The following is a 144,179-nucleotide window of genomic DNA, read 5'->3' as shown; positions in this document are numbered from 1 at the left end:
TGCAGCACATGATTAGAGTCTGTGGCATTCTGTCGTCTGCCCTCCAGAAGTAAGGCAAACACTGAAGACATTTAAAACCTTAAAAGTGGGAGATGGGTTTAGACAATTATACTATCAGAAAGGCCAGAAGCTTTCTTATTAGTACCAGGTTTCAAATGCTTTTTCTCAAAAATAAATGTTCAGAAAAAGGAAGTTATATACGAACCTGAAAGAATTAAAACTATAAAGTAAATAGCATGAACCTTCTCTCTCAATATACTTTATACATATTGTTTCTAGATTTGGCACTATGAATATAAAATTATACTAAAATGTTGCACTTAACAAAAAATCCTGAACACAAGGCAAAAAATTGAGTTGGTTTTCAAAAAAGAGAAGCTAGAAAGTTAGGCAATAATATATTTTATCTGTAATCGAGAAACCTAAATATCAGAAAATCCAGAAATTAAACTCTTAAAATGGATCTTAATTTTTAAGAACAATAATAGCATATGACATACATAAACATACCTGGATTGCAATGAGAATTAGAAGAAAAATAATGATCCATCAGATGTGCATGTACAGAGGCTACAATAGGACAGAAAATGAAGAGCATACATTATAATATTCATACGGCCTTTACTTGCTGTTCGCAGACTTGAAGGCCAGAAGGTACCATTATGATCATATAGTCAAAGCTCCTGCATAACACAGGCCAGAGGATCTCACACAATAATTTCTGAATCAAACCCATCACTTGTGCTCGAGTTACAACACATTCTTTAAGAAAGAGATCCAATGTTGATTTAAAGACTTCAGGTGATAGAGACCACCACATCTCTAGCTAAGTTGTTCCAATGATTCCAATTTTCTGTAGTATCTGGCTGGTGAATCTTGCCCATATGCTCAGGGTTTAGCTGATCGCCATATTTGGGGTCGGGAAGGAATTTTCCTCCAGGGCAGATTGGAGAGGCCCTGGAGGTTTTTCGCCTTCCTCTGTAGCATGGGGCATGGGTAACTTGAGGGAGGCTTCTCTGCTCCTTGAAGTCTTTAAACCATGATTTAAGACTTCAATAGCTCAGACATAGGTGAGGTTTTTCGTAGGAGTGGGTGGGTGAGATTCTGTGGCCTGCGCTGTGCAGGAGGTCGGACTAGATGATCAGAATTGTCCCTTCTGACCTTAGTATCTATGAATCTATGAATCTATGATTGGTTACTCTCACTGTTAAAAAATTGCATCTGATTTCTAGTTCAAATTTGTGAAACTTCAGCTTCTAACTATTAGATCTCATTATGTTTTTTTCCTGCTAGATTAAAGAGATAACTATTCTCAGAAATTGCTTTCCGATTAGGTACTTGATTAAGTCACTTCTTAACACCCTTTGATAAATTAAATAACTTTTTAATTTTCTCACTATAAGGCATGTTTTCCTGTTCTCAAATTTTTGTTGTAGTTCTTTCCAATTTTTCAACATCCTTTTTGAAATGTGGACACCAGAACTGGACACAATATTCCAGGAATGATCTCACTGATGTCATATACAGAGATAATACCATCCTCCCACCTCCTACTTGAGATCCCCTGGCTTATGCATCCAAAGATTGTGTTTACTCTCTTCACTACACCATCACACTGGGAGCTCATGTTCCATTCCTTATCTACAATAACACCTAAATCCTGTTCAGTGTCACTGCGTTCCAAGATATAGTCCCTCATCTTATAAGTGTAACCTAAATTCTTTGTTCCCATATGTATGACCTTGCATTTGGTTGTATTAAAATTCATTATGTCAAATGAATCCACCTTATCAAGAGATCCAGATTGGTCTATATAACAGACCTGTCTCCATCATGATTTATCACTCCATCAACTTTTGCATCATCTTCAAATTTCACCAGCAATGATTAAATATTTTCATCCAGATCACTGATCAAGATTTTGACAGTGTGGGAGTATATCTGGGTCATACTATGAACTCCATTTTGTATTGTAACCATCACTTTGGATTAGGATATCCATCTTGTATTGAGAGCTGAACATATGTCTAACCCTGTCCTGGCCAGGTTATTCTCTGTATTTCAGTCAGCTGTCCTACCCAGGATAGCTGCTTCACATCTCATAGAAGGACTATCCCTGGGGAGCCATTAAGACAACAATCAGAGCCACTGACTCCAAATTATGTTTCAACCACTGGCCTATCCCCATGCATCCAGGGACTGTGCACAGAAACCTGCCTGAAAGAAGGTTTCTAAAAGGGACTGAGACTGTTATTTTAAAAGTGCTTCTCTGTGAGCGGTGGCCATCCATTGCCACAGCAAGAAGACTGGGCTAGAGAGAAGGCAGGAGGTACTCTGCCTAGCCTGAAACTCTCACAGGACCTTGGACTCACAGAACGGGTGAGATCAGACTCGGGCCAGGGTAGTATCTAGGGACTTTTGTTATTCCTCAAAATCTATAACTGTCTAATACTTTTTAAGAGTAAAGTGACTGTGGCTCAAAAATTCCTTGGCTAAGGCTTTACTGTCACATTGTCCCCAAAGGGGTTAAACTAGAATACCCATAGCTAGGTAGAACTCTAAGGGAACATGTGAAAGCCAACAGGGGCTCAGGAGGTCTGAGCTACTGATGTCAGTGTCTAGGGAGGCTGGACTGTAGAGTCTTTCTTTCCAAGAAATGGTTCATACAAAGGGTCTGAGCCTGAGTGTGAGTCTTACAGACCCAAAGCTAGGAACAGTGACCAGATTAAGTCACACAAGTCTCAGCTGAGAAGCACATGGGCATTAGAGCTGGAGAGTGGGTCCACTTACAATAGGCTGGTGACTGTTCAGAGGGGAACTGGACCAGACTGTAACAAAGATATTGAACACCATTGAGCTAAAAATGGATCCCTGAAGGGCCCACAAGATACACCTCCACAGGAACATTATTCCCCACTTACAAATACTTTGAGATCTGTCAGTTAACTAGTTTTTAATCCATATTGAGACCAGGAACTAGTGGAAACTGGCCAGTATGCTCTGGCTGCTTTGTTTTGTTCCAAATTAGGGTGAAGCAGCCAGAGTGTACTGGAGAATCTAACGCTAAAGTTAAAATTAAAAAAATAAAAATAAAATTAAGATTGATGCACCTATCTTCAGATCATTAGGAATATCAGAGTCACATTCTTTTGGGGTTTCTTGTTTAGTATTCATGTATGAAATTTGTAATTCCAACAACAAGGAAATTCCCACATGAAAGTTAGGTTAAAATGGAGTTATGGTTAAGAGTATATCAGAAATTCAGCATAAATGTGCTACAGAGATACTATAATTATCCCCAAAATACATATTATGAAGCCAAGCCAAGAAATATTGAGTTAAGGTAGGTTAGCTTTAAAAGAAATGTAGAGGTAGGAAAATACAGTTAATACACCAAAACAACCTTAGTGATAATAGGAGGGGGCAGGGAAATAATCAAACTCTAATGTGTTTTAACAATCCATTTAATCTAAAGTGGCACCTCAATCTCTATTATAGACTATCATAATTCTCTCGCTATTTCATGGTATTCCTATAAGGTGGAGTCAGTATTGTGTAAGCGCACTCACTGTGTATTTCCATGTTTGGATTTCATTTAATGTTAACCTTAGCTCACAATTTCCTGGGCTTATAATGCTTATTTCCATGCTTGCCACCACCCAAGTTGAAATACTATTAAATACTATTAAATACACAGCTCTGGCTGTGCTAACTGAAAAACACATGTATTAAAACATTGTTTTGTCTGTTTAAAAAAAAAAGGTCTGCTATGGACGAGTAGCAAGCCATTGCTTAGATGTAATTGCAAATGCCAGAGCTGACCCATAAAACATTAAGGGAGGGAGCACTATTTAAACCACTTTGTTAATAATAATTCACAAAAATATTTGAAGAAAAATGATACCTCTCTAATGACAGTGGCTTTCTATTTACCCTAATAATAATGGAATATGAGATTTCACAGAGCCGGGTATCAGAGGAAAACTAAAAGAACTTTCAGTGGTAATGCTGCATATGTGTGAGGTCAAAAGTTTTTCAAAAGGCTTCCAAAATACTCTCTGTACAGAGGCAGAGTGGAAATGTGATCCCTCCTCTATGGGTGGTAAATAGGAGGTACAGGAAATTCGGGGGGGGGGGGGGACATTTCTGTTTAGGCCCCAGCACAGCTTTCGGCAGCCAGAAGTCCAGAGCATAAACTGAACACATATTGAAATTACTGTATGCACCCTCTATTTAATGACAAGGGTGGTATCAGTTACCTTGGTCTAAATAACATTGATGGAAGAAATCTGGTCCTCACTGAAGTCAGTGTGAGTTTTGCCATTCACTGCAATGGGGCCGGTATATTACCCCATATTGATAAGGTGGAGTATTTTTTCCATTTAATAGAATATTAACATCCAGTAATAGTGGTGTACATCACAGATGGATAAATTATACTACAAAACATAGATAGACGTTCATAGAACTTGAAAACTACATTCACTTTTGTCCTGGACAATTTAAATTATTGACATTAACCCTTTGGTGTCACCACAAATTGCTATGGCATAACTCCTGTATACCACCAGCATTTATTTCTTATGGCTTGTTCCTTCCTGTCTCTCTCTCCCCATTACATTTAAATTTTCTCTTCTAATTTTTTGGCTATACCAGTAATAAGTGCTACCTCCAATGATAGAGTGCTGGTTGAACCGCACAAAAGGAATAAAAGGGACTTGTTTTGTCCAGACTGACTCCCAAATTTGTCTCAACCCTGAGCTGGAGAAATCACTTGTAACACTGAAAGGATGTCACATTCTCCATTCCATTTTGTGTGATGCAGACACATGTCCACTATGAAATGGCTCAAGGCATCAGTTCCTCTCCTATGGGTCCCCAAAAATTTCAATCACTACAGATCTGCCCTGTGGGTGCTCAGCATATTTGAAAATCAAGCCACTTTTATTTTAAGTTAACCTAAATATGAAATTAGGTTTCTAACTTACATTCAGGGATGGCAGCATGGTCCAGTGGCTAGCACCCTGGACTGGTAGGCAACTAGGCAACCTAGTTCTACAACTCACTCATTGTTATACTTTGGATAAACATTTTCACTTCACCTCTCTATACCAATTTCCCCTCCCATGCTTTGTCTTGTCCATTTAGACTAGTGATTCTCAACCTGCAGCCCGTGGGCTGCTTGTCATTCAATCAGCACACAGCTCCGGCCCATGTGACATCAGTATATCTATTGTATAGATGCGGCCCACATAACACAGAGAGCTGCATATGCACCCCACAATGGTAAATAGGTTGAGTACCACTCATTTAGACAAAGCTCTTCAGGGCAGGGCCTATCTCTCAGTGAGTGTTTGTACATAGCCTAGCACAAGGTAGCCACAACAGGGCATCCCTATAGTACAAAGAACAACTTTATGTATCAACATTTGAAAATGTTACCCTAGTTTAAGAGATTTTGTACAGATTTTTCTAGAATAATTTAATACTTTTGTATTGCCGAGATTCTTTAATAGTTTTCAAATCCAATTTCTTCTGTGAATGTTTTAATAAGGATTTTGAACAAGTATTTTTCCAAGAGCGTTTCACACCACACACCACTGGAGGGCATTGAAGCTTAAACAAACTTCTATTGAAGACCAGCTACAAAGTTACTGTAGACAATAGAAATAGACAATACAATAGACAATAGAAAGCTTATGCTCTAATAAATTTGTTAGTCTCTAAGGTGCCACAAGTACTCCTTTTCTTTTTGCGAATACAGACTAACACGGCTGCTACTCTGAAACCTGTAGACAATAGAATCATTTTAAAAGAGGATGCAACCTTTTGCAAAAATTCTGAAACAAATTTCAGTGGTCAATTTCTATGACAAGGGTAAAAGAATTATATAGATAAGGCTATATCATGTAGTTGCTTACAAATCAGGCACTGCACAATCCACTCGCTGCTGAAAGACTGCAGTAACAATAGGGGTTTTTTTTATGATTCAGTGGACATGGAACCATTATCAACAGAATTTGTTTAAATCTTTCCTATATGCTAAGTATATGTGCAGAGAAATAAGGAAACATTAAAAAAAATTCTCCGAATGCAAAACCCACAAAACAGATGTTTCTGAACCTAACTGTGTCCAGAAAGAGTTTAAAAAGTACGATCAGCTCCATTTAAAATGGAGGCAGCATTTTAAACTCAGAATGCCTGATTCCCTATTCTGTCTGTTTATATTATGCTGGGATTTGATGTCAGCATTGTAACCACACCGGTGCTGCCATTCCAGCAGAGAGTACGTCATTACCAGTCAACAGAGAACAAAAGGAGGCTGCTGTTTATTATAATCCTTTTAAGTAACGTTAAAATAGTACAGGTTATAGTTCTTAACAAGAATGCTACCCCAAGGAGGCAATATGAAGACGTGAGGCTTTCTTAGTGAATGCCTTCAAGCAAACCGGTCAAAATAGAGGTGTGATGGCTGTATAACTGGCCTAAATGAAAACTAGCTGGTACTTGTTTGGGTTAAATGGTCAACTCTCTTTTGTTTCTGTTTTCACTTCTGCTGTCTCTGCTTAAAGAAATATTTGAAATCTAAAACCAAGAAGCTCTACTATGGCTTTGATGAACACAAAACCTTTTTATGCAAAATATGTCAAACAGCTTAACTGCAATATACCGCTGGGATAGTACAGTGATTAGCACCAGGGAGTGGGACAACACCAGAAGTCTATTTGTGGCTCTATCACTGAAACATGCATGACATTGAGCAAATCACTAGCCCAAATGTCGTCCAGTGTGGATCTCCAAAGTTAAACATACCAATCTATATTTAGATACCTACATTTAAAAAAAATATATATAGGCCAAGATTTTCAAGTGACTACTGATTTTGCATGCCTCGATTTGTGTGCGCTCAACTAACACAACTTAAAGAGTCTGATTTTCAGAAACTGCTGAGCATTCTTCCTACTCTAGTTATTCTATTTACTTTAATATATTTAAGTATTTTCATAAAGCTCCCACAGTGTGTCATCTGGGCAATACTCCAACAGTTAAAACAACATAAATGTGCTGTTGACATGACCTTACAGTTGAATACATGTCAGGCACATACTCTTACTGTTGCTCCATCTGGCATGAAAGTTCTGAGATATTCATCTTTCAAGTGAATCATGTATAATAGATTCTGGCTGAATAGATCTAAAACCTGGTTCATTAATTGAGTTTTTATACACATAATAGAGATGATATCTTTGTAATCATATGATGGTTGATAGACGTGTGGGGGAAAAAATCTATAAACAAACACCAACAAGGTAGAGAAATATTGGTGGGTGTTAAAATTGGGCCATAACTAATAGTGAAGTATAACCTGGTGTAGCAACCCTTTAAGGCTGGTGAGGGAAGCCTCTGTGGCTAGCACTACCCCATTTGGTGGGTTTTACTTGGGGAACATAGCTATGGGGTATGGGACATGGCAGCTGAAGGAGAGGCAGATGTCTCAATATGATAAATTGTGATTAGGGAGGAACCCAGACTGCTGACTCTGATTAGGGCCAGACACTAGAGTTCCAGGTATAGGGTAGAAATACGGAGGGACTTCTGCAGAATGTAGTTTGCTGTCAGCCAGCTGTAGACTTAGGTTAGAGCAAGGCATGTTAGTACATGAGGCTACATAAATCTGCCTTCTCCCAGAAGAGAGAATCAGACTAGGAAACAGCCTGAAGGGCTGAGAAGTCTCTCTTCAAAGAAACAAGTAACTCACTGTTTTGTTTGATTTTTGCTCATTTGGATGCATGGAGGCTCATGGATTGCTCTGGTAGGTAGAGTTTTATGGCCAGGTATTTCTGGAGCAGTGAGTTCTAATGCAGAAATACCAGCACACAGAGCATTGGTGAGGAAGATGGCTCTTGCCTGAGGAGAAAAGACATTAGCATCCATCAGTTAATTAGATAAGCCTGTTACATGATGGGCTTGACTTGAAGCCGGAGAGGTTAGGTATGGCTATTCATCGGGAAGGTGCCTTGGTGCCAAGTATAGTCAAAAAAATTTTAAAAGAGAAACAGATAATGGGCTGCCAGCAAAGCAGACGACTATTGATTTCCCTTTAGCATAGGGACAATTCTTTTCAGTTTGATGCAATGAAAGGTGCTATAGAGTTTACTCTGGCTGCCATGGGTGGTAATAGGGGAAAGAACAGGTGGTTGAGGCTGCTCTGCCTTGTGGGGCCTAGGGTGGTGGAGGCATGAGGTCATGAAGGGCACAGGCCTGGCCCCAATGGACACTGTTGGTACAAAAGATTCTGTTGGAACATGTATGATGCACAAGCCCACATATAGAACTGACACGAACAAAGACTTGAAGAACTGGTAGTTTACAGAGTCTATTTAGTACAGGTTATGTCAGTCACCAACTGGAGAAAAAAAGATATGTCCTACATATTGTCATTGGTCTATTGGATGTATGATAATGCTGTACATTTTCTGACAAATTTATAAATGGGTAATGGTGAGAACTCCTAGATTTCAGTATAGTCTTACAGTAGTCATGGCCTAAACTCCATTGATGTAGACTTTTAAAACTGGATAGGACAAAGCAGCAGACCGCATAGTGTAGGCAACAATCCTGTGTTGGCAGAGGAGTGGATCAGAATACTTAGAAAGGCTTTTTTATCTTTAAATTTGTAACTACAAAAACCTTTCTGAATTTACCTTCCACTCAAAAATAATTTCTCACAGCCTGGGATCTAAATGATCAAGTTAGCTAAGACATAGACCATGATCCAGTAATGGACTTAAAGCACATGTAATTTTAAGCAAGTGAATCAATGGGGCTACTTACATACTTTACATTTCACTCTTTTTTATATGCTTTGCTGGATTGGAGCCTCTTAAACTTACTACATCAGAGACTAGAACAAACTACTTCAAAGCTATTGAAGGAGCAAAATAACTTCCAGTGGAAAAGGTCAAAACCTAGGCAACAGCAGGTAGGAAGCTAACCATTATTATCTTTAATACTGCTGGAAAAACTCATTCCAGCCTGGTATCTGAATTTTTACTTGCATGGGGAAAATGATCACATTAAATGGTTTCTTAATATTTTAGTCTTTGTCTAAATGAAATGCAATGTTAAAATGTCACCTATATGAAAAAAAAATGTGTAAGTGTATGTTAGGGGAACACATTGACAGAATGATATTTCCTGTCTGAAATCCCATGGGAATTCTATTATAACTGAAAGAAAATAAATAGGCAATTGTATGTTGGAAAAAAGTCTTCAGTGTTTTTATTATGTTTTGTTGAGCTGTTTTAATGGATAAAAGCTTGTTAAAGGCTTTGATTGGCACAGAAAAGTGAGTCTTTAGCTTATGTATAAGGTTGTTTCTAGATTAAGAAACAACCAACACTTAACACACATTCTGTACACACTGTATTTATTTGTTTAAGAATTTGAGTGGTTTTAGGAAAATTAAAAAACGAGGCTGCTCACCATGAAGTAATCTCCATTTTCCCATTGGGATCGGATGGTTTCCTTTGGATGCCCAGAGAAAAATTCCTAGCTCTGCCTACTACCAAAACTAGTTCTGCCTCACTTCCCAAGGTAAATTAAGTTCTCTACAATATGTCCATATAAAACAGATTGAGTCTACATAGCTTCTAGACCCCTCTAGTGCCAGTAGTCCTGCTTCCTGTGTTGTTCCCAGTCAGCAAATTCTGCCAAATTCTCCCCTGGGACAACTCCACTGACATTAATGAGATCAGTCACCAGAGATTAATTTGGCTCTTTGCTCCTACAATCTATGTGCTGCTGGCAGTGAATAAATTGGTAGCAGAGTAAGGAAAGCCGACACAAGGCCAACTGGGAGTTGGAAAGGTTATAACTGCTGGAGTCTAGGGATGATGTGGTTCATGCCAGTGGAACACTGCCTAGTTCTATTTGTGTATGAAGTAGTGCCAAGTCATCTTGATGGTATAATAAGGTACTGCTGCCATTAACAGAATGCTGCCTTTTACAGCTGGGAGTACCTGCAGAAACAGAACATGCTATTGTGAAACAAGTGCTTTTGACCAGAAATCTATGGCAGGCTTTTCAGGAAAGTTTGCTAAAGAGTTTGAATGGGCCACAGCTGAAATATAAGGCTGCTTTAGCTTCTGGGAGTTGGTGAGAGCTCCCCAGGGGTGAGGATGAGGAGCCCGGGTAGGAAAGACACATGATTGGGAACAAGTTAAAGGGAACAGGAGAAAGGTATGTGTCCAGAAGGGCATACTCCCCTCTAGAGCCTGAAATGGAACCCAAGATTCCCAAGTTTCACCATTCCTTCTTCTGCTGCCAGAAGATACCTTTGAAACCTACTGGCAAATTAACTTATCCCCCTCTAGTGCTGTCCACATACTGTCTGCTGCTCTTAGTTACTCCATTAGCTCAAATGGCAGATATCTATGGGTATGTCTACACTACAAAATTAGGTCGAATTTATAGAAGTCGGTTTTGTAGAAAGCATTTTTATACAGTCGAGTGCGTGTGTCCCCACACAAATGCTCTAAGTGCATGTAGTCGGCGGACTGTGTCCACAGTACCGAGGCAACAGTCGACTTCCGGAGCTTTGCATTGTGGTGGCTATCCCACAGTTCCTGCAGTCTCCACCGCCCATTTGAATTCTGGGTAGAAATCCCAGTGCCTGATGGGGCTAAAACATTGTCGTGGGTGGTTCTGGGTACATATCGTCAGGCCCCCGTTCCCTCCCTCCCTCCATAAAAGCAAGGGCAGACAATCGTTTTGCACCTTTTTTCTTGAGTTACCTGTGCAGACGCCATACCATGGCAAGCATGGAGCCCGCTCAGCTAACCGTCACCATATGTCTCCTGGGTGCTGGCGGACATGGTACTGCATTGCTGCACAGCAGCAGTTTATTGCCTTTTGGCAGCAGACAGTGCAGTATGACTGGTAGCCGTAGTCGACGTAGTCCTGGGTGCTCTTTTAACCGGGCGCCTGGGCAAACATGGGAGTGACTCAGCCACGTCATTTCCCTTGTTTCGTCTCATGGCGATTGAGTCCTACCAGCAGTGCACTGTCTTTTAATTTGCAGCCAGCAGAAGACCAGTAGTCATACTGCACCGTCTTCTGCCAAGCACCCAGAAGGTGACGATGGCTAGCAGTCGTACTGCGCAGTCTTCTGCCAGCATGATGTATAAAGATATATGAAGTGGCTCAAAGCAAGAAATAGACCAGATTTGTTTTGTATTCATTTTCTCCTCCCTCTCTCTGTGAAATCGGTAGCCTGCTAAACCAGTTTTGAGTTCTATCCTTGAGGTTTTGAGTTCTATCCTTGAGGCGGCCATTCATTTTCTTGCAAAGCCACGCCCTTTGTTGATTTTAATTCCCTGTAAACCAAGCCTGTAAGCCATGTTATCAGTCGCCCCTCCCTCCGTCAGGGCAACAGCAGACAATTCTTCCGCGCCTTTTTTCTGTGCAGACACCATACCATGGCAAGCATGGAGCCCGCTCAGATCACTTTGGCAATTAGGAGCACATTAAACACCACACGCATTATCCAGCATATATGCAGCACCAGAACCTGGCAAAGCAAAACTGGGCGAGTAGGCGACATCAGCGCAGTGACAAGAGTGATGAGGACATGGACTTCTCTCAAAGCACGGGCCCTGCCAATGTGGGCATCATGGTGCTAATGGGGCAGGTTCATGCGGTGGAATGATTCTGGGCTCGGGAAACAAGCACAGATTGGTGGGACCGCATAGCGTTGCAGGTCTGGGACAATTCCCAGTGGCTGCGAAACTTTCGCATGCATAAGGGCACTTTCATGGAACTTTGTGACTTGTTTTCCCCTGCCCTGAGGCGCAAGAATACCAAGATGAGAGCAGCCCTCACAGTTGAGAAGTGAGTGGCAATAGCCCTGTGGAAACTTGCAATGCCAGACAGCTACCGGTCAGTCGGGAATCAATTTGGATTGGGAAAATTACTGTGGGGGCTGCTGTGATGCAAGTAGACAACGCAATCAAAGATCTGCTGATATCAAGGGTAGTAACCCTGGTAAATGTGCAGGTCATAGTAGATGGCTTTGCTGCAATGGGATTCCCTAACTGTGGTGGGGCCATAGACAGAACCCATATCCCTATCTTGGCACCGGAGCACCAGCGAGATCATAAACCACAAGGGGTACTTTTCAATAGTGTTGCAAACACTGGTGGATCACAAAGGACATTTCACCAACATCAATGTGGAATGGCCAGGAAAGGTACATGACGCTCGCATCTTCAGGAACTCAGGTCTGTTTCAAAAGCTGCAGGAAGGGACTTTCTTCCCAGACTAGAAAATAACCGTTGGGGATGTTGAAATGCCTATAGTTATCCTTGGGGTCCCAGCCTACCCCTTAATGCCATGGCTCATGAAGCCATACATAGGCAGCCTGGAGAGTAGTCAGGAGCTATTCAGCTACAGGCTGAGCAAGTGCAGAATTGTGGTAGAATGTGCTTTTGGATGTTTAAAAGCGCGCTGGCGCAGTTTACTGACTTGGTTAGACCTCAGCGTAACCAATATTCCCACTGTTATTACTGCTTGCTGTGTGCTCCACAATATCAGTGAGAGTAAGGGGGAGACGTTTATGGCGGAGTGGGAGGTTGAGGCAAATCGCCTGGCTGCTGGTTACGCACAGCCAGACACCAGGGCAGTTAGAAGAGCACAGGAGGGTGCGATGCGCATCAGAGAAGCTTTGAAAACTGGCCAGGCTACGGTGTGAAAGTTCTGTTTGTTTCTCCTTGATGAAACCCCCCCGCCCCTTGGTTCACTCTACTTCCCTGGAACCTAACCACCCTCCCCACCTCCCTTTGATCACCCCTTGCAGAGGCAATAAAGTCATTGTTGCTTCACATTCATGCATTCTTTATTCATTCATCACACAAATAGGGGGATAATTATCAAGGTAGACCAGGAGGGGTGGTGGAGGAGGGAAGGACAAGGCCACACAGCACTTTAAAAGTTTAAAACTTATTGAATGCCAGCCTTCTGTTACTTGGGCAATCCTCTGGGGTGGAGTGGCTGGGTGGCCGGAGGCCCCCCCATCGCGTTCTTGGGTGTCTGGGTGAAGAGGCTATGGAACTTGGGGAGGAGGGCGGTTGGTTACACAGGGGATGTAGCGGCGGTCTGTGCTCCTGCTGCCTTTCCTGCAGCTTAACCATACGCTGGAGCATATTAGTTCGATCCTCCAGCAGCCTCAGAATTGAATCCTGCCTCCTCTCGTCACGCTGTTGCCACCTTTCATCTTCAGCCCTCTCTTCAGCCCGCCACCTCTCCTCCCGGTCATTTTGTGCTTTCCTGCACTCTGACATTGTCTGCCTCCATGCATTCTTCTGTGCTCTGTCAGTGTGGGAGGACAGCATGAGCTCAGAGAACATTTCATCGCGAGTGCGTTTTTTTCACCTTCTAATCTTCGCTAGCCTCTGGGAAGGAGAAGATCCTGTGATCCTTGAAACACATGCAGCTGGTGGAGAAAAAAAAAAGGGAGAGTGGTATTTGAAAAGACACATTTTATAGAACAATGGGTACACTCTTTCATGGTAAACCTTGCTGTTAAAATTACATACACAGCACATGTGCTTTCGTTACAAGGTTGCATTTTGCCTCCCCCTACCACATGGCTAACAGCGGGGAACATTTCTGTTCAGCCATAGGCAAACAGCCCAGCACCTCTGAATGTCCCCTTAAGAAAAGCATCCTATTTCAACCAGGTGACCATGAATAATATCACTCTCCTGAGGATAACACAGAGAGATAAAGAACGGATGTTGTTTGAATGCCAGCAAACATACACTGCAATGCTTTGTTCTACAATGATTCCCGAGTACGTGCTACTGGCCTGGAGTGGTAAAGTGTCCTACCATGGTGGATGGAATAAGGCTGCCCTCCCCAGAAACCTTTTGCAAAGGCTTTGGGAGTATATCCAGGAGAGCCATGAATGCCAGGGCAAATTAATCATTAAACATGCTGGCTTTTAAACCTTGCATAGTATTTTAAAAGGTACACTCACCAGAGGTCCCTTCTCTGTCTGGTGGGTCCATGAGGCAGCCTTGGGTGGGTTCAGGGGGGTACTGGCTCCTGGTCCAGGGTGAGAAACAGTTTCTGGCTGTCGGGAAAACCAGTTTCTCTGCTTGTTTGCTGTGAGCTATCTACAGCATCCTCATCACCATCTTCCTCATCCTCAAAACCTGCTTCCGTGTTGCCTCCATCTCCATTGAAGGAGTCAAACAACATGGCTGGGATAGTGGTGGCTGAACCCCCTAAAATGGCATTGAGCTCGTCATAGAAGTGGCATGTTTGGGGCTCTGATCCAGAACGGCCGTTCGCCTCTCTGGTTTTCTGGTAGGCTTGCCTCAGCTCCTTAAGTTTCACGCGGCAGTGCTTCAGGTCCCTGTTATGGCCTCTGTCCTTCATGCCCTAGGAGATTTTCACTAATGTTTTGACATTTCGAAAACTGGAACATAGTTCTGATAGCACGGATTCCTCTCCCCATACAGCAATCAGATCCCGTATCTCCCGTTCAGTCCATGCTGGAGCTCTTTTGCAATTTTGGGACTCCATCATGGTCACCTCTGCTGATGAGCTCTGCATGGTCACCTCTGCTGATGAGCTCTGCATGGTCACCTGCAGCTTGCCATAGTGGCCAAACAGGAAATTGAAATTCAAAAGTTCGCAGGCCTTTTCCTGTCTACCTGGTCAGTGCATCTGAGTTGAGAGTGCTGTCCAGAGCGGTCACAATGGAGCACTCTGGGATAGCTCCCGGAGGCCAATACCATCTAATTGCGTCCACAGTACCCCAAATTCGACCCAGCAAAACCGATTTCAGTGCTAATCCCCTTGTCAGGGGTGGAGTAAGGAAATCGATTTTAAGAGCCCTTTAAGTCGAAAAAAAGGGCTTCGTCATGTGGATGGGTGCAGGGTTACATTGATTTAACGCTGCTAAATTCGACCTCAATGCCTAGTGTAGACCAGGGCTATGTGGTGGATCTGAAGGTTCTAACCCTGCTGATGACTCATAGGCTATAGTTTCAATATAATGCCACATGATCGAATTTCTACTTTTTCAGCTTGCTTGTAAAAAGCCTAGGAAATTACACATAAAATAACTGCATTAAAAGAACTTGGTTGGACCTATTCTGGGGATGAATCAGGGTTGTGTAGTGAAGGAGGCTGTTGTCTTTAGCATCCCTGCCCCATTTACTAGAGAAGTTGGAAGGTATGTCATCAATGAAGCAGGGAACTGTAGGATGAGAAAGGAGGGCCTCCTGGTTATGGTAGCTGAATGCTGCCCAGGAGAACTGGAATCTACCCTGCCTCAGCCACACAATCCTATGGACAATTAATTTAACCCAAACTTTTCAAAGTTGTCACTATTTGCATGTTCATAATTTTCTGGGTGCCTAAATTGAGACTCTGGAATCTGATCTGCAGAAGTAGTGAGCACTGAACTGCAACTGAAAATCAATGGGAGCTCAATCTCTTTGTCTCAGTTCCCCTTCTGTAGAATGGGGATAATACCCATTCATCTCACAAAGGTATTTTGAAAATAAACTCATTAATTTTTATGAAACACCAAGTGTTACAGAGATGATCACCATAGAAAAGCCCATGAGGAAATTAATAATTCTGTATTCACAGCAGCGTTTGAATACTGAGCAGACATTAAGGCATGGGGCTGCAGGCTGAACAATGAGAAGACAAAATACCAAATAACTGCTTGTTAAGTGAGCACTGTGGGAAAAATGGCATGAGATCATGTAATTATTGGTTGTTTAATAATAAATACACTCAAAGCAGTGGAAGGGGGGAACAAAATCAAGTTTGCACAGGCAATCTTAATTCTGTTTTTTTCTAAATTTTGAGTGCTTGACTTTGCAACTTTTCATGTAGTTTTTTTCTGTGTGTAATATTATATATATATATATATATATATATAAGTTCATGAAGTGATAACAAAGGTGTGGAAACAATCAACAATCTATAAATAGTTGAAGGATGTTATCAGCAAGTGGGAAAGGGAACAATCTATTGTAATACCTGGGGTGTAATGAGACTTAACAGAACAAAATAAAGAAAAGGAAAATTAGACTAAAGCTCTGCAGAACACTCTGAAATTGAGAATAGTCTCTTGAGAGAAGTGGTAGAAATAGTGTTGCTTGAGACTTTAAAAACTTAGTTGGGTCAAATCACTAGAAAATATCATCTAAGTGCCTAAATCCCTACTGAAAATTAGATGTAGGCTCCTAAATCAGTTAAGGATTGTAATGCTGAACACAGCAATGCCTACATACCTTTATCAATCTGAGCCTAGTAAATGCAAAGAAAAGAGAATCAGTGTTGTACATAGTTCTCCACAAAGAAATGCAGAAAATTAAATATGTCCTAGTCAGATGACTGTTAAGATCTGCGGAAAGGTCTGAAGACTTTTCCCAGTTTTTAAACAGGATAAAAACAAAAGTCACCACTGTTACAAGAGTAGAAAGGTTTGTTTGAAAACATTCACACACCTGGATAAGTTGTTTCCAGATCTCACTAGAAACCCAAAACTAACAGTGATCATATTTCCTGATGTGTGTCCAGAAGTTAGCTCAGAGAAGACCTCTTCTTTCTTAAAGGAACATTTAATTGTTTAGTAAGTAATAACATCCACTGCAAGGTCATTTAAAAAAAATAAATCAGGATATTTTTAAATAAAAAAACCTTTCGCTTTTTTCCCCAATTAAAAGGAAAAAAGTTCAGTGCAACTAAAGTGGTTGTTTCAAGACCCCATATCACACACATCATGGTAAGCAAAATATGTACATAAAAAAACCTAAACCATTACCCACCAATACATAAACATACAACAGCTCTGATCTCCAGACATAACAATCCATGCTGCCAGATGTATAGATGATATTGTCATTACATATAACCATGACCACCTAGTCCACTTTTGGAAAGTGATTAATGTGCATACCTCATCATACTCCCTCCCCCCATCCAAATTAGGGTGTTCAATTCTGTATTATTTCTTCTGCCCCATCACAGTTTGATTTTTTTTTAATAATGGGGTGGGGTGGGGTGAGCAGGAGGGGAGAAGAGATGAAAGAGCAAGTAGAAAAAAAATTAAGCCTGCAAGACAGTTTCTCTTTTAACATCTGGCTCTGTGGTTGTCCTTGAGAGGTGTCACTTCAGGATTCAATATGAAGCCAAGTGGCTCCAAGGCTCAGAATTTCAGGGATCTCCAGTGCTTAATTTGTGCTTGGGCTGAGCCCCAGCACCTCTAGGCTTGGCATTCATAGCCCCAGCACCTCTGGGCTCCTGGCCAGTAGCAATGCTGAGGCTGGAGGTGGCATTGACTTCAGAGCTCAGTGGCCAGAGAGCAGTGATTGCTGGCTGGGCGTCCTGCTCTGAAGGCAGCAGCACAAAAGTAAGTGTGTGACCTTGCACATACAGCGTGTGAGTGGTCACGCTGTGTGGAGGATGCCATTTTGTTTTGCTTGAGCCCCGGCACCTCTTTCTTTACAAATTAAGCACTGAGGATTTCTAAGAAGAAGGCATAAACATATTAGATGGTATCCCAGACAGTTTGCTTGTGGGCAAGTAAGATAATATTGTGGATATCTGCAACCTCTCAGTCATGTTGGATTTCAGGCCTGGCTTTTTTTTTTTTTAACACTAAAAAAAGTGATTTGTAGGGGACAAACATCTAAGTTCTCCTCTCATTTACATTTTTGTAGCCAATGTCCTTACACTGGTGTAAATCTGGCCCCAGGTACTTAAAACTGAGGTTTCAAGCTTCGATAGCTGTGCGATAAACTTAAAATATTGCAAATATGTTACTGCAGATACAGAAAGTGATGCCTGTCTTTGGATCAATTGCTATTTTTAGATTTTAACCAAGAAAGATCCTGCATTTTGGAATTTGAATTACTAGAGAAAAGAAAAAAAACGCAAAACTTTCCTTAGATACAATGGGCTTAATTCTGTTGTCATTTTCACCCATGCAACTTGTGCTGAAGTCAGTGGGGTTAAATAGGTATCAGTCAGCAGAAGTTGGCCCTTGGGGCTAATTAGCAGGCTAGATAGTTTAAAAGAACATCAGTTTTCTTTATTTCCACCTTTGGTCCTCAAAACTGGAAGCAATGAGGGACTGGCTGGCACCATCCCAGAGTACATTATGATTGGTTTCCTCAATATGGAAATGTGTGGCTAACTTTGCATTTTGTTTTTGCTTTTCAACATTGTCTTATTGTTCTCTCCCCTTACACTGAAGCACATTTTGTTCAAACAAAATACATACCATTTCCCTGAAGAAATAAACCTAAGCATACTCATGAAGAGAGCTATTCATAGTATAGGCTTAGAAGTAATCAAAAAAATGTCCATATGTGTAACAGCAATGACCCCTGAGTCATGAAATTACTGAAGGCCAATACTCCTTTCTTAAAGGGCTATAGTTTTAGAGCACCATGGTTTAGACAATTAATTTCTCCTTTTAAATATTGACATGGACATTTATTTTTGCTCAGTTTGTTTCAATCCACAGAAACAAACTCACACTCTTCCACTGTTTTCATACTGGCCCTATTAATACTACTGAACTAACTTGTGCCCGGTGCACATGGGCCTGCATTTGGAGGCTGCGGAGTGCACAGCCTCAGCAGAAGCCTGGTACACAGACACAGCTCCCCTACTGCCTCACCCCTTGGAGAGGTTTCACAGTAGCAGCCGTGTTAGTCTGTATTCACAAAAAGAAAAGGAGTACTTGTGGTACCTTGGAGAGTGCAGCATTCACTACCCTTTATGATCGGCCAGCTCTCCTCCCCCTTGCTTTCAAAGCAATAGAGGAGAAGGTGGCAACTAGCTGAAGAAAAGAATCCCACTAATTTGACTACTGTTATATCCTACCCAATACACTTAAAACTTCCCTCCTTCCTTCAGAATATGAATTTGTTTCATTCTTGGTTTGCAACAGAATTGGAGAGCAGAAGAGACAGAGAGCAAGTTGCTCTACCATGGGGTTGGAGGCACAAAACCAGCCCAGCGACATAACACATGGCAACATGTGTTCAATATCCACACACACTGGTCTCTGTAGTCAGTGTTAAAGGGGCTGTTCTTTGCTGATATTCAGCTCAGCTGGCATGATTTTGGTAAGTCTTACTTTATATTTTGTGAAACAAAGTGGGTGAGGTAATAAGAGGACACAGGGCTAATTATTGATGTTTACTGGTCCAATAAAGATATTACCTCACCCACCTTTTCTCTCTAATATCCTGGAGCCAACACTGCTACATCATGTTTTGTTGTAGGCTAGGAGTAAAATTGTGTCCTTAGTTTTAATATCTCTACAATGCTGCTGAGACTTAGATACAGTTACATGTGTACCTGAGAGCAGAATTTGGCCCTATGGACCCAGTGAAAGACTGTACATACATGTGATAACCACCATCGTAGCCTACACTGGGAATTGGACAAGGAACCTGTAGAACTGAAAGCTTGAACCTCTTCAGCTTGAACTAAAGACCCGGATTCTGGAGCTGGGGGAGGTCGCAGACTCATCCTCTGTAGATAATGCACAGAGGGGACACTGAACACACTGATCAGTGGGTTACATATGCAGTACTTTTCTCATTACTGCTCTGCTGTCACTGAGGTCACAGTTCTCACTAGAACGTCCACCCCACGGCACTGGTAGTGACCTAGTGCTCCCTTTTGTCCTGTGCCATAGACATTTGATGTGGAGTCTCTCTTTGCTCAGGGTGTTAGCCTCTGTTGTCATACTTGCTTTGAGAAGAGTAGTGGAAATATCCACTGATGGAGATGATGCCTGTGCTAACGTGTATTTTTTCACAGCATCAAGGTTTTGAGAAAGTACCACTAACAAGACAAAAAATGTGAAAAATACCCATATGTGGAAATTACCAAAGTACTGATCAGTAATTCCCTTGACGACGTTAGCTTCATTGTCAGTGAAATGAAGCCACCTTTACGCTGCCTAGTTTTCTACTTGGATTTCTGTTCTTTTGGTGAGGAACTTAAAACAAAACAAAAAATATCTGACTTATCTAAAATCTCAGACTGGGTTGTCTGACCCCCCCCCACCCCACCCTCACCCCAAAATGGGGCAACTATATATTTCAGTCAAATAATTAGCCATGTGTACAATTCCCAAACTAATTTCTCCTAATGGCTGAATGTAGGCTATGGAGCCAAAGAAGGCATTTATCTAAATAGCAGTCAAGGCATACGATCTATTCATTTCTGCTGCCATATAGGGGCAGTTCTCATTTTCAACCACAGTTCAGACACTCTGATCAAAAGGATTTTTAAAGGGGAAGTCATCAGCTTGTTGCAGGGGGTAACAAGTAATTCAAGTTTACCCTTCTGGACTGGATTTGATTGTGTGAGGCTTCCAGACAAAAGTATTTTTCTGCCCAGATATCATTTCCAGCAGGCAACCCCATGTGATTGAAGTATGGCACTTGATAAAGAGGGCACATTTAGAAGAACTGACGCAAAGATCACAATAATATGGCCAAAAATATGCCAGAACAGCAGATGGGTAGTGCAGAATGAAGTGTGAGATGGTAACAGCAGCTACTCAGCATGAGATCATTCAAACACATGCTGTCAAAGTGTGGAATTTGTGTTGGGCCGGATATCAGTGTTGAATTGAGAGACATCCGCAATAACCTCCTTCATAAATTTAGAAGCTCATTCTCAGACACTGATAAAGCCCAGGTAGTATCATTCTGAAAAAGCGGCTCAAGGAGATCACAGACATCTGAAAAATCATGACTCAATCACCTGAAACCAACATGCCTCCCAACTAGTGGGAGATACAACAGATTCCAGAGTCACTCACTCCAATTTAGCTGTATGTGTACTTTGCCCTGCAGCTAGAAATGTACTTCGGTTTTGCCAGAAACAATTGTATGATGGAATTAGTTCCAAAAATTGCTGCTACAGCTGCATGAAGAACAGTGACATTTTTCCATGAAATATATACATTTATAAATAGTGCTGAGGATTATGGTGATTGGCAATATCCTAGATCATTATACAGACATATTCCAAATTTCAGGGAAACATGTTCATGAATAATTGGCATTTTGTGTGCATGAATGTTCAGGAACAAATATGACAAGCAATCTGAAATTCATTTCAGGTTAAACAAAATTATCTTTGGAATGAAAGCAGAATCCCAACAGAGTGCAAGTGATAGCAATCATATTATATAGTGATGGAATAATGAAAAAGTGAAACAACCAAAAGACTAAAATTTTTTGATTAGTTTCATAATTTTTCTGGAAAACTTATGAAACTAATCTCCCACCCCCCAAAAAAAATCACAAACAGAATATTTTTCATGAACAGAAAAAGAGGTATTCTGAAAATTCTCCAAATCCTGATAGTTTACTCCAGCTTAATTTACTGAGCTGTGTTTGCTTTCCTCTTGCTCCAAGTGTCTGTGGCAGAGAGAGAAAAGGATTTGGTGGTAGTACTAATAAGAGACCAGAAGTAAGAATGTGGACTAAATTCACCTCCATTATCTTCAGTGGAATTATACGAGAAATGAATTTGACCTTGGTACGTTTTCAATTAGTGTGTACCAACAACAAATTTCTCAGTTGGAAAACATTGACTAACAAGTGAGAAGCGTTTTGTTTTGTTTTTTTGTCTTTCAGACTACTGGTAAGAGTAAAATTGGTTGGTTTTCTTTGAGAAAAGGTAGGGTTCTAAAATAATGCAGGTAGAATTTCTTCATACAGAAAATAGTTAATGTATTAAATGGGGCATCTACGGCTGCAGTAGCAACAACTAGCATAGCTTTAAAAAAAAAAGATGATCAGACAAGTATTTGCAGGAAATACTCTCAGAGTGCAGGCATTTACTCAAAAAAATGAATCAGTCTAGACAGGTTTCTGTGCCTCCTTCCACCAATAGGTTGGATTCCAGTGCCTCTTTTCTACAGCAAGAATGAATCTAAGACAACAAATTTATATAGTTTTCTTTTGAACTGAATATGTGGGAAAATAGTGCATATGGACGAAAGTCTAAGATTAAAGCATGAATCTCATTCCACTTTAGTTGTGACTATGAGCAGGGGCTGAAATGAGCTGAAGTCTCTAGACCACAGTGCCTTAATGCAATCATCCTTATAGCAAATTACCTGGAATGATTAGATTGCTGAAGTGTACCCATGGGTCCCAACCATTATGCATGGAGTCTCTGTTTCAGATCAGGATGAAAAGAGGAGTTAAAATTAGATAGAATATTACTATTGTGAAGAAAGCACAGGAACACTGCAGTATCTAATCCGTGCTCTGCAGTTCCTCTGTTCCTTTTTTTTTTTTAAGTGCTATGAGTCTGAAAGCTTTTTACTCATTCCTTGCACTGAAAGTAAACACAGCTGTAAGATTTTTATGACCTAGAGATAAGTACACATTTTTGTTGTTTTGGTGTCACAGACTGTTGACTGAATTTGAAAGAGAACAACAACAGCAAAACAGCGAGCAATTGTTCTGACGCAGGATATATACTAATACCTAGATCATTTTAGCAAACATACTGGTAACATATTAAGGGTACAATCTTCTAGATAATAAATTTATCATAATTTTTTAACTGTCTATATACCACACATTCCTGTAAGCAGATGGCAATACCTAAAATAAATGACCAAGGGCATAGGCACAGATTATACACATGCTTCGGGCCTTGAATATCTATTTACGAAATCAGATGTTGCAGCCAGGTATAAAATGATTAGAATAGCAATAACCTCTGTTAAATCTATATAAATTAATGTAATCATGACATACTTATGCATGTGATTTTAGAGAGCACACACTATGTACTTTGCATTAATAGTATGCTGTGTGTTGTAGAATGTTAACAATAGAAGGATAGAGAGACCGGGTAGAGTTTGGACCTATGCAACCAAACTATTGAAGAGATGGTCATGTTGGTCCAGCTGCAGTACTTCTCTGCCATTGGTCACCTGGTATGTGTAAAATGCAGGTCTAATTTCTGCACCGAATTACTGAAAAGTTGTACATAGAACTGGGTAATTGTTCCTAAAATATATTTGTGTGCATAATTACTGGCTTAAGTGAGCTCAAAGTAGATGCACAGTTGTCCAGGCATTTCATACCAGTAATTGCACAACTAACTTGTTTGAAATTCAGGCCCATATAACAAATAAAAGTTTAAACCATCAACCAGAAAGGAAAAAGAGAACAGTTTGAACATATGAACACACCTTCCTGGGTCTGGGATTCAGCACAACCAAGCCCTAGAATATTTTGTTGAGGAATATTGGAAATATCCCACCATGGATATTATTTGGCTCACACTCCCTATGACGTGTTTACGAGAAAGGTTAAAAAAAACCTGAAGACTCAAATTTATATTCCAACCTATTTTTAAACAAATACTTCACAATTCACCTTTATACTACAAATATCTAACAAATTAGAGTTCCTTCAAAACTAAATCCTTAAATTTTGGGCTTTATCATTCTCAGAAGATTAGCACGCAGCAATTCATTGTCCTGTGAAATTGAAAAACCTGAATCAGCCTTAATTATGCTTTTACAACTGCTCCACCATAATACAGAGGCCAATCCACCCAGAAAAAACTGAAACAAGTCAGCTCTTGATTGTGGTCTCTGTTTCTGGGGCCCTAGTTCAGATCTCCAGGTCCAGGCAGCTGCACTTACAGGAAAACTTCTTTGATGACTGAGCCATTGTCTTAACATACTTTTCCCTCCAAAAGCTACCTCAGACTCTTTGAAATGAAAAATTCATTATTCAGATTAGTTGAATTGGATCAAATGAATGTAACTGTTTTCCCAATAGGTAATATTCAGACATTGTGTAATTCCATATACACAAATAATGCATTTCCAGTGTTATTCTTGATATGGATTTTAGCATTAGCCCCAGACAGGAGATTGTACATACAACAGAAATGAGATACGCCTGACTATTAACTTAAACATGCCAAAACTTTGAGGGAATTTGGATCTACATCCAACCTCAGTATCTGGTCCCTGTCTCCATACTGGTCTCAGCCAAACCCTGACCTGACCATATCCTGAACTTTGGGGAAGTTCAGAACCGTGTCTGAAAGCCTCAGCTCTGGTCTCTCTCTAAATTAATCCATTTCCTTCCCATTGAAATGTAACACGGTGGTTGATAATTCACTGAATTATCAGGGCCAGCCAACATTGACTTTAGTGGGAATTATGTAGATGTAAAGTCTGCTATCTCAGTCCAAGTCCATAGCTAGGAATACTACCTATCCTAGAGAAATGACTTCCTGCGAGTTAATTTGTCTGAAGAAAATAAGAAAAAACAAATGTATTGACATCAATGCACAAACCACCTGAATGACAGCTAGAGAGACTAATAATAATCATGAGCATTTCCTTTGAAAACCACTTCCATAACATCAAGATGAAATAATTAGTTAATACAGTTGTAATTTCCTACGAACAATTTGAATAAATCCTTTTTGTTTTCCATGTTTAGAGTTACTAGAATCTGTTCTGAAGCATTTTTATGGGTCTATAGAAGGTTTTCTAAAAAGATTATTACATGTTATAAGACTCTCATTCAAATATTAACGTGCACAGAATCTAGCTGGAGTCCTATCTTACTTAGTAACTCTCCTACTAGAGGGTCAAACATAATAATAGCAATTCAAGTGGGCAAACAGCAGGAACACTGCGCACATCAATCTGATTACAATAGAATTCCTGCTGGCAGGACAAAAGGAACACAACAAACAAGGCAGCAAAAATAATGAGCTTTTAAATTATAAACAGACTGACAACGTTCTCCTTTAAACAGTGTAAAAAGGTGGATATAGAAATTCAGTTATATAAAATTTGAAAAAAGCTATGAATAAAAACACCTTAGACAAGTTATTATAAAATGAGAGCTGTTTGCTGCATGGTTATCAATGAAAATGTATTGCTCTTATATTTTTTCCAAAATTAAAATGCTGCATCTGGGGACAACTGTTGACTGACAAGGAGGGACTGCATGGATTTCAGTAACATTATTTCCTTGTAACAGCATGTAGAAATTAATTTGGTTAAAAGGAAAGACATCAACACAAAATGGAAATAGAATGAATTAACAGATGTTTCTTCCAAAAACACAGGTTTTTCCATTGTTTTTTATCCTTTATTTCCCTGCAGTTTCTGAGGCTGAAATGTATATCTTTTAGATAATTCCCTCCTGTTGCAAATTCAGATAAATCAGATGTAATGACAGTTGGAGGCATTAGGAGAAATAGTCTATATGCGTTTTGATAGAACATTTCACATTCTGCATCCTATCTTTAAAGGGTTTATACAAGTTGAGTGAATATCAGCCAATACAAGATTTGTCTGGCAATGGAACAATAGCCACACCTTTGCTGTCATTTGTGCACAATGCCTAGGGATTTAATGGAATGGAATACCTGCTGTATATAAAAATATCTCATTTTACAACAAAATGAGATTTGGCTATTTTTGATCACCTGGAATCAGAAAGCAAATCATAAACAAAACAATTTCCCTTATGTTACATCTGAGACAGCTCCTCAAATCTAGATTTGTTTTTTTCTGGGAAGAGTGTGTAGTTTTGTTTTGCTTTGATATAAATCACTGAAACTCAATAGCATTTATTTGAAATATTCTCCTCATTAAACATTGCCTAAAATTCTGTGAGAACAGGGATTCATTCCCACCATTCCCAGAGGAAATCATAATTATATGTTGCCATGACAAGTTGAATTATTAAGACACTCATCACCTTATAATTCTACAACTTTCTGACTTCAGTTATACTGAATATAAAAAGCTTTGAGATTTAGCAAAGATCTTAAAAAAATATCAGGCATTTAATAATTAACAAAACACAATACATTTCTTTCCCATTCATGAAGAGATCCCCAACTGTGATGGCTTTGATGAATTGTTACATTTGAGACTATCATACTCTAACTTGATCCAATTTCTACACCTATGAAATGGCATTTATTATTTATTATAATTATTTTATTTATAAAGCTCATCCCCCCTCCCATGCATCAAAGGGCTCAGGGGTCTACCCAAACTATTTCAAATGAGATTGTAACAATAAATATTTATAAACATGAGTTAAAACATTATACAATCTTTCACAGAAAAACTACATTAAAAGGAACATTAAGATAGAAAACTGAACCATTCACAAAGATTGACAGGAAATGACAAAGTTACGACATGCCCATGCTACTGTGGCTACACTTTAGGGCACTAGGTCTCTGAGACCTAGCTGGAACATGTCTACTTGAGCTGGAAACCCTCAGCTCCAAGTGTAGACATAACCTAAGTGTATATTTCAGTTTTGTTTTGTGTTTTTAAAGAAAAAACACTAATGCTACCACATGTGATTATTTCTTTGACAGCACAGAATGCTCTGATCAGCACAATATCTGCCATTAATAAAGCTGGGGCCTTTCCTTTCTATATATACACAACCTGTGATGGCGCATAAAGAGGTAGGATGAGTCCTGCCTTCTTGTCTATTGTCATTTACACATCTATGTGCAGTTTCAGTAGAATGTTGCCAAATTGTGTAACTGCACAACAAAAACCAGTGTATGTGTGTGTGTGCATGTGTTTTAAACCACTAACTCAGACAAATCAAAATAGATTTTCATCAGCCACTAAAAACCCACATCTATGATGTAAAATGTAGGCCCAAATTTCAATAAAATCTCTTCTTCTAAGAAGTTGCAAAAAAATTTACTTCAGCAAAAAAAGACATTTTTGCCCTCTATTTTTACAGCTGAAAGCAACTTAACCATTTTTGGTAAAGCTTTCAGAATAAAACTGGCTCTCCAACTGACAGCAATCATGCCAAAACTCTGAGAAAGTTATAAGCAAGTGAAAGTGACACATTAGAAACGAAAAGTGAAAAAGCTTGAGTAATCTGAACTAGAACATAAGAACGGCCATTCTGGCTCAGACCAATGGTCCATGTAGCCGAGTATCCTGTCTTTGACAGTGGTCAGTGCCAGGTGCTTCAAAGGGAATAAACAGAACAAGGCAATCATCGAGTGATCCATCCCCTGTCATTCAGTCCTTGCATGTGACAGAGGTTTAGGGATACCCAAAGTATGGTGTTGCATCCCTGATCATCTTGATGGACATATTCTCCATGAATTTATCTAATTCTTTTTTTAATCCAGTTACAGTTTTGGCCTTCAGAACATCCCCTGGCAATGAGTTCCACAGGTTGACTGTGCATTGGGTAAAGAAGTACTTCCTTTTGTTTGTTTTAACCCCACTGCCTATTAATTTAACTGGGTGACCCCTGGTTCTTGTGTTTCATGAAAGAGTAAATAATACTTCTTTATTCACATTCTCCACACCATTCATGATTTTATACACCTCTATCATATCCCTCCCTTAGTCACCTCTTTTCCAAGCTGAATAGTCCCAATCTTTTAAATCTCTTCTCATATGGAAGCTTTTTCCATATGCTTAATAATTTTTGTTGCCCTTCTCTGTACTTTTTCCATTTCTAGTATATCTCTTTTGAGATGGGCAACCAGAATGCACATGGTATTCAAGATGCGGGCATACTATGGATTTATATAGTGGCATTATATTTCCTATTTTATTACTTATCCCTTTCCTAATGGTTCTTAACATTCTGTTTGAACCTCGCTGACGTGGAGTGGATGTTTTTAGAGAATTATTCACAATGATGCCAAGATCTTTCTTGAGTGGTAACTAATTTAGATCCAGTCATTTTGTATGTACAGTTGGGATTATGTATTCCAATATACATTACTTTGCATTTATCAACATTGGATTTCATCTGCCATTTTGTTGCCCAATCCTTTAGTTTTGTGAGATCCCTTTGTAACTCTTCACAGTCAGATTTTGACTTAATATATTAAATTATTTTAGTATTGTCTGCAAACTTTGCCACCTCATTGTTCACCCCCTTTTTCCAGATCATTTATGAATATGTTGAACAACACTGGTCCTAGTACAGATCCTTGGGGAACACCACTATTTACTTCTCTTCATTTTGAAAACTGACCATATATTCCTATTCTTTGTTTCCTGTCTTTTATCCAGTTACTGATCCATTAGAGGATCTTCCTTCTTATATTCCATGACTCCTTAGTTTGCACAAGAGCCTTTGGTGAAGGACCTTGTCAAGGGTCTCTAGAAGTTCAAGTCCAGCTATAGGCATCACTGTACATTCTGCCTGTAATGGAAAACATAACATGTCAAATGCTAAGATATTCACTGAAGGCCTGATTCCACACATTGTGGAAGTATAAGTTCCCTTATACGTTTAAGAGATACGTTTGGACAGTAGGGCTCTAGTCATGCAAAGGAATCTGCAAAGTGGATCACCATACCCTCTGAAGTCAGTGGAGGTAGCTCACATAAATCTCTTTTAAGATTTGAACCTCAATTTTACTCAACCCATGGAAACTTGCAACAGCGTCAATGGGAGTCTATCTGGGTACAGGCTGAGTAAAAAACATCCTTTGGCCCCACAAAGAGTAAAAACCCAACTCTACTAGCATCACTGAGCAAAGCCAGAGAATCCTATAGGGCCAGATCCAAAGTCTACTAAAGTCTACCATATTAGCTTTGATTAAAAAAAAACAAAACACTTTCAAATAAGGGGTGCAGGTATTATTTGGGATTGGGTAGGTCTGATGGGATGTTCACCCCATGCTAGCCCAAAAAGAGTTAATATAGTCTAAGGAGGGTTAAGTAACCTCATAGGACACACATGAGAGAGAGAATTAGGCTTGATGACCAAGCACTGATTGAGGATGGAGCCCAGCAAAGCAAGAGCAGGCAGGACTAGTATAAAGCCAGGAAGTTTGCAGCAGGAAGTGGGGCTGCAGTCAGAAGCCTGTAGTCACCCTGGGTTGAGAGAAGGAAAGGAGGAAATTCCAGGGGAGAGCAGAAGCCCTGGGAACCTGGCCCTGAGGGAAGGTGGAACAGAAGCCTGAAAGAGGAGGAATAGGAAAAGGCTCAGAGAAATGACAGCAAAGGGCGACCTTTGCCGCTGATTCAACGGTCCCTGAACTGGAACCCAGATAGTGGGCTGGCCTGGGTTCTCCTACCACCATTTGGGGAAGTGGCATTGCCTTGGACTGGAGGACTTCTGGGAATGATACATGGTCACCTGAGTGAGACTTGGTCCACCAGAAAGGAAAACTACAGTAATCTGGCCAGAGGGCCAAGCCATGAAGATGGAGCTCCTTGGGTAACAAAGTGGAAGCACTGCAAATCCTGGAGCATGAGAGGGGTCGCAAGTGCAAATGAGACAGAAAGGGGCACCAGACTGAATGGAGCTATTCCTCAGACATAGCTACAAGGAGGTGCCCCAACGGTGAGCACAGAATCCTGAGAGAGAAGGGATTGCCTGAGGCAGATGCCCAGAAGGATTGCATTCCACAGCATATATAAGAAAGTTTAGGCCATATTCTTCTCCCATAAAGGCAATGAGGGCTTTGCCTTTGACTGCAATGGGACGGGGATTTTTCTCTTGCTTTTCATGGGCAGGCTCAAAGTATAGTTTCTAGCCAAAACTGAAACACCAGAACTGCTATGAAGTGGCAATGAGCTAATAGAGCTTTTTGGGCAATAACTAGCATATCAAGCATCCTGCATGTCCATTACTTCAGAATCCCTACACACAAAAAAGCAGCTTTGGTTTTACATACTGCCTCAAAATATTAGCTTCTTCATAGTTATTTTCAACCAAAGTGTCAGTCAGCCCCTTCTTCACACATTGTCCTTGCAGAAATGTGTGCAGTAGAAGAACAGCTAGAGGGTTAGTTTGTTTGTTATTTTCTTTTCTTTTTTTTCCCCCCTTCAGTACTGCAGCTCATCTCTACAAGCATCTCAAACACAAATATTTAAATCCTGGGACATTTTCCTTTCTGCACAGAGAACAAAGTTAGCAAGGTTACATATTCCATGACACACTCCCTACATACCAATATTGAAACACAGGAAAAGAAAGAGGACTTCAGGACTTGCATGATTTCTTAACCTACTGTGCCACCATGAGGCCAGACAACAAAAATACAGCTATAAAAAACACTAATTTTTGAGGCAGTGTTCTGGGGGGCGGGGGGGATATATATTTGGAAGTATGAGATTGTAAAAGTGCTTAAATTTTCCAGAAAATTGTGTCTCAAATTCACATATTTATGAAACAGAAGGAAAGAAATACTGTGGAAGAAATCTCCCAATCAGCAGATTTCTGTGAAAAACACAATGTACATTTCAAACTGATTGCAAACATTGGCACATTACATAAAGTTGTAGTGACTTACAAATATGCAAGAAAATGCAGCTAAGGAATGCCATGGAACTATATGTAAGTTAGACCCAGCACTAATTTAGACTCCCTTCAATTTACTTACACTCATTTACTGATCGTAAGGGAGCCTAAGTACCTACACACTGAGAAAAGGTATAAGGAATAAATTAATGGAATAGGGGCTATATTAACTTACAGCTCCTTCTAGTTTCTCTGGGTACACATTACACAAACATAGACTCATTTGCACGTACAGCCTAAATAGGTCTCAACAAGTCATCTAAGACAATCCACATCAGAGCACTTATCTGATTCACGAAAACCTCCAAAAAGTGATTAGTGTTCCTCATATGCCCATTAATTCTCAGATTCAGATGAAATGAAACCCTTTTCATTTCTTCTTTAAAGCGAAGCATCACTACTGCATGTGATTGTTAACCTGTGATCCACCACTCTGTTAATTTGTAATGTTGCAGCCACAGTGGAACTGATAACATTAAAGAAATTGAAGCATTTGTAGGACTCAGAGACATATACATGCCAATATTATGTGACCAACTACCAGAGATCAGAAAAGCTGCAGGAGTGGCAAGTTTTTATTTGTACTACAATATGTCAGAGGTACATGGTCACAATATGAAAAAGATGTGCCTCAAAATTTTGGAGTATTCTATGCAAAGAGACACTACTTAAAAGTGTTAAAGGTTGCCATTCTGTGGTAAAGAAAACTTTGAAAAGAATACATAATCATCATTAGTAAATGCAGAGAATGAACAAAGTGATGGTCAGGAACAAGAAAATATATACCGAGAGTGCTGACAACCAGAATGTACTGTTAGGCTAATAGATGAACAGAAAAGAAAAAACCTTTGATGATACCACCTTACTTGTCAGGGCCTGATCATCTCAGCTAGATAATAAAATATATCTAGGTGCCATGGACTGTAATTTAAGATATTTGGATGTTGCATGTTGGCCAGAAGCATGAAGTGGTAGTCTATTTGTTTATGTCTGTAGTTGCAGCTGCTTTCTTTAAATGCCTCAGTTTCAGATGGACTCTAATTCCTGGTATTATGGTATTATGACAACTACACTTCAAGGTGTAGCGTGAACTGTGAATGGAGATGCCTTCCTCTGGAAACATTAAGACCTATAAAGAAAAGGAGTACTTGTGGCACCTTAGAGACTAACAAATTTATTTGGAGAGGAAGATGATAAAGACCTATGTAGTATTCCTCCTCCCAGCAATGAAATGGCCTTTGAGAAAGAAGCCAAAGGGGCCACTTGCCAAGTTTGCTTACAATAAGCAGAAATTGGCTTTGTTTTAAGTGGAGTTGGTTTGTACTTGCTGTTGGTTGCTTGTTGGCTTGTTTTGGGCTTGTCCCAGTTTTAAGGTAGCTTGTTGCCACCTTATGAATTTCCCACCGGAGAGCGTGATTGGCTCCTGGGCCCCTAGCCCGGCCAATCAGATCAAAGAAACGCTTGAACAGTGATTGACTCCTAGTTGCACAATCAGTTTTTAAAAAAAAAAAAAAAAAAAAAAAAGCTTTATAAGCTGCTGCCGCAGTCGTCAGACTGTTTTCTGCAGTTTTCACAATGAACACTCTCCCCCCTGTGCTGACTAGCTGATTCTTCCAAGCCTCCTGCCTCTTCCTCACTTATTTCAACTCCATCCTGCCCCACCATGCTTTTGGTTCTCCATTTCCCTAGTCCCCGGCTCATGTAACTCCAGTGAAAGGATTTAAATAGCAAAATCAAAAACCTGTGGAATTAACATGACCTTTACTGTCATTATTCATCTTTCCCCTACCCTGTGTCTGTCTTGCCTATTTAAACTGTAATCTCTTTGGGGCAGGGATGGTCTCATTCTGCATTTGTACAGTGCCTAGCACAATAGGGTCCCATTCTCAGGTGGACCATAAGCATCATCGTCATAAGCATAACTACCATAATAAACATGATAAATAACAACAAGGGGCAGTGTCAGACCAAGGCTGATCCCAAATTATTTTATAGAAACAAACTTATAAAACATACAGCCATATATTTCACCTTTCCCACCCATTCTAACAAAAACAGTCTTTAAAAAAAACATTTCTTTGCACGGTTTGTAAGCCTTGCAGCATTGTGCTACTTCATGATCACCTGAAAGTGGGATTGACTATAAAACAAAAGTGAAAGTGATCCACTTATTTACATTTTTCAAACTGATGGAAATGCAAAAAGCAAACAGCAAAACAGTAAATTGATATTGTAAAAATACTTTTAGTTTTAATAATCTCTGGTGCTAGTAAGAAAGGTAAAGGGATTTATTTTAACTACCTAGAGCCAAATGCAGCCCTAATATTTCTCCATTAACTGAAGTGAAGTAACGCCTTATTAACCATAGTAGAATCTACATGAGCAAGAACTCCTATAAACGCTTGGACTGTGGGAAGAGCTTCAGTCAGCGCTCAGGCCTTATTAGCCATGAGAGAACCCAAACAAAAGAGAGACCCTATAAGTGTTTGGACTGTGGGAAAAGCTTCAGTCGGAGGGCACATCTTATTAGACATGGGAGACTCCACACTGGTGAGAAACCCTATAAATCTGCGGTTCTCAAACGTTAACAACCCAAGGACCCCCCTTTGATTTAAAAATTTTCAAGGACCCCCGCAAGCCCACTGCTCAGCCACAGGCTCCGCCCCCACTCCACCGCTTCTCCCAAGCCCCCACCCCTGCCCCTCCTCTTCCCTGCCTCTTTTTGCCCTCTCCCCCAAGCGCGCCCTGTTCCCACTCCTCCCTCTCCCGCCCAGTGCCTCCTGCATACTGCTGAACAGCTGTTTTGTGGCATGCAGGAGTCACTGGGAGGGAGGGGGAGGAGTTGATCAGCGGGGATAGCAGCCCCGGACATGACTCGTTGACCCACTGGAGTACCCTTGCGGACCCCTGGACCCCAGTTTGAGAAATTCTGCTATAAATGCCTGTACTTCAGGAAGAGCTTCATTTATTGCTCAAGCCTTAATTAACCATGAGAGAAACCATACAGGAGAGAGACCCTATAAATGCTTCGACTGAGGTAAAAGCTTCATTCAGCGTTCAGGCCTTATTAACCGTGGAAGAATCCATATGAGGGAGAGACCCTAAAAATGCCTGCAGTGTGAGAAAAGTTTCAATGCACCATCAGCCCTTATTATACGTCGGAGAACCCATACAGGAGAAGAACCCTAGAAATACTTGGATTGTGGGAATAGCTTTTAACATTTCACATCTGAGAACCCACACAGGAGATAAAACCTGTGAATGCCTGCACTGTGGGAAAAGCTTCAGTGAGAGCTCAAATGTGGACACAAGAATAAATGGATATAAACTGGCCATCCGGAAGTTTAGACTTGAAATTAGATGAAGGTTTCTAACCATCAGAGGAGTGGAGTTCTGGAACAGCCTTCCAAGGGAAGCAGTGGGGGCAAAAGACCTATCTGGCTTCAAGATTAAACTTGATAAATTTATGGAGGAGATGGTATGATGGGATAACATGATTTTGGCAATTAATTGATCTTTAACTATTCATGGTAAATAGGCCCAATGGCCTGTGATGGAATGTTAGATGGGATGGGATCTGAGTTACTACAGAGAATTCTTTCCTGTGTATCTGGCTGGTGAATCTTGCCCACATGCTCAGGGTTCAGCTGATCGCCATATTTGGGGTAGGGAAGGAATTTTCCTCCAGGGCAGATTGGAAGAGGCTCTGGGGGTTTTTCGCCTTCCTCTGCAGCATGGGGCACAGGTCACTTGCTGGAGGATTCTCTGCACCTTGAAGTCTTTAAACCGTGATTTGAGGACTTCAATAGCTCCGATATAGGTGAGAGGTTTATTGCAGGAATGGGTGGGTGAGATTCAGTGGCCTGCATTGTGCAGGAGGTCAGACTAGATGATCATAATAGTCCCTTCTGACCTTAATATCTATGAATCTATGAATCTATGAAACACTAGGAATGCCTTTGGTCCAGATTTATTTATTTTTATTTAAAGTGACTGTGTCTTCTAAGGAGGTTGTAATTATTTTAAATTTTGTTAAAATACAGTGCTAATTTCATTTTTTAATATTGGCTTAATAGTTTTTTTTTCCTTGAGTTTTAGGAGCTACAAAAGAACCCTTGGCAAGTCAGCTTTAAAATAAAGAACCAATATCTTAAAGCTGGAGATCAATTTATATTTTCTCAGATGTCAGGAATTAGTGACACCAACCTTTTTGTGGCCTGTTATAATGAAACAGTCTTCATTAACAGGTTTTTTTTCCTTTACTACAGAATTAAACATCCCTTTCCTCCCCTCCCCCCCCCCCATATAGGTTCTCCCCTTTAAAACTGAGTTGTTGTGAAAAGTACAACTATATTAATTGCCGGTTTTAAACACACTAGTGGTAACAAGAATAAGAACATATTACAGTTACTGAAAGTAATTTCCAACTATTCTGATGAAAAGGACAGTAAAAGTAGGGCTTTATGCTAGAATCACAATCGATTATAACATTTTTAAGGTTAATGACTAGATCCAGAATTTCTTGTGCCCCTGAAACTCCCTTTGAAGTTAACGACAGCCTGAGTAATCAGTGCAGAATCTGTCTCCCATGCTTTTACTTTAATTGAATATTTGTTCCTTTAAATTGCTATATTTAATAATAAAGTAATTCTTTATGCAATAATTCATACATTAGATCACAATTCTTGAATTACTAAATACTATATAGTAATTTGCTTGGCCACAGTATAACTCTAATTAGATGCTTTCATACCATATGGTGACATTAGACCTTCCAAATTTAGCAAACTCAGGTTGGTCAGTACTTGTGATGCAAACATCTAGAATAGATGTGCTGCAGACACAGTGCTGTTGATTCAGCATTCTGTTTCACCACATGAGGGCAGTCTTTCAGTGGCTACAAATTAAAACATTGAAGTTTAGAAGTCATTTTGTACAGTTGCTCTTAGTTACACTGAGTCATTCAGTGTCATACATAAATAGAATAATTAAACAAACACAAAATATTAGTCCTGGAGGGAGCGTGATTCAAAGCCCATCAAAATCTACATTAGGAGTCTGTCCATTGACTAATGAATTTAGATCAGGCCCAGAATCAAGATTAATAGTCCTGATTTGCATTTTTTTCTGAGGAGCAGTAGTTTTCATTATTGAGCTGAAATAAAGAATATAAACATATTACTCAAGCTCTAGAGCATCATGCATCCTTAGCTTGAAGGTAGGCAAGCCAATATGAAATTAAAAAAACCCAGATAAAGCCAGGATTATGAGTGCCCTGTGTGTGGTTGACAAATGAAATCCACTCCATCTCCAGTTTGCTGCAGGCATTTCCTCTTGCCATTCCCAATGAAAATGTTCTTTTTGAAAGATTTGTATCTCTCAGTCAAACTCCTTCAAGGCACCATATTAATCTGCCCTTTCCTACTTATCCTTCCTTATCAAGTTTCACATTGTCCCTACCGCCTCTGTTCTCCTTAAGTTCCTACCTTCACTGCCCATTCAATTATCTCCAGCAGTGGCCTCCAAGACTTCATAGCTTGCACAGAGGCCATCTCGATCTCCCTAAAGTCACCTCAAGATCTCTATCCTCTCCACTGTTAAGTTCTTCTTAAAAATCTCATGTCTGTCCCACTGCCTAGAGTGAATCTATTTGTTGATCCTTAGATTGTGAGCACCTTGTTAGGGGGCTTATTCCTTCACCCACTTACTTCCCTTGTCCTTCTCGCATGAACAGAGAGCAACAATAACCGAAGTCCAAAGGTGCAAACAATTCGATGTTTATTGGGGTGAACTTCCAGCAAGCATGATTCCAGTTTCCTTCCTTAGTGTCCCCCTTCCCAGCTCTGACACCACAGAGCCTTACCTGTGTCCGTGTTCCCATTCCCCCAACTTAGCAAAACATGATTCCAATTTCCCCACCCCATTCCCTGTTCCCATTCCCCCCCTTATCAAAACATGATTCCAATTCCCCACCCCCATTTCCTGTTCCCATTCTCCCCCACACACACACACACTCACTTCCTGATTGACTGCAGACTGTATAGTAAAACTTGAGTTCTGCTTAGCTATACCTTAACCAATCATTTTACTGAAATTTAACTAACCAATCCTAACATATTGTAACACGGTTATTTAATGACAGGTTTCAGAGTAGCAGCCGTGTTAGTCTGTATTCGCAAAAAGAAAAGGAGTACTTGTGGCACCTTAGAGACTAACACATTTATTTGAGCATAAGCTTCAGTGATCTACAGCTCACTTCATCGGAATGGAGTGAGCTGTAGCTCACGAAAGCTTATGCTCAAATAAATTTGTTAGTCTCTAAGGTGCCACAAGTACTCCTTTTCTTTTTATGATTATTTAACCAATTATATCCCACCACCTTAATTAGTTTACACCCAGCAAAATTAATTATACAGCAGACAGGAACAATCACAGAACCAGACAGAGATTATGCAGACAAACAATAGGGAAATGGGGATTACAGTGATAGAACAGGTTTCAGAGTAGCAGCCGTGTTAGTCTGTATTCGCAAAAAGAAAAGGAGTACTTGTGGCACCTTAGAGACTAACAAATTTATTAGAGCATAAGCTTTCGTGAGCTACAGCTCACTTCATCGGATGCATTTGGTGGAAAAAACAGAGGAGAGATTTATATACACACACACAGAGAACATAAAACAATGGGTTTATCATACACACTGTAAGGAGAGTGATCACTTAAGATAAGCCATCACCAACAGCAGGGGGGGGAAAGGAGGAAAACCTTCCATGGTGACAAGCAGGTAGGCTAATTCCAGCAGTTAACAAGAATATCAGAGGAACAGTGGGGGGTGGGGTGGGAGGGAGAAATACCAGGGGGAAATAGTTTTACTTTGTGTAATGACTCATCCATTCCCACTCTCTATTCAAGCCTAAGTTAATTGTATCCAGTTTGCAAATTAATTCCAATTCAGCAGTCTCTCCTTGGAGTCTGTTTTTGAAGCTTTTTTGTTGAAGTATAGCCACTCTTAGGTCTGTGATCGAGTGACCAGAGAGATTGAAGTGTTCTCCAACTGGTTTTTGAATGTTATAATTCTTGACGTCTGATTTGTGATAGAACAAACACAGAAATGAGGATTTCACATCCCAGCTATTGATAAGTGAGTTCTTGCCAGACAGGACCTATCAAACTAAGTTTCCTTTTACATCGTGTAGGCACTTCCCTTTCTCTGGAGGCGATAGGCATTATCAAGACAGGACTGTATTCCTAACAGCCCAATAGCAGCTAATTTCAATGTGACTAGTTTGGAATGTGAGGATGTGACCGGTCACTTCCCAGCTTATGGCTGCCTCTGTTGCTTAGCCAAAGGCCTTAACCTAAGAACAGGGCCTCAGACTGTCACTGTAACAGAAGGCTCTTACACTGGCAGACAATGACTTTGATTCTTTCTTTTATACCTCTATAACTAGCTAAGTGATAAGATTCTTAGAGTATAGGCCTTTACAGACAGGCCTGAATATCTATATCCTAACATACCTCAGGGCACAAATCATCCCTTCTTGTATGCCTGGATAGTGCCTAGCTAATTGCAGGTGCTACAGTAACAAATAGTTAATTATAATTAAATATTAATTTGGCCGCAGTTTTGGCATTAAGTTTTCAACCTGGGAGTGCTTCTACCTCATGACTTTTCTTAAGAAAAATTAAATCTTATCTCAAGTACCCATTTGTACTTTTACATGGGAAACTGTACAAGTATTTTTTTCAGCTTATCCTTATTTTATTCATAATTTGGTGACATACTGCCACAGTTGCAGTGGGTGCGGGCATGGATGTTAGGCATCTCCTCATTATATCAAGAGCGATCTGGCAGCTTGTTCTCCATATGGGCCCCAGGGCTCTGGAATGCCTGCCTGCCCCTTGTCTGAAATAACCCAGACTTGAAAATACTATAGGCCTACTTTTTTTCTTCCTACCTGGCCTTTGAGGAGAATTTTGGAGGCTGAAGTACTGGCCAGCATGCCAGTTTTATTTGTATTTAGAGCTACTGCTTAGTAGGATATGGTGAGATGATTAAAATTTGCGTTTGGATTTGCTATTTTAAGTACTTGGCAGGGTGCCCAGAACCTCTGTACAAGGGATTTTTGTTGCCCTGAATCAAAATAAAATGTAGAAATACTTTAAGGTTATCTAGTCCAAAGGCTACGTGATAAATTAGGGCTCTTCAGCCATTGCCATGATAGGAGGCCAAAGAGGTCAATCATCCCAATAAGCTCTCTTGCACCAGCCAGCAAAGTTTCTGCCACCAAGTTTTGAAAGAGCAGAGTGTGCCCCCCTCTCTATATTGACCCAGCTGTCCAGGCTATTGCAAACAGAATATATGGCCATAGTCCCACTCTTTGGTTGGAACTAGCTTCCAGCATTCCTTGTGACTGGGGAAGTGAGAGATGCAATTTTGACTGGCCCCCATGCAAGCACTCAACAGAGGGAAGGCTTTTTGAACATAGCTATGTAGACTAGTCACAATCTAGCCAGTATTCCTCAGACTGTCCCAATTTAATGATACAGTTGAGTAATTCAGCAGTGATGTGTCCTTACATATGTTTGTGCAACACTGAGCACAATGGATAAGTTCCATGAACAATATAAACAAGTAATATTTGCCAATAATTATTCTAACAATATCTTATATTAAACATAGCATCTTTTATCCCAAAAATATTCCCAGTCATGTTATAGTCTGATCCTTTAGCTCTTTGCACCAACACATTTTTTCATGTCTCATTTCGCCCTAATATGCATATCCATACAAATTTCACTTGCCACTGAGGTGGAACATGTTGACTGTCTACTGCAAGCCTAATACACAACAAGTGATAAGAGCCTTCTTACCCTGAAACAGGTGGAAATGGATGTGATGGGACCTTAGAACTATTGACTATTTTGAAAGAAGATGCACACACATCACAGTATTTTGGGGAATACAATGTGGTTGATTCAAATTCCCAGCTGATGTAAGTTTATCCCAACTGATGATCTGGCCCACTAATTCTCTGAGGTATGCATGAATGATTTCAATATTAAACAAACCCAGCTACTAAATAAAGTAATTCTAAATTGCTTAAAGAAGATTCTAGCTTTTGCTGTGGGAACATGATTATGTTCCTTTTTAAAAGGCAAGCAAAAACACTGATTTCAACAAGAATAATAATGCTTATAACAATAAACCTAATGGTTCACAAATGAAGAGCATACTATGAAAAGAAGAACAAGAAAGGAAATAATTTATAACATTTATTATGTTGAGGTAAAAGGAAAATTACAGGTCATTATATACTGTAAAAGACTAATCAGTTTCTAAGTTTAAATCCCACTCCAAAAGTAGAATTTGAAGTTGGGACACCAAAAAAACAAAACCAAACCAAACTCCCTCCCCCCCCCAAAAAACAAAACCAAACCAAACCCCAATTACAGGGTTCTGTATCATATTTCATACATTTGTCAGTCATCCCACTTGTTTTAGCAAAGCCTAGCTATTTAATGGGAATAATAGCCATATTTAAAAGTGAATTTGCATTGTATAGAGGAAATTAATTGATTTTGAACACATCCTATTGGTGTTAAGTCCATAGTTCTTTTGTCTGGGATTAGGTGGTTGAAATCACAAGTATTTAATCTTTCCAATTTTTAAACCAATTTTCATAATTCACACAATTTACTAGAGATCTATAATCAGTTCTGGGGACAAAAAGAAACAGGCCAAACAGAAAAGAAAGGGAAAGAAATTAAATCAACTCAGTCTCAGGAAGGTGAATGAACAACATCTCTGTCCTTCTCCTCTTGGGTTTCTGATGACTAGACAGCAGCTTTTGCAGCTATGACCAGCAGCCAGATTCCTATTAGGCTTTAGCAACACTGTGAAAAATCTACCATGTTGTTGGCTCTTGCTACAACATGATATGCTGTGTGCAGCTTGGTTAAGACATTTCACACTCACCAAATAGAAAAACAACTGTATTATCACAAGAATTCCTGGAATATGCTTCAGCCTTTCATCTTTGATGGAACTATGTGAGAAGCTGGACTGGATAACTAGAAGGGACATAAGCCATGCAAAGACCTAAAGGGAAAGACAAGAAGCTTGAAACTGGGGTTGTTGATTAATCGCAGTTAACTCACATGATTAACTCAAAAAATTACTTTTGAGTAATTGCAGTTTTAATCGCACTGTTAAACAATAGAATACCAATTTAAATTTATTAAATATTTTGGCTGTTTTTCTACATTTTCAGATATAATGATTTCAATTACAACACAGAATATAAAGTGTACACTGCTCACATTATTTTTATTACAAATATTTTCACTGTAAATATGATAAAAAGAAACAGTATTTTTCAATTCACCTCATACAACTACTGTAGTTCAATCTCTTTATCATGAAAGTGCCACTTACAAGCATAGATTTGTTTTGTTACATAACTGCACTCAAAAACAAAACAATGGAAAACTTGAGAACCTACAAGTCCACTCAGTCCTATTTCTTATTCAGCCAATCGCTCAGATAAACAAGTTTGTTGACATTTACAGGCGATAATGCTGCCAGCTTCTTATTTACTTATTTACTTATTATTACTTATTTAATGTCACCAGAAAGAGAACAGACATTCACATGGTGACTTTTGTAGCCGGCATTACAAGATACCTACTAGCTACTTTTAGCTAGATATGCTAAACATTTGTATGCCCCTTCATGCTTCAGCCACCATTCCTGAGGACATGCTTCCATGCCGTTGATGCTCATTAAAAAAATAATGTGTTAATTAAATTTGTGACTGAATCTCTTGGGGCAGAATTGCATGTCTCCTGATCTATTTTACCCTCATTCTGCCATATATTTCATGTTATAGCAGTCTCAGATGATGACTCAGCACATGTTGTTTGTTCTAAGAACACTTTCACTGCAGATTTGACAAAACACAAAGAAGGTACCAATGGGAGATTTCTAAAGATAGCTACAGCACTCGACCCAAGGTTTAAAAATCTGAAGTGCCTTCCAATATCTGAGAGGGATGAAGTATGGAGCATGCTTTCAGAAGTCTTAAAAGAGCAACACTCTGATGTGGAAACTAGAGAACCAGAACCCTCCCTTCCCCCTCAAAAAAATTAAATTAAAAAAAAATCAATCTTCTGTTAGTGGCATTTGACTCAGACAATGAAAATGAACATGTGTCGGTCCGCACTGGATTGTTATTGCTCAGAACCCATCGTCAGCATGGACACATGTCCTCTGGAATGGTGGATGAAGCATGAAGGGACATATGAATCTTTAATGTATCTGGCATGTAAATATCTTGTGACACCAGTTCAACAGTGCCATGCGAACACCTGTTTTCACTTTCAGGTGACATTGTGAACAAGAAGCAGGCAGCATTATCTCCTGCAAATGTAAACAAACTTGTTTGCCTGAGCGATTGGCTGAATAAGAAATAGGACTGAGTGAACTTGTAGGCTTTGTTATTTGCACTTTTTGTACATAATTCTACGTTTGTAAGTTCATCTTTAATGATAAAGAGATTGTATTACAGTACTTGTATGAAATGAATTGAAAAATACAATTTCTTTTGTTTTTTTATAGCACCACTATTTGTAATCAAAAATAAATATAAAGTGAGCACTGGACATTTTGTGTTATCATCGAAATCAATATATTTAAATATTTTTGGAAGTTTTCAAATGAATGATATTCTATTATTGTTTAGCAGTGCGATTAATTGCACAATTAATTTTTTTAATTGCTTGACAGCCGTACTTGAAACTGATGCAGTATAAGAGGGATTCAAAGCACCATGAGAGCGTGACATGATCAGGATGGCAAAAACAAGATCATGGAATCTGTGCTTTATATGAACTGGAAGGGGCACCATCAGGTAAGTCAGAGAGGAGGACATTGAAATGATCCGGGCTTGAAGAAGACTTTTAGCTGAAGGGATAGAGAGAAAAGTGTGGAGCTTAGATGTTGAGGAGAAAGTCTGGATAGAGCAAGTACATGTGAGGGATATGGAGGAGTCAAAGATAACTCCCAAGTTATAGTACTTGTGGTCATCATGTGTCATCAGCAGTGATGGGAAATGGAGGGTGTCAGAAGAATAATCAGAAGTTGAGTTTTGGCCATGTTAAAATAAATTGTGGCAAACCATCCAGATTTTGTGGGTATATCAGATATTTTACCTTTCCTTAGACTAAAAGAAAATATTGTCTGAAATTTTAAGTGACTTTGGCACTTGTGGACGATTGCAGATACACAATCCTAGAGCCTAAAGTAGTCTTTTTCGCCAGAAAAGAAATTCAGTTTTAGCAGCAAAGATGCAAACTTGTCCTTCCAGTTCAGCATTGGAGCTTGTCTAGGTTTCAAAGACTAGGTCAGGCTTTGTATCCATTTAGGACTTTTTGCTGAAATGGCCAACAGGAATATCATTTATTGCCATTTATTGTTTGAATGGTCTTGTAGTTAAAGTGCTGGGTGGAGATTTAGCAGATCTGGGTTCAGATCTCAACTCTACCACAGACTTTCTATGTGAACTTGGGCAAGACACTTACTCTCTCTAACTCAAGTGCCCATCAATAAAATGGGGATAATACTTCCATTACCTAACCCTTGCTTGTCTTATCTATTTAGATTGTAACCTCTTTGAGTCAGAAACTCTCCCTTGCTATGTGTTTATAGCATGTTCATGTTCAATCTTTGTTGGGGCCTTTAGATACTACTGTAACATGTATAGAATTACAGCCCTACATAATTTACAATATTGCAGAAATTATGGATCCTGCAACATTAGGCTTCTATGGCAGTTTTGATATTAGCTTACTTTGCACAGTCCACAATTTTGCATACATTTTGAGGTTTGCAACATACTTTTTCCCCCCATTAGTATAGTAGAATCCCATTTATCCAAGCTGATAATGGCTTGGGCTCGGACTGTCAGCACAAAGCATGGCAGGGCTCTCGCTGCCAGCCCCACGCATGAATGACTAATATAGTTGCAGCAAAATGTCTGGTTATCAAAAAAGTTAGCATGCATAACATAATACTTGAGTGTTTATATTGTTCCAGCATTTTTTTCTTAAACAATTAGGTCTTCTCTGGCTTTTCCAAATTATTTCAATTAATAAAGATCCATTATTACTTTTCCACAATTTTCCATGTCTTATCCACAACTTAGATGCAATTATTTGACAATTATCCTGCAATTCAAGTAGGGCCTTTATATATAATAAAATATTAACAGGCAGCAATACCAGCTCTGCCTAGAATATTAATTTGTGATGGTGGTTTTATGATGTAGATGTCTATCCACTAGGAAATGGCCTGAGACCACCAAGTCATTTCACACAGGTCATGGAACAGACCTCAAATATTGAAGCTAATGCTTTGATGTAACTTTCTTATGATCGATTACATTTCACTCAGTATTATGATAGTCAAAAGTTCTGACATTCCTTTAAATAGAGAAAGAAGGTGGATCACCAACTTCTGTTGGTACAAGAGAAAAGCTTTCAAGCTTACACATAGCTCTTCAGTTGGTCGAATAAAATTTATTTCCTCACCCACCCTGTGTCTCTTATATTGTCTTGACTAACACAGCATTGCTTTAAATAGTAATACAAAAAACCTCATGTATTTTTCCATTTTTTTCATTCAGAAAATATTTTTCATAGCCTACTACTAGGCCAGCCAAATCAATCTTAATTATCCCATAACTAGTAGGCAGTTAATAGGATATGACTATTGCTGTATATTATACAAAACATGATCTCACAGTTACCTTGTTCTTCCCTTATTTGTTTATTACATCTAATTGTGGTCTCTCATCATGTGCTAAGATTGTAAGGCAGGTATTAGAGCTCAGTAAAACTGGGGGTGAGGTGTTGGTCATGAAATGTTTGTTTTTCAGCTTATTAACCCCCCCCCCCCCAATGATTTCATTTTTAAAAAAATTTGGTTTGAATTTCAGGATTTATCATCCTTTCCCACCATTAATCCTCCCCCCTCCCCAGAGTGAAAAAACAGATTAAGAAGTGAGAGAGGTTACTTTCTCTACTTTCATAGAAATATGGGTGGGAAATGAAAAACAATTAAGAATGTTTTTCCCCTCCAATAGCACCTTTTAATTACTCCCCCCCCCCAAAAAAAATTCCAGTCGGTAAAAAAAATGTTTTTCCCCCTCATTTTCTTTATTTTTGCCTTCCCCACCCACTTCTCAAGGAGACAAAGGGTGAGGGGACAGAAGGAGGGGTGGGGAAGAGAGAATGTGGAATTTCCCCATAATTTCAAAACAAAAAAGTTGCTTTGTCTCCCATGAATAATTTTGTTTACAACAAAGCCCTGTTTTTGCCTAAAAAGATTTCTACCAGAACTATCAAGAACTGTTTATTACATGTCTGTACAGAACACAGCACAATGGGACCTTGATGAAGACCTCCAGCTGCTATTGCAACACCAGTATGTAATACTCATAATTTTCTCTGCTTGATTATATGAACAGATTATTACAAAAGACTGTATTGCAAATCAACCCTTTAATTTTATTTTCCCCACGTATATGTGCAATAATGCTATTTGAGTTGCTCTGGTGTTTGGATTCTACAAAGTAGAGATTTCATTTAATTTTGGCTACACCCATTTTTAATTACTATTATAATTAATAGCACTTTGATTCATGGATATGTTGTAATCCCAAAGGAGAGAGAAAATGTTGGTTGGAGAAGCTACACCAGTTTGGTAAAGCCCACCCCTCTAGCATTGGTTTTAAATGTGAAAGGAGGTCCAGAAAGGTTGACATCTACCTCATTTCTCTGCTGTTCACATAGCAGGAGATTGGGAAACAGGGACACTGTGAAATGAGTTAATACAATTTCAAGGTATATTTAATAGTGACATTGGTAAGGAGATAGAAAAACAGCAATAGAAAAGCAGGCATAAATCAGAAGTTTATCCAGTGGACTTCATTGTCTAGAAAGAATTACTATTTCCCATTTACTTTACACAGAGATCTTGCTTACAGTCAATCGCCCTGGTCATGTACATCTGGAGGTATTTCTTCAGCAGAGAATTATTGTCTTGATTATGCAAAGCTGTCTTCTAGTTGAGGATAGTCAAACTTACATAGCTGGATTTTCAAGCACATTCTAAAATCTTGGGTTTGAAACTAGGAACAGAATTCAAACATTTTGATGTGCCAATCTCATATGGGGCTAGCAAAATACCAGCTGCTGCTATGTGTGCATGCCAGTGCTCTCTGCACCTGCACTTAGCAAGTAAAGGCAGCATTTAGGTTCCTCCATTAGCAGTATTTTATTTAATATTTATTTTAGAGGAAAAAGCAGCTTGAACAGTTGGGGAAGAGCTGACCTGAAATATTGTAGCAGGTCTTGCACTCCTCACTCACTCCCACTATCTCTATTCCATTCTTTACTCCTAATTCCTCCCCTGTGCTGCCTTTTCTCATTGCAGGCCTCTCAGAATAATCTTAAGTAATGGATCTTCTCCCTGTATCACAACTGACAAGGTAGGAAGTGAGTCTGCAGAAGCAGATCATCTTGCCAGGACTTGGAGGGATTGTCAAGTGTGGATTTTATTCTACATTCTTTCGGAGAGAAAAGAAGACTCTGCAGTGCTCCATCACTTACATTACACCTTTTAAAAAACTTTCTTGGCTGTTCATGCCCCAATTCTGTTACTGCATCGAAAAAACAATGGATAAACATATTATCTGGATGGTTCTGCTACAGTGATCAGCAGCAGCCATATAGCTTTAGCTTCTTTTCATAGGTCTCAGGAAAGTGTTCCAGAAAAGATGACAATTATTCCCAGCTAGGGAAATCACACTTAGTTAATACTGCCTGGTAATTAACTACCCTCTTTTGAAGCTTAGATGATACACAGGACTTCCTCCCCTGGAACTTCAGCAATGGAGTTCAGACTATTGAGACATCTGGTAGGCAGGAAAAACTACAAGAGCATCTGGAATTGGGTGTGAATAGAAATATTCACATCCCTTTTCAGGGACTTTGCTGGATCCAAAATCCTCTCCTCTATTGGAAGACCACTCTGCCATTGTGCTTTGTGTGAAGGATGTATTCAAATAACAGACCTTCCTTAAAGCAGAAGGAAAGAAAGTACAAGGAGATTCATTAGTTCCTGGAAATTGATTTTATGAGGGTTTTGGTTATTTTTTAAGCCATCTGGTTTATTTTGTGTAAAGTTCATTTAAAACTTTTTAAAAGCATGTTCTCAAAATGTGTCCCATATTTGTTCTCATATTTTGTATTATTATGGGATATGTCACTTTGACATTTTCTTGTTTTATTGCTGAAATTACTGAGTGAGCTACCATCTTAAACAACTGACAGATCAGCATTTTTCCTGATTTATCCTTCTTGCTCTTCCTGCATCACATAACTCTCCCCCCCCCCCCCGAACATTTCCATGCTGTGCAGCTCACAAGACAACTTTGGAATAAGTAGTCCATCTTCCAGTCTGAAGTGAAATGTAAAGCAAGGTTCCTTAAAGACAATTAATGACATCAGTAAGTTAGCCACTGCTCAAGTACAATATCTGAATATGGCTGATTTCTCAGAAACCACTACATAACAAAAACATTATGTAACCTGATTATTGTGCTGCTTCTGATCTCATTCTTACTTTAAAATCTTGGTGTTCCAGAAAAAAGATAAATTCCTTCCCAAAATATGTCTTCTAACCTGCATATTGGTAGAGACTCTACAAATGGGATTTGATTTCAGAATATAATCTGCTCGTTTTAATGAACTTTTTTTTATAATGAACCGGTTACAGAAAATATAGACGGTGGTACAAGTCAGTCCTTTACAATGATAAACGTTGGATCTACAGAGCTCCAGACAATATGTGTATTGTAAGGACATTCATGCAGTGTCTTGACAATATACACATTGTAAAGAAAACAAAGGAGAAAAGAAATAGAGCTCCTCAGCCCACTTTAAAAAGGAAACAAACTGAAAGCTATTGGGTTTATATGGCGTTGCTGAGATAAGGAATGCTGAATAAGTAATAAACTTAGTCTTGGAGTAACTAAGTGCTTCAGCTGTATGCCCAAATTTATAGTCATTGGCTGATTTTCAGTACCTTTGAATGAAATATTTGCCCTAATTGGTGTTTTCCCACATGGTGACGATTCAAATATCTGAATATAACAGCTGTCTAACCTATAACGAGTGTTTTTTCATATCACACCAAATATGTGAGAGAACATGAGTCACCAAAATGTTAGTGACAACACATCATAAACACAACACAAACCATCCATAAAAGATACAAGTGCTCTCCATGTCCTGTTATTATTTGTTTCTGGAAATGCCCAAAATGTTCTGGGACTTACCAGACATAAAAAGGAGATAAAAGCCCCTGAAATGAGAAACAAAACAAACAGATAAATGGTAGGAGAAAGGGATGGGAAAAATTCCACACACCAGACAAGAAACAGGATTCTTAGCCAAATGTTTAGGTCAAAATGTGTTCATATATATAAATAAATATATTAAAAATACACAAATATTATCATACTTATATACAGAATTCTATCAAGATGGGTGTCAATCTAAATATAAGCACACAATTCCAGATGACCCTATGACCATGCCATTATAATTTCTTGCAAACACTGTGGTAATGGGTCTTCAGAGATCTCAGTGGGGACCCGCTCAACAAGAGGGTCCATGTGTAAGGATGGCATAGAAGGAGTTGTGAGTATGTTTGATGGGGAAAAAAATCAGACAAATGGTGTCAAGGCTAGCATCACTAGCAGAACAAAAGGAAGACACAAAAATGAGAGAAAAGTGGACAAGAAGGCAGGAGCAGAATTACATAGGGCCTTGAAGACACACAAAAAGCTTGAACTTCATCACTGAGTAGGAGGAGACAGTGAAGGGATTCAAGGAGGGTGGTAAGACAGTCAGAGTAAGAGGCAAGGTTTAAGTTAGTCAAGATGCTCATTTACCTGGGCATCTGTCAGTGCTGATTCAAGAGACATCTTTCATCCATCCAAATTCTACACAGAAGCATAGACTTCTATTGGCTTTTGTGAAGAAAGTTCATCAGTCACTGTGCAATTTTTCGGTTACCCCCAATCAAAATATATACATCTAAAATACTCCATGGGCTACCACTTCCTGCATTCCCTCAGGGATTTTGAAGGACCACTTCTCTTATTGTGATTTTGTTGGTGACTCTTAAGGTTTTTCCTGCAAAGAAGAGACATCCCCCAGAGCTTTCTACTGGATTACAGGCTTGCTATGTTTGATAAAAAATAAAATCCCCTTCCAGGAGAATATATCCCACATCCATACTACTTTGGGAAACTGAGGACTTAAGTCCTCTGGTTCATGTACAGGATCAACAGAGATCCTTCCATTGTCTCTTTAAGGCATCAGTAAATATTAGATAGATATTTCATTCACTGATGCTGCCTTCAGAGTTACAACTTGAACAGGTAAGAGTCAGTAAAGGCTTTAGGAACTTCCCACACTGTGATGAGCAGACGGGGACAAGGTTTTGCCCTATTTTTATCCTCAGGTTCAATTAACTTTTGTAACAGGGTTTTAACGGTTCCCTTAGTGTCAAACCAGTCTTTTCCATCTGGCTGAAGATGGACTTCATTTTCAGCAGGTCTCAAATTAGGAGGCAGTGGGTCCAATTCAAAAAGAGTGAATTGGTCAGAAGGACTAGTCTCTTGGACCCCAAAGAGGACCGATTCAGGCTTGTCTCTGCCTCCCTGGAAAATTTAAACATTTATCCTGATGTTAAAGAGTAAAGGGAACAGTGAGCCGCAGCCACTGGGAGCTGTGAGTGGCCTTACCTCAGGACGCTCAGATAAACGAAGCGTCTCATGGCCCCCCAGGGGCTTACCCTGAACAAGCCATGAACCAAGTTTGTGAACCCCTGATTTAGAGGAAAGCAAAGTAAATAGAAGTACTAGACCAGCCCTCAGAATGGCTAGGTTCAACTCCCAGTTCCATCTCATACTAGGGTGATCTTGGCCTAATCTCCCCGTGCCTCAGTTGCCCATCTGTAAAACAGATATAAATAATCCCCTTTGTCTATATTGAAAATTTAGATTGTAAACTCTTTGAGGCAGTGACTGTATCTGACTGCGTACGTAAAGCACTTAGCCCAACAGGGCCCAAAGCTTTGTTGGGACTTCTTAGTGTTACCATAATACTGAAAGTCAATTATAATGCTTAAAAATTATTTAAAGGAGTTTGCTGGTGCATATTTTACGTGAGTCCAAAAATAAATGTTTTTTCTGCATTATATTGAGCTCTATATTAAGTCGTTTTCACTCAGCTGATCACTGGATTTAAAAAAAGTGCAGATTCCCAGCTCATTACTAATATTTAATATGAAATCAAGGCCAGAATGGCCTCACTGTAACTGAAACATTCTCTCTAATTTTCCTCTAACACTGCTATTAACTATGCCAGATTTCCATCTAATATTCTTATATCTTTACATGAAAAGATCTGTCAAGATCTTTTAGAATATGCTAATATTAGAAAAAAGTAATAACTTGGTAACTCCTTCAAAGAAACGATACATCACTACTTAGTTAATTACAAACAGATGTCAAACACCTTTTTAAAATGTCATATCTTACAGCAATTTGAGACCATTGAAAAATGAACCACTGAATATCAACTCCTAAACAGAAGCTATAGCCAAAATGAAGGGAAGTATGATAATAGTAACAAAGATGATTAAGGAGACAGAGTGATACTGACTAATGAGGAAGACTGGAGACAAAAATTATAACTTTCTGTAATTATTTGAAAGGTGTAAGTACTGAGAAAGGAGAGAAGTTGGGTAGTGTATTCCAAAGGGTGGAACTAGCAGTAACAGGATGAAATCAAGAACAGTGAAAAGTTGGTTGAATAAAAAGAGAAAAGTTTCTAAAATTTCCTTCTGAATTTGGCTCCCTTTAGAGTCAACTTTGTAATTTTCGGGAGCATTTTAAGAAGATTTGGTCTCTAAAGTCTTTCCCAGAAATCAATACTCATGTTACTTAGGAAACAAATGGTTATTTTGACTTATTTTCAAACTTCCACCATGTTAAAAGCACTCATTCTAGTCTCATATTTTGATAAATTTGTGAAGACAAGCAAGCAGACCTTTTGAATCTAAGAATTCATCATAGCCTGTCCTCTCTAGAATATTTTTATGGGACTGTGGCTGAGTTGTCAAAGAAACCCATTGTTTAAACCCTTTCAGGTTTAAATCTGCAACTCTAAATGTTGTTTGGGCATTATGGGCCAAGTTTTCAAGAAAGTGGCCTGCATTGTATATACATAGTTAATTGGCAGAATGGATCATCTCCATGCTCTGATTATACAGTTTACAGGTGCAAAACCCAAAATGACTAAGTTCTATCAACTATACATGCAGTTGTTTATGCCATATTGAGACCAGGACAAGTCCCTTTACAATACAATTTTGGCCTTATATGTTTATTGCAGAAGTTTCATACTTTGTATTTAGAAGTTTCTTATAAATATCTTCCTCCAAATTTATCAACTAGGGAGTATCTGGGAGCAACCTGCAACTCTCCTGTCTGGACTATTACGTCTTCTCTCTTGCAAGAGTATTAGCCAGTAATTTTTATGTATAGTACATTCTATAGACATGAATACCTAGAGGTTTGAAACTCAAGGTCTCCATGGCTATTATGTCTATGCTTTGAACTAAAGCTCAGTCCAGGCAAGATGGATCAGAAGAAATGAATAAGGGTGATGGGTTTAATCAATCAGTGTCTTATAGCTTTCATACATCTTGTTATAATTCAGGATTGTTCACTTCCGCCCTAGAATTGTCTTTGTTTTGTTGAGGCAGTGGTTTGAGGATATAGGGTGTATACAGACTGAATTATGATTATGTTTAAGCAAATAGTGCTACTTTGGATCACTTCAAACAGATTGTTAGTGTTCAGCAAAGAGTACACGGCATCTTTTTGAGACTACCTGCCTTACTTGGAACTTTATGTTTACCGATATCAAAAATATTGAATCAATGCCAATGGTAAGCCGTTGCTTAAGTATGTTCTCAGGACCAACCTCTAAGACAGCAGTAATGGTCATTACACATGTCAAATTAACAAAATGTATTAACTGTGCAAAATTTGCATTGATAGCCGGGGTTGAGCTCTAGTTTTGTTAATTATTTAAAAGTTGCAAAAAACTTTTTTTTAGAAGGAGATTGCCTTGAAACTCATCTTTTTAATATGTGCTGTTGTGCAGGGTAGCAAGTAAGAACCTGTATGTAATAAATTGGCATTGTGTTCTGAAATAAAAGGCTGCATGAAACCAATGTGTAAATAAAGTGTGTGATATTTTTGGTGTAGTTTCAAGTGAAAGGGAATACATTTGTCTAACATCCTGGAGGAAGCAAGGGGGCAATAACCCAAAGTAGTAGTTGTTGTTTGAAAAGTTTGCTAATATATGTAAATATTGAGAGTTTACCTTCTATCCAAGAATGGGGTTTAGGTAAAGAGCCCTGCAGAAGGGTGGTAGTATCTAGGGTGCTGCATAGATAAGCAGAGCTGCTCTGATAAGCCACCCCATGATCAGAAGCTAGATCACTGCATAAATATGAACTCCAACTAGGATTGGAAGATTTGAAGGGCCTAAGGAGGTCACCATGACCAGAGTCTCAGGGGTGCCAACAGAAGTCATTCAGTTAGGGTGAACTGCAAAGAACGGGGCAGACAATCCCCAAAGCTAGTAGCTATTCCAATACTTAGATTTACCAAACCAGCACAAAACAGCTTCTATTATACCTCACTGGTTACCCAGCAGCCAACAACACAGTTCCCTTAAAGTAACCCAGCCTCAGGCCTCTACCTAGACTGCCAAGTCAAATATGAGGAGGATTACAGAAAATCTTATTTATCATATTAAAAAAAAATTCCTACCAATCCCAAAGGATTGGACACATTACCTCCCAGGTTAATGAATATTCCAGATCTTACCCAAATACACTTATAGCCAATTCTTATTAAATAAACTAAAATTTATTTAAAAAGAAAAAAAAGAGAGAATTGGTTAAAAGATCAGTACACATACAGACATGAGCATAATTCTTGAGGTTCAGATTCAGAGCAGAAATGGTAAGCTTTGTAGTTTCAAAGAGTTCTTTCAGAAATAATTCATAGGTTATAGTCCAATTTTTATATTCAGGGTGGTCCAGTCAGGACGGGATCTCAATCCTTATGGCTTAGGCTTCCCCAGCATGAAGCCTCAATCAGATCTGAGATGACAGGATCAGGATCCCAGGGTCTTTTATACAGTTTTCTAGTAGCCACTTGACCATACCGTCCTGGGTGAACAATAGGCTTTTGATGTAACCGTCTGTTTCCTAAACCTCACTAGTAATTAACTACATGGATTAACATAACGTAATTTATCCACTAAGCAGTTTATCACAAACTTTAAAGAGACATATAGACAATGAGATCATTCTATTCAAGATTCATCTAAATCAGGGGTTCCCAAACTTGGTTCACGGTTTGTTCAGGGTAAACAATGGTGGACCGCATGATGCTTTGTTTACCCCCAGGTTTCATGAACCCCAGTTTGGGAACCACTGATGGAGAGCAATAATGAAAGTGTTTAAGTATTTCCCGCAGAGGAAATAAAAGCATGGATCCAAACTTCTGCATCAGAAAAAGAACAAGATGAACTGTGAAATGTTTCACAAGACATCTAGAAGGTTGACTTTCCACTGAAGAAACAATCCTTAAAAAAAAACTAGGAACCCAATTAGAATTTTAATGGCTCTGTTCTGCCCTCACTTGCTCAGGTATAACATCCACTGACTTCAATAGGGGTTAAACCTTTATAACTAGGCTTGGAAGGATTCGATTTTTAATCTGTAAAACTCAGTGAACACTGATTATACTATACACACACACACGAAGTATTTCTATAGATGATAATCAAAATTATCATATAGGCAAAGTGAGAAAACTGTTACTTGAGAACTTAGAGCTTGATTTAAGGGTATTTGCTTTGTATATTTTGATGTGATTTTGACAATTTGTATTTTAACAGCTATAAAGCTTTAACTTTTTGAATCTTAAATCTGTGATTTAAATAATTATTTTTGGACCTGGCTCCCCATAATTTCCTGCAACTGTGAAAATTTAAAGACAAAAAATAAACAGATATTATCTAAATAAAAAAATCAAATTCTGCCAAGCTTATTTATAAGAGCAGGGAGGACTTGTTACTATACCAGAGGATTTCTTTATGATTTTTAATTTTATATAGTTTAAACATCCCAAAGTAATATTAATTAGAAAGCCAAACTGCTCAGCACATCCTGGGACAGAGAGTCTGTCCTCAGAAGCGATAAGACTTTGCAATAACAACTGTTCCTCTGAGCAGCACACAGAGACCCCTTCTCGTGTTCTTTATCTTGCTTGTTATGTATGTTATATGGTAAAGGGGTTAAGCAGTTTCATTAAGTTTCACTAAGAGTTGTTAGAGTCAGAAGAGATGTACGTTGAAACAAAGCTTGAAAATGCATATGAATGGATGTCGTGGGTAAATAATGACAAGTTTCAGAGTAGCAGCCGTGTTATTCTTTATTCGCAAAAAGAAAAGGAGTAATTGTGGCACCTTAGAGACTAAAAAATTTATTTGAGCATAAGCTTTCGTGAGCTACAGCTTACTTCATCGGATGCATTCAGTGGAAAATACAGTGGGGAGATTTATATACACACACAGAGAACATGAAACAATGGGTATTACCATACACACTGTAAGGAAAGTGATCACTTAAGATGAGCTATTACCAGCAGGTAGAGAGGGTGGGGGAAGGAAGAAAACTTTTTGTGGTGATAATCAAGGTGGGCCATTTCCAGCAGTTGACAAGAACGTCTGAGGAACAGTGTGTGTGTGTGTGGGGGGGGGGGAATAAACATGGGGAAATAGTTTTAATTTGTGTAATGACCCATCCACTCCCAGTCTCTATTCAAGCCTAAGTTAATTGTATCCAGTTTGCAAATTAATTCCAATTCAGCAGTCTCTCGTTGGAGTCTGTTTTTGAAATTTTTTTGTTGAAGAATAGCCACTCTCAGATCTGTAATCGAGTGACCAGAGAGATTGAAGTGTTCTCCAACTGGTTTTTGAATGTTATAATTCTTGATGTCTGATTTGTGTCCATTTATTCTTTTATGTAGAGACTGTCCAGTTTGACCAATGTACATCGCAGAGGGGCATTGCTGGCACATGATACAAGCAATGCCCCTCTGCCATGTACATTGGTCAAACTGGACAGTCTCTACGTAAAAGAATAAATGGACATAAATCAGACGTCAAGAATTAGAACATTCAAAAACCAGTCGGAGAACACTTCAATCACTCTGGTCACTCGATTACAGACAAGAGAGTGGCTATTCTTCAACAAAAAACCTTCAAAAACAGACTCCAACGAGAGACTGCTGAATTGGAATTAATTTGCAAACTGGATACAATTAACTTAGGCTTGAATAGAGACTGGGAGTGGATGGGGTCATTACACAAAGTAAAACTATTTCCCCATGTTTATTCCCCCCCCCACCTCCACCCCCACACACACTGTTCCTCAGACATTCTTGTCAACTGCTGGAAATGACCCACCTTGATTATCACCACAAAAGGTTTTCTTCCTTCACCCCACCCTCCTTACCTGCTAGTAATAGCTCATCTTAAGTGATCACTCTCCTTACAGTGTGTATGGTAATACCCATTGTTTCATGTTCTCTGTGTGTGTATATAAATCTCCGCACTGTATTTTCCACTGAATGCATCCGATGAAGTGAGCTGTAGCTCACGAAAGCTTATGCTCAAATAAATTTTTTAGGTTTCAGAGTAGCAGCCGTGTTAGTCTGTATTCGCAAAAAGAAAAGGAGTACTTGTGGCACCTTAGAGACTAACAAATTTATTAGAGCATAAGCTTTCGTGAGCTACAGTGTGAAGTGAGCTGTAGCTCACGAAAGCTTATGCTCTAATAAATTTGTTAGTCTCTAAGGTGCCACAAGTACTCCTTTTCTTTTTATAAATTTTTTAGTCTCTAAGGTGCCACAATTACTCTTTTTCTTTTTGTGTGTAAATAGAAGATGAATGGTTAGGAGTGCCAGCCAAAGAGTTACCACTTCAGTATCAATTGGCCAAAGAATGTGCTAAGTGCAGATAACCGGATGACCCCCGGAGGGCAGACTAGAATCCACCCAACAACCTCAAGGATGGGAGAACCAAAGAACAACATAACATCTGGCAGCATGGAGCTGTCAGGGATGTGCCATCTGCTGATTGATTCAGCAACAGCATGATGAAGCCACCTCCACAGACTGGCATAGGAATAAACTCCTATAAAAACAGACCCTAAAGACTAAGAACTTTGAGTCTGGTTCTACAGCCACCCTACAGGAGCATCGGATTCACATCAGACAAAGACTTGGCTCCACCCTCACGCCCAGGTTACCCGGCCAGTAACTTGGCATGAGCAACCTCTAGGCTGGTAACTATAACAACTTTGCAGAACCGGTATGCGTATGTGTGTGGGATAGTAATATGACTGTTTACTTGCTTTGCCTCTTTTGGCATTTTGTGTGAGTACATGGGATAGAAGGTTTATGATTATTTGCTTACTGTGCCTCTTTTTGTATTCACAGTAAATGTGACATTTTGTCTTACCCCCCTTTTAAAAGATCCTGTTTGGTTTTATTTTTTTAGTATAACATTTTGGTGGAGAATTGTGAAAGGGGGAATATCGGCATGTGTCCTGAATACTATGAATAGAAATAGAAGAATTGGTGTGCACGCCGCCAGGTTTAGCGAGCTTGGCTTTTTTTTTTTTTTTAACTTTACCTTGGTTAACCAAACCTGCTGGCCTCTGGAAAGGTAGGAAAATAAGGAGCTCATAATATAATATCAAGATAAAAATTACCAAATCCATGTCCTATTGTTCACTGAAATATCAGGGGTAACAAGAAGGCCTAATGGCCAGGCAGTGCTACTCGCTGAAATCGGGGGTAGCAGGATCAGGGAATCTAGGCTGTGTCACTCGCTGAGTAATACCAGGAGTGACAGGGAAATTAGAACAAACTTGCCAGAACGTTTAAATGGAGACAAGGCAAGCAAGTACCAGAGGGAGGAATGGAGTCAGACGGAGCTCCAACCTCACCTTTTATTAAAGAAATAACACCTTTCAAACAAGTCCTTCAGAGGTACGGACACAGTCCTTGGACTGAGCAGGCCATTGTAGATGTCTGCGCTATTTTGGATTTAGAGGATAGATTGGCACAATACATCTTCGTGTATAAACCTTCAAGTGCTGCAAAACGAGATGCAGCGGCAATTTGGCTATTATGGGAGGTGTGTAATGACATCTACCTCCACTTAGCTACCTGAAAAGAAAAGAAAACCTCTCTGCAGGAAAAGCTAACCCAATTAAAAAAAGGAGTTGAAAACTGGAAAGTTATGGCAATGAACACGCAAAGTCAAATGGAAATGATAAAAGAAGCATTACAGGAATGCAAAGGTAGAGAAAGATTCCTGAGCAGGAACCTGCTTTGACCACTTTGAAACAAAAGGCCTTAATGGCTCCAGCTTTACAGATGAATCTAAACCATTCATTATCTGGTTGGCTGCTAATAGAGTAGCCGTGGCAGCCGCTCTTCTACAGGAAAATGAGGACCAGAAATTGGTGCCTGTGGCATACGAATCCAAAAAACCATAGGGGCCCAAATTGAATTTTGACGCATGCGAACGTGAATGTCTAACAGCAGTATGGGCTGTCCAGTCCTTTGAGCCACTCACCGGCAGCGCCCCAGTTATGATACAGAGTGCACACTCACACACACACACACCTCTAAAGGATATACTGTCTGGAAAACTAATAGGGGGGCAGAGTGTCTAACACCCAGATGGCACAATGGATAGAGACAGTATCTAAACCCCACATGTTAATGCATGCCCTCATTGAAAGGGGGACCAAACATGAAAGCCCTGAAGTTACACTAGAACAACTAATTGCACAGGCACCCCCACTAGGAGAATTGGATACCGTGGGCCAGGAAAAGCATATCTGGTTCACAGATGGCAGCTCCATGCACGGAAAGAAAAGAATTAAATATGCTGCCATAAACCTAGAAAAGGTACTTAAAGGATACTTAGACCATGGCTCAGCACAACATTCCGAGCTGCATGCAGTATATCAGGTCCTGAAACAGTATGAGAAAGAGAGCTGGCCCAAAACAGTGTACATTTACGCTGACAGCAATTACTGTGTGAATGGGGTACAATACTTGATGTTTGACTGACAGCAAAATGATTGGAAGGCTGCAGATGGAAAGGATATATCATATGTGGATGCATGGAAATGGATTGATGCTTGGGTTACAGCTCACCCCAACCAACTGAAAATTAGACATGTAAAGGCACATGGGAAAGGCTCAGAGGCCAAAACCATATGGAATAACCATGCCGATGCCATAGCCAGAGACTATGAGGGAATAGCAGCAGTAACCTGGAGATGGGAACAGAAGGCATTGGAGTCAGTTTGTGTCCCCGGAAGAATCAAGAGGCAAGGACTGGTGAATATAACCCACCAGTTCATGCATGAAGGAGTGGAAGGAACGCTGGGAAGGTTAAAGCAAGTAGCAGAATGGAGAGGAATGAGAGATGATGTAGAAACATGGATAAGGAATTATGTGCTATGCACTAAAGATAAGGCTAGACCCCTACATCAGCCTCAGATGTTGCACCAGCGAAGACTGGGTCCTTGGCATAGGATCCAAATTGATTTCATTGACAAATTGCCCAGAAGTAAGGCGGGATTTCAGTATCTGCTTGTGATTATAGATTCATTTTCAGGATGGGTTGAAGCTTTCCCCACCTGAAATAACGCTTGCACAGCAGGTAAAGAGCTGTTCTCTGAAGTGGTTTACAGATACGGAACTCCCAAAGTTATTGACTCGGACAACAGAGGGTCATTCGTGGGAGGCAGTGGGGGCAAAACTGACTTAAAATTAAACTCGATAAGTTTATGGAGGAGATGCTATGATGGGATAACATGATTTTGGCAATTAATTGATCTTTAAATATTCATGGTAAATAGGCCCAATGGCCTGTGATGTAATGTTAGATGGGGTGGGATCTGAGTTACTTCAGAGAATTCTTTCCTGGGTATCTGGCTGGTGAATCTTTTCCATATGCTCAGGGTTTAGCTCATTGTTATATTTGGGGTCGGGAAGGAATTTTCCTCCAGGGCAGATTGGAAGAGGCCCTGGAGGTTTTTCGCCTTTCTCTGTAGCATGGGGCACGGGTCACTTGCTGGAGGATTCTCTGCTCTTTGAAGTCTTTAAACCACGATTTGAGGACTTCAATAGCTCAGACATAGGTGAGAAGTTTATTGCAGGAGTGGGTGGGTGAGATTCTGTGGCCTGCATTGTGCAGGAGGTCAGACTAAATGATCATAATGGTCCCTTCTGACCTTAATATCTATGAATCTATATTCACCTCAATGCTTAAAGCCTTGGGAATCACCCACAGACTCCAGTCCTCAGGACAAGTGGAAAGAATGAACTGCACCATTAAACAGGCCCTCAGGAAAGTTGTAAATCACACTGGCACAGATTGGCCCGAAAAGTTGCCACTGATACTGGCTGCTATTCGCAGCAGCAATAGGCTGAGAACTAAAATCCAACCATACCAGATCCTCTTCGGACCTGCAATGGGACTGGTCTTTGACCCCTAACAAACCACAAACACCGTGGCGGACAGTCCACTCGGGACTCATGAACACTGGCAATGGCTGAAGCAACAAGAGGATAAAGCTACCCTACAGTACAGTGTGAACCAAGCCATTAAACTCATGAATAAGAGAATGGATCAGCAAAAAGCTGGGAACTCCCAGTTATGGGAGCCAGGGGATCAGGTAATGTATTTGAAATTGGGCAAAACGGATCACACACTGGAGTCACAGTGGATAGGTCCCTGCTCCATAGTTGATCGTCTCAGTCCTCTCATTTACCATATAAATAAAAATGGTAAACTGAAGTGGGTTCACGTTTCACAAATCAAGCTGTTTGCATGAACTAATTCTGTTACAACTGTATTTTCAGACACAATGCCCTGATGTCAATCGTGCACCAGGACCCGTGGACATGGTGTGTTTTTATTGTCATTTTCACAGGATTATTGGGTGTAGGGTTGTGTTGCTGCTGTTCCCCTTGCTGTTAGTGCTTCCAGCATAACAAGTCCTGTCTATACCTTCAGTTTTTTTGGAAGGGCAGTAAGGGAAGAGCGGGATGATGACCCGAGTGGAATGGAGAATGAGGTTGATTAAGATATGCACTCATCATTGCAGTAAGAACGCAGCCTATCCCCAAGGAGATGATGGACAATTACACTAATGCTCTGGGATATCTGAGACAAGGTAGAGCAATCCTCACCGCCTTACTGATACACAATAACTCAGGAGCAAACAGCACCCCATGGACCTTGCTACAAGAGCCAAATATTCGCCTAAAATGGGTTGATTTAAGTACTAATCTCACACTGTCACCTTTAGGGGAGACTCATGTATATGTCGGGGAGGGGGAGTTGAGATTGCAGGTAGATATTCCCGTCCATGAAAAATGGGAGAAACATTAGATGATGGGAGTACAAACAGAAGGGTATGTGGGGGACACCACCATGATCTCAGATTACCCCTCATTCCCATACATATGGGAGGGATTCGTGAAATCAGGGACCCTTGTGACAGTAATTGTCGTATACTGCACAGGACACACACCAGCCCTGACATTCCCCAGTGGGTATGACTGGCAATGGGAAAAAACATGTATTTATGACAAAATATGACAAAACCTGCCTTGTTTAAAATCCATACTACCCCAATAAAAATTTTGGTAAGCCCCCTTCAGGTAGAAGTGAAAACTGCTATGGATTGGACACGATTGAATGTTTTGAAAGTAGAGCCCAAGTGTACACCTTTTTCACTCCCAATATTGATAGCCTGGATGAGGACACACAAATTGTCCCTCCTGAATACACCTCATCCCAGAACCAAAAGGGATATTATGGATATTGTACTGGGTAGGTTTGGAGCAGGGGCAGGACTGGCCAACTCGGTAGACTTGGAAACTATTAAGCTCGTTGGCATGGCTTCAGGAAAGCCTGATACAAAAATAAGTGCATGCTAAGGTAGACTTGGTCTTGGTAACCTGAGAGCCAGATGGAACCTTTGGCAGTGGCTCAATACCACCACCTGGCTAATGCATAAGAAACATGTAGGGTATGTCTACATTACGAAATTAGGTCGAATTTATAGAAGTCAGTTTTGTAGAAAGCATTTTTATACAGTCGAGTGTGTGTGTCCCCACACAAATGCTCTAAGTGCATGTAGTCGACAGACTGTGTCCACAATACCGAGGCAACCGTCGACTTCCGGAGCTTTGCGCTGTGGGTAGCTATCCCACAGTTCCCGCAGTCTCCACCACCCATTTGAATTCTGGGTAGAAATCCCAGTGCCTGATGGGGCTAAAACATTGTCACAGGTAGTTCTGGGTACATATCCTCAGGCCCCCGTTCCCTCCCTCCCTCCATAAAAGCAAGGGCAGACAATCGTTTTGCACCTTTTTTCTTGAGTTACCTGTGCAGACGCCATACCATGGCAAGCATGGAGTCCGCTCAGCTAACCGTCACCCTATGTCTCCTGGGTGCTGGCGGACGTGGTTCTGCATTGCTAAACAGCAGCAATTTATTGCCTTTTGGCAGCAGACAGTGCAGTATGATTGGTAGCCATCGTCGACATAGTCCTGGGTGCTCTTTTAACCGGGCACCTGGGCAAACATGGGAGTGACTCAGCCACGTCATTTCCCTTGTTTCGTCTCATGGCGATTGAGTCCTACTGGCAGTGCACTGTCTTTTAATCTGCAGAGCAGCAGCAGATGATGGCCAGCAGTCATACTGCACCGTCTTCTGCCGAGCACCCAGGAGGTGACGATGGCTAGCAGTCGTACTGCACAGTCTGCTGCCAGCAAGATGTATAAAGATAGATGAAGTGGCTCAAAACAAGAAATAGACCAGATTTGTTTTGTATTCATTTTCTCCTCCCTCCCTCCCTCCCTCCCTCCCTCTGTGAAATCAACAGCCTGTTAAAACCAGTTTTGAGTTCTATTCTTGAGGTTTTGAGTTCTATCCTTGAGGCGGCCATTCAGTTTCTCGCAAAGCCACGCCCTTTGTTGATTTTAATTCCCTGTAAGCCAACCCTGTAAGCCATGTCGTCAGTCGCCCCTCCCTCTGTCAGGGCAATAGCAGACAATAGTTCTGCGCCTTTTTTCTGTGCAGATGCCATACCACGGCAAGCATGGAGCCCGCTCAGATCACTTTGGCAATTAGCATATTAAACATCACATGCATTATCCAGCAGTATATGCAGCACCAGAACCTGGCAAAGCAAAACTGGGCGAGTAGGTGACATCAGCGCGGTGATGAGGACATGGACACAGACTTCTCTCAAAGCACGGGCCCTGCCAATGTGGGCATCATGGTGCTAATGGGGCAGGCTCATGCGGTGGAATGACCCGATTCTGGGACCGGGAAACAAGTACAGATTGGTGGGACCGCATAGTGTTGCAGGTCTGAGATGATTCCCAGTGGCTGCGAAACTTTCGCATGCGTAAGGGCACTTTCATGGAACTTTGTGACTTGCTTTCCCCTGCCCTGAGGTGCAAGAATACCAAGATGAGAGCAGCCCTCACAGTTGAGAAGTGAGTGGCAATAGCCCTGTGGAAGCTTGCAACGCCAGACAGCTATTGGTTATTCGGGAATCAATTTGGAGTGGGCAAATCTACTGTGGGAGCTGCTGTGATGCAAGTAGCCAATGCAATCAAAGATCTGCTGATTTCAAGGGCAGTGACCCTGGGAAATGTGCAGGTCATAGTGGATGGCTTTGCTGCAATGGGATTCCCTAACTGTGGTGGGGCTATAGACGGAACACATATCCCTATCTTGGCACCGGAGCACCAAGCCAGCAAGTACATAAACTGCAAGGGGTACTTTTCAATAGTGCTGCAAGCACTGGTGGATCACAAGGGACGTTTCACCAACATCAACGTGGGATGGCTGGGAAAGGTACATGATGCTCGCATCTTCAGGAACTCTGGTCTGTTTCAAAAGCTGCAGGAAGGGACTTTCTTCCCAGACTAGAAAATAACCATTGGGGATGTTGAAATGCCTATAGTTATCCTTGGGGACCCAGCCTACCCTTTAATGCCATGGCTCATGAAGCCATACATAGGCAGCCTGGAGAGTAGTCAGGAGCTATTCAACTACAGGCTGAGCAAGTGCAAGAATGGTGGTAGAATGTGCTTTTGGGTGTTTAAAAGCGTGCTGGCGCAGTTTACTGACTCGGTTAGACCTCAGCGAAACCAATATTCCCACTGTTATTACTGCTTGCTGTGCGCTCCACAGTATCAGTGAGAGTAAGGGAGAGACGTTTATGGCGGAGTGGGAGGTTGAGGCAAATCGCCTGGCTGCTGGTTACGCACAGCCAGACACCAGGGCGGTTAGAAGAGCACAGGAGGGTGTGGTGCGCATCAGAGAAGCTTTGAAAACCAGTTTCATGACTGGCCAGACTATGGTGTGAAAGTTCTGTTTGTTTCTCCTTGATGAACCCCCCACCGCCCCTTGGTTCACTCTACTTCCCTGTAAGCTAACCACCCTCCCCACCTCCCTTCGATCACCGCTTGCAGAGGCAATAAAGTCATTGTTGCTTCACATTCATGCATTCTTTATTCATTCATCAAATAGGGGGATAATTACCAAGGTAGCCCAGGAGGGGTGGTGGAGAAGGGAAGGAAAAGGCCACACAGCAATTTAAAAGTTTAAAACTTATTGAATGCCAGCCTTCTGTTACTTGGGCAATCCTGGGGTGGACTGGCTGGGTGGCCGGAAGCCCCCCCACCGCGTTCTTGGGTGTCTGGGTGAGGAGGCTATGGAACTTGGGGAAGAGAGCAATTGGTTACAAAGGGGCTGTAGTGGCGGTCTGTGCTCCTGCTGCCTTTCCTGCAGCTCAACCATACGCTGGAGCATATTAGTTCGATCCTCCAGCAGCCTCAGCATTGAATCCTGCCTCCTCTCATCACACTACTGCCACCTTTCAGCTTCAGCCCTCTCTTCAGCCTGCCACTTACTCTCTTCAGCCCGCCACCTCTCCTCCCGGTCATTTTGTGCTTTCCTGCACTCTGACATTGTCTGCCTCCATGCATTCTTCTGTTCTCTGTCAGTGTGGGAGGACAGCATGAGCTCAGAGAACATTTCATCGCGAGTGCGTTTTTTTCGCCTTCTAATCTTCGCTAGCCTCTGGGAAGGAGAAGATCCTGTGATCCTTGAAACACATGCAGCTGGTGGAGAAAAAAAAAGGGAGAGTGGTATTTGAAAAGACACGTTTTATAGAACAATGGGTACACTCTTTCACGGTAAACCTTGCTGTTAACATTACATACATAGCACATGTGCTTTCGTTACAAGGTCGCATTTTGCCTCCCCCCACCACATGGCTAACAGCGGAGAACATTTCTGTTCAGCCATAGGCAAACAGCCCAGCAGGAACGGGGACCTCTGAATGTCCCCTTAAGCAAAGCACCCTATTTCAACCAGGTGACCACGAATGATATCACTCTCCTGAGGATAATACAGAGAGATAAAGAACGGATGTTGTTTGAACGCCAGCAAACATACACTGCAATGCTTTGTTCTACAATGATTCCCGAGTACATGCTACTGGCCTGGAGTGGTAAAGTGTCCTACCATGGTGGATGGAATGAGGCTGCCCTCCCCAGAAACCTTTATCAAAGGCTTTGGGAGTATATCCAGGAGAGCCACGAATGCCAGGGCAAATTAATCATTAAACATGCTGGCTTTTAAACCTTGTATAGTATTTTAAAAGGTACACTCACCAGAGGCCCCTTCTCCGCCTGGTGGGTCCGGGAGGCAGCCTTGGGTGGGTTCAGGGGGTACTGGCTCCAGGTCCAGGGTGAGAAACAGTTCCTGGCTGTCGGGAAAACCGGTTTCTCCGCTTGTTTGCTGTGAGCTATCTACAACCTCCTCATCATTGTCTTCCTTGTCCCCAAAACCTGCTTCCGTGTTGCCTCCATCTCCATTGAAGGAGTCAAACAACACAGCTGGGGTAGTGGTGGCTGAACCCCCTAAAATGGCATGCAGCTCATCATAGAAGTGGCATGTTTGGGGCTCTGACCCGGAGTGGCCGTTCGCCTCTCTGGTTTTCTGGTAGGCTTGCCTCAGCTCCTTAAGTTTCACGTGGCACTGCTTCGGGTCCCTGTTATGGCCTCTGTCCTTCATGCCCTGGGAGATTTTCACAAATGTTTTGGCATTTCAAAAACTGGAACGTAGTTCTGAGAGCACGGATTGCTCTCCCCATAGAGCAATCAGATCCTGTACCACCCATTCGGTCCATGCTGGAGCTCTTTTGCGATTCTGGGACTCCATCATGGTCACCTCTACTGATGAGCTCTGCATGGTCACCTCTGCTGATGAGCTCTGCATGGTCACCTGCAGCTTGCCAGTCTGGCCAAACAGGAAATTGAAATTCAAAAGTTCGCGGGCCTTTTCCTGTCTTCCTGGTCAGTGCATCTGAGTTGAGAGTGCTGTCCAGAGCAGTCACAATGGAGCACTCTGGGATAGCTCCTGGAGGCCAATACCATCTAACTGCATTCACAGTACCCCAAATTTGACCCAGCAAAAGCGATTTCAGCGCTAATCCCCTTGTCAGGGGTGGAGTAAGGAAATCAATTTTAAGAGCCCTTTAAGTCGAAAAAAAGGGCTTCGTCATGTGGACGGGTGCAGGGTTACATCGATTTAACGCTGCTAAATTTGACCTCAAGGCCTAGTGTAGACCAGGGCTTAGAGATAGGGAATTACACGGCCATAGCTATGGGATGCACGGAAATGCAGGTACTTGCTTTGTCCACTTTGGAACATGAAATGTTCTGGATAATATCACGGAATATAAGGTTTTAATGCACTTGTTAAAGCAAAGGAAAAGATTACTGTTTGATACCATATGAATGGATGCAGTATGTCTCCAGTATAGTGAGATCAGACCTATTGAGTGGAGAAATTATTGTTAAAATTGCACACCAGCGAGCCCTGGAGGCAAAGGTATGGAAGGTTAGCCCACTCCCCATATTGCACCTGGGATCATTCTGGCTGTCCCGGACTTCGAGCCAGTGGGCTGGGGCGAGAGGAAAGTTATTGGACACTGGAGGCTGTACCGAATGTACTCCACAAAAGTGGGTGTGCCTAACCTTACCTATTGCCTCAGAGCCCTGTAGTAGAGATACTTCATTAGGATCATGTATGTGGGAGGAAATGGACAATGACACCAAAGTATTGTAAAATGGACAATGTGTATTCATTAACTCGCGGGAGGAAGTATTCTGGGAAGATGGGAGCATTAGTAGTCCCCCAGTAAACGAATATAGGTGTAATGTAGTACTGTGTTTACTAGATACCACACATAGTATTTACCTCAACCAAAGAAGTCCCAGCTCTCCTTAAATACCAAGCTGACTGAGTTTGCTGTCAATCTTGGGGTCAAATGGCAGGAACTCACAGACAGCCTGATAAAAAGCAGGGCAGTAACACAGTTCTTAGAGCAAACAAACGACAAGGTGGGAAATCAGACTATTCATATAATATATGCACATGGGGACATGTTAAGAATTGCAACTGCAGAAAAACAAGTAACAACATACCACTGGTATGATATCTTTTCTGGATGGTCCCCAACCACCACTGGCATATTGTCGGTAATGCTGCAACCCTTGTTAGTTGTTTTGATATTGAATTGCATTTGTTTAATTGGAATGTGTGGTATGTGTTGCTGGATGAAAAGAATGTATGCTAAATTGGAGTCACAAACTCAAATTGCCTCCCAGTATCTTCTCCTAAATCAACTGCATAGAAAGTGACACTGACGATTACAAATCTTAGTGTCAAAAGGGGGATTATGTTACTATACCAGAGGATTTCTGTATGATTTTTAATTTTATATAGTTTAAAGATCCCAAAGTAATGTTAATTAGAAGGCCAAACTGCTCAGCACATCCTGGGACAGAGAGTCTGTCCTCAGAAGAGATAAGACTTTGCAAAAACAACTGTTCCTCGGAGCAGCACACAGAGACTCCCACTCTTCTCACGTTCTTTATCTTACTTAAGCGGCAAAGAGTACTGTGGCATCTTATAGACTAACAGACGTATACGCACGAAAGCTTATGCTCCAATACGTCTGTTAGTTGATAAGGTACCACAGGACTCTTTGCCGCTTTTACAGATCCAGACTAACATGGCTACCCCTCTGATACTTTATCTTGCTTGTTATGTATATTATATGGTAAAGGGGTTATGCAGTTTAATTACCCTAAGAGTTGTTAAAGTCAGAAGAGATATATGTTGAAATAAAGCTCGAAAATGCATGTGAATAGATGCTGTGTGTAAATAGAAGAATGGTTAGGAGTGCCAGCCTAAGAGTTACCACTTCAGTATCAATTAGCCGAAGAGTGTGCTAAGTGAAGATAACCGGATGAACCCCAGAGGGCAGACTAGAATCCACCCAACAACCTCAAGGATGGGAGAACCAAAGAACAACATAACATCTGGCAGCACGGAGCTGTCAGGGATGTGCCATCTGCTGATTGATTCAGCAACAGCATGATGAAGCCACCTCCATAGACTGGCATAGGAATAAACGCCTATAAAAACAGACCCTAAAGACTAAGAACTTTGAGTCTGGTTCTACAGCCATCTGCGCATATGACAAAGACTCGGCTCCACCCTCATGCCCAGGTTACCTGGCCAGTAAATTGGCATGAGCAACCTCTAGGCTGTTAACTATAACAACTTTGCAGAACCTGTATGTGTATGTGTGTGGGATAGTAAATATGACTGTTTACTTGCTTTGCCTCTTTTGGTATTTTGTGTGAGTACATGGGATAGAAGGTTTATGATTATTTGCTTACTGTGCCTCTTTTTGTATTCACAGTAAACGCGACATTTTGTCTTACCCCACTTTTAAAAGATCCTGTTGGGTTTTATTTTATTGGTATAACAGACTGAGTACGGAGGACTGAGGCCAAAATACTCAGTTGGGTGCCTAAAGTTAGACTACTAACTCTATATTTGGAGTCGGATACCAAAATAAGACTTTTGAAAGTCAAAGAATCCACCAATACCAATGAAATCAGTGGGAGGTGCTCATGCTCAGTACTTCTAAAAAAGCCGCATTTATTTAGAAGCCTAACTTAATGACCACTCCTGCATGAAAGTTTTGGCCTTTGAATCTTTACTATAGTAGATTTGTTGTTCTGGAATACATGACAAAAGAAAAAAGGGTGCAAAGGTAACATCTAGAACCAAATATTTAAATAAAGTACATCATCCGTTCCTCAGCATTAAGACAAGCAGAGAGAACAAAGACAAGGACTAAACTTAAAATAAATCTGTGCTATCTGCATAAGAATAGAAATCGAATCCCAAGAACAATGTAAATGCTGACTAATCACAGAGCTCTAGGGAATACCAGAGAGCATGACAGAAAGGGAACATTGAAAGAGCAAAAGAAACTAGCTGCACACAAATGTATTTTAGGGTAGGCTGGTAAGATTTTCCCATTAAAAAACTTGTTTTTCAATGTCTTGCAACTTTGCCAACTTCAACCCTTTGGGCTGAGACTTTCCATCCTGGGTATCTGCCTCAGACTGAATATTTTGGGAAAAATTAATTCAAAATGGTCTGCCCATTTCTGAGAATGAGGGGGAAATATGTTGCTTACTCGTATTAAAATAATTCTAGTATGGCCTTATCGTTAGCATTTTGGAGCAGGCACTTGAAATTTGGCAGAGGGAGACCTTTATATCAAGGGTGTGCCTTTCACAGTTCCAGTGAAAGTTTAGCCCTGTTATGGACCTTTTTATTAAAAAAAAAAAAGAAAAAGTTTTCACATTCTTCGTAGAGACTGATTTTAACAACTAAATTCCCCGAAGATGCCATCTGCACTGGGCATGCTGAAGCCAGGGTTGAACTATGAGCAGGGAGACTCTTCCCTGTGCTCTCAATAACACCCTGCTGGGAGACTCAAGCAACTGGGAAAAGGAAGCTGCCTGATTTGACTGCAGGGAAGCCAAGAGGCTGCTGGGGCAAAAATGGGTTGAGGGTGGGGAGGGGAACTAACCACCTTAATTCTGGCATTTCCTACCTTTCAGTGCTTGACTTCACAACCTCCATAATGTCCTTTTAATGCAGTTTGTGTGTGTAATACAAGGAGTACAGGTCCTGTAAAGCTTAGTGTGTACCACTCTGTGATGAAGCAAGCAGCTGTTGGAAATGAGACAGCCCAAGAAGTATAGCCATTAAAGGGTCAATAACCAAGAGTCTGGTTTTTATTAAAATTGAACAAGTTATAAAGTCTCCAGGAGAAAAAAGAGGAGGGGACCCAACTGCAGATCAGCTTCGTACTTCCATTTTCCCTGACAGTACCAGAAGTAGAGACAAGGGCACTCTTACCTTAGACTAGTATCTTCTTATCTGGACTGAGTTTTCTCTGGCCTCAGAAAATGCCAGAATCATTTATTGGTGGACACCATTTTGGGTCACATGAGGAGAGTTTGAGAGTGTAACCTAACACAGCTCAACCTACTGCTAAGGCTGCAAGTTAACACAACAACTTCCCACTGAGGAATAGGAAACTGCCAAATAGTTGTTGTCGTTGGTTCTAATTCAAGTTTGTTATTTTGAGAGTTTATGGGCTGGCAACTGGTATACAGGCTTCTTATTGCCCCTGTCCAGAGGAAGCAAGAATTTTAGGGTAGGCTGTTTTAGTGATTAAAAGAGCAACACCAACATACACTTTGTAACAACTACAAAAAGTGTGTATGTATATGAAAGCTGTGGAGAAGAGAAGGGATGATAGTGTAGAAAGGTGGAGGGGATTGATCTGGTGACTGGCAAGGAGATGAATATAAAGGAAGGCAAAGCCAACGGTCTACATGCTCTACACCTGGTCTCTAAGCTCTAGGACAGTGGTTTTCAAACTGTGGGTCATGACCCAGTACTGGGTTGCGGAATGTAAAGCACTGGGTCGCAGCGACTCTAGTCAGCATCAGCGGTGCTGCCCGGCTAAGGCAGGCTAGTCCCTACCTGTTCTGATACCACGCTGCACCCTGGAAGTGGCCAGCAACAGGTCTGGCTCCTAGGCACTCCGCGCGCTGCCCCTGCTCTGAGCATGGGCTCTGCACTCCCATTGGCCAGGAACCAGCCAAAGAAAGCTGGGAGGGGCAGTGTCTGTGGGTCAGAGCTTCACGGAGCCACTTGCCTGCCTCCACCTAGGAGCTGGACCTGCTGCTGGCCGCTTCCAGGGTGCGGCACGGTCCACGGTTCCAGGACAGGCAGGAAGCCTGCCGTAGCACCCCCGCTGCGCCACTGACCAGGAGCCACCCAGGGTAAGCCCATGCCCCAACCCCGCACCCCAATCCCCTGCCCTGAAACCCCCAAACCCAGAGCCCCTTCCTGAACCCCAAACCGCCAGCCCCACCCCAGCACATGCACCCCCAACCCAGAGCCCTGAGCCCCTCCTGCAGCCCAACCCCTTACCCCAGCCCTGAGCCCTCCCAAACCGAGAGCCCCCTCCCACATCCCAAACCCCTCATCCCCAGCTCTGTTGTGTTGTAGGCATCAATATTTTTTTTCAACTGGGTCGCCAGAAAAAAATAGTTTTAAAACCACTGCTCTAGAAGTTCAGGATTGTGTCAGGATTCAGTGTTGGTTGATCTCAGTTTTGGAGTAGAGCTGTCTTATACTGTGACACTGGGTGTCTTAAGAAGGGATAACTATCAAGATATCTGTATTTTATTACTGGAACTTTACAAGTTAACAGTTAACTTTTTCCGGGGCAGGGAGAAGTGAAGTTAAAATACACAAAATAGTGTATCTACAATACATTCCTAATTTCTTTCTGTCCTTCCTCCTGTCACTGGTTCAGAATCTGATCCATATCTCCAAACAAAAGTTAAATTAAGAGAGATTCAATACTTCCATGCTTGACTGCCCATGTGGTTCAATGGATAGGGCACCAGACTGGGACTCAAAAGACCTGGGACCTTTGCCACTGATCTGGTGTGTGAAATTGCATAAGTCACTTCAGCAGCTCATCTTTTAGATTGTAAGCTCTTCCAAACAGCAACATTCCACACAAAGATGGACTACAGGCTGTCAGGAACAGTACAATAATGTCATGACAAACCTAGTGGCAGAACTTTGTGATTTTGTCCTCACCCATAACTATTTCACATTTGGGGACAATGAATACCTTCAAATCAGTGGCACTGCTATGGGTACCCACATGGCCCCACAGTATGCCAACATTTTTATCGCTGACTTAGAACACTTCAATCTCCCTGGTCACTCGATTACAGACCTAAAAGTGGCAATTCTTCAACAAAAAAACTTCAGAAACAGACTCCAATGAAAGACTGCTGAATTGGAATTAATTTGCAAACTGGATACAATTAACTTAGGCTTGGATAAAGACTGGAAGTGGATATGTCATTACACAAAGTAAAACTATTTCCCCATGTTTATTCCACCCCCCCCCCCACACACACACACATACTGTTCCTCAGACGTTCTTGTCAACTGCTGGAAATGGCCCACTTTGATTATCACTACAAAAGGTTTCTTCCCCTCTCCCTCCCGCTCTCCTACTGGAAATAGCTCACCTTACCTGATCACTCTTGTTACAGTGTGTATGGTAACACCCATTGTTTCATGGTCTCTGTGTATATAAATCTCCCCATTGTATTTTCCACTGAATGCATCCGATGAAGTGAGCTGTAGCTCACAAAATCTTATGCTCAAATAAATGTGTTAGTCTCTAAGGTGCCACAAGTACTCCTTTTCTTCAAAAAGCAACAATCTCTCTTACTGTTAGGAGTTTGTACATTGCCCACCACTCCTTGCTGCCTCTGTTTTGTTTCCTCTGCGCTGTGGAAGAATTAGGACATGGGTTTCTGTTGAGGAAAAAATGGTTTGCCAAATTAGTGAGGGGGAGATTAGTGAGATGGGAGTAGGAGGAAAGGGTTTTCTGAGCCTGGGTGTGGGGAAAGTGGGGAACTTTGAGGATTAGGTGGGTTTGAGAGAAAGATAGTCATGACAGAGAAACAAAGAGGGACTTATTTATAGCTAGGGTTGACCAAGAGCACATGACACATTTTTAAAGATAGGTTTCAGAGTAGCAGCCGTGTTAGTCTGTATTCGCAAAAAAGAAAAGGAGTACTTGTGGCACCTTAGAGACTAACAAATTTATTAGAGCATAAGCTTTCGTGAGCTACAGCTCACTTCATCGGATGCATTTGGTGGAAAAAACAGAGGAGAAATTTATATACACACACAGAGAACATGAAACAATGGGTTTATCATACACACTGTAAGGAGAGTGATCGCTTAAGATAAGCCATCACCAGCAGCAGGGGGGGAAAGGAGGAAAACCTTTCATGGTGACAAGCAAGGTAGGCTAATTCCAGCAGTTAACAAGAATATCAGAGGAACAGTGGGGGGTGGGGTGGGGGGGAGAAATACCATGGGGAAATAGTTTTACTTTGTGTAATGACTCATCCATTCCCAGTCTCTATTCAAGCCTAAGTTAATTCTATCCAGTTTGCAAATTAATTCCAATTCAGCAGTCTATCGTTGGAGTCTGTTTTTTAAGCTTTTTTGTTGAAGGATAGCCACTCTTAGGTCTGTAATCGAGTGACCAGAGAGATTGAAGTGTTCTCCAACTGTTTTTTGAATGTTATAATTCTTGACGTCTGATTTGTGTCCATTCATTCTTTTACATAGAGACTGTCCAGTTTGGCCAATGTACATGGCAGAGGGGCATTGCTGGCACATGATGGCATATATCACATTGGTAGATGCGCAGGTGAACGAGCCTCTGATAGTGTGGCTGATGTGATTAGGCCCTATGATGGTATCCCCTGAATAGATATGTGGACAGAGTTGGCAACGGGCTTTGTTGCAAGGATAGGTTCCTGGGTTAGTGGTTCTGTTGTGTGGTGTGTGGTTGCTGGTGAGTATTTGCTTCAGATTGGGGGGCTGTCTGTAAGCAAGGACTGGCCTGTCTCCCAAGATCTGTGAGAGTGATGGGTCATCCTTCAGGATAGGTTGTAGATCCTTGATGATGCATTGGAGAGGTTTTAGTTGGGGGCTGAAGGTGATGGCTAGTGGCGTTCTGTTATTTTCTTTGTTGGGCCTGTCCTGTCCTATCTCGGGGCCTCTCCTTTTGCCCCTCCACCCCTACGAACATGATACAGTTCTGTGGTGACCTAGAATCCTATTTTCGACGTCTCAGACTCAAGGAATATTTCCAACACACCTCTGACCAACATATTAACCCACAGAGACCTTCCTGCCAACACTACAAAAAGAAGGATTCTGGGTGGACTCCTCCTGAAGGTCGAAACAGCAGCCTGGATTTCTACATAGAGTGCTTCAGCCGACGTGCACGAGCTGAAATTGTGGAAAAGCAGCATCGCTTACCCCATAACCTCAGCCATGCAGAACACAGTGCCATCCACAGCCTCAGAAACAACTCTGACATCATAATCAAAAAGGCTGACAAAGGAGGTGCTGTCGTCATCATGAATAGGTCGGAGTATGAACAAGAGGCTACTAGGCAGCTCTCCAACACCACTTTCTACAAGCCATTACCCTCTGATCCCACTGAGAGTTACCAAAAGAAACTACAGCATTTGCTCAAGAAACTCCCTGAAAAAGCACAAGAACAAATCCGCACAGACACAGCCCTAGAACCCCAACTTGGGGTATTCTATCTGCTACCCAAGATCCATAAACCTGGAAATCCTGGACGCCCCATCATCTCAGGCATTGGCACCCTGACAGCAGGATTGTCTGGCTATGTAGACTCCCTCCTCAGGCCCTTCGTTACCAGCACTCCCAGCTATCTTCGAGACACCACTGACTTCCTGAGGAAACTACAGTCCATTGGTGATCTTCCTAAAAACACCATCCTAGCCACTATGGATGTAGAAGCCCTCTACACCAACATTCCACACAAAGATGGACTACAAGCCGTCAGGAACAGTATCCCCGATACTGTCACGGCTAACCTGGTGGCTGAACTTTGTGACTTTGTCCTCACCCATAACTATTTCACATTTGGGGACAATGTATACCTTCAAATCAGCGGCACTGCGATGGGTACCCGCATGGCCCCACAGTATGCCAACATTTTTATGGCTGACTTAGAACAACGCTTCCTCAGCTCTCGTCCCCTAATGCCCCTACTCTACTTGCGCTACATTGATGACATCTTCATCATCTGGACCCATGGAAAAGAAGCTCTTGAGGAATTCCACCATGATTTCAACAATTTCTATCCCGCCATCAACCTCAGCCTGGACCAGTCCACACAAGAGATCCACTTCCTGGACACTACGGTGCTAATAAGCAATGGTCACATAAACACCACCCTATATCGGAAACCTACTGACCGCTATTCCTACCTACATGCCTCTAGCTTTCATCCAGATCATACCACTCGATCCATTGTCTACAGCCAAGCTCTACGATATAACCGCATTTGCTCCAACCCCTCAGACAGAGACAAACACCTACAAGATCTCTATCATGCATTCCTACAACTACAATACCCACCTGCTGAAGTGAAGAAACAGATTGACAGAGCCAGAAGAGTACCCAGAAGTCACCTACTACAGGACAGGCCCAACAAAGAAAATAACAGAACGCCACTAGCCATCACCTTCAGCCCCCAACTAAAACCTCTCCAACATCATCAAGGATCTACAACCTATCCTGAAGGATGACCCATCACTCTTACAGATCTTGGGAGACAGGCCAGTCCTTGCTTACAGACAGCCCCCCAATCTGAAGCAAATACTCACTAGCAACCACACACCACACAACAGAACCACTAACCCAGGAACCTATCCTTGCAACAAAGCCCGTTGCCAACTCTGTCCACATATCTATTCAGGGGATACCATCATAGGGCCTAATCACATCAGCCACACTATCAGAGGCTCGTTCACCTGCGCATCTACCAATGTGATATATGCCATCATGTGCCAGCAATGCCCCTCTGCCATGTACATTGGCCAAACTGGACAGTCTCTATGTAAAAGAATGAATGGACACAAATCAGACGTCAAGAATTATAACATTCAAAAACCAGTTGGAGAACACTTCAATCTCTCTGGTCACTCGATTACAGACCTAAGAGTGGCTATCCTTCAACAAAAAAGCTTCAAAAACAGACTCCAACGAGAGACTGCTGAATTGGAATTAATTTGCAAACTGAATACAATTAACTTAGGCTTGAATAGAGACTGGGAATGGATGAGTCATTACACAAAGTAAAACTATTTCCCCATGGTATTTCTCCCCCCCACCCCACCCCCCACTGTTCCTCTGATATTCTTGTTAACTGCTGGAATTAGCCTACCTTGCTTGTCACCATGAAAGGTTTTCCTCCTTTCCCCCCCTGCTGCTGGTGATGGCTTATCTTAAGTGATCACTCTCCTTACAGTGTGTATGATAAACCCATTGTTTCATATTCTCTGTGTGTGTATATAAATTTCTCCTCTGTTTTTTCCACCAAATGCATCCGATGAAGTGAGCTGTAGCTCACGAAAGCTTATGCTCTAATAAATTTGTTAGTCTCTAAGGTGCCACAAGTACTCCTTTTCATTTTTAAATATGTTAAACATGGTGTACACTAGGTGCTAAGTGGTGTTTAAAGAGTATTAGAACAGTTTTTTTTAAAACCACCACCACCTATTTTCCTCTCCAGACACAACCCTTGTGTCTGCTTTCAGTCCATCACTTGCCCCAAAGTCAGACCTCCCAGCAGGGAGGGGAAGCCTTTCACACCTGCTGCCTATCTACCTTTGTTCCTGTTGACATCAGGAGAATAAGGGAATAAATTGTATTGTTATTCATGTTCCACCTCTAATAGGTCACATGTTGCTCCAGCTGAAGTTAAGAGAAGAATCTGGTCTCATGGAAAGAGGTAGGACACCATATGAGAGATCTGAACCATTATTGTTGTATCATGATAGTGCCTAACCGTGCTGTACAAACCCAGAGGATGACATGGTCCTGCCCTGAAGATCTTACATCCTAGTTTAGGACAAGATGCAGTGAATGGGTTTGACAAACCCTAAGGAGGAGGATAAGGGAAACAGTAATGCATTCATGAAGTGCTGTAGGCTGGTTATGTGCAGAACCTGATGGTTCCATTTGGTTCTATTGTGATATTACTTGGAAGTTCTTGTTCTTGAAGATTAGATCTTGATGTGACCTACATTAGGCAAGTGTAGTGTGTCCTTATTTTCTTTTTGGTAGTTTGAGTGCTGCACAGACTGGAGAAGTAACAGGGGTAATGCTGCAGCAAATTCCTATCAGCCCCAGTTGTAAGTTAAAGTTTATAATTAAAAAGAAGAAGAAAAATCCACCTTTGTCTAAAAGATCTATTTGAAAGGCATATTAGGACACTTATTTTCTGTGGATTGAGGGACTTCATGTAGTAGGGTTTATTCTGTAGATTAAAAAAACCTTTTTCAAATAACTGAATGCAATCTGCTGAGACTTTCAAGATGAACTTCTATTTACTTTGACCCCTTACCTGGGTTTAGGTATCAAAAAGTTAAGTGTGTGTGTATATAGAGAGAAATAGCCATTTTTTCTCTTGATTTGCCACTTTATGTAATTACACTATATTGTACTGATACAGAACACTAATCAAAACAAATAAAGAATTTATTTGTGCATTCTAAACAAATAACAGTAATAATTGTAGTGACTATTGCCTGTGCTTTTATGATTACATTTTCCCCACAACTGGTTTGAAATCTAATACAGATGTATTTTTTCCTGAATATGAAAGACAGTGTTAAAATATTGTTGTCATTTTGGCCATTTCAGGAAAGTCTGTACCTTGCATTCAGACTTTATTATACTTCCTCATCATTGACCCTTTTAATAGGCAGCTTACATAGATTCTGTATACATTGAGGGGTCATAATTTAACTTGGGGGCTGATTTTTTCATCCCATTCAAGACAAGTCTACATTTAACAATGGTAAAGAAGGGATTTAACTTCCAGGTGTTAAAAAATACTTTTAATTAAGTGGCCATGAAACAGAGCTGAGTATAGTTTGCTTAAAAAACAAACCCAGCAGTCATGATGCCTCTAACAATAAACAACTATTTGATGTCACTTGCACTATTAACAGTATTCTTTTGTGAGAGTTTGTCTTTGAGACTTTCATTTTCTTTGGTGGATGCTGAATAATTATAGAAGTTATTTTGCCTAAAAAGTATCAAAAGGATAAAATAAGTTTGAATCCACTTGAACACTTTCTGCTTCCATCATAAGCAGACACTCTGTATTGTGCAATGTATGCATGAGGCCAAAGGCAGGAGGAGAAAGAGTTCCAGGGAGAGAGGACACTAGGGGATGCTTCTCATCAGTCTCACCCCACTGAGACCTTTAGCAAGCGACAGCAATTTGGCATTCAGTGAAAGTCTTCTCATTTGGATCATGATAAATTTTCTATGGATGCTGCTAAAACCCACCTCTTGACATTATTCTGCAAGCTGTTCAAGTACCTGAATCAGAGACTGTCTGAAATTTTCACAGTAGAGAAGAACTAGCTACAGAATCAAAACAACAATGAACACTCTCTGTTCGACAAACTGAAATTGATAGTGCCACATAGCATTAATAAGAGTTCTTTGAAAAGGCAATGTACTCTTGCACAGCACTTCAAAATATAACTGTGACAGTGTCTTGCTGTCCAGTATGAATTGTACTTGCTATATAAACCTTGGGTGTATTCCGTGCCTTATAGTGTACTGTAGATAACTGTAGAAGAGTCACCAGTCAGTACACCTCATCATGGCCAAGCTGGGTGTAGCAGCCTCTTCAGCTCTGGCGTCCCATGATAATGGTCACTCCGAGTGTGGGACAGCTTACCCCTTTTCACAACTCCATCCTCCAGCTAGATCACTTATAGTTCTACCCATTCCAGAGTAATAAAGAGTCCAACAAAAGCAGAACTCTAATAAATCTGTCCCAGGCCTTCAACCCCACCATAGGCTCAACAGCCCTTATCCTGCTTTGTGTCAGGGTTTATTTTACCTCTCTTTCTTTGGGATGCAGTAGGAGAACCCAGGACCTCCCTCTGCTCTGCATTCTAGCCAAGGACCCTGTATTAAATAGCCAGGGTCTGCTTCCATAGACTTACTGCTGCTTCTCTAGTCTAGACTACTTCTACCTTCAGGCTGATGCAGAGTCCCCTAAGGCTCCCTAGCAGCATATAATCCCATCCAGGCAAGACTTCCTCCAACTCTCTGGAAAGTCTCTCCGTAAGTACCTCTTCCTGAGAGCTCTTCTTCTGGGGAAGGGATGAAGAGGGAGGAGGGGCCTCTCTCCCTAAGGCTTCTCTCAGCTGTTGTGGGTCAGCCACTTTATCACAGATGGGGATGTAACTGTCTGCCCATTAACCTCTTTGTGCCTGCTATAGTTTCCTGCTTGCTCTATATGCATTTGATGTATTGGTTCTCTGTTTTGTGGACTTCATAGAAAGTATTCTGACAATGCATTTCCTGTGCCCTCTCTGCTTGTATTTCTGTTATCATGTTTGTTTCTTTGTTTTTATGTTTGTATTTAATATACATTTGTGAAATACCACATAAAAATTGGCTTAAAAAAGAATTTGGCAAAACCCAGAACTAAGTGGTCTGGATGAGAGATCAAGGTTTCCTCAGCAGATGATCTTAGATCAGGTTTGGAAGTGACCAAAGCCAGGATTTCCCACACTTTCAAATTCCTTAAGGTGGACATAGTGTATCCTGACCTTTTAATCAGAAAAGGTATTACCCTCCAAGGACTGACCTAGACAAGACTTCCAATATCCCTGATAGAGCTTTCCTAAACATGAAGGAAGATGTACTTTCCCTGGCCTGGACAGGCCAAAACAATAACAAATAGACAAAATAAATAACCCACAAAACAAATAACAATGCAAGTGTAGAGAACCTAGGTAAACGTCACACACATAGAGCATTTCTGGAGAGAAAAATTTGAATCAGGACACATACACCTGAATAAACATGTCAGAGAAGGCCCAGTATGAAGCCGTGCAAAAAGCAAAGCAAAAATAATAGGTGGGACTGAGAGCTTGTTCTAGGTGTTCGTAAGTCACTGATAACTTCAGGGCAAAAACAGACTCAATCCAGGCCACTACTGGTTAATATGTGCTTATATACTGCCAGGACAAGCTCATTGCAAATGCCTTAGGTGAACTAGACTATAAAGATAATTTACGCCTGTATATTTATTTTTTTTAAAACATATATTTTCTAAAATTCTGATTCCGTCACCCTTCCTCACAGTACTACTGCAACCAGCTCCATGCAGGTGGACCCCAATGCTCACTGCAGGATCAGTGAGTTGATCAGGATCCTGATCAGGATCAACTACTTCAAAAGTAGTTCAATTGAAATCAAGGCTACTTGCAAAGGTACTTCTTATTCAACGTGAGCAAGAGTGACAGAGTCTGACCCTTAGCTATTTCGTGTGTGTAGGTCAGATTTTCTCAGCTATTTACTAATCCAGCAGTTTATATGTCATTTATAGTTTTAAAATTTGTAGTGTACCATGCGCATGCAAGTTGGAAGGTAAATGCTCAGCACCTATAACAGGCCAGATTTTCAAAAGGGCTCAGCAACCAGCAGCTCCCATTGTGCACTTGTGGCCAGATTTTCCAAAGAATGGTGCGCCCAACATACTGAGATCCTTCGTGCAAAAATCTGACCACTTATTTTGGTGCCCAATGGAATCTGAGCTCTTTGGAAAGTCAAGCTGTGAATGTAGTGGTTGAGCCCTTTTAAAGGGCTCGTCTGACTGGATCTCTGAATATCTTTAAATGATATCAATAAAGCCATTCTTCCTGTAAATGACTTAAATCAGGCAGGTCTCCCCCTTTTCTTCTTCTTCTTTTTGTAATGGTGTATTTTAATATTAACATTTTTGGGCCAGGAACTTTTTCTTTTTTTCTGTTTGGAAAGAGCCTAGTATTTCCAAGTGAATAGAAAAATAACAATAATATGTTACATTTGAATAGCCCCTCTCACTTACAATGTTCCAAAGCACTCCGTGAATCATTAATTGAAATGCAGCCACTTCTAAGGTGTGGCAGGCATTCTGCTCTGCACTGGAAATAGTTCACAACAGTCTTCAGGCAAGGACTGAAGAATAACTGCCCCCAAAGGAAACATCAGTGGGAATTTCTAGGAATGCAGAATGTAATTACACACAATGGATTTTAGCCAGGGTTAAACCCTGTATCCTTGCAAAGAGATGAGATAGAATTTTCAACAACATGGGAAATATGGTTCTCAAAGTTGCATTTCATCTGAAAGATCTGAAGTCAAAGTGAAGTAGAGTTAGAGGGCAGGGGAAGCACGGAGACAGCTCCGCCACCCTCTGCCAAAAGCAGAGAGAGATTTCCCACTTCTAACTTGGAGGTGGGGAAGCAGTTCCCCCTACTGTTTCAATCTACTTTAACCACTGTGAAAGATGGCATCTCCAGCAGCATGCTCCCTTCCAAAAATCCTGTTGTGGCATTGCGTAGCTACTGACTCAATGCCAACCAGCATAACACCTGCACTTGCAGTACTTGTGTTTTCCTGGGCCCTCTCCCAGCAAAATCTTGACCAGATATGTTGCTGCTTAGTTTGTGAAATCTGAAGAGCTCACATACCAAGATGATATGGCCACACACATTTGAATAGGGCAGCCTGTTGTAATTTTTATAGCAACATAGTGGTGCTTGTTGAACTGTTACTCTGCATATGGGATCAGTTCATCTGATCCTAAGCTCTCAATGCCAGGAACCAGGTCTTTTTTATGAGTCTGTCATTTGCCATGTAATGATATGGTGCTCTATAAATAACACAAATAGAAGCCCCACCTGCTTGTAGATCATAAAATTCCCAGGCCACTTTTATGAAAAGAGGTTTGTCCTGGTAACCTTGACCACAGTGCCTCTTCAACACTCTCCACTCCCACACTGTGGAAGGAAAAAGAAAAGGAGTACCGGTGGCACCTTAGAGACTAACAAATTTATTAGAGCATAAGCTTTCGTGAGCTACAGCTCACTTCATCGGATGCATTTGGTGGAAAAAACAGAGGAGAGATTTATATACACACAGTGTATGCTTATGCTCTAATAAATTTGTTAGTCTCTAAGGTGCCACCGGTACTCCTTTTCTTTTTGCGAATACAGACTAACACGGCTGCTACTCTGAAACCTGTGGAAGGAAAGGAACGTTGGTAAAACAGCTGCCTTCCACCCCAGAAAGAGCTGCATTTCTAGCTAGAATGCTTTATGCACATGGTTTATTAAATGCTTGGGCATCCTTTTGGATGAACAGTGCTGCACAAGAAGCAACATAGGTGATGTTCCTTCAACATAAAACTCCCTTCCTGGGAGCCAGGTGGAGGCTTTCCATGGAGCTGGAGGCACAAACTGTGGAACAGTGGCACACAAAGCAATGCTGTGCCCCACTCCCAGTTCTTGCCTAGCAGTGAAAGCTTGCAGCTGGATAGCAGACCACAAGGACTTCTCCAGCATAGGGGAGAAGAGGGCTGTTTAGCAGGAGGGCAGGTGCGGCTCCCCCTGGATCCGCACTATTGAAACCCAGCTGGCAGGCGCCTCCCCCGGCAAACCCCAGCTGCACGGCCGCTCCAGGGCCCGGCGAGGGGGATCCAGGAGGGGAGGGTTCTCGCTGCACGGAACAGCCCATCCAGCAGCACAAGCCGGGGTGGGGGCTCGCAACTGCTAGGCACAGCCGCCGGCCCCCGCGAGCCTGCGCCCCCCCCCCCACCCCCGGGTAGTGGGAGGAGCGAGCCGCAGACCCTTTTGTGGCGGCTGCGGAGAGCAGCGATCGAGGGGGAGGGGGAGGACTTCGCGCCGCCGGAGCGCGCTGTGAATTTGGGCGCTTCAGCTGGTGCTGGGATGCGGGGGGCGGAGTGACAGCGCGAGCCGCGGACACAGACCCCTCGCTCCTGCACGGAGCTGCGGCCGCCGGGGGCCAGGCCGGAGGGTCCCCAACGCAGCAGCAGGGCGCGGCGGAGGACTATGCACTGAGTCGGTCGCTGGGCAGGTGGGTCGCGTAGCTGGTGGCCGCCGCAGCGGAGCGTCAAGCCGCCGGGTGCGGGGACGGAGCCTTTCCGAAAGCAGCGAGCGCGCAAGCCGGGGGCGGTGTGGCTCGCCGGGAGAGTCTCCGGCCGCATGGCCTGGCCGGGGAGGGGGCTGATTTGGGATCAGCAGCGGCCCAAGCCCGGGGTCCGTCTTCCTGGGTGCGTGACCCGGAGCGCGGGAGGCCGAGCTGAGCCCAGCGGTCTGGTGCCTCCGGAGGCTGCCGCCCTGGGGCTCTGTGGTGCGCGCGCGGGGGTGGGGGAGGGGCCCCAGCCGAACGCTCCGAGCAGCTGCGAGGTGCCGGCCCTGGGGGCTTCCCTGGGAGGCGGCCGAAGAAGCCGCCTCGCCGCCCCAGGGAAGCTGCCGGGCGTCAGCCCCCGGATTCCCTGAAGTGCCTCCGACGCTGGGAGGGTTTGGCTGGAGAGACGCAGGCTGGCAAGTGTCTGGAGCTGTGTTTGGTTAAATTTGTCGCTCCCCTCCAGCAAGAGACGATCCCTCCAACTGAAACATGGATTCTTTTGCGCCAGAACGTGGGATGTTGGATGCCAATTCTCCGCTTCCCAGCAGGGCCGCTTCCCCCCAGCTTGTCACAAGCCAAAGGCTCCCAGTGGGAATTTTCTTTACCGTTTATCGAACGAAGAAATTTAAAAGTGGAAAGACCTATTGGATCATTAGTCTATGCCTGCCACAGGTGCAGGATTGTTCCCTGTAGCTGTTTTATTTTCTAATGCTTTCTCCAGGCTACTCTTAAATTTCCCCAGTGATAGGAAACAACATCTTAAGGTAGAAGGGCTTGACTGAAAAGGAACCGTATTAGATAGAAGTTCGTCACTTGGTTTGAATCCCTAATTTTGGAAAGCATCCATAACCGAAAGCTAATGTAGTAGAAGTTATAGGAGTAGAAGTAGTGCCTAAAATGGATTCTGCTGCTCCTTCCTGTTCTTTTATCTTATGTTTTGATCCAGAGCATCAAGGTAAAATGTCGGATACCACTAGCAGTTCCTAGGTTCAGTAGAACAGAAGGCTTGGTGAACTGCTTGTTGATCGTATATCTTTTGGAAGAGTGAGAGGAGACAGTCCTGTTACCATTACAGCCATATTACAGCTTGGCTATTGACACTGTATCTTGCTTATGGAATACGCCCAGGAGTTCATGTTTCATTGATGAGAGAGATTTTTAAGAGTTGAGCCAAGGGAGGAAATCCACATGGGGGGGATGTGTGTGTGTGTGTGTGAGTGTATATGTATGTATGTGTGTGTATATGTATATATATATATATATATATATATATATATATATATAGTTATAGTTCTAATGCCCCAAACAGGCTTCGCTGTACAAGAAAGAGACTAAGACTGGCATGCAGAGTCAGATCATTAAACTGGGAACTGACTATAGGAGCTACTGATTAGCAACTCAGAAAGAGAAAATAAGATACTTATGGGAAGACAAGGAGGGGGCGTGAGTTTATATTGAAGGAAAGAGGTGCTACTGAGAAGGGGATAGTAGAAGTTTAAACAGCTGTTTTATTTATATTTTCAAGTGAAAGGGCTCTGACTTGCCCTGTCTCCTTTTATGTGTTGGTCAAATGATTGGCACGACTGAGGCCTCTAGGAGCTATTATAATTAGATGAAATGCAGATAAGAAATGTAGGAAGTAACTTGGGTTCTTTCCATTCTTTCTGGGAAGATGTGGCTTAGCACTGTTGTGGAGATTAGAGTAGAAAGCAGAGGAGATGATGTCAGTAGAAGCAGGAGGGAGTTATAGGACACCCTAGTATGTTCACTGGTTTGGAAAAATACTAACAAAGAATGATTGGTTAATGTCCGTTTTAAAAATGAATTCAACTGACAAGTATTGGCTCTGAAGAATCTCCATTAAACATGACCCTTCGTTTTAGTTTCTAAAGTATCCCTTTCGGAACTCTCATAATAATAGAGCACTGGTCTATGTCTCTATTTCAAGCCAATGAAGTTGTGCTATTTTTTCAATCAAACTTTGGCTTTTAAAAATGCATTAAAAGTCTTGGAAGTCTATTATGACCTTTTTACATGGTATTCTGGTTAACAAAGATCATTCTTGATCTTTGCTAATTCCAAAGGTGTACCTGCTGGGGTCATATGTGCTGGTTTCTCTCACAGCTGTCCCTGAGTGGCAAAGGGAAGTGTAAAGAGAAGGAGGAGTACTTGTGGCACTTGGAGACTAACATATTTATTTATTTATTTATTTATCTCTAAGGTGCCACAAGTATTCCTCATTCTTTTTGCTGATACAGACTAACACGGCTACCACTCTGAAAAGGGAAGTGTGTAGCTAAGCTCACACTCTTGTTGTGTCAGGCCGTGTAGTCTATATTCTAGAGTTCATCTGTCTGCTGAAGAGAACACGTGATATTTTTCCATTTTATGTTAAATAATATGGTGTCAAAGGGCATAAGTAGTCCCTTATGTTGACACAGCATTAGTGCAGTAAATGGAGCTATTTCTGTTTTCTAGGAAAAGAAAGTAATGCTTCTAACCAGTGGTTTAACTAACAGCTAATAAAGCAGGGGTAGTGGAGGTGGGGAGCTAATGAGACTCTAGCATAATTGCAAAAAGAAAAGGAGTACTTGTGGCACCTTAAAGACTAACAAATTTATTAGAGCATAAGCTTTCGTGAGCTACAGCTCACTTCATCGGATGCATTTGGTGGAAAATTTTCCACCAAAATTTTCCACCAAATGCATCCGATGAAGTGAGCTGTAGCTCACGAAAGCTTATGCTCTAATAAATTTGTTAGTCTTTAAGGTGCCACAAGTACTCCTTTTCTTTTTGCGAATACAGACTAACACGGCTGCTACTCTGAAACCTAGCATAATTGCATTACAGAACTAATAAGTACATTCACATCCATGAGGATGTTGACATTATTAGTTTAGTTTAAAAGCGAAAACTTCATTTGCTTTTATTTGGGTCCTTGGTGCACCTTGTAGATATATGCACAGTGTAATTAAATAAAGTTGCACAGAGAGGTAATATGTGAATATTAAAAAGAACTCTAGTGCACTTGAAACTGCAGAGATTCAATTTCATTTGTGTTCGTGCCCTATGGTTGAATTTAAGCAACCTCAGTCAGTGTATTCCATTATCTTAGATTTAAAGAGATTGCAATGAATATTGTTTCATGTTTCCAAATGTTGGCTTGAACTGACAGAAGTGCCACATTCAGAGTAAGCACATAATCTTTCAATTATGCTTTTGTTTATGCTTTTGAATCTGCTCATTTTCCTAAATTAAGCAGTCTTCCAATCCTCATGTCCTGTCATGCCAAACAAAGGCCTGAGCTAGGTATAAATCAGCATTTCTCAAATGTGGCCACCAGGGGCTTTTCTTGCGGCCACAGCCTCCTGGGCTGTGCTTGGTGGGGAGAGGGAAAGGGGGGACAAAACAGTGGCCCCTCCCTGTTGCTCATGGATGCACTGCCTTGGTGTTGACTGCTGGGACTGCCAGCAGGGGTTGGGTTCTGCCCCCCGCTGGAGACATCAGGGGCACAACGTGGGAGGAGCAGGCAGCCAGTGAATTCTCCACCTTCCCCAGGGGAGTGGGGCTCAGGCTTTGAGGTGGTGGGGTGGCAAATTCTGGCCTAGGGGCTTCGGGCTCCAACCCGGGCTCTGGCTGTGCGGTGACAGGCTTCGGGCTCTGGCCGTGGGGGCTTCAGGATCCAGCTCCCTGCTGCCTTCTCCAGCCCCCAACCCCCATTGCCCCAGCCCCTGCTGCCTCCCCCGACTCCTCATCCAGGGCTTAATGTGTCCCCATGCTCAGCAGGGCTGAGTAAGTCTTCTGTGAAAAGTGATACTTGTATGTTATATCACTTTTCACAACAGGCTTACTAGCTAAGAATAAATAAATTGCAATTATTTGCTGTGTATATGTGCATATTTATTTGTTTTTCTTAAAGCTAATTAAGTATTTTAGGGAAAAGTGTGAGAGCGGCCACCAGCAAGAGTTGGTGGCCGCACTCCAAAGCCACCAAAAAATTTGTCCTGAGAACTCCTGGTATAAATGGAGAAGATGAAAGAGCTAGTGCTTTTTAAGATCTGTACAAATAGCTGCTTCAGCACCTGTAAAAACGTTTTTCAATTATATTAAAATATTTACAGTTCACTTAAAAGCATTACTTCAGAATGATACGGCTGCTATTCTGAAACCTTCAGAATGATACTAACCTTGATTAGTTGCATACTCTAAAGATTGCATTATTGTACTTTCTACACCAAAAAAAGTTAGCATGACATTTCTCAGACACCTAATTTTATATGAAATACTTGGTATTTGCAAACATAAGGGGAAAATTTCCCTCTGCAATTCACATGGCACCTGTCAACTTCCTGTTTCTGTGTAAGTAGATCTCTTACTAAAGTCTGTTTTTAGTAATTATTGTCAATGGAAGAGCTGTGTGTGCACAGATAGCAGAGTATCAAAGTTGATTACTGCAGTACATTTCATACCCACAGCCAATTAAGTATGTCAACACATTTTGCATTTCAAAAATTGGATGCTCAGACCCTGAAACTAACACATAATTACGCTAGGAAGAATAAATATTTTTGTAATTTGACAAATAATATAAATTTAAAAATGCTTAAAATGAATATTGATATATTTTTAAAATTTTATGGTTGAAGGAAATTATGGGGGAAGTAAGCAATGGGGGATCGAACAATAATTATTAAATGATGGTAGAAGTTGAGATTTTCCTGACCTGCTTATTTGATGCTCCAATAAAGGATATACATTTTAAACAGAATGACAAATTAATCTTTTTTTACTGTTAGCAGCATGATTTTGTATTGCATTTTAGTGAGATAAATGTGACTTCTCCTATGGAACTATGGTATAATAAAATATGGACTGTCCTTGTAATGGAAAAACTTTCACATCAAGTACATACACAAGAGAAATGACAAAAAGAGGATAGATATTTAGAAACGTGGTCACCCTATTTAGCATACTTGGAGCAGAAGCGTTCCCCAACCAGCAAGCCAGAATCTTTAGCCAGACTCTTTGAATATTAATCTGATCCTTAGTAAGTAACGTATGATGTAATATGTTAATGTTTTATTGTAACTTTGTCTTCATAAAAAAGTTTTTAAAAAATGTAAATATCTTTGAATCACACACTGATAGGTTCTGAAGCAGCAGTTTTCTTACTTTGCCTATCTGTAAATGTAGATGATTATCCTTTGTGTTTGTGCGGTGAAATTGACATTAACTGATTATGCATAGGCTTGGAAGGATTAGATTTTTAATGTTCAGAGAAATGGACACACAAGGCTAGATCCACAAAAGAAATTTAGGCTTAGTATTGCAGTGTCTAGGGGCTGGTCTACACTACAAAATCAGGTCAGCTTAAGTACGTCGCTTAGGGTTGTGAAAAATTTGAGGTACTGTGCAGTGTAATTAAGCTGACCTAAACCCCACATGTAAACACTGCTAGGTCGACAGAAGAATGCTTCTGTCAACCTAGCTACTGCCTCTCAGAGAGGTGGATTTACTACAGTGACTGAAGAATCCCTTCCCTTGTTGTAGCAAGTGTCTACGCTTCAGCAGCACCCTGCAGCATTTCTAGTGTAGACATACCCCAAATTTAAATTTTCAGAGTAGCAGCCGTGTTAGTCTGTATTCGCAAAAAGAAAAGGAGTACTTGTGGCATCTTAGAGACTAACAAATTTATTTGAGCATAAGCTTTCGTGAGTTACAGTTCACTTCATCGGATGCATTCGGTGGAAAAATGTGTTAGTCTCTAAGGTGCCACAAGTACTCCTTTTCTTTTTCCCAAATTTAAGCATCCTGCCATCTAGTGGAATTTACAGTCCTGAGTTAGGCACTCAGGCGCTCTATACAAAGTGTGGGAAGAGTTAGACACCTAAGAATGGGATCCACAAAAGCCAGCACGTTGAATGGGGGGAGCTGCCCAATAGGAAATGCCTAAGGCAGGGCTTAGGATCTAACCCTTTCTCTCAAAGGGACTTAGGCACCTAAGTTTGGGACAGAGTGAGGTGCCTCCCTCTGCTTGGGATTCACAGATGTGAACCTTCTCTTCGAGTTAAGTGCCTAAGCCTTTTCTTTCAAAAATTGGTGGAGGTGCTACCCCCCCTTATTCTTCAGCCCAGAGGTTAGAGCACTCACCCAGGATGAGGGAGACTTGGGTTTCAAATCCTCAATCTACCTGGTATGGAGCAGGATTTGAAGGCAAGTCTTCCATCTCCCAGGTAAGTGCCCTAACCACTAGGCTATGGGGAATGCTGGAGTAGGTCTCTCTTAGTCTCTCCTGTTGAAGATATTCTGCTCCGTATAAAATACTTAAGTCACTGAGCGAGAAGACGGGTGGGATTGACTCCACAGCCCAGTGGTTAGTAGAGTCATCTGTGAAGGGGGAGATCCATGTTCAAGTCCCTGTTCCAGTGACTATTTACAGACAATGGAACAGCTTCAAGAGGAGACATTAAGACATACCACACAGGTTAGAGATTAGAGCACTCACCAACACTGTGGGAGACCTGGGTTGAAATTCCTGCTCCACATTGGGCAGAGGGGCTGAATTTGTGCCTGAAGCTCCCACATGCTGAGTGGATGCTCTAAGAAATATAAGGGGGGTGGCAGAATTCCTCCTCCAGCTATGGTTTCCGTGAGGCCCAATCCAGTAGTCATGCTCTGAGTAGACCTATAGGATCAGGATCTGCAGGTCAGATAGGCAGGGCAATGCCTATTTTGAGGGTCCCTCTGAGGCTAAGGCATGAGCTAGGCAGAATTTAGGCAGCTGTGCACGTGCCTGCTGGTAGATTTGCAGATTTTAGGTGCTACAGAACTTTATCAGCAGAAATATAGGCACTTGTGGGTTTAGGCAGCAACAGAGTAAGGGTTTTGAAGATCTAAATTTTAGATTTAGGTGCCTAAAGTCACAGTTAGGCCCCTAAATCCTCTTGTGGCTCTAACCCAATGTCACATACATTTCTCCCAAGTGCAAAATCAATTTGTAACTTTTTTTTAAAAAGAGGATTGTTTGTTATGCTGCTGCCACATCTGCTGTGTTTCAGTTCAGGAGCATGTGCAGATCAGCTCAATCCTCTTTATTTGTCATGTCCTAGCATGATTAGAGGAAAGACCGGTTCTGGCAAATTATCCTCTCATGTCCTCTCTATGAAACAACTCAACTAAGGTAACACAACATAAAAAAGAAAACCTGTATATACAGGAACTTCCTTTATTTAAAAAAACAAAACCAAAAAGCTTACAAAACTGTTTATATAAAGATAGCAGGAACAATAGAACAATAATTAAATGCATCCGATGAAGTGAGCTGTAGCTCACGAAAGCTTATGCTCTAATAAATTTGTTAGACTCTAAGGTGCCACAAGTACTCCTTTTCTTTTTGCGAATACAGACTAACACGGCTGCTACTCTGAAACCTGTAAACTAATAAATGTCTCAGTTAGGGGTGTTTAATTCTAGTGTCTTGGCCTCCAGTAATTGCGTTCTGCATCCTCAAATTCTTCTTGTGGTTTCAATAAGATACAGTATTCTTCACATTATCCCCTAGATTAATGTAGTTGCTGCATTATGCTACATTTCTGAGGTGGCTAAAATGGTTCCCACATATCCCTAATATACTTCCTGGGTTAAACTGAGTTTTCTAAAACTGTTCTCCACAAACTCTCTCGAATAATTGCAGACGAGAAATAAAGTCCCACCCCACTTTCTGTATGCATTTCAGTGTGTCACAGGTACTCTGGTCCTTCCCGTTGTTTCTTTCCTTTCAAATCTTCCCTAAAAGAAATCTTTAAAGATGTTGCCTCTATGATGCTGGCAGACCATGTGCCTCACTGAACACTTACAAATGCATTTTGAAATTATTAATATGGGAAATTACTGAACACCAATTTAACCAAAAGTTTCTTTATTAAATCCAAAGGCCAAGTGGTACTTTATGCAGTTGCTCTAATCATGCCTAAAAAGCCTAAATAATAAGCAATTTACTGAATCCAAATAGTAAGAAAACATTTATAAGCATTTGATCAATATACTTACAAATGGGCTAAATCCAGGGGTGCTTAGACTCAATCGGTCAGCTCCAACGATGAACCCTTGAAGAGTTTACTTTTTATACCCTTTAACAAACGTATGTCACGGCCAGTTACTGACTTCAGCTAAAAACCTACATGGAGACAGTTCACCCTTATTTCCAGTTTTAATCCAGATAAGATTTAGAATCTCCTTTCCTCCCCTCCTTGCTGCCCAATAGTTTCCCCATTGCACCTGAGTTCACGCAGGTTTTCACACTGGTGTGTGGAGGTTGGGGAACAGCCGTGTTGGCTTGTTTTAAAACAGATTCTGTTGGATTTAAAACCATCTGCAGTCACCCCTGTCGGTCAGAGGCCTTCTTTTTAGAAACTTCCCCTTATCTCATTAGTTATTCTTTGAACCTCGCTACTTCATTCCTTTTGGCCTTATAACTCATTATTTCCAATGCCTTCCTTCTACTTGATATTCAGGGCCTTTCTTTACAATGCATATATCTATTTCCTTAACCAAACTTAAGCTAACTATAATTCTTGAATTTTATACTTATCCTACAGCTGGAAACCAGTCTTGCTCAACTATGTGTTAGCATTATCAAAATAAATATTAGATGTTAAGTTGATAAAATTGTGTTAAGTGTTTAGACTTCATAGAATGCTTGTAGGATGCTGCGTGTATTGATCTCTCTTACCATCTCTATAGCCTGTGGTGTACTGAGTGTTTGCATTGTAAACCTCTGTGGTTGTGTAACTCCCCAAACAGGAAAAGAAGCATTAATTAAGGGAAAGGGCTTGTTCTACATGGAAGGTAAATAAGGTATTGCATAGCATCAAAGCAGAGAGGCCCTGTTGATGCATTCCTGATTCTCTTCAGGAAGGAGAGATCTATGCATGAATTAATTCCATCAGTTTGGACTCTGGAGTGGAGGGGATAAAAATCCCTGAAAAGTCTCTCTAATGCTGTTTGGACTTTGAGGGGCAAAAATTCCTAAACATAAGCAAAGAGATCCCCATGCTGCTTGGCATGAGTTAGGCCTGAAAGACAGTTTGAACTGATAGGTTTCTACAACTCTATCACCTTTTAGAATACAGACAAACTCATTTGCATATATATATGTTTGTCTGTTTTAATCTGTAAATAGTTCTCATTTCTTTTTCCTAGTTAATAAACCTTTAGTTAGTTTATTACAGGACTAGCTACAAGCATTATGTTTTGTGAGAGATCTAAGATGCAAATTGACCTGGGATAAGTGTCTGCTCTCTTGGGATTGGGAGCAACCTGAATATTTTGTCATCTTTGGTGTAAGTGACCTTTTATTACTAAGTCCAGCTTGCTTGGGTGGCAAGATAGCTGGAGTCAGTGATTAATTTGTGCCAGAGCTTGCCAGAACTGAGCCCTGGCATCTCTAGTGTTGATAGCCCTGCCATCTCTGAGCTTGCTGCATCAGTTATGAATGTAAAAAAACATTGCTTGCAGCCTGGCACCTCTTTTATTACAGATTAAGCACTGACTGAAGAGCCTAAGGGGACTGTCTGTGACTCCATGGTAAAACTGTCAGAGTGCTCCAGGATTTCCCCAACCCAGTAACAAATGTGAAATCTAATTATAGAATATACCACCAATTTGAGGTGTCTGCCTTGCTTTTCGAACGTCTGCCCGGAGGTTGGCACACACGGTCATGAACCACTCCAGACATTGTGACAGCATCTCTGGTTTTGCAGGGTTATAGGCTGATAAATCTTCACTATTTCTGTGTAGTGCTTTAATCTAAGTAGCAGGTTTTAAACAAAACTATGGAAGGCAAGATGCAATTGTATCTCAAGCTGTAAGCAAGCATGCCCTCTTCTAGCAGCCTCTCTTTGGCTGTCTTAACCTTGATGGCTCTTTCCTGTTGGTCTCTTGTTCTAAAGCCTATTCCAAAAGATTCCTGACTGCATCTGTCTAAGTTACCATGGCAACCCCTAGATATCCTGTAGAAGAATGTCTCAAAGCTACAGTTCCTTATATGGTTATACATATTCTTTTTTTAATTTTATATTTATTTTAAACAGGTGTTTATCTATTTAGTATACCCCTACCGGAATCACCTTAAGGTGAGCATATAATCATTGGGAAAAGAGCTCACCACATGCTGTTTTAAAGTCACAAAAATGCTTGCTAACTCTCCGCCCCCACACTCCTCCTTCCTTCTTCTTTGATTCTCTTTATAGCAGTTGTTAAACCTCATTTGAACTATCATGTATCATATTGGTCAGAGCTTCCAAGAGAGGATGTTATTACCTCAGATGGATGCAGCAGAGGTAAAGCCTTAAGTACAGCCCAAGTTCAAGAATTCCATTTACCTGTTGGTCATTTGGAAGAAACTTCTTAGGCAAATCTTGGCTTTTCTAGGCCCTGATCCTGCAATGAGTTCCACATGGCAGTTGAAGCCAGTGGAGCTCCATGTGGCTGTAAAGAGATCTCCCCATCTGAGTTCACTGCAAAATCAGGGCCATATTGTTTTATTTCTTAAAAAAATTATGAAGCAGCATGGCTGACAGTGGAAGAATGCCACGAGCACAAAGCAGTAAAATTGATTTTGTGCTTTCAAAAAACTGCATCTTGCAAATGTATGAAAGCACCAAATATGACCATATATGGACTGGGAGACCAAGAGGAAAGTTCTGTCTTAAATCTTTTCATAGTTTCATATCTCTTCAGATGTAGCACAATTTGTGGATGATGGCATTCTTACTGAGCTGTTAGTGTTTATGGGCTGAAATGTGGTGAGAGGAAATACAAAATGGAGCAAGACTGGTTAATTCATAGATTCCAAGGCCAGAAGGGGACTCTGTGATCATCTAGTCTGACCTCCTGTCTAACATAAGCCATAGTAGAAGTAATTATTAGCACATACACATACCTTTTAGAAAAACATCCAATCTTGATTTAAAAATTTCTGGTGATGGAGAATCCACCACAACCCTTGGTAATTTGTTCCATAATTAATTAAATAACTGTTTAAAATGTACACCTTATTTCCAGTCTGAATTTGTCTAGCTTCAGCGTCCAGTCATATTACACCTTTCTCTGCTAGACTGAAGAACCCATTATCAAGTATTTGTTTCCCCGTGTAGGTATTTATAGACTGTAACCAAGTCACCCCTTAACCTTCTCTTTGTTACTTTACGTAGACTGAGCTCCTTGAGTCTATTGCTCATTGTGAGAAATGTGAACATGTGAAAATTTCTGACTTTTAAGGGGCTGACTTAGTGTATAACACTAAAAAGAAAGCATCATGTCTAAATATAGAATACTGAATTTTAAGTAACCTTTATTTGTGAAGCTTTGTGGAGCCAAAGTCTGACATGAGATGTGTATGGATAATATGTGATCTGAGGAGGCAGCCTGGCTTGAGAAATGGGCATGATCTCTCTAAAAATAGAGATGGCATGCATTGGAAGCATAAGGGCACCACAGTTCATCACCTAGGTAGGTTAATTGTATATGGTAATACAGTAGTGCCCAAACTTTTCCTGTTGCACCCCCCACCCTTACCAGTAATGGAATCTGTCTGCACCACCCCCCATTACTGCACAGTTGGCTCAGCAGAGGATTGTGGGATGGGGGTGGGGCTGGGGGCAGGGGTGGAGCTGCAGCTGGGGCCGGAGCTAGGCGCTCACTCCTCGCCCCCTGGGGGGTTGGCCCTGCCGTGCCACCTCCAAACATTCCTCTGTGCCCCCCTGCTGTAACATATCAATCACTTTATATAATAAATATGGTGTAGGTTAAGATTTAAACTACTAAAAACAAAACCTCAAACTCCACTCCAAGCAAAGGGTTTTTTTTGTTTTGTATTGTTTTTTAACCTCAAATTGGAAGAAGTTCCAGAGACTCAATGAAGCCCATTGGAGACTGCAGTGTTGGTATCAATTTTATATGCAAGGTGCTCTGATGCTGTGGTGTTGGGGAGCAGTATAACAACGTCAGATAAGAGCCACAGGATGCTCATGTTATCTAAGAGTAAATGGTGATGTGTGTAAGAAATATGAAACTTCCTAGCACACAGATCTCATGGCTGTACTAAGTGTGGTGGTACCAAAGCATGCTCCGAGGTAACGCCGTGGTTCAGCTGTCATAGTGAAACAGAGTAAGGCAAAAACCGATAACTGGAGACTAGAATATGCAGATCCTCCAGAAATGCTGCGCGCCCTATCATCTCCACATCAAACCACTATATGCATGAGAAATATGAATGCCCAGAGTACTGCCACATTTACTTGATAGATATGTAGCAGCAAACAGTGGAACCCAGATATTATTATGTAACCGGGAACCTACATGTAACACCTGCCCCACTGTGCTATAGACACTGGCAGCCTTTGCATACTAACAGACTAGTAGGGTTTATACAGATGACTCTCCACACATCATAAGCCTCCAGTATTGGGAATCTGATTACATGGGTACAGGATATGAGAATGGGGATTAATGGAGATGTTATACACCATGCCATGTGCTAACTGATTGATTGTCACTCTGAGCCTCGGAGGTGGATGCATTTCAGTTGTACTCTGTGTGTGTGTTTGTTTATGTAATTACTTTAAAGACTGCAGATCAAGGACACACATTTTTGTTAGCTTCCAGTTTACAGATTTGGAGAATTTAATATTTATATAACACCTTTCATCCTGGAAGATCTGAAAACAATTTCCAGCACTTTGTTTAATGCACAGCATTTTTCATATCTATGTTGAAAGGTGTCATATAAATATATTCTCACAGTTGTACTGTTAGTAGCACAAATGACCGTCCTTTGATCTGTAGCCCGAATCTCAAGTGGAAGATATGGGTTTCTAAATATGCTACAGAACATTGACCCATGCTATTCAGAAAAGTCTCTCATCCATGACTGCCATGCCTCATAAAGGCTACACTTTAAGGCCATTAATTTATTGTAGAATGCAGCTGTCTGCCTCTGATGCTAGATTCCAATGGGGATCATGCTATATGTGTGCCCTTCCTGCCTAGTAGTTCACTTCCAGATTAAGTCTGAAGTGTTAGCTCTAAATGGGTCCCTCTCTGCCTACTTTAGAGGCTGGATCATTCCTTTTGTGATTCCACAGTACTTCTGCTCAGCCAAGATGCTTGAGATAATGGTACCAGATTTAACAAGAGATGCAGCTGATAGCAGGTTGTTCTCATTGGTTTTAAAATTTATTTCCCCAGTGCTCACTTGATCTGCCAGAGCCTGACTTTGATGATCCTGCTGAAAGATCCTTTTATTTTCCCAGGCTTTTCTGGAGGGAGGTATTAAGCAGGGGTCTCAAGTGGGTAGCCAGGAGAATCTTTTGTTGGCAATAAACCATTTTATAAATCAGGTTCTTTTAAATTAGTGTCTTGCTTACAGAGAATTGCTTGGCATACTTGAAACAAATCTAAAATAAATGTATTTTATGGAAGAAACTTAAACGTAGCGTCGAAGCTACTTACGTGTACTATAACTGAATCACAGAAGATGCGGATACACCTAAATGAAAAGGAAGGCATGAATAAAACCATTCCTGGCAAGACTTTATTCAAGTCAGAGAGGTGACATTCAAATAGTTCAAAGTAAGCCAACAGAAAAGGACATTGACTATGGATGCTCAAATGCAAGATGGAAATTAGGAAGGCTAAGAGGGAATTGGAATAGTAAACTACTGAAGACATAAAATGAGAGGGCTTTAATATCAGTAGGAACACACAAAATTGCAAGAGTTGGTAATGCTGGATGAAACGCACTTCCACATCCATCATGCGCCACAGGCTAGAGGCACTCAAGCACCAAGGCAGGCACTGATGCAAACAGATGCAGAAGTGCAGAGGCACTCAAGGGAAAAGCCTCAAAAATTCAACAACCATATGAGAGGCAGAGTAATGCCAGGGGAAAAAAAGGCACCTGACAAGGTATAGTTGGGATCCAATGGAGAGCTGGAGTAATGGCCCACAAAGTGCAGTCTCCTGCAGAGCTCTTTTGTTGACTGGAATCAAAAAGCAAATGATACGTAGAGGGCAGCATTTTTACTTTGCAGGAATGGTGCATGGCAACCAGTAGGTTTACATCCTACCTTTCTACCACTGTTCTGAAGGGTTCAAACCAACCAAATCCCCCAAAACAAAAAAACCCCACCATTAAGTGCTCACGCTAAAAAGCTAAGACTCAGGAATGAGAATCCTGGAGAGGATATTATTAGAAAATAAAGGTTCTCCGGGCCACATTATGCCCTAAATGACATCTGCAGTATTGCCACCCACCAAGCATTCAAAAGTCAGAATCACTCAAAATGAAAAAATTGCTTAAAAACATGAATTTTTTTAAAGTAAATGTTTTTAGTCTCGCTTTTCAGTTCTTAGGGTACATGCGTTCATTTTCAAGGTTTTCTGTGCAGCCACATTAGCTACAAATTTACCTTTCCTTTTGAAAAAGTGAGATTTTCAGAAATCTTATGACTCCAGGACATGGGACTTAAAGAAAAAACACCAAATGTCATAAGAATCATGATAAAAATCCCAGGAGGTAGCAACACTGGTTCCATCTCATGAGATGTTTCTGTCCTCATGTATCTCTAGTGGAAGGATAATGTGACTGCAGACATGCAATCCAGGAAATGTGATAGATCCTCACAAGTGGCCGCTGGATTGGGGGATGGCAGACCACATCTTCTTTCCACCAGCAATATATCACTTTGCCACTTACCTGAACAATAAGCCCGCTCGTGACACTGGGAAATTATTTTGTTAGCAAGGGATGCCATCTCTGTCCACTTGGGAGGGAGCTTCTCTACCAATCGCACTGGTAGCAAAAGTCTGGAGAGACAGAGGTTTTTGAGCCTAACAGCCGCACAGTGGCCAAGACAGATGTGGTTCTTCACTCTGTTTCACACAATCAAGGCAGGTTCCATGGTACTGAGACACTGGCTTCAGACTGTTGCTGAAAACCAGGGTATATCGCTCTATCCCAACTCAGTAGTCCTCATGGGCCATTTTACACAACATCATGCTCTGGGTAGCCCTAAATCACCTACTACCGGAAGCTGGAACTGGACAACAGGGGATAGGTCACTTGATAATTGCTCTGTTCTGTTAATTCCCTGTGAAGCGTTTGGTACCGGCCATTGTCAGACAGGATACTGGGTTGGATGGACCATTGGTCTGACCCAGTTTGACCATTCTTATGTCTTGCTTGCCTCCCACAAAAAAAAAGCTCCTTTATCTGGGTCCAACTAGAAAACTAGTTCCTTCCAAGTACATCTGTCCACTGTTGTGGCAAGTTAGGCAAAGATCTCTGCAGCCTCTTGTTATAATCGGGTTTATGTGGAGCTTCTGAAACCCCCACATTAATATGGACCCGACAAAACAGCTGAAAACTCATTTTGAACCACTTGTTTCTGGTCATTTCCTGTCTGAAGTGGCTTCAGCTTGCACAGCAAGTGAGCTTTAGAGACTGATTCACTTTATACCAAGCTTTTCAAGGATAAGTTAGCTCTAAGAACTTCTCTGAGATTGATTTTTGAAGATGGGATCAAAGTTCGACCTTAATGACCCTATTTATGGCTCCTTGGTGGGACACTTTTTGTATGTTTACAAAAAGAAAAGGAGTACTTGTGGCACCTTAGAGACTAACAAATTTATTAGAGCATAAGCTTTCGTGAGCTACAGCTCACTTCATCGGATGAAGTGAGCTGTAGCTCACGAAAGCTTATGCTCTAATAAATTTGTTAGTCTCTAAGGTGCCACAAGTACTCCTTTTCTTTTTGCGAATACAGACTAACACGGCTGCTACTCTGAAACCTGTGTGTTTACAGTGTGTCTTCAGATATAAACACCAAAAGCACCACTCTTTTACCTACTTCTTGTTTATTACTGATGAAAGTTGTTGAAATAGCAGAACTGTGTAGTTCCATGCATTTTTGTTTGGCTTGTGATATGACTTACCACTTTCCTCACCTTACTTAAACCGTTTACACCTTATTAAATCTTGTGATTATATTTTTGTGCCTTGGTTCTTCCAACTGTTCCATTTTCTGTGCGGGACAATAACAACTTTGTTTAGTCTTTTTATACTGTCTGCACTGAACTTCAGTACAAATTTGTCTATTGTAAGTTCAGAGTATTTAGCAAATTCTTTGTCAGAGACCCCACATTACTATAATGACCTTTCAACATTTGTCCATATGTCCCATGAAATTCAAGGGATGATTAAAGTTGTACTATCTACCCAATTTTTCTTAAGACTAGAATTTCACTATTCTGACATCGGTCTACGATCAGAACAGCTCAGTTTGGGTGCTGTGTCTGGTAGTGTGAAGAGATAATATACACTTAAATAGGATACAGTCAGAATTATTACTGTCTTTTTATTTATTAAATCTCAAATCATGAGTATGAGAGACACAATGAAAGTGGAACAAACAGCAACAATTATAATTTGATGCTTAAAAAAGGCTCTTGGAAAAAAAACAGCTTTCCACAATAAGAAGCCGTAGATACCCATTTTGTTAAAAAATTATGGGTAAACTGCTATTCTTTGACGTCACGGCCTGAATTCTGTCTCAGGGACTGACTAGCATGTTTTATCCTTCAGTGAGAGGAGCTTTTGCAACCCTGTCTTTTTCAGCATTTAGCATCTCTGGCTCAGATTTCTCCACCCCTTTTTTTCAAAGGACTGAGAAGAAAGTCACGCTCGCATCATGTGTAGAGGGGGTGCATGTGCGTGTGTGTGCATGCTACATATTCATATCTATGGCTTATCTTTGTGATTCCTTTCAAGACTATGTTAAACTAAGTAGCAAAGATTTTGCAATATCCTATAAAGAGGATCCCAATGTGAAAACATGGGTTTTATTTAGCTTCCTCCCACTTAGGCAATTGTTGTCTTTTCTTCTCATTTCTTCTCCTATCTTGATGAAATTTCTGCACTGTTTTTTACGACCTGGACGTCTTTTTTAAAATTTGGATCATTGTTCATTTTGTGTGCCTTTATGTAGGAAAGCTTCAATAAAATACCTAAAAAATAGCTCTCAGGCCAATGTGCACTTGCCATGTGTACGTTTTAAGACTATCTCCTAACCTCATTTACATTAGCACACATCACCCTGTGTCTCAAGATCGACTCAGGTTATGGACTGCTGTGCTGGGCAACACAAAATGGGGAAGAGATGGCCAGCCCTCTGTAGAGATAGAGGTGGTTAGGGACTATTTAGAAAAGCTGGACGTGCACAAGTCCATGGGGCCGGACGAATTGCATCCGAGAGTGCTGAAGGAATTGGCGGCTGTGATTGCAGAGCCCTTGGCCATTATCTTTGAAAACTCGTGGCGAACGGGGGAAGTCCCGGATGACTGGAAAAAGGCTAATGTAGTGCCCATCTTTAAAAAAGGGAAGAAGGAGGATCCTGGGAACTACAGGCCGGTCAGCCTCACCTCAGTCCCTGGAAAAATCATGGAGCAGGTCCTCAAAGAATCAATCCTGAAGCACTTAGAGGAGAGGAAAGTGATCAGGAACAGTCAGCATGGATTCACCAAGGGAAGGTCATGCCTGACTAATCTAATCGCCTTTTATGATGAGATTACTGGTTCTGTGGATGAAGGGAAAGCAGTGGATGTATTGTTTCTTGACTTTAGCAAAGCTTTTGACACGGTCTCCCACAGCATTCTTGTCAGCAAGTTAAGGAAGTATGGGCTGGATGAATGCACTATAAGGTGGGTAGAAAGCTGGCTAGATTGTCGGGCTCAACGGGTAGTGATCAATGGCTCCATGTCTAGTTGGCAGCCGGTGTCAAGTGGAGTGCCCCAGGGGTCGGTCCTGGGGCCCATTTTGTTCAATATCTTCATAAATGATCTGGAGGATGGTGTGGATTGCACTCTCAGCAAATTTGCGGATGATACTAAACTGGGAGGAGTGGTAGATACGCTGGAGGGGAGGGATAGGATACAGAAGGACCTAGACAAATTGGAGGATTGGGCCAAAAGAAATCTAATGAGGTTCAATAAGGATAAATGCAGGGTCCTGCACTTAGGATGGAAGAATCCAATGCACCGCTACAGACTAGGGACCGAATGGCTCGGCAGCAGTTCTGCGGAAAAGGACCTAGGGGTGACAGTGGACGAGAAGCTGGATATGAGTCAGCAGTGTGCCCTTGTTGCCAAGAAGGCCAATGGCATTTTGGGTTGTATAAGTAGGGGCATAGCGAGCAGATCGAGGGACGTGATCGTTCCCCTCTATTCGACACTGGTGAGGCCTCATCTGGAGTACTGTGTCCAGTTTTGGGCCCCACACTACAGGAAGGATGTGGATAAATTGGAAAGAGTACAACGAAGGGCAACGAAAATGATTAGGGGTCTAGAGCACATGACTTATGAGGAGAGGCTGAGGGAGCTGGGATTGTTTAGTCTGCAGAAGAGAAGAATGAGGGGGGATTTGATAGCTGCTTTCAACTACCTGAAAGGGGGTTTCAAAGAGGATGGCTCTAGACTGTTCTCAATGGTAGCAGATGACAGAACGAGGAGTAATGGTCTCAAGTTGCAATGGGGGAGGTTTAGATTGGATATTAGGAAAAACTTTTTCACTAAGAGGGTGGTGAAACACTGGAATGCGTTACCTAGGGAGGTGGTAGAATCTCCTTCCTTAGAGGTTTTTAAGGTCAGGCTTGACAAAGCCCTAGCTGGGATGATTTAACTGGGACTTGGTCCTGCTTTGAGCAGGGGGTTGGACTAGATGACCTTCTGGGGTCCCTTCCAACCCTGATATTCTATGATTCTATGACTCCGTGTGTGCATCAAGATGCACATCCACGTCTCTCAATCTCTTAAGGCCAAAGTTTTTCTTGAGAAATTAGCAGTTAAATAAGCAAGTTCCTCCCCTAGAACGTGAGTATGTGGGTAGAGGCTAATGAGAGTTTAGATCTTGGACTTTATGCATTGAAGGTAATTGAAAGTGATGTCTTGAGAGACAGCCAAAAGCCTTGGTATGGTTTATTTCATGTGAGACCGATATCTGTTATCCTTTTGTGGCCTTAATCTATCAAATATTAGTGATCGCTAAAATGTGAGGTCTTGCTTTTTTGGCTTAAAGCAATTTATTAAAAATGTGTCTCAGACATGCACAATATTAAAAAAATAATAAATCTGATTCTGGTCTTCTACATCAGAATAAATCCAAAATTAACTACATTAACTTCAGTGTAGTTACAAGAATATAAAACTAGTATGAGATCAAAATCAATATCGGTATGTAGTCAAGTGAATAATATACAGGCAGTCCTTGGACTTATGACACAATTGGTTCCTGAAAATTACATTGTAAGTCGAAATGTCGTAACTTGGAACCACAATCCACTCCTTTGCGGGACCGAGTGTTGTAAAGTCGAAACCAGTTGTCGTAAGTCTAATCAGGGTCGATTCAGAAACAAAAGTGCCATTCATCGTAAGTGGAACGTCATAAAATCGAGGACTGCCTGTATTTATTTAAAAATAAAATAAAATAGATACCTCACAAGTGTCCCAGTGGAAGATGTGAGGTTTTACTCTGTGCCTAGAGGGCCAGCAAACTCTGACTTTCAGATTAGTGGAGACAGCAAATTGTAGAGTCAGGAGCTCTTCTTTGGGGTATCCATGAAAACAGCATACATGTTCAAGTCTAAGGACTTATAACAGATGCTACATTGCTGAACTGGGCATCTGGATTGGCATGCTAAGTAGAGAGGCAGTCCATCAGTTAATTAGAACCTTAACCATATGTATATGTGCATAATTACCTGCAGCAATCCAAGTAAGATAGAAGAGAGACCAATTTTGGGATATCTTTTAAGAATGCCCAATGATAGGCTACCGAAGCATTTCTTTGGCAACTGCAGGGCAAGAAACAAAGAAGCTGATCTAGAGGCACGCTTAATAGCACAGTAATGGCTGAAGTGGCATTATTGCATTTGAATATAGAAGACCTGGAAAAACAAGCCCAGGATAGGGATTGTTAGTTCAGTTTGACTTCTGCCTTTTGCATCTCGTGGTGTCGGAAGAATGACGATGAACTAACTAGGGCTAAATTTTTTAATTCCCCAGCACACAAATGAGAGTCTGGTTCAGTCTTAACCCCTGCTATGATCTCTCAGACAAGGTGAACACAACAAAATCTAGTCTTGGAAGTTCTGTACAAATAACATCATCATCTTCCTGAGCTGCTCTCATGTTGCATGAGTACCTGTCCAGAGCAAGCTTAGCTAAAGCAGAGTCAGCTGAACTAGCTGAATCATTCTACCAGGATTCCGATAGACAGGCAAAATTAAAGGCTGTATCTATGACTTGGTGTAGATGATGATAACCTCATTCGCCACCAACTGTGGGTTAAACAACATAAACTAAAGAGTAGTATCCCTGTCAGCCAATGCCCTTTGCATTGGCAATGTTTCTATAAGACTCTGTATCTTACATCTGAGTATGAAATATTATTGTCCAATTTCCCATCCCTGATTTTAAGACAAATACAATGTCCCTTTCCCAATACAAAAGGCAAACTGCAAAAGTCCAGCAGAAGGTGAAGGCACCATTAAGAACCTTGCATACTCAAGCATACCTACTCTCGAAATAAAATGCTGGAAAACAATAATCTTCTCCTCCTTAGCCTTTAAAACCTGGCCATGGTAAGGACTCTTGCTTTTAAGGCTGACCCCATTTCCCCACTCCAATAGATAGTGTGAGCCGATGTCAGGGAGCAGCCTCTGCCTGACAGTATCAGTAAGTTCCCTCATTTGCGATGTTCTGATCTTATACCTAGCTATAACAACAACGGAAACGTTTCAAAACCTAACCCACTTACAAGGTATCAGTAGGTGAAGGCTCCATGCCATGCTTATATCGAAAACTGATCTATATACCAGAGGAATCTATATATATCTACAAAAAGAAAAGGAGGACTTGTGGCACCTTAGAGACTAACAAATTTATTTGAGCATAAGCTTTCGTGAGCTACAGCTCACTTCATCGGATGCATTCCTTAAATGGCTTGTCTACTTTTTGTAAAGTCCAGCCATGAGGAAGTTTGTGTGGAAGGTTGTTTTTTTATGAGAGTATCCAGTTTTGAGAGATCATTCTTAATCTTTCCCTGTTTGCTGTAGAGAGTGTTGATCAGGTGGTTCCGCAGTTTCTTTGAGAGTGTGAGAATGCATCCAATGAAGTGAGCTGTAGCTCACGAAAGCTTATGCTCAAATAAATTTATTGGTCTCTAAGGTGCCACAAGTCCTCCTTTTTCTTTTTGCAGATACGTCTTAGACTAACACAGCTGCTACTCTGAAACCTATATATATCTAGAGTCTGTTCATCACCTATCATCCCATTCCCCCCACCCCCAAAAAATAAAATACCCTGCAGATTTGAAAGAGAGCGAAAGTTAATGCCAATAGATGGCTTTTTGAGTAAGAGTCTTGTACCCAGTTGTTTTAGGGCAATGGGCAGCTAGCTTTTCTGAAGGCTGCTAATAAGTCTCTTCAGTAATGGTCCCAAGCTTTGTATGCTGTCTTGTCTGTGAGAACTGGTATAAATGTCTGTTTCACTTAAAAACGACGAGCATAAGCCAAATAAATTTGTTAGTCTCTATGGTTCCACAAGGACTCCTCGTTGTTTTTGCTGATACAGACTAACACGGCTACCAGTTTGAAAAATGTTTCACTTAAGTCCATCAATAAGAACCAGAAGAGAAGGCATGTTTGCCCACACTCTTCTACTTTCACACTATGTCCCCAGTGCTACATTACCATGCAATTGCTTTATATTAAGAAGAACTTTTTCAAATAGGTGTAATGTTCATTCTGATCTTGACGTGCTTATGTATAAAAGGACTTTTTCACTAAACTGAACTTCTTTTTAATCTTGCAGCAAATGCTATAAAATTACCACGCAGAGTGATTTTGTGTGGCTTTCTCATGAGGAAATCAATCCAGGATTATAACAACTAACTCCTATTGTTAATAAACGTTTACCCTGTTACCTATAAATTACATTAAATATATATAATTTTTTAAAGACTTTTCTTGTTCCTAGGAAATTCAAGATGTCACTAGTTCAGGATACTTATAACAGACTGGCGTTTTTTTGTTAAAGGGAAAAGATGTATTACAGAGGTGGATGAAATGTTATTTAAAGCACTTCTTTTGATATATAGACTGTGAATTATATTTAAAAATTATTTTTTACTTTCAAATATATCTTACCAGGCTTTTGCAGCACTGGTTGAAAACGCTTTGGGGCAAGGATCATCTTTGTACTGTGCCTAGCACGGTGGCATCCATGATTGGTATTCCCGTGTGCTCTGACGATACAAATAAAAAATAAATATACAAGACCAACAGATGTTAAGTAAAGAAGGCTAAGCATGAAATATAATCAGAAGCTTAGTAGAGAATGGCATTTCTGAACCAATTGCAGTAGTGATCAGGGGTCTGAGAGGGATCGTATGTTATCCTGGCTCCATGGAAACTCAATGTAAAAATAGAAAATAATTTCCAACCTATTCTTCTAATACTTTTTTAACAGTCAGACTTTAACAATTTTTCCTCTGATTTGAGTAAATCAGGATGGTGATTAGTTTCTCAATGGTGGCAGTCATCTTGGGGTTTGTTTTTTATATGGCTCCAAAAAGCTAACCATACCTGAAAAAATGTTACCATGAAAAATGTTCAGAACAAGTTCTTGTTGTGTGTGGGGTGGGATTTTTTTTTGTTTTTGTTTTTTTAAAAACCTTTTGTGCTCTGATTCTAGGCTGAACTCAATGACTGACTGACTGTTTCATTGAAATTATTGAGGTTATCATGAAGAGGGCATTCTTTTTAGGATTTCACCCATGCTTCCAAAGAACTCCCTCATTGCATTATCAAGTTTTGTCAGAACCTGAAAGTTTGTACACACCCAGCTACTGCTTTTGTCTTCAGATTGCAAAAGATAACCACCACCTTTGTGTTTGTGGTGAATCTGAGTCAAGCTGTACATATTGCTTCTTTCTTTTACTTTAGGCTATGTGTACACTTGCAGAGTTTTTGCACTGTCAGTTTCAACAGTGATAGTGAACCGGTGAAAGAAAAGTGCTGGTTTGTGTACTCACTCACTTCCACAGGCATCAGAGAACGTTTACATTTGCAGCACTTCCATCACCGATGACAGCAGTCCACTGCAGGCAGCTATCCCACAGTGTAGCTCTCTCCATTTTGACTGGTCACTATTATGGTAGGAATCAGTGGGAGAATAGATGTTGTGCCTGTGATGGTAAGTTTTAATTGCAGCTATGACTGCAAAACACATGTGCATACTGTGAAGACAATCAGTTCCATGCTGGACTCCACACTTTAAGAAAGACAAATTGGAGAGAGTCCAGAGGAGAGCAACAAAAATGATTAAAGGCTTAGAAAACATGACCTATGAGGAGAGATTTAAAAAAACTGGGCATATTTAGTCTTGAGAAAACAAGACTGAGAAGGGACCTGATAACAGTCTTCAAATATGTTAAGGGCTGTTATATAGAGGACGGTTATCAATTGTTCTTAGTGTCCACTGATGGTAGGATAAGAAGTAATGGGCTTAATCTGCAGCCAGGGAGATTCCGGTTAGATATTAGAAAGTTTTTCCTAACTGTAAGGATAGTAAAACTCTGGAATAGACTTCCAAGGGAGGTTTTGGAATTGGATCATTGGAGGTTTTTAAGAACAGGTGGGACATACACCTGTCAGGGATGGTCTGTGTTGACTTGGTCCTGTCTCAGCACAGAGGGGTGGGCTTGTTGGCCTCCTGAGGTCCCTTGCAGCCCTACATTTCTATAATCTTACATTTAGAAACTTGGCCTGTAACTTTCTAGTAACAGAGAGAGGAAAAACGGATTAAGTCTTTTCCTTCTCCCACACTGTGCAATGTTGTTTCTTCAGAGTGAATGAAATCCTGGTTCTTAATCTGCTATGATATGAAAGATGTTATAACTTCTTTACTATAGTGTAAACTGCTTCAGAAGTAGCCTGTGAGGCCTGCAAAATTAGCAGGTATCCCCTCTACCTTTTTCAGATGTGAGGAACCTAGAAATGTCAGGGCTAACCTCAGCTTTCAGATCAACAACAACAAAAAATGGTTTCTAATTCTTTGCCATGTAAAGATATAATTGATTTTTTTTTAAAAAGGGGAGAAAAAGAAAAGAGAGGCTTGAGTTGCAAGTCTGAACACCCTCAGAGAGCTTTTTGGCAGCTATGGAAACCATGGCTATAGGTCCCTTGCTCTTCAGGAGACCCAGATCAGTTTAAAGAATGGTGCTCAGTTTGCAAATTTAATTAATTCCAATTCAGCAGGTCTCTCATTGGAGTCTGTTTCTGAAGTTTTGTTTTTTTGTTTGTTCTTTTTTTTTAAGAATTGCCACTTTTAGGTCTGTAATCAAGTGACCAGAGAGATTGAAGTGTTCTCCAACTGGTTTTTGAATGTTATAATTCTTGACGTCTGATTTGTGTCCATTCATTCTTTTACGTAGAGACTACCCGGTTTGGCCAATGTACGTGGCAGAGGGGCATTGCTGGTACATGATGGCATATATCACATTGGTAGATGTGCATGTGAACGAGCCTCTGATAGTGTGGCTGATGTGATTAGGCCCTATGATGGTGTCCCCTGAATAGATATGTGGACAGAGTTGGCAACGGGCTTTGTGGCAAGGATAGGTTCCTGGGTTAGTGGTTCTGTTGTGTGGTGTGTGGTTGCTAGTGAGTATTTGCTTCAGATTGGGGGGCTGTCTGTAAGCAAGGACTGGCCTGTTTCCCGAGTTCTGTGAGAGTGATGGGTTGTCCTTCAGGATAGGTTGTAGATCCTTGATGATGCGCTGGAGAGTTTTAACTGGGGGCTGAAGGTGATGGCTAGTGGCGTTCTGTTATTTTCTTTGTTGGGCCTGTCCTGTAGCAGGTAACTTCTGGGTCTGTCAATCTGTTTCTTCACTTCAGCAGGTGGGTATTGTAATTGTAAGAATGCTTGATAGAGATCTTGTAGGCGTTTGTCTCTGTCTGAGGGGTTGGAGCAAATGTGGTTGTATTGTAGAGCTTGACTGTAGACAATGGATCGTGTGGTGTGGTGTAGATGAAAGCCGGAGGAATGTAGGTAAGCATAGCGGTCAGTAGGTTTTTGGTATAGGGTGGTGTTTATGTGACCATTGCTTATTTGCACCGTAGTGTCCAGGAAGTGGATCTCTTGTGTGGACTGGTCCAGGCTGAGGTTGATGGTGGGATGGAAATTGTTGAAATCATGGTGGAATTCCTCAAGGGCTTCTTTTCCATGGGTCCAGATGACGAAGATGTCATCAGTGTTGCACAAGTAGAGTAGGAGCATTAGGGAACGAGAACTGAGGAAGCGTTCTAAGTCAGTGAAAAAAATGTTGGCATACTGTGGGGCCATGCGGGTACCCACAGCAGCGCTACTGATGTGAACCTATACACTGTCCCCAAATGTGAAATAGTTATGAGTGAGGACAAAGTCACAAAGTTCAGCCACCAGGTTTGCCGTGACATTATCGGGGATACTGTTCCTACAAGCTCGTAGTCCATCTTTGTGTGGAATGTTGGTGTAGAGGGCTTCTACATCCATAGTGGCTAGGATGGTGTTTTCAGGAAGATCACCGACGGATTGTAGTTTCCTCTGGGTAATGGAGACAATACTTGCCTGTCTCACAGGTAGAGTAAAGAGCTTTTGGATCCTCTACTTCAGGGGTCGGCAACCTTTCAGAAGTGGTGTGCCGAGTCTTCATTTATTCACTCTAATTTAAGGTTTCGTATGCCAGTAATAAATTTTAACATTTTTAGAAAGTCTTTCTATAAGTCTTTAATATATAACTAAACTATTGTTGTATGTAAAGTAAATAAGGTTTTTAAAATGTTTAAGCAGCTTCATTTAAAATTAAATTAAAATGCATAGCCCCCCAGACTGGTGGCCAGGACCCGGGCAGTGTAAGTGCCACTGAAAATCCGCTCATGTGCCGCCTTTGGCACTTGTGCCATAGGTTGCCTACCCGTGCTCTACTGGAATGTTTTATATAAGCACTTGCATATCAGGGACTTAAACAATAGTAGCAGGTGTGGGGGAGCACATTTCCCCCCTCTTCTGCTAAAAGCATAAGGAGAGCTCTCCTTCTTCTTCTTGGCTTGGGTAAGCAGTGCCCCCTGCCCACAGCTCCCCATCCTACTGGCTTGAAAGCGCCTCTTCCTTTTTTGATCTCCTTTTAGCCTCTATATGTTATATAGGGGGAAGGTGGAATCAGAAAGACACTGGTCACGTGACTCACCTCAGTGAAAAATGTCCCTGGGAGTGGTACTTGAAACTCAACCGCTATGCAGTAGGGCCATCCCAGCCTCCCTCCTGGCTGCCTGCGGCTGAGACAATTCTTCTGTTGAACAATCACTGTGATCTCTAGCTGGGATGGAAACAACTTATTGGTATAATAGGCAATGTTGCCTAGAGAACTAAGCATGGAACTGTGACAAGGACTCCAGCATTGTAACATCATTTCTCATCTTGACTAATTTGGTGGCCATATTCAAATCCATTAATCTTAGTTTTTTAGGGCTTGATTATCCACTTTCTTTCACTTTCTGTAGTCACTGATGCCCGTGCAAAGTCACTGTAAGAAATCGTAACATTTTACTCTCATTTTCCCTGTACGTAAATGATGATACAAGACGCAAGGCAGTGAGGAATCGGGTCAATTGACTGTAAAATAGGACAAGCAAGATGGATGATTGATTAGTGTGTTTGGCTTAAAAAAACAAAAGTTGCAGAAATACTAAAATTCACCAGAATGTATATGCTATCCTCTAGCCTGGCTGTCTCTCCTCAACTTTGCCTTGACTTTACAACATAAATAACTTCCTTTTTAATTGCAATTTTTTCTGGTATGTCATTTCCTAGATGTTTTTTAAGTAAAAAAAAGATACAAGTGTACATAACACTATTTGTTTTTAACAACCCCTCCTCTTGCCCCTGCAGCACAAGAACCCTGAACTTTCAGCACTATACAGACTTTTCTTACTGAGGCTACAGGACTTACTATTATTAGCTGGCAATGAATAGGAGAAGGCTGTTATCCTAGAGGGGGGAGGGAGGCTGTGGGAGACTGGTCCTATGATCTGGGTTGAGGGATTGTTGAGGGAAGCCTGGTTCTCTTTTGATAAGGGGAGTTGGAGGCGCTCCTGCCCCATAAGGTGCCTCAGGAGTGAGGAGTGGATATTGGGTCTGAGGGAGTGAAGTTGCAGGGGATTACAGAGCCAAGGTCTCAAAACCTAAGAAATGTCTGATTTATGGTTGTCTGGGCAACCTTAATTCTACTGCCTTTGGTTATGTGATGATAGTCTTTTTAGTTATGTGCTCTCACACGGGGTTTTTTTTCCACAGTTTCCCTGTTTTATTCAGTGTTCAGGATGGATACACAATGAGGCAAAATTAAAGATGTATGGGGAACTGTACATTTCCTAACTTTCATATGCTTAATTGTGCTTCCTGAATAACTAGTTTTTTAATGCAGATTTGTTTTAACATAAAATGGGGGAAGGTTATTGTGTGTCATCTTGTGGTATTTTCGGCTTTAAACTCTTCTTAACTTTCTAAGGTGAAGAAAATCCATTGATGGCATGATCCTTGATAATAAGAGGGAGTTGCTACAAGGAATTTCTTGCTACTGTTTAAGGGATGATTTTGCAGTTGATTAAGCTAATCCATGAACAATCAGTATTCCCCTCAGCACTCTGAAGGCCACAGATGAGAAAGGAGGTTGGTGGAGGATTGGAGATGAGCCCAGAACTCTGTTGGGGATGGTGGGATGCTGAGATAGGGGGCAAAGATTCAGCCAGGAGGAGGGAGATTACAGGATTCATTGTGCATGGCTTTGTATCTAAAAGTTTGCACGCAGGGCCACTTCTGTGATGGAACTGAGATGGCAGCTGCCTAGAGCAGTAAGCTCTCCAAAGCTAATGTTAGACCTATCTATGTGAAAAACTGGAGCCTTCGGACCAAGTTGAACCCTGATCATCTTCTACTGAAATCCATATAAATTGCACTCCCTTAGTTCAGGGCTGAATTTGTCACAAACTATTTTTGTCTTTTTCAAAAAAGATCTGTTCTTAGTTATAGTTTATGGTGCAGGATTAATTCTGCTTATCCCCAACAACCTTTATTCTTTGAAATGGGAAACATCTAATTAGGGTTGGTCAAACAGTTTGCACCAAGCTTGAAACCCCATGTGATTTGGGTGTATATGAGCCTTCTGAACCATAGCCATAATTTACGAGTTCAGGTTCAGCAGTATCCTAGAGAGCTAGTGCTATTGTCTAAGGCGGGGTGGGCAAACTCTTTGGCCCAAGGGACACATCAGTGTTGCGAAACTGGAGGGCCAGGTAGGGAAGGCTGTGCCTCCCCAAACAGCCTGGCCCCTGCCCCCTATCTACCCCCTCCCACTTCTTGCCCCCTGATCGCTCCTAACTGCCCCCCCAGGATCCCACCCCCATCCCAACTCCCCTGTGCCTGTCCCCTGAGTGTCCTGACCCCTATCCACACCCTTGCCTCCTGACAGCCCCCACGGGACTCCCACGCTGATCCAACTTCCCCATCCCCTGACCGCCCTCCACCCCATCCAACCGCTCCCTGTCCCCTGACTGCCTCCTGGGACTCCCTGCCCCTTATTCAACCCCCCCTCCCTCCCCATCCCCTTACCATGCTGCTCAGAGCCAGCCATGCCGCCCGCGCTGTCTGGCAGGAGTGGCAGGCCAGAGCGCTAGCAGCGTGGCGCGTTGAGGCTGTGGGAGAGGGGAGACAATGGGGGAGGGGCCAGGGGCTAGCCTCCCCGGCTGGGAGCTCAGGGGCCAGGCAGGATGGTCCTGTGAGCCTTAGTTTGCCCACCTCTGGTCTAAGTGAATCCATCCAGAAGAGAGAATCTCAAAGTGAGACAGCTCAGAAGGATTCTTCAAGCCCTGTTTGACTGGAAAAGAGCCCTAAAGGAGACACACTGACTTTTAAAAAACCAAAATAATATAAGTTGCTTTTTTAATTTGTTCATCTGATGGGTGCACTACACCCTCAAATCCTGCTGCCAGTATCCTCTGGTGAGTCAGGTAGCCAGCTTCTTATGCAGCAGCGGGGCCCAGAAATTCTCTGCTGTAACCCTTTCACTTGGTAGGGCTCTGACTCTGAAACCCCAGAGTGCAGAGTATATTAGGGAATCTTTCTCCCACAGATGCACTTTTGGACCAAAAATAGCATCTTTCTTACCACTCTGAAAGATTATGGAGAGGAGGGATAGGCTGCTAACCCTTCCTGTCCATATCCTGCAGTAGGTCGGAGAAGGAAGGACTGTGGTAGTTTAATGACCTTTTTGATAAATTGGTGCAAGCAATTAACCACAAAGCCTAACCACATTAATCCTCATATTTAGGAACGGTAAATCTAAGGCCTAGTCTCTATGGGCCACATTTTCAAAGGCTCCTTAACCCATTCTCCATTTGCACATGTGCAATTGTTTGGGGGGGGGGACAGCCACCCATCATCTGTGTGCACAAGTTATTGCATATGCTATTTCATACATACAGATAATGACTGAATTTTCAAATTCTGACTCTCTGAGACTGCCTAGCAAAAAATCAGCGCACAAAGTTTCTTCAGCTAATTCTTCTTGTTGGAATGCACCTTTGAAAGTAAGCTTCAGAGGCCAGGATGGAGAGCGTGGCCTGTATAAAGATTTTGGGTAACTGTTTCTTGGCATGAGTACAAAATGCCAGTTGTGCACAGATGCTGTTTTAGATAGTCCATCTTTAAAATGATTGAGAAGTTATATAATGTTTGTCAGAGACCAGGGTGCTATGTGAGAATCAAGGTAGTTTTGCCCAGTTAGTGTTGTGGGGTTTTTTTGGTTTTTTTCCTTCCTTGCCACCCTATCTCCCTGCTTCCTGTCCACCCACCTCTTGTCTTCTAAATGAAACATTACAAAAACTATCCTGTTTAAAAAAATATATATATATAGGCTCTGAATTTTGCTGAAAAGTGGGACAATAGCCATACTTGAAACTCAATCTTCAAAGCACAGAACAAGCACTGATTCTCTGATAAGTCTCTCTCTCGCTTTCTTTCTGTTTTGTTATTCCTTTTAATATGTTTCACTTCTGGTATCAGACCTTCCTATATTGTTCCTGGCCCCAGCAGGCATTGTGGGATTTGAGCCTCCAGCTTCAATTTTCATGTTGTCTGACCTGGAACAACAGTGAGATGGGTCAGCGGCGGAGCCTAGTATTTCTGTATCTGCCATGTATAACAGCACTGAATTAACTTAAACCAAGAAAAACCACATATGCACACCGCTGTCCTCGCAGACTGTGGCACTAAAAGTTCATGGTGAACAAAGCGCCGGGGGGGAGGGGGAGAAATGAGCAATTGACAGGGCAGTGCTTCTCAAGAGCTATATGAAGGAGGTTGCCTCAAAAAGCAAACACAGCTGGGACAGGAGGGAATAGTAGTTAATGACACTTTAACTGGTGCTTTGCAATGAAAGGAGGAGATCAAATATGTCAAGCTCTATGTCCCAGATCACTGAAACCAGCATATTCTATACTGAGTCGCAGCATGGGATAGTTGCAGAAAGAATTAGTCTACCCTTTAGTTGTGATTTTATTTTATTTTATTTTAATCTTCAACCAGGGATCTTTTCTGATAGTGGTATGATTGTCTGCCTGCTAGGCAGTGCTTAGGAGAACAACAGACAATAATAAAAAGACTCCACACCTTCTTTTTCTTTTCATATAGAAATATGTGGTGCTTCTACTTACACTTGCCAGCTTTCCTCTAAAGAGACGTGGTTATTGGGGGTTATGTACTTCTCTGAGCTTACCGTAGAAGGAATGCCATGAATTTTGCAAATACTGGGATCATTATTTTGTTATCTAGGGTAACAGGCAAGATTTTCAGAGTGACTACTGCCTACTATTATAGTGCGAGCCTTAGTGTTCCATTAAGTGGTAAAATATTCTTGCTAGAAATGGATCTAAAAACCAAGCATGTTCTAGACAATTATTATTTCTCAGGAAGTCCTAACTAGGCTAAACTGTTGCTTAGCAACAGAACCAGGCAGGCTTGAGAATTTAAAGCAGCCAGTGAACAGGTGGGAACAAAAGACAAAAATGATTGAAACCTTGAAGATGTAAGCCTCGGACTAACAGGGAAGTCTGAGTTAGAATGTGCACAGTGTGTGTGTGTGTATATATAAATATATATTATCATCATAGGATCCTGGATCGAAGAGATGTTACTAGGTGACATAAAAGCTAAAATACTGTCAAAATTGTATCGTTTTATAATTTCTGAAGAATATTTAGAACAAAATCAGATTATCTAGTTACTGGGGAAACTAATGCAAATGTGAAATAGAAGTTAAATGCCTGCCACAGAAAAATTGCATAAGAAACTTTGAGTTATTGATGATGATCTGAACATTCACCAAATAATTCACAAATGAAACATTTATGAATGTGTATGAAAGGGTTGTGGTTTAGTGACTTAAGTATAGTCTCATCATCCTTTAATTTTGGTTTTAAAAACTACATGGCTACATTCACCAAAATTATACTTGTAGAGAAATGCCTTAATTTTATGGATTTCCAAGTAGTATTTCTCTTTGTAAATGCTGTAAATATACAGGTCCTCTTGAGTGTATTCTTGGGGAAACTCCTTATTAGCATGCCAAATATCAACTATGAACATAAGAAACATTTTATGTCTGCATAAAGTGATAGAGAATTTCCTTGCCCAAGTTGTCATTTATTTTTATTCAAAGGGGTGTGAGGAAGCAAATGAAATGCCTTCTTTTTGGAACCCACAGCAGCTGATTATTTTGCTGGCAGACAAGCATGCTGTCTCCGATCCTAGTAGTTTTTGCCATTGTTCCTTTCACTGCCCCAGATGAAACAGAGCTCTTCTGCTCTGGGTATTGCTACACATACTTGAATGATGAATCAAAGGGCTGATCTGTGTTTTTAAAAGGTCACCAAATGCTATCAGTTGCTTTATGGCACTGGAGTTTTAAGGGGAAACCTGTCCCGAAGAAAATTGGTATGGAGCAAATCCTGTGCTTCTGTAATAGCCCAGTATATAGTTAGGCATGAGGGAAAATGTAAAAGCACCAAGAAACTGGAGTGTTCTTCATATTTCACATTGGGTCAATAAATGTATTCAAGAGGCCATGCTTTAATAATGCAGAACCATTGCAGCTGACATTTTAGGATATCTGCAGAATATATGTCAGTTTCAAAATTAGTTCCTGCACACAATGGGGTTGAAACTGTGCTAGACACGAGACTGTGGCTAGCATGGCTTCCCTGACCACTAGGGACAGGACTGTGTATCTGAAAATCAACTATAATTATCGAAGTTCTAGATTAGCCTCTTATGGTACATTTAAGGTATCCGGGAGGGAGAGTGGAATTCTGTAGCATGGTTTTCACTCTAGACAAAGAAACTGCAGGAACCTTGCTAGTCACAAGTGTATTTAAACATGGCTATGGTGCTATAATTTCAACCCTGCAAATTACAAACCTGAATTGTTGTTGTTGACTTTCTAACTTGCACATTTTTCCCCTCTTAAAATCCTTGTCAATTTCTTCATGAATTGACCTTTTAGATACTGCACGCCTACAGTCCCCTTTGTCAATCTTTGCACCATTTTTTGGCTCATGCCCTCCTATTGACTTTGCCACTTTTCTTATACGCTCTAGGCCAATTTCACAGCATGAAGGCATCTGGCTTTGTTCTCCTCCTTATACTGGTGTAATTTGTGAGTAACTCCACTGAATTTAACAAAGAGTCCGGTGGCACCTTAAAGACTAACAGATATATTTGAGAATAAGCTTTCGTGGTGCCACCGGACTCCTTGTTGTTTTTGTGGATACAGACTAACACGGCTACCCCCTGATATTGTCTCCACTGTATTTAAGGCACTTGTGAGAGTTGCCTAGAAATAACACCAATGCAAGTGTGAAAGAGTCAGGCCCATTATGTCTTACAGAAAACATGCATTGTGGTTACTTTAATTTTCTTTGTGCATAGCTGGAAAGAAAACTGACTGAAAGCAAAATATATGCTATTAGTGCCAAATCTCAGTCCCATGACCCTCAGTGAAAAACCTCCTTTACGACTTCAGTGGAAACAAGATTTGGCTCTTAGGACTAGATTGTGTCTTCTAAGCAAAGGCCCTATTAAGGGCCAGGCAGAATCTGATTTTTAATAAATAAGGTCCAGGATGTTGTTGCAACCTTTTAATATAATTGTAATTTGTAAACTTAGTGATGTGTAACCTTAAAATGATTTTCTATGGTATTAGACTTCTAAGTGAGTCCTCTACACAGATTACCTCCTCTGGCTGGCATGATGAATAGTTAAGAAACGAAGAGTCTCAGCAGTGTTGTCTAATTTCTTTTCATTAGCTGTTAGCTTTATTGACATTTTAAGCCAATGGAAAACATTAGCAAGACTATCTCATATTGATTAAAATAAGCTCACACAATTAATGCATGCTAAATCTCTGATAAGATATCTGTAACTGGATTTTACAGAAGTGAAAGAATGAAAGAGATGGTGTACATTCCTTGGGTTGTCAGCAGCGTAAAGAACCTGAATTAGAACTCTTCCTTCTCTTCATACAAGGTGCATTTGTCTTTGTTAGAAACTACGGCAGCTATAATAAAGCACTTAGAGATGTTGAGCCAGCATATCCCTTAATTCTGCTGAACAGAGGTTGTCCTGCACCATGGAGCTGTTTCTTTAACTACTCCCCCGCCCCTCCAATGCAGTACAAAATGTACTATCTATCTTTCAGTGCCATCTCTATTTTAATTATTCTGTCTCCTGTTAGCTCATAAAAATAAAACTGTTTTTCTTTATTTGTTGTCTAAAACAATGGTTCAAACCTTTCTAGAGTACTGTACTCCTTTCAGAGTCTGATTTGTCTTTTTTCAGAGCAGCAGCCGTGTTAGTCGGAATGCATCCGATGAAGTGAGCTGTAGCTCACGAAAGCTTATGCTCTAATAAATTTGTTAGTCTCTAAGGTGCCACCGGTACTCCTTTTCTTTTTGATTTGTCTTGTGCACCTCAAGTTTTCACTTAAAAACTGTTTGCTTACAAAATCAGACATAAAAATACAAAAGTGTCACAGTACACTATTACTGAAAAATTGCTTACATTCTCATTTTTATAATATAATAAAATAAATCAATTGGAATATAAATATTGTACTTACATTTCAGTATGATACTTGAGCCTGTTTTTACACTTGTGAGCCTTGTCTGAAGCCCGAGCCCCAAACGGCGGGGCTGAAGCATGTCATTTAGCTTTGCGGTATCCCCTGTGGCGTGGGGCTCTGGGCAGTTGCCCTACTTGCCACTCCCTAATGCTGGCCCTGCACTTGCGATCCCCCTAAACATATCCCGTGACCCCTGGGGGCTTGAAGCCCCAGGTTGAGAAACACTGATTTAGATGAGTTGAATACCTGGTGGAAGGCCTTTGCATACCCCCAGAGGTACGTGTATCCCAGTTGAGAACCACTGGCCTAAAGTACTAACACTTGTGCATTATATATCAGAGCAATATGCATCTACAATTACAAAGATGTAGACCACATAGAAAAGGTTAATTGTAGATAAGTATCAATTTGCAGAATAGTGGAAATCCAAAATGAGACACAGGAGTAAGATCTAGTCGGTATCTAGTCCCTGACGGTGCAGAATGCCTCCATGGAAGGAATGGAAAATTCAGATGGCAGCAGTTGATCTAGGCTGCTGTTTCATTGCTGTTCTAAGATTTCCTTTGGTAAAAGGCATTTAGAAACTGTTATGCATGGTAGTGGCTCGAGATGATTTGGTTGTCTGCTGCAAGTTGGCAATTGGGGGAGGTCCCGGACAATTGGAAAAAGGCAAATATAGTGCCATATTTAAAAAAGTGAAGAAAGGGAACTACAGACGGGTCAGCCTCACTTCAGTCCCTGGCAAAATCATGGAGCAGGTCCTCAAGGAATCCATTTTGAAGCACTCGGAGGATAGGAAGGTGATCAGGAACAGTGAACATGGATTCACCAAGGGCAAGTCATGCCTGACCAAACTGATTGCCTTCTATGATGAGATAACTGGCTCTGTGGATATGGGGAAAGCAGTGGATCTGATATATCTTGACTTTAGCAAAGCATTTGATACGGTCTCCCACAGTATTCTTGCCAGCAAGTTTAAAAAGTATGGATTGGATGAATGGACTGTAAGGTGGAGATAAAGCTGGCTAGATTGTCAGGCTCAAGGGATAGTGATCAACGGCTCGATGTCTAGTTGGCAGCCGGTATCAAGTGGAGCGCCCCAGGGGTTGGTGCAGGGGCTGGTTTTGTTCAACATCTTTATTAATGATCTGGATGATGGGATGAATTGCACCCTCAGCAAGTTTGCAGATGACACTACACTGTGGGGAGAGGTAGATACGCTGGAGGGTAGGGATAGGGGCCAAAAGAAATCAGATGAGGTTCAACAAGGACAAGTACAGAGTCCTGCACTTAGGAAGGAAGAATCTCATGCACCGCTAGGGGCTGGGAACCGACTGACTAAGCAGCAGTTCTGCAGAAAAGGACCCGGGGATTACAGTGGATGAGAAGCTGGATATGAATCAGCAGTGTGCCCTTGTTGCCAAGAAGGCTAACGGAATATTGGGCTGCATTAATAGGAGCATTGCCAGCAGATCGAGGAAAGTGATTATTCCCGTCTATTTGGCACTGGTGAGGACACACCTCGAATATTTTGTCCAGTTTTGGTCCCCCCAATACAGAAGGGATAAATTGGAGAGAGTCCAGCAGAGGGCAATGAAAATGTTAAGGGTCTGGGGCACATGACTTGCAAGGAGAGGCTGAGGGAACTGGAGTTATTTAGTCTGCAGAAGAGAAGAGTGAGGGAGGATTTGATAGAAGTCTTCAACTACCTGGTGACAGAACAAGGAGCAATGGTCTCAAGTTGCAGTGCGGGAGGTCTAGATTGTACATTAGGAAATACTATTTCACTAGGAGGGTACTGAAGCACTGGAATGGGTTACCTAGGGAGATGGTGGAATCTCCATCCCTAGAGGATTTTAATGCCCGGCTTGACAAAGCCCTGACTGGGATGATTTAGTTCGTGTTGGTCCTGCTCTGAGCAGGGAATTGGACTAGATGACCTCCTGAGGTCTCTCCCAACCCTAATATTCTATGATTCTAAGCTACAAAAATATTTATTGTAATGTTCTTACAACCCTTAAAAGACCCCAGAACCTTGGTTAGGTTTTGTACCACAGAACTTGCCTTGGTCTAGTTCCTAGAGGATAGTTAGAGTGGCAATACCCATCGGTCACTCGATTACAGTCCTGAGGGTGGCTATCCTTCAACAAAAAAAACTTCAGAAACAGACTCCAAGGAGAGACTGCTGAATTGGAATTAATTTGCAAACTGGATACAATTAATTTAGGCTTGAATAGAGATTGGGAATGGATGAGTCATTACACAAAGTAAAACCATTTCCCTGTGTTATTTCCCCCCCCCCCCCCCACTCCACCCCCCACTGTTCCTCAGATGTTCTTGTTAACTGCTGGAAATAGCCTACATTGCTTGTCACCATGAAAGGTTTTCCTCCTCCTCCCCCCCCCCCCCACTGCTGGTGATGGCTCATCTTAAGGGCTTATCTCCTTACAGTGTGTATGATAAAACCCATTGTTTCATGTTCTCTGTGTGTGTATATAAATCTCCCCACTGTATTTTCCACCAAATGCATCCGATGAAGTGAGCTGTAGCTCACGAAAGCTTATGCTCAAATAAATTTGTTAGTCTCTAAGGTGCCACAAGTACTCCTTTTCTTTTTGCGAATACAGACTAACACGGCTGCTACTCTGAATACCCCTTATGACACTCCCAGGGTTGTGAGGTACCACCTGCTCTTAGTATGGGGGAGCCTTATCTGTGCCTGCCATGTCTCAGCTCCCTGACTTCACCAACCATGGGCAACACAAGCACTCCCTTCTTAGCCTGCACTGGTTCTGCTGTTCCCCTGCACATTAGTGATAGGCACACTCCAACCCCTGAGCCCTCCGAGCATCTCCCTGGAGTGTCCGGTCCCCCGTCCACTGGACATTCACAGAATCATTGCTCCCAAAGGAATAGTACCCCCATAGCTTGCCAGTTTCCCCATAGATCACAGCTCTGCTTAACATGCAGTACTTAGATAGATAGGTTTATAGCGAAAATAATCAAATGTTTTATTTAAGAAAGAGCAGAGATTCAAATGATGGCAAGTAGAAATATTGGTAACAAAATGGTTACATATAAAATAAAAACATAACTCTCATTCTAAAACCTAGTCTTGCTTAACTAGTTCCTGTCATGTCTTATAGAGCCAAAGCTCAACCAAAATCCTTCCGGAATATTACAGCCAAGCCTGGCTGTAATCTTCTGTTTGTAAGACAAGTCACGCTGTCCTCTTGCCTCCTCAGTGGAAAGATGCAGTGATGGTACACTGGTCTCCCAGATACACTCCAACCATCCACTGTCTTTATTTTAAAACAGGATCTCCTCCTGCTGTTTTATTTATTTCTGTACATTTCCTTTCTTGAAGATTTCACAGTCTCTTAATTACCATTCAGTTCAGTCTGTAGATAAGCTGCCATTATGAAGCGGACAATACACACTTGACCAGCTAGAGAGATAAGTTTCTCTTCCTGTCTACCTGACAGGAACATTTTTTCATCTTCTGGTGACCTATCTTAATTTACATACCTAAAGAGCCTAATTTTTCAGTATAGACACACAGTTCCTTAAATATTATCCATATATACATTTTGCAAAGATTATGATGATCAGTGGGCTAGGCTATTAACTCTCTGCAGAGACCTGGTGAATTATTGTTCATATATTTGACTTGGGGAATCCCTGTTACAGTATATGGAGACCAAAATCTGATTATAACTGAAAAAAGGAGACCTTTTTTTATTTCGGTACAGGTTCATGTAGACAACTAAGTAGCATCCATCTTACCCCTTTCTGCCCGCTCCCCACCCACTGGAGCATCCTCAATAATGGCCTTAGGGCTTCTAACAGTAAATAGCTATTCTGACATTGGCCACCAGGCATAACAAATACCTACAACATTACACTCCTTCTCCTTTAAATTATTAGTAATAATAAACTTAAAACATTAACATTAGGGCTGTCAAGCAATTAAAAAAATTAATCACACTGTTTAATAATAGAATACTAGTTTTATTTAAATATTTTTGGATTTTTTCTCCATTTTCAAATATATTGATTTCAATTAAAGCACAGAATACAAAGTATACAGTGCTCACTATATTTATTCATGATTACAAATATTTGCACTGTAAAAAACAAAAGAAATAGTATTTTTCAATTCACCTAATATAAGTACTGTAGAGCATCTCTTTATCATGAAAGTTGAACTTACAAATGTAGAATTATGTACAAAATAACTTCATTCAAAAATAAAACAATGTAAAACTTTAGATCCTACGAGTCCACTCAGTCCTATTTCTTGTTCAGCCAATCACTCAAACAAACAGATTTGTTTACATTTGCAGGAGATAATGCTGCCTTTTTGTTCATAATGTCACCTGAAAATGAGAGCAGGCATTCTCATGGCACTGTTGTAGCCAAAGTCGTGAGATATTTACATGCCAGATGCGCAAAAGATTCATGTGCCCTTCATGCTTCAACCACCATTCCAGAGGACATGTGTTCATGCTGATAACAGGTTCTGCTTGATAACAATCCAAAGCAGTGCGGACTGATGCATATTCATTTTCATTATCTCAGACAGATGCCACCAGCAGAAGGCTGATTTTTCTTTTTTGGTGGTTCGGGTTCTGTAGTTTCCCCATTGTAGTGTTGCTCTTTTAAGACTTCTGAAAGCATGCTCCACACCTCAATCCTTCTCAGATTCTGGAAGGCACTTTAGAGTCTTAAACTTCGGGTCTAGTGCTGTAGCTATCTTTAGAAATCTTACATTGGTACCTTCTTTGTTTTGTCACATCTGCAGCAAAAGTGTTCTTAAAACGAACATTTGCTGAGTCATCATCCGAGACTACTATAACATGAAATAATATATGGCAGAATGTGGGTCGGAGATGTACAATTCTCCCGAAAGGAGTTCAGTCACAAATTTAATTAACGTATTATTTTTTTAATGAGCGTCATCAGCATGGAAGCATGTCCTCTGGAATGGTGGCCAAAGGATGAAGGGGCATATGAATGTTTACCATATCTGGCACGTAAATACCTTGCAATGCCGTCTACAAAAGTCCCATGCGAACGCCTATTCTTGCTTTCTGGTGACATTGTAAAGAAGAACTGGGCAGCATTATCTCCTGTAAATGTAAACAAACGTGTTTGTTTTGTCTTAGTGATTGGTTGAACAAGAAGTAGGAGTGAGTGGACTTGTAGGATCTAAAGTTTTACATTGTTTTGTTTTTGAGTGCAGTTACATAACAAAAAAAATCTACATTTGTAAGTTGCACTTTCACAATAAAGAGATTGCACTACAGTCCTTGTATGAGGTGAATTGAAAAATACTATTTATTTTATTACTTTTACAGTGCACTTATTTGTAATAAAAAATAAAGTGAGCAGTGTACACTTTGTATTCTGTGTTGTAATTGAAATCAATAAATTTGAAAATGTAGAAAAACATCCAAAAATCATTAATACATTTCAATTGGTATTCTGTTGTTTAACAATGTGATTAAAACTGTGATTAATCATGATTCATTTTTTATCTCAATTTTTTTTTTAGTTAATTGCGTGAGTTAACTGTGATTGACAGCCCTAATTAACATTATAACAACAAAACATCCTAACCAAGAGGTTGGGATGGACTACCTAATCTTCAGGCAATTGCAAGGGATTATTCTTCCCTTTCTCGTGTAATTGTCTTATTACTACAAGTCCAGTCTGTCTCTAAGTTTGGGAAATCTTCTGGAATGGTACAGTGTAAACACCTGTGGTCTGTGATAAGTTGCAGGTGCAGAAGAGCTTTCTGATAATAAAACTGTCTCTGCAGGCTTAACTTCCAAGTCCACTGTAGTGGTTGGTACAGAGTCCTCAGCAATCTCACTATTTCTGGATGCAGCAATTGGATAGTCTGCCTCCATAACACCTGGTACCTCAACCTGTCTGAATGACAATTCCTAACTTCTCTTGGTGCTGCAGGCAACCCTTATTGTGATGTCTCCCATCTGGTAAATCAGTCAGCCAAGAAAGTGGTCTTGCATGTGCTATGATGTGACCTGATAATTTTTGCAGTGACCCTCACTGGTTAAGAGTATGTACTGCATTACCTACACCTCATACATCATCATCATCATCATAACTCTTGTGCTGCCTGCTTTTCCCTCATGTTAGAAGCTTGATCTGAGTGTAGAGAGTCCAGATTGTATTCTTAGTTTCCTTTCTTCTGAAGGTGACTTTTCTGTTGTGGCTTGTGGTGTCATGCAGTACTGGAAAAGAAGCCTGGCCAGCTTGGCTTCTATGCTATCGTACGTCATCATCTTCATTCTCTCTTCTATGATTTGCACAGCCTGCTCTGCTAAGCCAGAGGTTCTCAAACTGTGGGTCCAGACTCCAAAGTGGGTGGTGACCCCATTGTAATGAGTCGCCAGGGCTGGCTTGGACTTGCTGGGGCCCAGGAACAAAGCTAAAACCCGAGGCCCAGGGCCAAAGCCCGAGAGCTTCAGCCTGGGGCAGCAGGACTCAGGTTATAGGACCCCTCTGCACTAGTGAATAACAAGTTTAGCACCACCAGTCTATTTACTGGAGATATGATTATCTGGGACCCTAATAAGTACGCATCTTGGACATTTAAAGACTCCTTTTGGTTGTAATAAGGTTGGATTTCTGTGCTTACTCTCTCTGTCCAGTGATTTCTAACCATTTTCTGCACTCAAGACAATAATGAGTCTCTTTGTCATTTTATCTGTGCTGTGTTAATTAGAGGAGTGGACAGTAGTTCAGTAAAGAGGATGGTTTCTGTAGGTTGAGGTACTTTCGATGAGCTATCTGACAAAGGAAGTCTACTCAGAGTAGGCGCGTTACCCAATGCTTTTCCATGTTTATAATCAAACTCTTAGCCATAAACTGATAAGGTGAGAGACCATCTCTGAATTCTGGCAGATGCCATAGGTAAGGCTACGTTTTAGTCACGGGTATTTTTCATAAAAGTCATGGACAGATCATGGACACTAAACAAAAATTCACGACCCGTGACCTGTCCATGACTTGTACTATATACCCCTGAATAACCTTGGACGGGGGTGGCCTGGGCCACAAGCGCTCAAGGGGGCCTTATGGGGCCACTAGTGTGACCAGGTGTCCAGTTTTCGATTGGAACACCCGGTCGAAAAGGGATCCTGGCGGCTCCAGTTAGCACCACTGATGGGGCCTTTAAAGGTCTGGTCGTGGAAGCGGCCAGCAGGTCCAGCTCCTAGGCGGGGGGGCCACGGGGCTCTGTGCGTTGCCCCTGCCCCAAGTACTGGCTCCACACTCCCATTGTCTGGGAAGTGGCCAATGGGAGCTGGGGGAGCGGTGCCTGCGGGCGAGAAGAGCGCGCAAAGCCTCCTTAGTCCCTCCTCTTCCCTGCCCCCCCACCAAGTAGCGCCAGACCTGTCTTATCGGTAAGAGTAGGAACTTCTTTAGCCCAAAAACCATAGCTAACCATTCTCATTCCAAATGGGAATACTTTTTTTTTTCTGCTGGAACTAGTGACCTTGATATATAATTGATAGGATGCTCAGATCCATCTGACATTCAGTGAGCTGATACCACTTCTTTCTTCCACCCCTGCGACATGATGAGATGTCACAAAACAGTACTACTTCTAATAAATTAAACAGTTTTGATGACATTAGCGATTTCTTTGCTTCTGCAAAAGCTATTTTTTGTTTTTGAGCTCATTGGAATTTTCTCCTTTTCTGTAACAGTTTGTGTAATGGAGCCAATACAGATGCTAAGTTGGATAAAATTTTACCATAATAATTTAGCAGGCCTAGAAAGGATTTCAGTTCGGACACTGACTTTGGTGGTGACCTTGGTAATGGCCTGTACCTTCTCTAATGGCCTGTACCTTCTTCTCTACTGGGTGTAAGCCAGTTGCATTAATTTTGTGTCCCAGGTAAATGATTTAGGCAGCCTGACAAATATACTTTTCCTCCTTAAGATGCATAGCTGTGTCAGCCAATTTTTGCAGTACCCAGTCGAAGTTCCTACATATCACAACTCCCTATCTCCTTCTGATCAGGACCCCTTGTCTTCTCCATGTCATGGGCCATGAGTTGGTTGTCCCTTTGAGACTCTTTTCCAAGTCTCCATAGTGCACCCTTTTCAAATGAAAGGCTTGTGCCTCCATTTCTCTTGGAGGTAGGATCCAACTGCTTTTCAAGTGGATCTCCCAGGTTACATCAAGCAGTCCCAGTAGGCTTGACAAATGCAAGAGTTTCCCTTTGGGAGCCTGCGGACAGTAACCGTATGGAGTGACACGGAAGCAGTTGATTCAAAACAAAGTATGATTTATTTGCCACAAGGTGCATAGCACTCTGAGAAGTGGATTTAAAACAACAGAGATTCCTCTGACAACCCATTTTGCTCTAACTCCATAGCAGGTAACCCTTCATCAATGCTATTTAACATTTTTATCAATGATGGAAGAGAACGTAAAATTATCACTGATAAAGTTTTCAGATGACACACACATTGCAGGAGTTGTCAATAATGAAGAGGACGGGTCACTGATTCAGAGCGATCTGGATTGCCTGGTAAGCTCGGTGCAAGCAAACAATATGTGTTTTAACATATGTAAATGTATACATCTGGGAACAAAGAATGTAGGCTATTCTTAGAGAATGAGGAGATTCCATTCTGGAAAGGAGTGACCCCGAAAAAGATTTGGGAGTTATGGGGAAAATCAGCTGAACATGTGCTCCCAGTGTGATGCTGTGGCCAAAAGAGCTAATGTGATCCTGGAATACATAAACGGGAATCTTCAGTAGGAATAGAGAGGTTATTTTATGTCTGTATTTGGCACTGGTGTGACTGCTGCTGGAATATAGGTCCAGTTCTGGTGCCCACAGTTCAGGAAGGGTGTTGATAAATAAGAGAGGGCTCAGAAGAGAGCCCTGAGAATGATTAAAGGATTTGAAAAAAAGTCTTATAATGATAGACTCAAAGAACTCAATCTATTTAGCTTAACAAAGAGAAGATTATGGGGTGACTTGGTTACAGTCTATAAGTACTAATTGGGAAAACAAATATTTAATAATGAGTCCTTCAATCTAACTGAGAAAGATATAACACAATCCAATGGCTGGAAGTTGAAGCTAGACAAATTCAGATGGGAAATAAGGCATAAATAGTTAATGGTGAGAGTAATTAACCATTGGAACAATTTACCAAGGGTCATGGTGGATTCTCCATCACTGACCATTTTAAAATCAAGATTGGATAATTTTCTAAAAGCTCTGCTCTAGAAATTATTTTGAAGAAGTTCTATGGTCTGAGCTATATATGGGAGGTCAGACGAGATGATCACAGGGATCCTGTCTAGCCTTAGAATCTATTAGTTCATGTGGGAAATATAGTCACAGAGGCCTCCTGTTGATTGGAAAAAGCTTACAGGGAGGCTGAATCTTCACTGAATTTTATTTTAAAAACATAATTGTACAACTCCTCTGTTTCTTGCATAGTATTAAGGATAGGGTTTTATGTTCCTATATGAAAGCTGAATATAGATCATTATTTTTCAGTGATGTTCAGATCATGACACAAACACACAAATCATTTACCCGCCAAACCCTGAGAATTTTTTTTTTAAAATAAAGCTGAAAAATCCACTCTTAATTCTCAGATCTGTGTGTGGAGGGGGAAAGCAGGGAGGATTGTGTCTTGTGAGGTTTTATATTCCAGTAATTTTTAGTGCAAACAAAACTACCTCTTCCTGCTGCCAGTAACATATGCCAGATCCTACACTGGAGACACTCTTCACAGACTTGTTGTATTTTTGTCTTCATTTTGTTTCTTTTCTTTGTGATAGTAATGGAAACACAGACAAAACATGGATGTGATGCAATGGCAGGTTAAAAACAATAGACTTTCCAATAGAGGGGCCAGTCCCTGAAACAGGTTTAATTCAAGAACCAGGTGTACTACTGGTCTGGGTAGTTTCTGGGCATTGATTTTTAATGTGCATTGAAAAGTTGTCTGTGTTATGTGGCATAATTTTATGCTTTCACTTCCAGATTCTTGAGAACAGCAGTAAAGTCACTGGGTAAAATACTGCCCCTTTAAAGTCAATGGAAGGTTTTGTCAGTGACTTCAGTGGAGTCAGGATTTTACACTGAGGTCCAACTAAGTGTCAGGCTGTGTTCCAGTTTTCCCAGTAGAACCAGATTGTATTGGAGAAAGAAATGTTCATGGAAATGTAACACACATTGCTAGGAAATCTTGGGGATACAATAAACTGTATATAAAAGGGTGATGAACACGAACTCATAATTTGGGCTAGTGAGATCAAAGGATAGAAGCAGAGAGACTTGTCAAAAAGGTATTTGAAGGAACAGTAGTGGAGCACCTATTCTGTGCACCTAAGTTGTGTTGTAGTGGAGTTCCTCTTCTGTTCCCCCTGCAGATCTTAGCAAGTCTCCCCTTCTGCCAGAATTCCTGGGGGTCTGATTCTGCTCCCTGTGACATTCAGTTGCTCCCATCAGTTTCAGTAGAAGCAGGGGGGGAGGGAGGGTAGAAGTCGTTGTTTCCAGAATTTCAGGTGACAGTATGTGACCATTCTGTGGCTGTAGTTTTTTTTATCTCCATCATATTCAGTAGACTTGTGCAGTAGTCTTAATTTAATGAGCTTTAGTACCCCACCCCAATAACAAAACTAACCTATAAACCGTACAATTAGATATATTACGCCCCATCAAATCTTGATCATACTGTGGAGAAGAATGGAAGAAAGATCACAAAATCTGAGCTTGGTTCAGAGAGGTCATCTTTAAATTAAACATTTTGTAACTGTTAGTAGTTTTAGGAAGTATGGGGTGGGGAGGAGGGAAATGAATTAAAATATTTCACTGTAAGAGTTAACCTGGAAGACTTTTTAAACCATGAAAATCTGAATTTGAAATGGTTTTTGAATGACCCCCTGGTTGCAACTATAATGATAAAATCATTCGGTCTTTCCATGCTAAAGATTAGTGTTATAAAATACTTTAATTATATTTTTATAATGTTTTCAATATTTTGTTAGTAATTGTTCTTCTTGAATTGAGTCCAGCAGAAAACGTTACTAAAAAACATCAGGAAATTCCTCAATAACACTTCGGTATCTGGCTATTCATAAATATTTCATCTTTTTTTAAAGAACCTTTAAAGTTAAGGGATGAAATTTTGGCCCTAATGAAGGCAATGGGAGTAGAATCAGGATTTTATCCAAGGAGACCAGATTAATGCAGTTAAGTAAGAAATTAAAATCCTGTTTCATGAAATACTAGCTTATATACTAAAAGCCAGATTCCAGTCATCCAAAAGAGAATGGAAAAAAAAAGGATTTTAAGAAGGAATGGTAATTGCTTGGTGGTGGTTGCACTAAATAAATCAGGTTTCTGGGCATCAAGCCATCACACTGAGAGAGGATTTCTGTGGTGACGTCAATGAAATTCCATATTTAAGGAATAATGTCTCATGATTCTGCCTAAAATGCCAACACAAAACAAAATTGTGTTTCCGTGACATTAAGGAGATTATGCAGGCACAAAAATTAGAAGTTGTCAATAAAAATTGCAGCATATGTGTTAGGAAAACAAGCCTATTTCTGTAGGTTTTTTAAAAAGAATTGTCTCAGGAGTACTTTTATTACTGTTATGGATAGTTTTTATATAAAGAAATATATTTTCAATATAATACAGTAACTCCTCACTTAACGTCATCCCGTTATTTCGTTGTTGATCAATTAGGGAACATGATCTTTTAAAGTTGCGCAATGCTCCCTTTTAACAGTGTTTGGCAGCCGCCTGCTTTGTCCACTGCTTACAGAAAGAGCAGCCCGTTGGAGCTAGCTGGTGGGGGCTTGGCACCTGGGTGGACCGGCAGCCCCCCTATCAGCTCCCCTAAGTTCCCCTGTTCAGCAGCCACCCAGTAGGCTATCAGTTGCTGGCAGTTCAGCTGTCCCTCCCCACACTGCCCTTTGCAGCTCCTGCCCTCTGCCTTGGAGCTGCTCTCGGGAGCCTCCTGCTTGCTGTGCAGGGGGTGGGAAGAGGGGTGCTAATGTCAGGGTGTCCTCTGCCCCCCGCTCCTTTACCCCATCTCCGTGGAGCAGGGAGGGGATACAACAGGGCTCAGGGAAACTGGATTCGCTTAACATCATTTCGCTTAAAGTAGCATTTTTCAGGAACATAACTACAACGTTAAGCAAGGAATTACTGTATGTGTACATTTGAAAATGCGAATTCAGAAGTGTTCATGTTATATGCCTTGTGAGATACTCCTGATGAGATACTCTAAAAGGAGTTCATATTCTTTGTTAGATACCCTAGAATAACATGGAAAACACTCCTGAATTCTCTGTAATATAATATATATTTTATTTATATCAATATATAAAAAAGAACATGATGTTGTCATTACCTAGATTCGCTAGGAAGGCTTTGAGCAGCCCACTACTGTTCTGCGTCCCAATAGCACGCAACATTCCCCTACTTACCAGGGGATTTTTTTTAATTTCACTTGCTGCCAAACCCCATTAATATCTGAACTTGTGAAATGACCCAATACCTGCCATCAGAAAAGAAGTCTTGTCATTGTGTGAGCTGAATATATAAGGGGTTGAAGCCACAAGCGCTCACCAGCACCTGAGTCAGGGGTCATCTGAATACCACCTGGAGGCAGTGCCTCCTAGAAGATGGGCTGCTTGCTCACACCTGGGAGAGACCTGTTCAGAGCAGAAGGGCTCTCTGGCAGTACAGCCAGGATGGTGGCAGACTAGAGAAGCTTGCCAGACGTTAGGCAAAGTCCCTCAAAAGAGGGAAACAAAGAACCCTCTACCAAGGACAGCTGTGCTGCAGCCTCTGGAACAAAGGCTGTAGGAACCCTGGTAACTAGGGGAGAAAAAGATCTAAGCCTGGCAGGGTAGAGGGGGATTATTTATGGTACCCAACTGATCAGGAAAGGAACCTTAGTATCTGGGAACACAAGCAAACTTAGACTATGGAACTAGAATGACTTAAAACAGATCTAAGAAGGGAAACATTAAATAAACTATTGGGTTCATGTGAATTGATGGAGAAGCAGGAGAAGAAACTGAGGTTAGGGTGACAGCTGCCATGATGTGGGAGTGGCCTGTTCTAACCGTACTCTACAACAGGCCTGGTATTTCAGGGTTACTGAATGCTTTCCACTCCCCTTGGGTTTAGGAGTGCTGAGTATCCGCAGCCCCTACTGAATAACTATTTTATGGTTAATATGTAAATAAGGACCCTGTAGTTAAAGCCAATCCAAAGCCTGGTGTAACTCAGTCATACTGGGGAGAGGGATGTACTCCATTTACGAGGTGAAATAAAAACTGTGTCTATGTATCTCCTGACACCTAATTCCTAGAGTGGTATGGGTGTTCACTTTGGAGGAAACCACCTCCCTATTTGTTGTCATCTAGTAGATCTGGTGAATAAAGGCCCTCTGAAGGAAGGAAATGGATATCCTTCGATTCTGCCAGTATGAGCTGTAGATCAGTAAATCTGGTGAAGTAGGAGGCTCTAGAGTAGTACCACTGTGAAATTAGCCACTTGTCACTAATTTCTTCCCCTGACAAACAAATCATCCTGATTTCTAAACTCTGAGGGAAAGTTAAGGATAGCCCTTTAAAACTATGAGCCATATTGTCTCTAGAAATTGCCATAACTGGTATGGGGGGTGGGGGTGAGGGTATTGCAAACACCTGGCGTGAAACACAGTTGAAAACGTTCTAAATGAAATTGAGCAATAGTGCGTGCTTCATCAATTTGTGAGCAAATCCACTGTAATCAGCAAATCAATGTACAGCTTTCTGCAGAACGAAAGAATGCAGTAGCAGCACACTGCCAGAAGGAGCATTTAACAGATTAAGGCAGCATCCTGGCAAAAGTAATCATCCGGTTTTTAACTGTGATGATGAAGCATGGTTACATTGGTGAATTTGAGATCAGTGACTATCACAGAGCAGGGAAAATTGTTGTTAATCTCACAGGCAAATTGAACAAGTGTGGTGTGATCAGTCCCAGATTTGATGTTCAGTTGAAGGACCTGGAAAAGTGGCAGAACAACCTTTTGCCTTCACGTCAGTTTGGGTACATAGTGCTGACAACTTCCGCTGGCATCATGGACCATGAGGAAGCAAGGCGAAAACACACAGGAGGCAAAATCCTGAGGTTCTTTTTCTAAAACTTGTAAAACCGGCATATTAATAAATTGTTCAAATTGGGGGGGAGAGGGGGTGAAACAATTGCTGTGTAGACTTGGGACTGATGCTATATTAGCATCAAAATTCAAGCTATTTGTTTTTAAGGAGCGGCTCCTGTGGCTAGACACTTACTCATTGGCTTTGCACTTAGTCTTCTCGAAACCTGCCCTAAATAAAAGGACCAAACAATTATTACTTGAGTAAGTTGCATTAAAATCAAGCAGTAAATCTCTATCTTCTGGTCATGTCAAATTTGACATGTTTTGGAGGAAAGCACAGGTAAGTCTGAAGTCTTGTGTTGGTTTTTAACCTTGTCTGTGGCTGCTAATCACACCATTAACTTAACTTCTCATCCCCGCCCTATATACTTTTAATCCATTTATTTATTTTGTTTTTAAAAAAATATATTGGCAGGTTGGGGCTGAACTAAGTAGTAAATTCAGTAAGTTAGTAAACTGCTTCAGTGTTTCACATTGTTATGAGGAGACAACATATTACAGGAATCAGTACATATATCCAGGCATGAATTATTGTGAAGCCCAAGAAAGCTTTGGTTAACTGAAAGGCACAGCACCATTTTGCGTATATTAGACAAGCCTTTGGACACGCTGACCTCTTTTAATTCCCTCTTTCTTCACAGCAGGTTTCTTGTTTTATGGGTCTCATTCCCAGAAGTGAAATTACATCAGCCATTCAGCATTTGGCGTGTGACACAGTTTCACTAGTTCATTCTCAGAAGCTTCATAGTCTTGAAATTCTTTGTGGATAAGTCACTCTTACAATGATATTTAATATGGCTATATTTAGCTAGATAGAATATTGTACATCACCCCCTTTCCCTGGCTTCTCAAAGAGCTCATCAGTAGATTCAAATATGGCACGCTAGGCTGATTAACTGACTCTGGCAGTGCGAAGATGGAGGGAGCTAAGGAACAAAAACAAAAGCAGGGCGGGAATGGACAAGATTTGTGAGGATAGTTTTTGTTTTTAAAATGAATTGGCATTTATAAGACAATGAAAACACAGGGTTTGTTGGAGGAAAAGAAGTTTAATCTCTTTTTATATTCTAAAGGATTGCATAAATATTGGTTTTGGCTTTTAGGAAATACTTCATAGTATGCAGTAGTAGCAGATGCTTTAGGTTAACAGTAATATGTCAATAAAGATTTTATACATACTTGGGAACCTTTGGCATCAGCTGCTGTAACTTCAGCTACTGTAAGATTTAAATCTTAACACTGTGTGTGAATATTTTTACAGAGACGGAGCATAAACTGTTGCCTTTTTGACAATGTCATTTTTCTGTAATATACTAACCCAATGAAGCTCAGCTTGTAATTATCATCAGTTCTTCATAGCTTCTTCGGCACAAGGCAGTCAATTGAAATGCCTATGGATCCAAAGAGTCAGTTGCATTTAAGATCTTCCTGGTATATGATTTTTGTGCAACCACTGAACTACACCACCTGATTCAATCTGAGTGTTTTCTTTTAAGTCTACTGCAGCCAGGGAGGTGGCAGTAAAAGGAAACATCTACAGTTACGCTGTTACCTGCACACTCTAGGGCAGCAGTTCTCAAACTTTAGCAACCCGAAGACATGCATTTTGATTTAAAATTTTTCAGGGACCCCAAACCCCCCTGTTCAGCCCTTGCCCTGCCCCTTTTCTGAGGCCCGCCCCTGCTCACTCCATCCCCCCTCCCTCCCTCGTGCTCCCCCACCCTCGCTCACTTTCACCAGGCTGGGGCAGGGGGTTGGGGTGCAGGCTCTGGGAGGGAGTGTGGGTGCAGGAAGGGGTGAGGTGCGGGTTCTGGGAGGGAATTTAGATGTGGGAGGGGGCAAGGGGTGTGGACTCTGGGCTAGGGCTGGGGTGCGGGAGGGGGTGAGGGAGGTAGCGCTTACCTCAGGTGGCTCCCAACCGGCACATCCTTCTGGCAGAGGCTTCTAGGCTGGGGAGGGCAGGGGGTCTCCTCGCACTGTCCCAGCCCGTGGGCACCGCCCCCGCAGCTCCCATTGGCTGCAGTTCCTGGCCAATGGGAGCCGTGGAGTCGTCACTCGGGGCGGGGGGCAGCATGGGGAGACCCCCTTGCCCCACCCCCTGGGGCCGCAGAGACATTGCCTATCCTGGAAGCGCTGGCACGGAGCCAAATGCCCTGCTCCTACCCCTCCCTCCCAGCAGTTCCTTCACAGCAGTTCCCCAGCAGGAACTGGGAGGGAAGGGGAAGAGTTTCTCAGTGGGATCCGCGGACCCCCTGAAGTACCCTTGGGGACCCCCAAGGATCCATCGACCTCAGTTTGAGGAATGGTGCTCCAGGGCATCAACCATTACCCTTCCATGAGCTCAAGACATAGCCTTACACTCTGTGGGTTTGCAGGGTCTTTTACCAGTGAAAGAGCCTGACACAGTGATGTCCTAAATCTCTATTAACAAACACCAAAACAGAATGCAAACGCTAAACATACAATGCTCACCACTCCCAATAACTTTTCTTGCTGGTCAGTCAGGATCAGGTCATCTGGGGTCTCCAGCTTCTGCACAATATAGTTGTCAAGGTGTTGGAATCTGGCAGCTCTGATCTTGAGCTGAGTTGGTTCCGAAGAACTTGCTTTTGGACCCCAGTTTATATAGTGAAACTTGTGTCCTGCTTAGCTATACCTTAACCAATCATTTTACTAAAGCATTACAAAATAATTCCTTGACTAATCCTAGCATATTGCGAAACAATTCTTCAATCAGTCATACCCACCATCTTAGTTGATTTATACCTTGAAAAATTAGTTACATAACAAACAGAAACAATCAAAGAACCAGGCAGAAGCCATAGAGATCAACAATAGAAAAGTAGGGACCATAAAGGCAAAAGAATAAAGTAGTAGAGATTTCACACCCACAACTGTTAAGTGATTCCTTTCCAGACAGAATGGTATCAAACAAAGTTTTCTTTAAACATCTTAAGATTTGTTTCTTTATCTGGTGATTGGTGGGTGCTATTAGGGCAGGATTTCCTTCTTAGCAGCCCAATATTACATTATTTTACTGTAATTTAGAAGGAATGTGAGGATGTGACTTCCTGCTTCTTGGCTCCTGGCTGCTACTCTGCTAATATGGCTGCAGAAGAAGGCCTCAGACCTTACACTGCAGAGAAGGAAAAAAACATGTATGCTGTGACAGTTGAGTTCAGCCCTACGCAAGACATAGAAGGGCATATAACATATAATCGAAATAGACAACATAAACACATTGTGATATCCAGAGGATGGATCTATCTTTAGGTCATTGTTTACCACCCAAAAAAAGTTTTGGTAATGGATGAAAGTGGTTTTTGCTGTATACATTTTCAGTAAGTAACCCTTTGCTCATTCCTGTAGAATTGTTGCTATACTTTCACCGACTTAACAAGGTTTAAATTGGCATCAGGGACCCAATTCTTCTTTTGGTGGCTTCACTGGAATAGCACTCACGTAAATGAGGGCAGAATTTGGCCTCACGAGCGCTACCTTTGGTCAAAGCATGCTCTATTCTTGAGAGCATTCCGCACCAAAAAATTAAAAATTCTGTTACATTTATTTGTCAAATAAATGTAGAGGCTTCAGCATGGCATTGGGGAGCACAGGCCACTGGCTGCACAGAGGTGGGAGATCACAGTGCAGCTTCCCTCCCCCCGCCTCAGGACACGGACTCAGCGGTGAGGCTGCACCCAACCCTGGCACAGCACAAGGACCGGCCCTGCCCCAGAAACACCCCATGGCCTACTCCTCAATGCCAGGTTCACCAGGTGTGGGCAGGCAGGCTCGGCAAGGCAGGAGCCAAGTGTGGAGGGGCTTAGTGTGGGGGGAGATCCAGGTATGGGTTGAGAAGGTTCTGTGGGGGGCAATCTGGATGCTGGTGGCTGAGTGGGGGATCTGGGGCCGGGGGGGGGGGAAACCTGGATGTGCAGGGGCTTGTTGGGTTGTTCTGGATGCAGTGGTAATGGGAGGAGAGTCCAGGTGAAGATGGTTGGGGCTCGATGGGGTGGTCCAGGTGCAGGGAGAGTGGGGCTTGGCGGGGGAAGGGGATTCTGGGTGTGTGGAGGGGATGAGGCTCAGTGGGAGGGTTTGAGTATGAGGGGGTGTGGATGCATGGGGGTTGGGCGGATGGGGGAACAGCTCCCTGTACAGTGATCCCTCCCCCTGCAGCTGAGGAGCAAGGGGTGCAGGAAGTATGGGGGGAAGTGGGGAAGTTTGCAGCACTTCCTACAGCCAGGGGAGAAATCTAGGGGTGGGTCTGACATGGCCCTGAATGCCATGCAGGGGAAGAGGAAGTCCTTTCTTTCCCAGCCCAGCCGGGACTAGCAGCTGAGCCTGGTGCAGGGTAGGAGCCACTAATCCGGTGTTCCCCAGTCCCGCCCCTTGCCCCACAGTGATTTACCTCTCTGCTGGCTGCTCTGGGCACCCAAAACGTACTGCTTGGGGAGGGTCGCATGATGGTTCTTGTGGCTTCCCTTTGCAGCCCTGTCAGAAAGTAATTTTTCTGCAGGGAAGCAATCAAATCTGTGGGGAACATAAATTCTATATATGTACAGTGGCGCAGAATTCCCCCAGGAGTAATGCTCCTTCCCTCTTCTTTGTGGATCTTGGTGCTCCCTTTTCTATCAAGTACTGGTGTAGCAGACATGACTTTTCTGAAACTTCATTAATGAAACCTAGCTGTCTAGATCTCTGCAGGAAACTTTAGGTGAGCATGCTAATGGAGTTTGGGCACATAAAAGAATATGATTGTCAAAAGAGAGCCTACAAATGTAATGGTTTTTCAAGAACATTTGTAATAAAATTCTCCTGTAAAGGGAAAGGAGAGGAGAGGTATTGAACCACTAGGAGATGGTGCAGATCAGATCCTCAGTAGGTATAAATCAACATAACTCCACCGACTTCAATGGCTTTTTTGCAATGCATTCACTTTGGAGCTGATACCACAGCAAAGCAAATTTACTTATGAAACCCTAGTGGTATATACAGTACCAACCTTATCAAACCACAATCTCTCCACTGCAGAGAAGAACATTAAACATGCAGAAACAAAGCAGAACTTCACTAATTCCAACTCTGTTAATCCGTGTACTTTGTATTTCATGCAGAAAAGAACTTTTTCCAATTCCCACTCTCCTCCCACTTCCCAGCAAACACTAAATAGCAGAGTTATGTTACTAAATTTATCATTTAAAAAAATGCACTTATGAATGTATTATGAAATATTCTTTCACTTATTTAAACTACAGTTGTCAAAATAGTTTAATAAAGGGCATTTGTTGGACAACATCCTTGCCCTTTTTATTTTTATTCATTTTATTCTCTTAATTTGCCAACTTCAGTAGTTTTGAGGGGTCTCTGTGTTACTACTGTAAATCCAGCACATTTTAAAGGTTTCATTTTTCATGATCGGAGGCATCTAGCCGTCCTCTTCTGCCTCCCTGTCCTTTTTGTCTTTCCTATATTTTAAATATGGACCTTTTTTCTGTTCCTATTTAGGTACTGCTATGTGGATATTTGTTAGCAATGACTGATGTGGAATCTACATATGCAGATTTTATTGCTTCAGGAAGAACAGGTAGAAGAAATGCACTACATGATATACTGGTGTCCTCTACAAGTGGGAACTCTAGTGAACTATCCCTAAAGTTATCAGAACTTGATATAAACAAAAGAGGTAAGCACTTATATTCTTTTATTTCAGCTGTTAACAAAAAAGAAAACAGAAGAAATGAGTACTTTAGTAAATCTGGTTGGTACACACACACTGCTCCCTATGGGTGAATGAATAAACTCCAACCCTTCATCTGATGATGCAGAATCAGTGGGTTTTGCTACTCATATAGACGCTCAGATTTAAAAATGTCTTCTCTTCCCAAACTCGACACACAACAGAAATGAGTAGTGATTTTTCTACAGTGCGTTGGAGCTGGTGACCTATATAAGGGTTTTGCTTACAGAAGATCAAATATTCTTTCCATTGTGAAAAAATAAGGTTAAAAGTCAGTTCAGAAGGTAATTGTAAAATGCCTTTATGGTTGGTTTTTAATGTGGGCTTTTGTTTTTTTGTTTTTGCGGGGAGGCTTCATCTCCAATGTTCGGTTATACACCCACTCTTGCTTCTTTGGAGGCTATGGGGTAGGCTAGTGGACACAGCCTAGGAGCCAGGTATGCCTGAGTTATTCAGTTGTGTATGTTTGCCTTCGTGTTTTTTAATTTTGGCTCTGCCATTAGTACACTGCATGGGCTTGCACCAACTCATTTAAGCTTTCTCTCTGCTTTTCCAACTGTATAATGGGAATAAGACAACCCTATCTAAAAGATTATTGTGAGCAGTAATTACTATTTGTACAGCAGTTAAGACAGTGATACTCGTGATTATTCTTGTTTTGTTTTATTTGAAGTGTCTTTTCCTATTGATTCCCACACACACATGCACACACCTGTAGTAAATACTGACATTTTTTTCCTTTGATTCTAATAGCCCTGACATAAACCTGTACGTACTCCATCTGTAGCAGATTGTTTGGCCCTAATTGGAGGAGAAGACAATGAGTCTGAGAAAGGACAATGAGATTGTGGAGTTTGTTTGTTTGTCTTCCTGGACTTGTGTAACAAGGCAACTTGTATCCTTAGTAGATCCACCTCCAATGCAATTACCATATATAGCCTTCTGGGGCTGTATACTCAAAATTCCTACAGCTAAGATTCAGCTTATCCCTTTAAACTTTCTTCCTACCATAAATTTTACATTTTACAAAACTGCAGTTACACAGTCAAACTTCAGTGTTTTGACTGCGTTCAGTATCTCTTAATGATGGAGCACTAGCTAGAGTGACTTTCTTTTGTGATCATTCAAAGGAATTTGATTTAATTTGTGTTAGCATATTTATCACATAGATACAGTAGGCTTTGCTGTGATGGGAAGGAGACTTAAGATCCTGAATCTTCATAAACCTTGGAAATGGTTAAATAATGATTAGCCTAAATTTGATACATGTTTCAAGATTATATTTAGTTTGTGTGAGACCTCTCTTGCAGCTTATGTAAATGCTAATATTTTCAGACAAGTTTTCAGAGCAGCCCATAAAATCTTATAAGGTTAACAAGGTACATGGAAATGCCATCCTACCTCCTCTTAACAATATATCCAGCTATGTAGTTTAACCTTCTGGATTAGCCTTCCCGATGTTCAGAGAAAAAGATGGCAACAAAAAGTATTTTTTTAAAAGTATTATGTATAAGTCAGCCCATAATTAATAGAACAAGCATCAGTGTTAGTGAATGCATCCAAATAGCAACCTCCCATGCTTGCCTTTGGTCAGGTTGGTAATTATCATTATTGTAAATTTTCTTATCAACAGGAAGCTATGAAAAGTTCACCTTTAATAGCTGATGCTCTTCATGAACTTGGTATTTTATTTATTTGTGCTGTGCCACTGCATATTAGTAGAGAAGTGAATGGTTTCATGTATGGGTGTATGCATGAAGATACAGTTGCAGATATTCAGTGTCACTTGAATTAGTAGAAGATCATACATAGATGGTTAAACCATAATTTTCTTTTTAATCTTACTATGTTCAAATAGTGGAACGGCCTACAAAATAATCACAGGGTATACTATAATGTAATGCCCTGCTGGCTGTGCGTGGCACTGCAGGCACTCCCTTCCTCAGTTTCCTCCCCGCTAGAGTTTGTGGCTCAGCCCTTGGGCTGGGTCACTCTGAGTTCAATCTCCTTTTGAAGTAATAAGTCCAAACAAAAATCCCAAAGAAACAAAAGGATTCTTCTGGCCTTCAGGGCTTCTCCAATGCCCCGCCTCTGGGCCTTGTTCCCAGTCCCTTCTGGGTTATATGTGTGTGTGTGTGTGTCTCTCTCTCTCTCTGGGATAGATCCCCAACTTCCAGGCTCCTTCTCTGGAGTCCCCTCAGTCCCCTCAATTTGGGCCTTCCATAGAAGTCTCCCTACTATCTGTTGTTCCTCTTTACTCCAATATAGAGCCCTGTGTCTCCAGACTGGTTCCCCTGCAGTACCCAGCTTCCTGCAGACCCTGGCTCTCTGCCTCCCACAGGAGCCTTCCAGCCTACTGTGTTTAACTCCCTAAACAGAGCTTTGTCAGTCTTCTAATAAGGCCCAGGTGTCCATAAACTACCACCTGACCCTCGTTAGCCCCCGGGCTGGAAAGCACCTAATTAATTATGGCACAGATGTTACTGGCCCATTTCCCCTTAAAAAGGCCATCACCCTGTGATAAATGAGGAGTGGTGGGGGTTGCTCCCTTTTATGGACACCCAGCCAGCCAGTTAGCTATAAAGTCCCTCTTGGTGGCTGTTCTCTGCTCGTTTTACCTATAAAGGGTTAAAAAGTCTCCCTGGCAAGGTAGAAGAAAAGGAGTGGGCACCTGACCAAAAGAGCCAATGGAAAGGCTAGAACTTTTTAAAATTGGGGGAAAAAAGCTTTCCCTTTGTGTGCTGTTGCTCTCCAGGAAAGAGGGGAACAGGGAGCAATTATGCTATAAGCAGCTTTAAGCCAGGTATGATCATAGATCATCAGATCATACCTAGAACTACTTATTTGGAACCCCCAAATGTGTAAGTAAATCAGGAATATTTAGAAAGATGCAATTATGTTTATTTCTACTTATTTCTTAGGGCTAGTAGATTCTTCTGTGCTAACCCCAATTGCTTTTGTTTTGCTGTAACCTTTAAGCTGGACCTCAAGAAAGTTATTCTTGATGTTTAATTTTTGTAAGTGGGGTTTTTTTTTAAATCTAGCAAAAGCCTAAGTTCCAGATGTATTTTCTTTCTTTTTGTTTTTAATAAAATTTACCTTTTTAAAAACAGGATTGGATTTTTGGTGTCCCAAGAGGTTTGTGCATGTTTTTTTCATTAGCTGGTGGCAACAGCTGATTTCTTTGTTTTCCTTTCTCAGCTCTTCTTTGGGGGGAGGTGGGTGAAAGGGCTTGAGAGTACCCCACAGGAAGGAATTCCCAAGTGGGCCTTCCTGGGTTTCTAAGGGGTTTTGCATTTGAGTGGTGGCAATGTTTACCAAGCCAAGGTCAGAGAAAAGCTGTAACCTTGGGAGTTTAATACAAGCCTGGAGTGGCATGTATTAATTTTTAAAATCCTTGTGTGCCCCCACCTTTGCACTCAAAGTGCCAGAGTGGGGAATCAATTTTGACACACCCTATGACAATGTTTAGATGTTTGAGGCCATAAGGCCTTATGATCCTCTAATCTGACCTAAGCATGACTTAGGCCATAGAATTTGACCCAGTAATTCATGCATCAAGCCCTATAATTTTTGCTGTAATTCAATCTTTAGACTTTAGACAAGTGACAAATAATCCACCACTTTGCTTGGTAAATTGTTTCAATGGTTAATTACCTTCTTATTCCAAACTGAATTTGTCTAGCTTCAACTTCCAACCATTGGATCTTGTTATCTAGAGGCTAAAGCCCTTTACTATCAAATGTGTTCTGCTCATGTAGGTACTTATAGACTATTATGAAGTCACCTCTTAACCTTCTTTTAGATTAACTAAATTGACTGAACTCCTTAAGTTTATCACTGTAAGACATATTTTCCAGTCTGCAAATCATTCGTGTGGCTTATAATGAGACAGCAGAAGCAGTGGCGTATGTGGAGTGTGGTCCGTAGAGAAAGTACTACACATAGTGAATTACGATAACTGTTCAGCCAGAAACAGGTTTCTCAAGATGTCTTTAAATTTGCAGTCTTGATATTTCATCAATATCTTTAAATCGTATTTGAATTAAATGCACCATTATTTTGTCAGCATCGTAGTTCTCCTTTTGGTTTTATTTCTCAGATATCTTCTGACACTTCTTAAATTTGAGAGACCATGGGGGTGAGGCCAGTATCTTTTATTGGACCTACTTCTGAAAGCTTGTCTCTTTTACCAACAAAAGTTGGTGCAATAAAAGATCTTACCACACCTATTTTATCTCTCTAATATCCTGGGACCAACACAGCTACAATAACACTGCAAAATTCTTAAATTTGGCAAAGGATAAAATTTTATTCCAGGATCAAAATGCAGACCTAGAATGGATCAGTCTGAAAACTGGTTAGTTTTTTTCCCCAATCATTCCCTTCCTTTGTTTGTTCCTTGCAGAAGGCGAAGGAGATGCACAAAGAAACCCAATTGAACAAGTTGGGGAGACCCAGGGGGAAGCAGTGAAACAAGAAAGCTGACATCCAACTTTGACCGACAGGAGCAGCTGCTGGATGTTTGCAGACTGCAGGAGTTTACTGGAACAAATTTGTTTCCATGAGCAAGCTGGTGGAAAAGAAAATGGATGCGTTTCACTGCTGGAACCTGCTCAACATAATGCTAAAAATGGGGACGCAGGCTGTGACAGCAGACAGAATTTTTTCTACCTCTGTCATTAGCAATGGTTGAAACGTTATTAATCGTGGGACATTGTCATCGGATGGATCTTTTCATAACAACCACTTGATGGGAATGCTTGTAGAAAGTAGAACAAAATAGATAATTCTTGTAGCAAATGGTCTTTGAACCATCAGAGGATTTAATTGTGTTCTGTGGCAAAGGTTTGAGTGATCCTCAGAGTTTAAAATTCTCTGGCCAAAGTGATTACCTAGTAAAAGAACTGTATAGAAAGCACTGGTTTTAGAACTCTGCATCTGTGATTTACAGCTCTGTTATTTACAATGTTTTGTATTGTACTACTTAGACGCTCCACTCTGCCCTGTCTCAAATGCTTATGAAGAATATTTCTGTTACTGTGAATTTTTCTACCACTTGTTTGAAAGGGCTGGTTTTTTTGCATAATGTGGTGGTGTGCACATGATAAGTTAAAATGTCAACTGCTAAATTGATTATGCCTAAAACTATTGACTCATCAGCACTCCAATTTATTACTAAATGAGCCTTCAGAGTGATTCACTAATGTGAATATTCCCTCAGTTCAGTATGTCTTGTGTCTGTGGTACAGTTCAGCCACTTGACTGTACTTCGTTGCAGATCAGGGATTCGAACTGAATCTTTACACTTTGTTTTTTCCCCTATATTTTTTCTCGGATTTATAAATCTTTCTCTGGGCTTTTTTTTAAAAAAAACAGAGAAAGTCCAATCATTTTATTATTATTGTTTTAAAGTAAATGTATAACCTGTATGGTTTGAAAAACATTGATTTGAAAATAATGAAGCCCATGGTGCTGGTGAAGCTGTGGTTCCCTGCTGTTAAACCTAGTTGTTGTCTACATGAGAGAAATTGACCAGCCTGGCTGTTCCAGAATAACTATTCTGATATAATTGAAGCTATTCTGGAATAACTCCCCTCTGTGGACTTTCGATTCTGGAATGAAAGTGATTTTATTCCAAAATAACTCCTCTGCTTTTGTGAGAAGATTCATTATTTATTTTGGAAGAAAGTCACTCTGACTCCAGAATAATGTGTCCTCCTGGGTAAATTACTTTGGAATAATTATTCTAGAATAAGGGATTCTGCAGTAGCTATGATAGTCAATTTCCCCTGGGCAAAAAATGCCAGAGATTTACACTAGTGCTAAGTCTTGGGGCAAGCCCACATCTCCCTGACCTAGGTGAGTGAGAAGAATGACTACTACTGTGGCAACTGCATTCGCACCAGTCACAGAGTAAAAAGAAGAAAAGCCTTTTTTTTTTTTTTTTTTTTTTTTTTTTTAAATTAACAGATAGTGATGTCACATTTTTTCCTTTGGTTTCAAATGTTGTGCACTTTTTAATGTTTGTAAATTCTTACTGATTACTAGTGTGATTGCTTTCTGGTATATTACTCATCAGTTAATGAAACGTTCTTTACTGTTATGGCCACGGCTGTTGTTTCTACAATATGTATCATGATATTTGTCACATGAATTTTTTGTGAGATGTGTAAACTCTCTCTGATCAGTATTATGAGCTCATTTATTAGTGTTAATAAATAACAAACCAGCAGTTTGCCTGTGGTTCATTAGCACAATCTGGCCCCTTTTACCTCCTGTTGTCTGGAAGTTGGATAGCTGGCTGTCAAACTCATAGCATTTCTGGTGCCTGCAGGAGTAGCCTGTTTCCTTTCAAGCTAACTGCTGATAAACTCAAACTAATTGTGCCTTGACTGGTTTCCCTTGGAGTTCCTTTGAAGAAAACTAAATTGTTGTTCAAAGGTTCTCCCTCACTTCTCCATCAAGACCTGAAATTCGGTGCGGGGGGCGGGGAGCATGATTTTCCACTGTGGCATGAAACAGTTAACATCATCCCAGCACTAACAGTGCAAAGAAGTAAGACTCTAGTACCCAACAAAATACCATTTTGCTATTCCCTTCCTCCAGATTTACAGCTATGTTGGATATTTGCTAGGAAAGTGCCATCAAGGAGTACCAGCAGGAATAAATAAACATAATGCCTTAGCCCAAGTGTTTGTCCTTGCTTATTTTCTTCATTTTTTCCCCCATCTCAGTATGTTTTCCTTCTTCAATCTCCTATTTCATGGACTAGAATTCCATTTTCTTCTTCCAACTCTAACTCTTTGTTCTTTCCCCTTTATTTATTCCCGTCTTGCTGTGCTTCCTATGCTCATCTTTCTTAAGGGAAAAATGGTACCTTTCTTGTTTTTCTAAGAACCCAGTTCTGCTGTTGAGATGGCATTGAATTCTGTTTATCGCAAGAACTCTACATACAAGTTGCTTCTCTCTCTAGCATCAGAGTGCCTCAGTTCAAGTTACCACTTAACTTGAGGAAGGGTGGCAGAATTGGGCCCTAAATATGCGATTTCATCCCTTCTTGGCTGTCTCTAAATCCCCACTGCCCCATCCTCTGTCCTTTACCTTTCCCCATGCCTTATTGTCTCATCTCTTGTGGGAAAAGCCCTAGAGAGTTTGAGAATTTTAATCCAATATGATTCTATAGAAATTACTCTAAAACCCTAAAGGATGTAACCAACATGGACTTAATAGGGTGACTTAAAAATTCTGTAGAAAGGCTACAACTGTTAAGGTGGGCTATTCCGTGGGCTCTTTTTCCATAGTGTTCCCTTCCCTTATCCCCTCACATTTCTGTCCTTCACACTCTTCCCTTGTCTTTGTTGGTCCTATTAACAAATGGAAAACTACATTTAGTGGTGGCTGAACTTGCAGCAGGACATGATGTAGCTACCAAAACCTTTAAAAGCATGGAAATCAGAAATTAAGGGAAACACTTGTGTATTCCTTTCCACCTTCATCTTGCCTATGCTATTGGTAACACACTCTATAAGGCTTTCACTTCCATCTCCAACAGATACTAGAAAAACAGTAAGAACCCTTACTACATCAAACTTGCATTCTAATGTCAAATCTTAGCAATGATTCTTGAATGCTTTTAAATCAACTGATCAGCACATCTGACTTGCACACATTCCATGCATCTGAGTAGTCATGCCATAAGTATGCTAGCAGCACTGTTGCAGGCAATGGGAAAGTGGAAAGGAATGAATAAGTCTTTCCTCTAACGTATTTCTATGCTTTTAAGTTTCTGTGTGGATGGAGTATGTTCTGCCACAAAGGATGCATCCCATGGTGTTTTAGATTTCTTGTAAAAGAAGAACAAAGGAAAGTGAGGCAATCCAGCAGGAATAAAATGCTCAAAAAGGGTGATTTTAAAACTCTTGAATATTCTCATGTTATCAATTCCTTTTTCATCAAACCAGCATGAAAATACTGTTCAAAGTTTCTATTCTATATTTTGGTGTTTGCCATTTCAGTGAGACTGTGACAAAATAAAGACTTAAAGCTCCTGTTAAAACTGAACTCTGTAACACAG

General features: G+C 41.3%; 1 protein-coding gene and 1 long non-coding RNA gene across 2 annotated transcripts; one reads left to right on the top strand and one right to left on the bottom strand.

Moving 5' to 3' along the window:
• Positions 1-45,276: 45,276 nt before the first annotated feature.
• Positions 45,277-78,031, bottom strand: LOC122458651. The gene is made up of 3 exons (XR_006278756.1): positions 77,452-78,031; positions 47,732-47,820; positions 45,277-45,509 (listed from the first exon to the last, which is right to left on the bottom strand). It is a non-coding gene; the product is annotated as an uncharacterized LOC122458651 (long non-coding RNA).
• A 3,430-nt stretch (positions 78,032-81,461) lies between these two features.
• PKIA (cAMP-dependent protein kinase inhibitor alpha) lies at positions 81,462-142,337 on the top strand. Its single transcript, XM_038388230.2, has 3 exons — positions 81,462-81,743; positions 135,871-136,048; positions 140,511-142,337. Exons 2-3 carry the CDS (start codon positions 135,898-135,900, stop codon positions 140,588-140,590), a joined length of 231 nt encoding a protein of 76 aa, XP_038244158.1. The 5' UTR covers positions 81,462-81,743; positions 135,871-135,897; the 3' UTR covers positions 140,591-142,337.
• The last annotated feature ends 1,842 nt before the right edge of the window (positions 142,338-144,179 follow it).

Source organism: Dermochelys coriacea, chromosome 2 (assembly GCF_009764565.3).
Source record: "Dermochelys coriacea isolate rDerCor1 chromosome 2, rDerCor1.pri.v4, whole genome shotgun sequence".
In the NCBI taxonomy this organism is placed as follows: domain Eukaryota; kingdom Metazoa; phylum Chordata; order Testudines; family Dermochelyidae; genus Dermochelys; species Dermochelys coriacea.
This window is presented reverse-complemented; position numbering and strand designations above follow the sequence as displayed.

What these genes read in the sequence shown, in the direction of transcription:
- PKIA (XM_038388230.2), top strand. Translation starts at nt 135,898, where the DNA reads ATGACTGATGTGGAATCTACATATGCAGATTTTATTGCTTCAGGAAGA. An exon ending in ACTTGATATAAACAAAAGAG is followed by an intron (nt 136,049 to 140,510) that starts GTAAGCACTTAT and finishes TGTTCCTTGCAG; the next exon opens with AAGGCGAAGGAGATGCACAA.